Source organism: Cavia porcellus, unplaced genomic scaffold (genome assembly GCF_034190915.1).
Source record: "Cavia porcellus strain 051 isolate PalLab524CR breed Dunkin Hartley unplaced genomic scaffold, mCavPor4.1 scaffold_32, whole genome shotgun sequence".
In the NCBI taxonomy this organism is placed as follows: Eukaryota; Metazoa; Chordata; class Mammalia; order Rodentia; family Caviidae; genus Cavia; species Cavia porcellus.
In genome coordinates this window covers 36,569,659-36,694,153 of record NW_026947515.1, presented here as the reverse complement: position 1 = coordinate 36,694,153, position 124,495 = coordinate 36,569,659, and the positions used below count along the sequence as shown (strand labels likewise).

At 52.1% G+C, this 124,495-nt stretch overlaps 12 protein-coding genes and 1 long non-coding RNA gene across 32 annotated transcripts; 9 read left to right on the top strand and 4 right to left on the bottom strand.

Moving 5' to 3' along the window:
* Positions 1-7,377: 7,377 nt before the first annotated feature.
* Positions 7,378-15,862, bottom strand: LOC134474325 (uncharacterized). Its single transcript, XR_010045115.1, has 2 exons — positions 15,199-15,862; positions 7,378-7,483 (listed from the first exon to the last, which is right to left on the bottom strand). It is a non-coding gene; the product is annotated as an uncharacterized LOC134474325 (long non-coding RNA).
* A 1,293-nt stretch (positions 15,863-17,155) lies between these two features.
* Positions 17,156-23,112, top strand: Ybx2 (Y-box binding protein 2). Of its 2 annotated transcripts, XM_063242690.1 has the most exons (9): positions 17,156-17,681; positions 18,262-18,325; positions 19,716-19,749; positions 20,693-20,782; positions 21,295-21,579; positions 21,735-21,838; positions 22,007-22,184; positions 22,560-22,644; positions 22,748-23,112. In XM_063242690.1, exons 1-8 carry the CDS (start codon positions 17,405-17,407, stop codon positions 22,608-22,610), a joined length of 1,083 nt encoding a protein of 360 aa, XP_063098760.1. In that variant the 5' UTR covers positions 17,156-17,404; the 3' UTR covers positions 22,611-22,644; positions 22,748-23,112. The 2 variants fall into 2 exon arrangements, with proteins under 2 accessions (XP_063098760.1, XP_023419324.1); XM_023563556.2 differs by lacking the exon at positions 22,560-22,644 and having other exon boundaries at positions 17,157-17,681.
* A 361-nt stretch (positions 23,113-23,473) lies between these two features.
* Slc2a4 (solute carrier family 2 member 4) lies at positions 23,474-33,062 on the bottom strand. Of its 2 annotated transcripts, none has more exons than XM_063242689.1 (11): positions 33,044-33,062; positions 27,460-27,576; positions 27,180-27,352; positions 26,973-27,097; positions 26,749-26,864; positions 26,488-26,650; positions 26,195-26,382; positions 25,923-26,027; positions 25,699-25,800; positions 24,964-25,167; positions 23,474-24,508 (listed from the first exon to the last, which is right to left on the bottom strand). In XM_063242689.1, the coding sequence occupies exons 2-11, from the start codon at positions 27,550-27,552 to the stop codon at positions 24,305-24,307; spliced, it is 1,473 nt and encodes a 490-aa protein (XP_063098759.1). In that variant the 5' UTR covers positions 27,553-27,576; positions 33,044-33,062; the 3' UTR covers positions 23,474-24,304. The 2 variants fall into 2 exon arrangements, with proteins under 2 accessions (XP_063098759.1, XP_003466313.1); XM_003466265.5 differs by lacking the exon at positions 33,044-33,062 and adding an exon at positions 28,817-29,008.
* Positions 33,063-44,782: 11,720 nt separating this feature from the next.
* Positions 44,783-45,689, top strand: LOC134474331 (collagen alpha-1(III) chain-like). The gene is made up of 2 exons (XM_063241894.1): positions 44,783-45,074; positions 45,250-45,689. Exons 1-2 carry the CDS (start codon positions 44,798-44,800, stop codon positions 45,636-45,638), a joined length of 666 nt encoding a protein of 221 aa, XP_063097964.1. The 5' UTR covers positions 44,783-44,797; the 3' UTR covers positions 45,639-45,689.
* On the top strand, positions 45,400-51,190 carry Cldn7 (claudin 7). The gene is made up of 4 exons (XM_063241895.1): positions 45,400-46,015; positions 46,665-46,829; positions 46,921-47,005; positions 47,109-51,190. Exons 1-4 carry the CDS (start codon positions 45,793-45,795, stop codon positions 47,269-47,271), a joined length of 636 nt encoding a protein of 211 aa, XP_063097965.1. The 5' UTR covers positions 45,400-45,792; the 3' UTR covers positions 47,272-51,190.
* Elp5 (elongator acetyltransferase complex subunit 5) lies at positions 47,730-54,757 on the bottom strand. Of its 6 annotated transcripts, none has more exons than XM_063241890.1 (8): positions 54,472-54,757; positions 52,995-53,055; positions 52,832-52,912; positions 51,275-51,495; positions 49,796-49,977; positions 48,858-48,953; positions 48,623-48,723; positions 47,730-48,037 (listed from the first exon to the last, which is right to left on the bottom strand). In XM_063241890.1, the coding sequence occupies exons 1-8, from the start codon at positions 54,740-54,742 to the stop codon at positions 47,923-47,925; spliced, it is 1,128 nt and encodes a 375-aa protein (XP_063097960.1). In that variant the 5' UTR covers positions 54,743-54,757; the 3' UTR covers positions 47,730-47,922. The 6 variants fall into 6 exon arrangements, with proteins under 6 accessions (XP_063097960.1, XP_013004214.1, XP_003466315.1 ...); XM_013148760.2 differs by lacking the exon at positions 54,472-54,757 and adding an exon at positions 53,357-53,456; XM_003466267.4 differs by lacking the exon at positions 54,472-54,757 and adding an exon at positions 53,147-53,309.
* Ctdnep1 (CTD nuclear envelope phosphatase 1) lies at positions 53,696-60,327 on the top strand. The gene is made up of 8 exons (XM_063241893.1): positions 53,696-54,495; positions 57,177-57,243; positions 57,339-57,457; positions 57,666-57,737; positions 58,145-58,261; positions 58,379-58,490; positions 59,304-59,388; positions 59,692-60,327. The coding sequence occupies exons 1-8, from the start codon at positions 54,394-54,396 to the stop codon at positions 59,750-59,752; spliced, it is 735 nt and encodes a 244-aa protein (XP_063097963.1). The 5' UTR covers positions 53,696-54,393; the 3' UTR covers positions 59,753-60,327.
* Positions 60,328-61,371: 1,044 nt separating this feature from the next.
* On the top strand, positions 61,372-63,352 carry Gabarap (GABA type A receptor-associated protein). Its single transcript, XM_063241896.1, has 4 exons — positions 61,372-61,581; positions 62,138-62,216; positions 62,353-62,471; positions 62,873-63,352. Exons 1-4 carry the CDS (start codon positions 61,492-61,494, stop codon positions 62,936-62,938), a joined length of 354 nt encoding a protein of 117 aa, XP_063097966.1. The 5' UTR covers positions 61,372-61,491; the 3' UTR covers positions 62,939-63,352.
* Positions 63,353-64,194: 842 nt separating this feature from the next.
* On the top strand, positions 64,195-68,436 carry Phf23 (PHD finger protein 23). Its single transcript, XM_063241889.1, has 5 exons — positions 64,195-64,418; positions 65,910-65,941; positions 66,054-66,146; positions 66,712-67,549; positions 67,649-68,436. Exons 1-5 carry the CDS (start codon positions 64,385-64,387, stop codon positions 67,861-67,863), a joined length of 1,212 nt encoding a protein of 403 aa, XP_063097959.1. The 5' UTR covers positions 64,195-64,384; the 3' UTR covers positions 67,864-68,436.
* A 525-nt stretch (positions 68,437-68,961) lies between these two features.
* On the top strand, positions 68,962-76,922 carry Dvl2 (dishevelled segment polarity protein 2). 4 transcript variants are annotated; one of them, XM_063241885.1, is made up of 16 exons: positions 68,962-69,387; positions 71,935-72,004; positions 72,290-72,435; positions 72,529-72,638; positions 72,757-72,892; positions 72,993-73,083; positions 73,177-73,246; positions 73,347-73,486; positions 73,571-73,647; positions 74,315-74,382; positions 74,540-74,668; positions 74,741-74,872; positions 75,001-75,180; positions 75,562-75,780; positions 75,911-76,006; positions 76,238-76,922. In XM_063241885.1, the coding sequence occupies exons 1-16, from the start codon at positions 69,194-69,196 to the stop codon at positions 76,360-76,362; spliced, it is 1,983 nt and encodes a 660-aa protein (XP_063097955.1). In that variant the 5' UTR covers positions 68,962-69,193; the 3' UTR covers positions 76,363-76,922. The 4 variants fall into 4 exon arrangements, with proteins under 4 accessions (XP_063097955.1, XP_063097954.1, XP_005002176.1 ...); XM_063241884.1 differs by having other exon boundaries at positions 76,235-76,922; XM_005002119.3 differs by having other exon boundaries at positions 72,529-72,626; positions 75,911-76,922.
* A 68-nt stretch (positions 76,923-76,990) lies between these two features.
* Positions 76,991-82,149, bottom strand: Acadvl (acyl-CoA dehydrogenase very long chain). 2 transcript variants are annotated; one of them, XM_003466183.5, is made up of 19 exons: positions 81,986-82,149; positions 81,837-81,912; positions 81,369-81,441; positions 81,218-81,282; positions 80,993-81,127; positions 80,452-80,596; positions 80,083-80,212; positions 79,863-79,988; positions 79,321-79,519; positions 78,994-79,098; positions 78,495-78,581; positions 78,346-78,408; positions 78,158-78,259; positions 77,990-78,087; positions 77,836-77,908; positions 77,688-77,760; positions 77,537-77,609; positions 77,371-77,446; positions 76,991-77,296 (listed from the first exon to the last, which is right to left on the bottom strand). In XM_003466183.5, exons 1-19 carry the CDS (start codon positions 82,042-82,044, stop codon positions 77,156-77,158), a joined length of 1,899 nt encoding a protein of 632 aa, XP_003466231.1. In that variant the 5' UTR covers positions 82,045-82,149; the 3' UTR covers positions 76,991-77,155. The 2 variants fall into 2 exon arrangements, with proteins under 2 accessions (XP_003466231.1, XP_063097958.1); XM_063241888.1 differs by having other exon boundaries at positions 81,369-81,526; positions 81,986-82,135.
* Positions 82,150-84,393: 2,244 nt separating this feature from the next.
* Positions 84,394-107,558, top strand: Dlg4 (discs large MAGUK scaffold protein 4). Of its 7 annotated transcripts, none has more exons than XM_063241880.1 (20): positions 84,397-84,782; positions 92,497-92,595; positions 95,717-95,770; positions 95,917-95,967; positions 96,143-96,267; positions 96,364-96,533; positions 96,629-96,765; positions 96,907-97,051; positions 101,283-101,578; positions 101,757-101,859; positions 102,125-102,239; positions 103,698-103,874; positions 104,136-104,172; positions 104,263-104,290; positions 104,421-104,468; positions 104,548-104,649; positions 104,999-105,171; positions 106,046-106,155; positions 106,606-106,697; positions 106,834-107,558. In XM_063241880.1, exons 1-20 carry the CDS (start codon positions 84,753-84,755, stop codon positions 106,938-106,940), a joined length of 2,199 nt encoding a protein of 732 aa, XP_063097950.1. In that variant the 5' UTR covers positions 84,397-84,752; the 3' UTR covers positions 106,941-107,558. The 7 variants fall into 7 exon arrangements, with proteins under 7 accessions (XP_063097953.1, XP_063097950.1, XP_013004217.3 ...); XM_013148763.3 differs by having other exon boundaries at positions 92,431-92,595; XM_063241879.1 differs by having other exon boundaries at positions 84,398-84,782; positions 95,717-95,771; positions 95,909-95,967.
* Positions 107,559-113,241: 5,683 nt separating this feature from the next.
* Positions 113,242-116,684, top strand: LOC100714188 (asialoglycoprotein receptor 1). Of its 3 annotated transcripts, XM_063242068.1 has the most exons (10): positions 113,242-113,310; positions 113,538-113,632; positions 113,862-113,944; positions 114,956-115,072; positions 115,177-115,272; positions 115,347-115,418; positions 115,677-115,763; positions 115,844-115,995; positions 116,071-116,177; positions 116,277-116,684. In XM_063242068.1, the coding sequence occupies exons 3-10, from the start codon at positions 113,875-113,877 to the stop codon at positions 116,449-116,451; spliced, it is 876 nt and encodes a 291-aa protein (XP_063098138.1). In that variant the 5' UTR covers positions 113,242-113,310; positions 113,538-113,632; positions 113,862-113,874; the 3' UTR covers positions 116,452-116,684. The 3 variants fall into 3 exon arrangements, with proteins under 3 accessions (XP_063098138.1, XP_003466232.1, XP_063098139.1); XM_003466184.5 differs by lacking the exon at positions 113,242-113,310 and having other exon boundaries at positions 113,434-113,632; XM_063242069.1 differs by lacking the exons at positions 113,242-113,310; positions 114,956-115,072 and having other exon boundaries at positions 113,434-113,632.
* The last annotated feature ends 7,811 nt before the right edge of the window (positions 116,685-124,495 follow it).

Below are 124,495 nucleotides of genomic sequence, written 5' to 3'. Positions count from 1 at the left end.
CCGAAAGACAGCGATGCCGTGCCAGCCACCATCTTGTTTAAGCCTCGTTCGTGTTGGTCCGTGTGACTTTCACAGAGGCTTTCAGACACTCTTAAATCCAAAATAAACTTAGTGTTCTTCCCACCTGTGGCGTTGGACAGTCCAAAAAAGAGAACTGTCTAGAACTCCCTTAGAAAACGTTCTCCATAAGAAGGATAGTATGTTAAATTGCATTGACATTCTCGAAATCAGAAGATGACCAAGAAACTGGAAACAAGTGAACTCCTGAGTTTATTTCCATGGCTTTCATCTTAGGGAACAAAACTATTTCTTTTCTGAAAGTGGGTTCCCAGCACTACCTTGATGTGCCAGTTAGCTAAGTGATAACAGGACTGTAAATTGACTAAAGAGCTCATCTTGGAATCCAGAACCCTGAATTCTGACTCCTGTTTTGTGGCATTGAGAACTTACTCTAAATAGCTCTGCCTTAATCCTCTTCCCATAAGGATAGTAACGACATGTAAACTTTACAATTCGCCAGGCTCGGAGATCACGTAACAATAGTGTGTTAAGTGCAGGCAGACGCTGTAGTTAGCTTTGTAGGCCTTGTGCCTGCTCACGGAGACACATACTTCCACTCAATTTTTCTGAAATTCTTACCCTTTCTTGTTTAAAAACAAACTTCCTATGTAGGCTTTTTTTTTTTTTTTTTGGTCTGTTTTTTGAGACAGAGTCCCCTTAATTGAGGATGGCTTTGAGCTTACTTTGTAGCCTTGGCTGGTAAACTGGCCTTAAACTCCGCAGCCTCCAGAGTGCTGGGACTACAGGTGCTTGCCACCACACCCCGCTCAGAGTGCATTTTTAAAGTTTTAATTCCTTTTTTTTTTTTTTTAATCGGTACCGGGGATTGAACTCACGACCGCTTGCTTGCAAGGCAGGTGCTTGTGCCGCTGAGCTAAATCCCTAGCCCCTTAATTCCTATTTTCAAAGACATACTGTTCCTATGGCCCAGCCATTCCAGGCCTATGTATATACCGACACCCCCAATCTGCTGCCAATTTAAAAATATACAGAGGCCAGAGTGCTTGTGTAGATTGTGGGAGATTCTGGGTTCCACCCTCGGCACTACTAAATAAATAAAATTAAAAGATTTGAAATCTTTTTTTTTTTCTTTGCCTTTTTCATTTTTATCAGTACTGGGGATCGAACTCATGACCACCTGCTTTCAAGGCAGGTGCTTATGCCACTGAGCTAAATCCCCAGCCCCTAAGATTTGAAATCTTACACATAATTGTTCACAGTAGAGTTTATTAACAGTAGCCAAAAGATAGAAACAATCCAACTGGGAGTGGTGGTGCATGCCGGTAATCCCAGCACTGACAGGGAGGCAGGAGAATCATTGCAAGTTCAAAACCAGGCTGAGAAAAAAAAAAATAAAAATAAAAATAAAAAATAAAAACCAGGCTGAGCTACAACATGAGCTCAAGGCCAGCCTAAAGTGCATAGGGGGACCCTGTCTTAAAAGATTAAAAACAAAAACAAAAACACAACCACCCAAACATCTATCAATGAATGGATGAGCAAAATGTATTATAGTCATACAATAGAGTATTATTATTCAGTCATAAAAAAGTACTGAACTATACTACAACTGGATGAAACTTGGCAACATTATGTTAAAAAAAAAGCCGGTCACAAATTATCTTCTACTGATACAAGATATCCACAGTAAGTATGTGGAGCCATAAAAACAGAAAGCCAGGGCCTGGGAGAAGGCGGGCAGAACTGTTTAATGGATATGTTTTGTTTTTTGGTTTAGGTTTTGGTTTTGGTTTTGGTTTTGGTTTTGGTTTTGGTTTTGGTTTTGGTTTTTGTGACAAGGTCTTACTATGGAATTTGTGGTGATCCTCAGCCTGGGGTTGTAGGCATGTGCCGCCATGCCTGGGAAGGTTTTAGGGTTAGGAAAACGTTTTAAAGCTGGATAGAGGGCCTTGCACAACATTATCTGTACATGAAAAGTCACCGAGTTCACTGTAAAGTGTTAATCCTGGAGAGGGGAAGGGAAGGAAGAGGATGAAAAAAAGATATGTTATGTACATCTATCAGCTCCTCACAACAAATGTAATCATTATATACTGCAAACATGTACTAATAAAACTTTTTAAATGGTTAATTTTATGTGAATTCCACATTGGTGTTTTTTGTGCACAAATGTTTAAAGTAGCATTTATGATAACAAAAAAATAGTAACAAGCCATATGGCCTTTAACTGATGGAGGAATAAATAACACAGCATACACATACAATAAAAAATTATTCAGTAATAAAAATGAAGTACTGGGTACCTATTACCAGGTGGATGCACTTTGAAAACATTTTTCTGAAGTCAGAAAAGACCACTTAGTTTGGGATGAGGGGCGTACCTCAGGGTAGTGCCCACGTCTCCAGCCCTTATTATTGTATTTATTTGTTTGTTTGTTTTGAGACGTAGTTTCACTATATAGCCCAGCCTGGTCTTGAACTCACTATGGAGACCAGGGTGGCCTCAAACTCACAGCAATCCTCCTGCCTCCTGCCTCAGCCTCTCGGGTGCTGGGATTACAGACATGCACTGCCGCGCCTGGTTTTATTTTTTATTTTGAGGCAGAGTCTTGCTAAATTGCTAAGTTGCCCAGGCTGGGGTCAGACTTGCAGTCCCCCACCTCAGCACCCTCGAGTGCTGGGATTACAGGTATGTGCCACCAAGACCAGCTCTTATGATTCCGTTTATATGAAATACCTAGAATAGGGAAATGCATAGAGATGGTAACTGACTGTTTAATATTGAAGGGTTTGGGGAGATGGGGGAACTGGAGCTTGTTACGGTGATGAAAATGTTCTAAAATTGAAGTGATAGTTGTATAACTCTTCAGATGTTGCAAACCATTGAACTGTATGATTGCTGAACTGTCTGTGAATTATATCTTGACAAAACTGTTACTTAATATGTTATCTTTGCGTGACAGTATGTACTGTGTACAATGTGACGGTCTTAATGGGTTCATTTCTCTGAGACACTGGCCATGTGTCCTGTGGGAGCTAGTGTACACTCTCCAGGTCAGTCTGAGCTATGCAGTAAGATCCTTTCTCACAAAAAAAGCCTTTCTTAACCTAACAGACTAAAAAAATTCTCAGGATATATCCTTTCATAACAAACATACCATCTGTCACAGATTGCTGCTTCTCATTTCTTGGTGTGCAATTATTAATGTCTGTTCTTCTTTAGAATGAGCCTGTCAACGCGATGGAACTTGTTGCTCTATCGTACAGTGCTTCATGCTTTTATTTTGAACTTATTACTATTCTTAGTGGAAGTGTTTGGCATTGTTCCTCATCACTAGAGGAAGAAAAGAATGGAACTTGTTTGCTTTTCCAGTTCCTAAGATGGTTTACGGAAAACACTTGGAAGACCATGGGTGTCAGCTTACTTTTGAGTGAAGGCACAGCTGACTTAAGGTAGTGTGCTTCAAGGGCTGGGGACTTAGCTCAGCTGCATAAGCACCTATCTTGCAAGTGCGTGGTTGTGAGTTTGATCCCCGGTACCGTTGGGGGGGGGGAAGGTAATGCGCTTCACCACACATTTACAAAGAAATAGCAATATCACCTTATTTATAAGTGAATCAAAATGGCAAAGCGACACTGAAGCTCTGTGCTGGCTGGTTCATCTGTTCATTCTTTGTATAAAAAATATAAGTGAAAAGACAAAGTCTGGTCCAGCAACATTGAAATCACGGAACAGAAATTAGTAATGCCTACATCATGACTGATGCCATACAGCTTTGAGAGAGCATGGTGATCTGCCTTCAATTTAAAACAAAAGCCTGTCTGTGTTCCCTGCTGGAAGCCTCTGGACTATTAATAATCATGGATCAGGAATCTCTTGAAAACTACTCTTTTCTAACTCAGGTGTTGAGCACCCCTGCTCAGTTAGAAGTTTCATTTGTGTGTGTGTGTGTGTGTGTGTGTGTGTGTGTGTGCGCGTGTGTGTGCGCGTGTATCTGAGACAGGCTTTCCTTAAGCATTTCAGGCTGGCCTTGAGTGATCCGCCTGCCTCAGCCTCCCGAGTGCTGGGATTACAGGTGTGTGGTCTCATGCACGCACTGCCTTCTAAGAGCTGCAGCCATTCATCAAGATTAGAATTCAGTTTTTTAAGATGGGTCTTCCCACACAGCCAGGTGCCCTCAGACCTTCCGTTCTGAATTGTCCTTCCTGGGGTTACAGTGTGCACCACCACAGACATCTGAAATTCAGACGTTCTGAAAAGTTCCCATCTAATTTTAAAAGATTTGCAATGGCTTTGGATGCCATCCCTGTCCTGGCAATTAGTCACATTCATCTTCCACATTTCTTTCTGAGAAGGTGACAAGGTGACATTTTTCAGCACCCATATTCTGCTCAGGAAGATGTTAGCAACTAACTGTACTCTTCTGGTAGGTATTTTTGGTAGATATTTTAGAAACCTTTTACTTTTTTATTAAAAATAAAAGACAAGGAAATAGAAAACAAATAGAAAAAATAGTAAAAATCAGAAATCATAACCCCTTATCAAACTGTCAACGTCATTTTTCATATACATTAACTTTTTTTTTTTTTTTTTTGTCTTTTTCATTTTTATTGGTACCGGGGATCGAACTCACGACCTCCTGCTTGCAAGGCAGGTGCTTATGCCGCTGAGCTAAATCCCCAGCCCATACATTAACATTTTGATTCTCACATTTCTGTAAAAATAAAAAGACTCAGAATAGTCTAAACAACTTTGATAAAGGAACAAAATTAGAGCTCCAGCCCTCCCCACGACTTATCACAAAGTTACACCAATCATGACAAACCACCCGGGTACCAATATAAATAACCACGTAACAGACAATTGACTTCTGGCAAAGATGCAAAAGCAATTAAGTGGATAAAGGATTCTACCTTCAATGAATACACTGGAACAACTGGATATCCACATGCAAAAAGCCCAAACCTTATAGCACATCTAAAATTTCTTAAGACATCCAAAAGTCAACTCAAAATGGCCCACGGTGGGTGAAAGTGAAGGCAGGTGTGGGCTGAATCACCGCTTTGGCTGAAATCACTCTGTTTGGGACAAAATACATGTTTTCCCCTCATCATACTAATGAAACTATGTGATGATTATGCATGAGTGACATTTATTTCACCAATAAGCATATTTTCAAGGCACACCCATTTACCTATAAAAATGTCCAGTTTATCATTCTTTATGGATGAATACTATTCCGTTATATAGAAATACCACATCTTTTTTATCCATTCCTCAGTCGATGGGACTGAGGTTAGGTTGTTTCCAAGGTCTGGCTATTATAAATTGTGCTGCTGTAAACATGGGTACACATATATCGCTGTGGTATGATGTTTTTATTATTTTGGGAAGACACCCAGAAGGGCAACAGCGGGGTCGAATGGGACCTCCAATCCTAGTTTTTGGAGGAATCTCCACGGTGATTTGCACAGTGGTTGCACCAGTCTGCATTCCCACCAACAGTGAAGAAGGGCTCCTCTCCACTATTTGTTATTGGTCGATTTCTTGATAATAGCCATTCTTTCTGGGGTGAGGTGATGCATCTCTTGAATGGCCAGTGCTGCTGAACATTTTTTCACGTATTTATTTGCTGTTTGTATTTCTTTATCTGACAAGTGTGTGTTCATCTCAGATGCCCATTTTTGGATTGGGTCTTTAAATCTGGGAGGACTGATTTTTTTGAGTTCTTCATACATTCTTACTAATAATCCTTTATCCGAGGAGCAGCTGCCCAACATTTTCCCCCACATAGTGGTTTCCCTTGCTTTTCAATAGTATGAGATCCCGTTTGTTGATTCTTTGCAATAGTTCCTGCGCACTCTGGGTTTTATTCATAAAGTCTTCGCCTACACCAATGTCTTCAAGAGTTGTACCTGCTCTATGTTTCAGCATATTTAATGTTTCTGTTTTAATATTAAGATCTTTAATCCATTCAGATTTTAGCTTAGTACAAGGTGAAAGATATGGGTCCAGTTTTAATCTTCAGCATGTGGAAAGCCAGTTTTCCCAACACCATTTATTAAAGAGGCTGTCTCTCTTCCAAGGAATGTGTTTGGCACCTTTGTCATAGATAAGGTAGCTTACTGTGTCTGTAGTTACTTCTGCATCTTCTAATCTATTCCACTGACCTTTAGGTCTGTATTTTTGCCATTACCACACTGTTTTTATCACAGTAGTTTTACAGTGTAATTTCAAGTCACAGATTGTGATGCCCCTGTGTTATCTTTGTTGCTCAGGATTGCCTTTGCTATTCTCTTCTGATTCCAGATGACTTTTAGGATTGTTTTCTCTAATTCTGTAAGACATGCTATTGGACTTTTGATTGGAATTGCACTGAATCTGTATAACAATTTTGGAAGTATGGCCATTTTCACTATACTGGTTCTTCTTACCGAAGAGCACGGGGTATCTCTCTATTGTCTAATATCCTCATCAGTCTCCCTTTTAAGAGTACTATAGTTTTCAGTGTAGAGAACTTTTACATCTTTGTCAGATTGATTCCTAGGTATTTCATTTTTTTGAGATGCTATTGTAAAAGGTATAGTTTCCCTGATTTCTCTCAGTGAGTTTGTTATTTGTATTCAAGAAGGCTATTTGAGTGTTGACTTTGTAACCAGCTACATTACTAAATTTGCTTATTAAGTCTAGAAGTCTTTTGGTGGAGTCCTTGGGGGGCTTTTAAGTAGAGTGTCACGTCATCTGCAAATAGTGATAATTTAACTTCTTCCTATCTTTATTTCTTTTTCTTGTCTAACTGCTCTGGCTAAAGTTTCCAGGACTATGTTGAATAGGAGTAGAGACAGTGGACATCCATGTCTTGCTCCTGATTTTAGACAGAAGGCTTTTTTTTTTTTTTGTCTTTTTCCTTTTTATTGGTACTGGGGATCGAACTCACGACCGCCTGCTTGCAAGGCAGGCGCTTATGCCGCTGAACTAAATCCCCAGCCCCAACAGAAGGCTTTCAATTTTTGTCCATTTAGTGTGATGTTGGCTGTTGGTTTGTTTGTCACATTAACAGAGCCAAGGACAAAAATCATCTCAGTGGATGCAGAAAAAGCTTTTGACAAAGTGCAGCACCCATGCATGACAAAAAAAGCCCTACAGAACATTGGAATAGATGGTCTCTATCTAAATCTGATGAAAGCCATCTCGAGAAACCTTTTGTTTTGAAGTTTTATTATGGTTGCTCTTGGTGGAAGTGTTCAGGGTTGAACCGGGGCTCCGACACGCTGGGTGAAGCTCTGCCCCGGGCCAAATGTTTGTGCTACTGCTATCATCATTGTTTCAGAACTGGAGATTGAACTTTGCCTTCATCCCAGACCTTTTTTATTTAATTAATTCATTAATTAATTTGGGGGATTTAGCTCAGTGGCATAAACAGGCTGACAAGCATGAGGTCATGAGTTAGATCCCTGGTACCTAAAACAAAAACAAAAACAAAAAACAAGAAAAAACCCAAATAATTAATTTTTTGAGACAAGGTCTCATATGTAGTTTAGGTTGTTTTTTTGCTTTGTTTTGTTTTGTTTTGAGACAGGGTCTTGCTACGCAGTTTGGGCTGGTCTCCAGCTTGCAGTGATCCTCTTGCCTCAGCCTCCTGAGTGCTGGGATTACAGGCATGAGCCATCACCCCCTGTTTTTGTTTTTTGGTTTTTTTTTTTTTTTTTTTTAGCTTATTTTGAGACAAGCTCTTGCTAAATCATTAAATTGCCCAAACTGGGCCCACATTTATGTCTCTCCTGCCTGTCTCCCAGAATACTGGGATTATAGTTGTGTGTCACCATGCCCAGCCCAATTTTGTAATCATTTTATGGGACAGGGTCTCTCTACATGTACCAGGCTGGCCTGAAACTTGAAGTAATGCTCCTTCCTCAACCTCCCACTTGCTGAAATTACATGGATGTGCCGTCACGCGCACTTTAAAATAATTTTAGATTCATAAAAGAATTAAAACAGGGGCTGGGAATTTAGCTCAGTGGCAAGTGCCTGCCTCGCAAGCAGGCAGTTGTGAGTTCGATCCCTGGTACCGATAAAAAGGAAAAAGACCAAAAAAAGTAATAAATAAATAAAAAAAAAATAAATTCTTCTTCTCCTCCCTCCCCTCCCCCTTCCCTCCCCTCCCCCCTCCTCTCTCCTCCTTCCCTCCCCTCCCCTCCTCCTCCTCCTTCTTCTGAGTAAAAGGCCTTCCAGACAATGGGAACCATGAGAGCAAAGGTATGAAGAAAGTTTTTGTCCCTGACTGAGCAGCCCTGTCAGAGTTGGGGGAGGGCAGTGATGGGTACAGGGGAACAGGGACCTGGACCCGATAATGAAGTCCTGAATGTGTGTAGACCTGGGCCTTCTTTTCTGTGGGTGACAGAGAGGTAATGCCATCACTGATGTGGCTGTGCTCTAGGAAGCTCCTACCAGCCACGGCTGATGCAGAAATCAGAACGGGGCAGGCTGGAAAGCAGAGCCCAGCACACAGCCACTGATGTGGCCGAGCAGTCAGGAAGGCAGGCTTGGGTGAGGGCAGCGGCGTGGGGAGGCAGGGAGCAAAGGCTGGCATCAGCTGCTTTGGGGGCTTAATATACAGAATGGGGCAGTGAGGACGGTGAGTCCCCGGGGTGAGTCCGTTCTGCAAGGAAAAGCCAGCAAAGGGCTTCAGACAAGCCTTCAGCAACTCAGAGTAGCTTCCAGCTCAGTCAAGTCCCGCCCAACTTGGTTCCAATTTGCCTTTCCCAGCTGTTTCCAGAGGCATCTGCGTGGGCCCGCCACGCTCGCACCTTTCCTGCCCTCTGCACACCCTGCTTGGTGCGGGTGCATGTTTGGGCCTGCGTGTGTGAGTGTGAGTGTGCACATGCGTGTTACCAGCGACTGAAGCCCAGGCTTCTCCCTGAGCTACGTGCACAGCACTTGTTTTTTTATTTTTTAAATTTAGAGGTAAAATCTAGCTAAATTGTTAAGTGGCCTCACTTGAACTCACAGCCCGCCGCCTTGGCCTCCACAGTAGAGGAATTTCAGGTGTGCACACTGCACCTGGCTCCTGGCCGCTTTCTACTCCCTTCAGCTGGCGGCCGGGTCACTCTACCTCGCTGGGATTCAGTTTTCTGAGAACAGAGAGACCAGCGGTTGCTTTATAAGGACTCACTCAACCCTGACTCTCTACCTGACTCCAGCCTGGCTTTTCTCCTAAGCTGCAGACCCTCGACTCCTCTGTGTGTCTGAGTTCTCAGTATGTCCACTCGTGGGACAAGGAAACATGGTTCACTGTAATTCCAGAATGCTCTTCCCTGCCCTGTACTGAGGCACACTCGCACGACTTCTGCTTCCCTTCGGTGTATCTTCCACAGAGTAACCCCGGGATTTTAAATCCACTTTTATTTTTGCGGGGCTGGGAGTTGAACCCAGGGAGTGCTCATCTATATCCCTGGCTCTTTTTGCTTTATTTTTAAACTTTTTTTTGGTACCAGGAGTCAAACCCAGGGCCTCATGTGTGCCAGGCAGGCACCGTGCTACTGAGCTACATCCCCAGCCTTTCATTTTTAATGTTGAGCCAGAGTCTTGTTAAGTCGCCTAGGCTGGCCTCAAACTTGCAATCCTCCTGCCTCAGCCTTCTGACTAGTTGAAATTACAGGCCTGTACCACCACAGGGGCCAAATGATATATATATATATATTTTTTTTTTTTTGACCAGGAATCTAACTCATGACCTTGTGCTTGCCAGACGGGTGTTGTGCCACTGAGCCATGTCCCTGGCCCCACAGCGATTTTTAAAAACATAATATGGGGAGCTGGACCTGAGCTGCATAGTGAGTTGAAGAGCACCTGAACCATTTAGCAATACCGTCTCCAAAAATCTCTACACTAGGGAGGCTTGGGTTTGTGCGGGCAGAAGTACTGAAAATCCCTAACCCCTCTGCTCTGTCTGCTTCCTACCGTCTTCTTTGTTGCTGCTGTTTGTTTTTGAGACGGGGTCTTGCTCCATAGTTCAGGCTGGCCTCTAACTCACATGAATCCTCCTGCCTCAGCCTCCTGAGAACTGGGATTACAGGAATGTGCTGCCACGCTGGCTTATTTACATGAATTTAAAATGCTCTTAAAAAATAACAGTTGGGAATGATTCTTAGCCTTTGGCTAAGATCAAGTGAAAAAATAAGGTTGGTAAAGAGAGAGGGAGGGAATAGGAAAAAAAGAGCAAGCAAGATATATCATGCACAAATACAAATTCCCGATCGTTGTGCATATCTAAACGGTACCAATAAACTTGATTTTTAAAAACTAGAAGGTAAGAAGTGATACAGAAAGAGAAAAAAAAATAAGATAAAATAGGGCCGAGCACGGTGGGACACACCTGTGACCCCAGTACTTGGGAGGCAAAGGAAAGAGGATTGTCACGAGTTCAAGGCCAGCCTGGGCTACAAAGTGAGTTCAAGAACAGCAAGAATGACACAGAGAGACCCTGCCTCAAAGACAGAATGAGCAAACGAATGAAAGAACAAAAGAAAGGAGGAGAACCCAGGGAGTGGTGCCCCACACCTGTAAGCCCAGCACTTAGGAAGCTGAAGCAGGAAGATCTCTGCAAGTCGAAACCAGCCTAGGCTACAAAGTCAGTTCAAGGCCAACCTGGACTGCGCAGCAAACTCATCTTAAAAACCAAAGCCAGAACAAAACAAAAATAAAAAACAAACTTGCAGTCAGGGATGCAGCTTGATGTAAAGCGTGCGTTTCTGCACATCAGCCCCGGGTTCAATAGCCAGAAATATCAAAAATAAAAAATTAATAAAGTCTACTTAAAAAAGTAAAAAACTGGGGCCAGGGATTTAGCTCAGTGGCACAATGCTGCCTGGAAAGTGTGAGGTCATGAGCTCGATCCCCGTAACCAAAAAACAAACAAAAATTCAAAACCGAAATCAGGCCCTGTCACACTCCCCTTTTCTTTTTTTTTTTTTTCCTCTTTGCTATTTTTCTTTGTTTTTCTCACAGTGTCCTTTTCAAAAGCTTCCAAAGACTTCCCACCATTCTATGAATAAAATCTAGGGCTGGGGGCTGGGGATTTAGCTCAGCGGCATAAGCACCTGCCTTGCAAGCAGGCAGTCGTGAGTTCGGTTCCCGGTACCGATAAAAATGAAAAAGACAAAAAAAAAAAAAAAAAAAAAAAATCTAGGGCTGGTAGAATATTTACCAAGCATGTGTGAGACACTAGGTCTGATTCCAAACCTTTGGTTTCTCATCGACTGGACTGCCATCCACTCTAATCTCTCTCTGCAAAAAGCCCCACGGCCTTCGCTCCGGGAGTTCACAGGTCTGGAGTTCCCCTCCTCAAGCCCAGTTGGGCAGTGCTCTGGTCATCCCTCCAATCACAGTGTAAGGCGGTCACCTCCAGGACAGGATTCTGACAACCCCACATTCTCCTGCCATAGCTCTGCACTGCTCCTGATTGCCTCCATGGTTTTGATTACATTGATACTAGAATGTGTATCTGTGTACTTATGTCATTCTGTTCTCTATTAGACTATGTGTCCTAGAGAGGGCTCTTGTGTCATGTACTCTATGATACACCAGCACATTTATAGCACAAAGCACACAGTAGGTGCTCAATAAATGCTTGTTGAATAAATGAATGTGCACATTTTATGTAAATTACATGGAAACTTTTTTTTTTCTTTTTCTATTTTATCGGTACCGGGGATCGAACTCATGACCACCTGCTTGCAAGACAGGTGCTTATGCCGCTGGGCTAAATCCCCAGCCCCACATGAAACATTTTTAAAGACAACTCGCAGAGTTGCCAACCATCACTATGTTTATCATGACACTTGCTAGTACACTTGTCTCCCCGGATAGATGGTCAGAGAAGATGCTCCAGAAATGTTAGTGAGCCTGGTAAGCAGCACTTTACCTACTCAGAGGGCAGGGTTAAGCTCAGGTGCCTGAGCAACACAACACCAGGCTGTCTCAACAAACAGAAATCCGTTTGGGACACAGGCCCAGAAGATGACTTTCTGGATGCGGGGAATGAAGATGTGCATGCATAAGAGTGTGTGTGTGCATGTTCCTGTCAAAAACACATGTGTGCAGTTCCAGCTACTTGGAAGGCTGAGGCAGGATGATCACTTGAGTCCAGAAGTTCAAGGCTAGATTGGGAAGTACAGTGATGAACTGACCCAAACCAATAATAAAAATGCTAAGGGCCTAGGGATCCAGCACAATGCTACAAAGTGTGCTAAGTATGTATAAGGCCCTGGTTTTGATTCCTGACCCTGAAGTCTTGCTACCTGGTACCTGTGACTGTGACCCTATTTGGAAATACGGTATTTGCGTGCATACTTGAGTTAGCACTACGTCACTGACATGGGCCCTAGTCCAGTATGACTGGTTTCCTTATAAGAAGAAACTGTGGGTATGGTAGCAGATACCTGTAAGCCCAGCTACTCAGGAAGCTGAGTCAAGAAGATCGAAAGTTCAAGGCCAGCCTGGGCCACCTGATGCAACTTTGTCTCCAAATAGCATTTTTTAAAAATGGGGAAGAAGTTGAGGGTGGAGCTCAGGGGCGGAGCTCTTGCACACGCAGAAGGACTCGGGTTCAATCCTCAGCTCCATAAAAAATGAAAACAACAGCAAAAACTGCATATGAAGTCTTTCACACACACACAGAAACTCATGAGACAGTGAAGTCTTCATACAAACATGTGGCTGTGCATCCGCCACAGACACAGAGGTAGAGGAACAAAGGCAAACCTCGTCCATTGTACAGGTAACAGGGCAGAGGCCGCATCTTTCCTGAATGCTGGAACCAAGCATTTAGTTTGGAAGCAGTTTGACAAATGGAAAGACCTAGAGGAGACATGAGGCCAGGGGAAGCTGGGGGCAGTGACAGGGAGGGGAGGTGCTGACTTAGACCCTGGAGTCACCCTGATACACATTTGCATCCCAGGGGGCTTGTTCCCAACCTGGTACCTTCTGCCACATGACTTAGCTCCGCTCTACCTCAGTTTCCTTCTCTGTGAAATGGGATGACATTAATAGTATGCGCTTATTGGGGCTGCAACAGGGACTAACAATCATGTCTATTCAGCACGTGGTGTACTCTGTGGCACAGTGAGTGCTTATGAGTGTCCTCTCTCACCACCACTACTAGATAAAAAGGAAAAGGAAAGAAACTCCAAGAAGGGATGGTAAGGAGCGATATCTGATACAGCAAATGGGACCCAGAGGTGCAGGGCGGAGAAAAGGTCAAGTACTTGGCGGAGGCTAGCACAGCCCGTGGAGGGGAAGGCGGCGGAGACGGTGGCTAAGCCTGAGAACAAGGAGGCCCAAGGTGCGGAGCCCGCTGGGGGCCCGGGGGACTGATCTGGGCCACCACGAGGTCGGGGTGAAAGCTGCTGGGATAGTCTTTTAAAAATCTTTCCAGTCTTACCTAAATGCACTACACACAGGTTCGTCTTTGTTGTGCTCAGCCAAGGCATCTGGAGAGGCTGTCACTAGTGGGGAGTGACCACAAAAGATGTCGCCTGGCGGGCAAGAAGCGAGCCCTGACTTCCTGAGAAGGGAGAGGAGGAGCAGCTCAGACACAGCCTAAGACGCAGACACAGAAGCCCAAGGAGCAAATGGCTAGAAAGTACTAGGCTCGGCGACTGGGAGGAGGCACGTGGGACTCGGGCCCTGAGAACCATCAGAAAGTGGCCACCAGCTGCACATGTGACACCAGCCCGCAGTCCCAGCACTCAGAGTCTGAGACAGGAGGACCACACAAGTTCAAGGTCAGCCTGAAGAACAGAGCCAGATTGTCTAAACAACCACTACAGCAAGTTCAAATTACTTTAATTTTAAAAAAGAACCTGGTTGGGCTGGGGATTTAGCTCAGCAGCATAAGCACCTGCCTTGCAAGCAGATGGTTGTGAGTTCGATCCTCGGTACCGATAAAAATGAAAAAGACAAAAAAAAAAAAAAAAAAAAAAAAAAGAACGTGGTCACCAAAGCCAGGGAAATGGGTAAAGTGATGAGAGAACAGAGTCCCAGAAATATAGGGGTTGGTAGAGAATAAGCCACTCAAGGAGGGGAAGGCTGGGCTATAGAAACGGTGCCAGGCAGGTTCTACTGGATGCAGACTAAGGGAACAAAAGTCACGGGCCGGAAGTCCCTATGAAGGGGCAGGGCCGCTGCTGAACAGCCTCAGTGGAGGAGCGGGCAGCAGCCAGACTGGGCTTGGCAGGATGTGAAACGGTGGGGGAGGCAGAGATGGCAGGAAAGACTGCTTTTCAGGAAATCTGATGTTAAGTGAGAATGCACAGGCAAAATCCTGAGGCAGCGTTTTTGTTTCAGCTCAGTAATGAAAAACTACAGACAGGTGAGACAGCTTCGGACGGCCAGGAGCAGAGGGACAGTGAAGGGCAAGGGCAGGGCCCCTGAGACCTCCGCGGGGTCAGACACTGAAACAGTTTGGAGTTGGAGCTCCGTGAGCAGAGAATGTGCTCAGCCTGCATAAAGCTAGGTCTGTTCCCCATCCCAAAAATCAAACAAACAAACAAACCAAAACCCAATTTTGGCCTGGGGATAGAGCTCAGTGGCACAAGCACCTGCCTGGCAAACACAAGGTCCTGAGTTTAACTCCTGGTACAAAAACCCAAAAACTATATCCAACAGTGCAAAAACAAATAACGTAAAACGAGAGAGAGAGAGAGAGAGAGAGAGAGAGAGAGAGAGAGAGAGAGAGAGAACATGGTGGCACGCACTTGTAATCCCAGCACCTTTGGAGGCTGAGGCAGGAGGGTCTCTGTAGATCTGAGGCCAGCCTGAACTACATAGTGAAACTGTCTCAAAAAAAAAAAAAAAATGGGGCTGGGAATTTAGCTCAGCAGCATAAGCACCTGCCTTGCAAGCAGGCAGTCGTGAGTTCGATCCCCGGTACCGATAAAAAGGAAAAAGACAAAAAAAAAAAAAAAAAAAAAAAAAAAAAAAAAAAAAAAGAAAAGAAAAGAAGAAAGAAAGAAACATGAAAGATAAAAATTATGAAACTAAATAAGAAACGACAAAACAGAAATATATTAGGAACCAGAAAGTTACGCGCACAAACCCTTCAGCTGAACAGCCCAGCTGATTATCTTTCTCAGCGGCCCTGGCTCATTCTTCTACATGGAGAGAGAGTAACTCACTCATGAGTGGCCATGGTTGTGTCCTTCCTGGCGCCCGATTGCAGCTTAGCGGCTGCTGTCCTTTCTCTTCCTCAGTTCACCGTGTACAAACCGCCCCGCTCAGCTCGCAGCGGGCCAGGGCGGGCGGGGAGCAGTCGGCGGGTACGCTCGGCGCGGCGGGCTCCGGGCGGCCGGCAGAGGGCGCGCCGGGACCGAGGAGGAGCGGCGGCGGCGGCCGGGCTGGGCAGCGCGTGCTGCTCCCGGCCGCTGTCCCAGCTAAAAATACACTGTCCAGCGCCTCTTGTCATCCCAGGGGAGGAGGCGGCCATCCGGGGGGAGCGACTCCTGCGGCCGCATTATTTTCGGAGGCAGACATGCGGCTTCCAGGACGGACTTCTCCGGGCGCCCAAGCCCGAGACAAGCATGGCAGGAGGCCTCCAGCACTCTCCTCTGTGCACCGAGAGCCGTTCTTGGATCCCAAACCTGTTGAGCTATGGGAGGTGGTGCACACCTGTGATCCCGGCTGTTTCAGAGGCTAGGGCAGGAGGGCTGCAAGCTCGAGGCCAGCTTAGGCAATTTAATGAGATTCCCTCTCAAAAACAAAGTATTAACGAGGAGGAGCTGGAGGTGGAGCCGGGGAGGTAGCTCATGGCAGAGCACTTGCCTAGCATGTATGAAGCGCTGGATTCCATCCCCGCTACCACCATCTATAAATAAATATCGAGCATCATGTACTGTTCCAGGTGTCAGGTGAAACTACAAGGTTCTTACGCTGTGGGGTTTACAGCCCAGTGTGAGGTGCAGGTATATAATAAGTGAGCAAATGGTTATGACTGTTTCCTCTCAAAATGCAATAAGAAAAGTATGATGTTACACGTACAAGCCCATACTTACAGTGAGGAGAGACTGTAAACCTATACTTGAGGAAGATCACCCTAAGACACACGGAGGGTGCACTCTAGGCAGAGGAAATTTCAAGTGCCAAGGTAGGGGCCCCGCAGCCAGCATGCAGAGCTGAGGGACCATGAAACTAGGGAAGGAGACATAGCACTGAGGAGGTCTATATGGAGGTTGCGATTGCCTGGCAGAAGTTAAGAGAGAACTCTGCGGTAAGGGGAACATATATTCTTGCTACATGGAGCAAAGAGCTACGCGCGGTGGCGCATCAGTAGCCCCAAAAGAAGTTGCGCCAGCAGGATCTCAAATTTAAACTTATCCCGCGCAATTTACCTAGTGAGACTTTGTCCCCTCAAAAGTTTTTTTAAAGGGCCAGGGGAGGGAGGTAGCTCAGTATGAAAGCCTTTTTAGGCGCAGAGAAATGCTGTGTACAGTATTTAACTTTGTCTTAAAAAGAAACAAAGCAGGCTGGGCAGAGAGCTCAGAAGTAGAGCACTTGGCTCGAATGCACAAGGTTCCATCCTATGCACCCAAAATAAAAAAGTTGCATGCGATTTCAGCGTGATTAATTCGGTCTAACTAGCCTCGCCATAAGTTCATTTAAAAACAAAACAAAAAGAAGAGCCCCTGCTTGAGAGAACAGCTGTGAGCTGGAAAAATCGTTCTGTGGCGCTTTCCAGCCTACTCCGGGCCGATGCTGCAGCTCCAGCGGTGGGGGACGTTCTCCAGGGAGAAGGTCCCCAAGGTGGCGGTGGCTGGGAGGTGGCGTCTCCATGGGCAGGGGACGCGCAGATCCGCGTGAAGGGTAGAACGAGCAGGGCGAGCCCTGAGGCTGCTGACTGCGCCCTCCCAGGTCGTCAGGGGCAACGTCGGAAGCGCGCCCACGGCCCCCCACTTTCGCTCAGAGGCCAGGTGGCGGTTGAGGCGCAACCAGCCCGTTTGATTTCCCGCGGCCGGTGGAAAAGGGGGAAGGGGGAGGGGAAAGAAGCCGTCGGCCAATTGGTTGCGCCTGGTGCAGCCACGTGACACGAGAGGGCGGGGCTCAGGTGTACTTACGGGGCGGCGGGCGGGCGCCTGCACCGCGGTGCGAAGTCCGGGAGGCGCGGGCTGCGTGGCGAGGATTGGCTTGTGGCGGGGAGGCGGGGCCTTCGCGCGACGCAGCGGCGGGCTGCGATTGGTCCAGGCCCAGGACCTGCTGCCGGCGTGCCAGCGAGGCTCGGGGCGCGAGGACCGAGCGGGGCGGCGGGCCCGCGAGCCAGGGGAAGGGGCCGGGGCGGTGGCGGCGGCGGAGGAGGAGGTGGCGGCGGGGGCCGGTACTGGACCCGGCGGGATGAGCGAGGCGGAGGCGGCGGTGGTGGCGACAGCGGCCCCCGCGGCGACGGTGCCCGCGACGGCGACAGGGGTGGTAGCGGTGGTGGTACCGGTGCCCGCGGGAGAACCGCAGAAATCAGGCGGCGGAGCAGGCGGCGGCGGGGGCGTAGCCGCCTCAGGCCCCGCTGCTGGGACCCCCTCGGCGCCGGGCTCCCGCACCCCTGGCAACCCGGCGACGGCAGCCTCAGGGACCCCCGCGCCCCCAGCCCGGAGTCAGGCGGACAAGCCGGTGCTGGGTGAGGGCGGGGCGCGCGCCCTGCGGGTGGGGGGTCCGGCGAGGCGAGCGGCAGGATGGGAGCTGCAGGGCCAAGCAGAGTCCCCTGCTGGGTGCCTCCAGGCAGGAGGGCGGGGCCGGCAGGTCCACTGAGGCCTTGGGGTACAGCACGCACCCTCGGCGTCTGGCCACGCCCCCGGGCGGTAGGCTTGGCCTCCCTGACTCTGAGTAATAGGTAAACCTCTGGGCCCGGGGAGCAGGTGCACTGGGACGCTTCATAGGGAGGGCTAGAAAAGTTCTGAGTTACGGCCTGAGGGTGGCGCTCCGTGGACCAGCTGAGTCCTCAGTTTCCGTGAAGGGCCTGGATTCCTAGGACATGAAGAACATGCCATAGTTTGAAAAGCCTGGGTCCCCTTCCCCCGGGTGGGTAATTCTGTTCGATAAAAGTGGGACAAGAATACTGGGAAGCTATTAGTAAAACCTTGTTGGCTTGAAAGTAAGCTTAATGGGGAGGCAGGGTAGATGTTGGGAGTGTATCAAAACTCAGTCCAGTTGCATCTATTCCCTTATCTCACTGTCCCCACTGCATCTCTGCCTGGCAGCAATTCAAGTCCTGGGCACTGTCAAATGGTTCAACGTCCGGAATGGTTACGGCTTCATCAACAGGTATCCAAAGGCCTGGGGGAGGGGCGTGGTGAAGGATGGATGGGTGTCCTCCCACCTGACCCGTGGGACTGGACAGCTTCCCACTCTCATCGCTACCCTGCCAAGGCACGTGGTTGCACTGTCCAGCTGACGCTGGTTGAGAGTCTTTAATCACTGCACAAATGTGTGCTTAGAAGTGGCCTCCACATCTTCAAGGGCAGCACAGGATTAATGACCTAGGAACCTGACAAGCCTGGCTCTGACCTGCCTGCCTTCAGCTTGTCTGTCTTGCCTTGTGGAACAGCTTCATCATTTTTAGTTTTGCTGTGACTTTGGAGCAGACTGTGGAGTTCTCCGTGCCTCAGGAACTGGGCTAGAAGCCTCGCTGATTTCCTGTTAAGGGCAGCACTCGCGGCACCCTTGACTCATCTCCCTTAAAGGGCTGTGGCCTGTTTGGATCCCCACCTGATGAGGCTGAGGCTGAGCTAGCCCAGCCGGAGACTGCGTTCCCCTCCCAGCCTGGGAGAGGCTGTAGTGATGAGTTTTGAGCAGAGCCAGGTCTTTCCCAGTGGGGCCTTCCCCAGACTGGGCACCCTGCCCAGCCAAGCCCTCCCGGGGGGCCCGGCTGCCTCTTAGCAGGCTGACCTTTGTGCAGATCCAAGTGCATTAAAGTCAGAACATTTGTCCTAGGGAAAGTGGCTTCCTGCAAGGAGTGTCTCTCTTCCCTGTCCTATTGGGGTTCTGGGATGGACCAGAGTAACAGGCAAGGTGGCAGCAGATAGTGTCTTCTCTCATCCTTAGTCCCTCTGTGTCAAGAGGGAGACTGAGGGGCCAGGGATTTAGCTCAGCGGCATAAGCGCCTGCCTTGCAAGCAGGCAGTCATGAGTTCGATCCCTGATACCGATAAAAAGGAAAAAGACCAAAAAAAAAAAAGAGAGACTGACCCTGGGTTCATCTCTAAGCCGAGAACGAATGGAAGGTTTTGTGCTGTTTTCAACTGTCTCAAAGTTGTTGGGTCCCTGACTGTTTACTTCTTAAGCAAGAGAAGGAAGGAGACGGTGGAATTTGCCAATCCCACAGGGTTAGGAGAGGAGGAGGTGTTGGCCAGGGTAGCTGTGCCCAGCACCAGCAGGTTCCAAGGTGCCCTCGGGTAGCAGGTGGGACACTTGGCAGGTGAAGAACCACCTCCTTCAAGGTGCCTTTGCCGTATGCCTCTGGCCTTTCCTCATGAAGTCCAGGATGTTACTGAGGGCCTTAGAGTACTTTATAGCAGCTGCCGGGGGCCCTGTCTACCCCCAGGGAATGAATGCTGGAGAGGACGGGCCCACCAGTCTTAGGCAGCCAGGGTGGCCTCAGTGGAGCTGAGTGCCTTACCAAAGACACCCTCTTAATGACCCATCCTGTTCTGCAGGAACGACACCAAGGAAGATGTCTTTGTACACCAGGTAAGAGCCAGGATGGCTTCCTCAGGGAGGAGCTGGCCCTCTTAGGAGGCCTCTGCCATTGCCCACACACCGTTTCGCTGGCTTTTGCACTGTAACAACCTGCCCGTGTAGAAACAGCTGCCTCAGGAGCAGGCATCACCCACCATTAGCCCCACTTGTGTTAAATTATCAGCTCTGTCAGAATCGTGTGTTGGCCTCCGGGTATGGCATGCTCCCCACTTACTGGGACCTGTTAGCACCACAGGAAGGGATGAGACAGGTTTCTGAGGGGAAGAACACAGGCCAGAGAAAGTTGGATACGGTGGTTCGTCAGGTGTGGTCCCTGCACCATCAGCAGCATCACCTGACGTCCAAATGCTCAGGCCCTGGCCCAAACTATGGAATCAGTCAGACTTTGGGCGGGGCACTGATTGAGCAAGCTCCCAGGTGACTCTGATGTGCTGGTTGAGAGCCGGCGCTCTGGTGGAGAGCTCTCAGGAGCACTGAGGGGTGAGAAGCAGTATGTTTACCCACTTTTCAACTTAGCACCATCTCTGCTTGGTTTTTTGGTTTGGGTTTGTTTTTTGTTTTTAGTTCCTCTGCCTTGGCTCCCTTTTTGAAGTTCCTCAGGGGTAAGGCGGGGATGGGAGCACATCCTGGGGACAGCGGTCACTTCACAGTGGATTTCCGATCCCCTGGTTTCTGACATTCCTGCAACTCTTTCTTTATGGCGGTGCTGGAGTTGAGGCCTGGGGCCTTGTGCATATCATCAGGCAAGTGCCGTCTGACTGAGCTGTAACACTGGCTCCTTCCCTACTGAGCTTGGGCCATTTTGGTGCTGTACCCTCGGGTCTCAGGCCCCGCCCGAGTGACACGGTGAAGAGCACAGAAATGGGCAGTGGACAGAGCAGGAGGACTCCAGCCCTGCTGCCCTCCCCTTTCTCACGGCCTTTTCCCCACCCAGACAGCTATAAAAAGAAACAACCCCAGGAAATTTCTGCGCAGCGTTGGCGACGGGGAGACTGTGGAGTTTGATGTCGTGGAAGGAGAGAAGGTTTGGGGCCTGCTGTGGAGGCCAGAGCTGGCCAGGCTCGGGGGAGGTGGCCCGGAGTCGGCCCAGGCTTGGCCCCTGCCTGGGGTCAGATCTCCCTGTGGCCGTGGGCAGAGGGTTGTGTTTCCGTCCGGACGTCCTCCAGGTTATGTCCCAGTCAGCATCGGCTGGCTTTCTTCTCTGGAGAGTTCACCAAGCACATGAAGCCCTGCCCCAAGTTAGCGGGCTGCAGTGAAGGCTGGACAGGGGCTGCCAGCCCTTTCTTCCCCGCCCCAGTCTTAAACTCTGGAGCGGGGACTGTAGCACATACTTCAGAAGGACACACTGTCCACCCAGATGGTCACAGCTCACTCCGCTGCCCACTTGGGAAGTGGAGAAAGAAGTCATGATTGAAGGAATCAAGAAATGTAGGGAAGGGATGTGGGCTGGAAGAAGGGGACACTAGTGATTCCAGCCAGGTTGGGGACATACATTTGCTGGGGAGAGTTCTCACGAGTCCTCATCCCCCTCTCCAGGGTGCAGAAGCTGCCAACGTAACTGGGCCCGGAGGGGTGCCAGTGAAGGGTAGCCGCTATGCCCCCAATCGACGTAGGTTCCGCAGATTCATCCCGCGGCCTCGCCCAGCCGCCCCACCACCCATGGTGGCAGAGGCTCCCTCCGGGGGGACAGAACCAGGCAGTGAAGGAGAGCGAGCCGAGGACTCCGGGCAGCGGCCCCGACGACGGCGCCCACCACCTTTCTTCTATCGACGCCGTTTCGTGCGAGGCCCTCGGCCCCCCAACCAGCAGCAGCCCATAGAGGTGAGGGAAGCTGCTTGGAAGCCAGCTCCCCAAGTTCTGGAAAGTGGGAGTCGGCGAGGGCAGAGCTCAAAGGGAGGAGAAATGAGGCCAGGAAGAACCAGGGCTCCTGCTAGGCTGGGGTCCCACAGCCCACCCCGCCCTTTGTACGTTTCCAGGGCACTGATGGGGTCGACCCCAAAGAGACAGCCCCACTGGAGGGGGACCAACAGCAGGGAGATGACCGGGTGCCCCCACCCAGATTCCGGCCAAGGTACCGAAGGTAAGGCTCCCTTTCCTGGCTGTGCCTTTCTGGTCACTGAGCCCGAGTGCCGAGAACCTGGGGCTCCTGGTGAGAGGCGCCCCGAGGGAGGCAGGCCTGGGCACACTGGGGAAGCCTGCAGGAGGGAGGCAGTCTGTCCGGGTCTCTCAGGGTCCCTGTGTCCCGCAGGCCTTTCCGCCCCAGGCCACCCCAACAGCCTACCACAGAAGGTGGGGATGGTGAGACCAAGGCCAGCCAAGGCCCCACGGACGGCTCCCGGCCAGAGCCCCAGCGCCCACGAAACCGTCCCTACTTCCAGCGTAGACGGCAGCAGCCCCCTGGCCCCCGGCAGCCCACAGCCCCGGAGGTGAGCATCTTGGGGCGTCTGTAAAAGTCTTCGTGGCTGGGATGAAAGGGAAGGCTGGGTCCGCTTCCTCCTTTCTTATCCTTTCTCGGCCCCCCTCCTCACCCTGCTGCTGTTCCCTGGCCACCGCCACCGGCCCTGCCCCTCTGTGCAGTCTGCGGGCCTCCTTCCCCCAGCAGCACCACACCCACCATGACACCCCAAGCAGTGAAGCCGAGGCAGCCCCCGCAGAGCCAGCTCCACATAGAGCCACAGTGCCAAGCTAATTGTGGGCATGAGCCGTAGAAATTGGTCCGGCAGGCAGGGAAAGGGAGAGACAGGTTGCATTGGAAGCTCCAGAGTACGGAAGTCTCAATTGGCCACCGCTCTTCTCTTTAGACCTCAGCCCCCATCAGCAGTGGGGACCCGACCTCCACCATACTGGAGTGATTCCAACTCAAAGGACACCCAGAGCTACCATCTGGTGTGTGGCCGCTGCTGTCAGGGCGGGAGGCCAAGGTGGGGCCTGGGCCGTGGCGATAGGCTATCACTCAGGCTTGGCTTGTCTGTCTCTTTTGCTCTCCTAGGTCTCCGCCAGTTTTTCCAACTGACCTACCCAGGACCCTCCTGCCCCTTTCCGTAACTGATGACATCAGAATACTGGCTTTTCCCCTTTTCTTTGAGACTCAGGAGGGCTAAAGCAAAAGCCTTTTCCTTTTGCTTTTTTTTCCCCCCCTCTCCCCTACAAAGGGCTAAAGGAAAGGATCCGTCCTTACTGTTCAGAGGCACGAACTCCCGCCCTAAGTCAGGCTGAGAAGGAACCAGCCAGCTCTTACCTCCTGGTTGTTTTTCCCACTCCAGTTTATATTTTGTTTCCTCTTGACCCTACCTCTGAAACCATTTAGTGAACTGTCAAGTGCCACCTGAGCCTCCAGTAAAAACAAAAACGGGCTTTCTTGTCTCAGTCTCTGCCTCTTTCACGTTTTAGAGAACTGGGGAATACTGGCTGGCAACTGGGTTCAGAACCATGGATTGCACGGGGGTGTGAGCTGTGGGCCGGGCCAGGTCTAGACTGCTCACCCCGTTTTCCCTTGCTGCACGGCTTTGACATGAGCCTTCCCCACGGAGGTCGCTGTCCCTGCCTGTTAAATGGAGCTGCACTCCGAGGCAGCGCCCAACTTGCAGCTGATTTATTGAGCATTTACTACTGTCCGTGCATATCAACAAACTGGGGTGTTCAGACTCTACAGGATTCCGAGGCCTCAAGCAGAGGCTGTGGTCCCTGACTCAGCCCATCCTCCACGACAGGACACTTGTCGTCTTACAGTGACTTTATAGATGAATCTCTATATACACATTTAAAACAGCAGCGTTTGGTTTCTGCTCCCTACCTCCTCTTCAAACATATACAAAAATGTCCCCAGGCTCCTCCCAGCCAGTGCCTGCAGGCGGCCTTTCAGTCCCCGCCTGCCCTTGGTTGGTCAGAAGCCTGTGGTGCCCTTCGGAGCGGCAGTGAAGAGCTAGGGTGCCCGCGTGGCAGGTGCACCTTAGATAAGGCCCCAAGTCTAGGCAGGCGCCTGCTGTCCCTTCTCGCCACTCGTAAGTACCCACTGCTGTGTTCCCTCTCATCCCAGAAGGCTGAGTTGGCAGGAAGGCAGGGAAGGGGAGGCCAGACTCCGGGAGGGTGCGCCCTTTGCCCTGGAGGGGTCGAGACAACCCCCTTCACCCAGAGGCCATGTGGCAAGAATCTGGTGAAATGCTAACGGTGGGAAGAGCCGGGGCGGGGCTGGACTTCTCCGTCCTGCTCTGCGTCCCTTCGTCCCTCTAAAGAAGCAGCGTCTACGCCTGCGGCCCCCTCTCTACAGGGGAAAGGCTATTCTGGCGCGGAGTCTAGGTGGGGGTAGGAGAGAAGGGAGAGGGGAGGCCCACCCCCGTGGCCACAGCTAACCATGACACTTAAATAATCCAAGAGAATCACACAGGGCAGTGAGGGGGTGCTCGGACCACCCTTCCCTTCAGCTTCCCAGTCCTCCCAGGCCGTAGGGGTCCCCTGCACCCTGGAAGTAGTGGGGAAGGAGGGGCTAAAGTGCTGCAGAGAGGAGGGGTCTGGGCTGGAGGCAGCTGGCTCCCCCTGGCCGCGCCCCTCAGTCATTCTCGTCTGGCCCTAAGTACTCAAGTTCCGTGCTGGGCTTCACCTCCTGCTCTAGCAGAGAGGGTGTCCTGCGGAAGGCGGCTGAGATCTGGTCAAACGTCCGGCCTCGAGTTTCAGGCACTTTTAAGAAGGTGAAGATGAAGAAGCCAAGCAGGAGGACCGCGAAGAGCAGGAAGACGTAAGGACCCATAGCATCCTGGGACAGGTGGAGAGAGAGGTGTTGACAGCAGGGTGGAGAGGGAAGGGCTGCCTGCAGGGGCTGAAGACCCTCAGAGGGAGCTGGGAGTACTGTGGACAGCAGGCGGCTCCTTGAAATGCCCGGAAAAAGGATTTACACCGAGAAAAGGGGTTTTTTAACCACAGCTCTTAGCTCCTTCGGTCTCCGCCCCTTCACATCTGAGTTACTGCACTCTTTGGATTCCCAGCTACTTGCAGTATTCAAATGGAATGCACAATTTTATTCCTGGTCTAAGTTACACCACCGGTTTCTCTCAAAGACACCTCTGTTGCCATCCAATCTATTTCAACTTCCCCCTTTCTTTTGATTCCAAACTGATCCAAAGACCAGCTGTCTGGGGCCAGGGGCTCCTGACTGGAAAACTGGGGGGCCCTGCTTTGGCCTCTGCTGTGGGACTGGGGTGGGGAACCTACCGCCACATACTGGAACCCCATGCCAATGATGAAGTTGCAGGTCCAGTTGGAGAAACCAGCCACAGCCATGGCTGCTGGCCGAGGTCCCTGGCTGAAGAGCTCAGCCACGATGAACCAGGGGATGGGGCCAGGGCCGATTTCAAAGAAAGCCACAAAGCCGAAGATGGCCACAATGGACACATAGCTCATGGCAGGAACTCGCTCCTAGGTACCAAGCAGCGGGGGTAGAGGGGGGCCCCGTTAGGCCTTTCCAGATCTTTCAGACACCCCGAGAACTAAAAATCTGCCCAGCAGCTTGTGGGAGACCTGCTACCTCGGGCTAGAACAGGTCCTGGAGTGTTTCTGAACACTGACCTTCTGCTGGCTCCCAAGGCAGACCCAAGGCAGAGGGGACATTCTGACCTCTCAGCTCCATGATGGCCGATTCCCTATCAGCTCTAAGACTAGGTCCTTAGGAATTACTACTCTTGATGGGGCCTTTCCCTCCTGGACACCAGACTTGTGCTGCCGCAGTCTCTGACAGCCAGCCTCAGGGCAGCCTGGGTCCCTCAGGTCATGGATCACAGTTCCTTCTGACTCTGGAGTCAAGCACCCATGTTCCCAACACCCAGACCTGCCCCAGGACCCAAGACATGTATGCGAGATGTGGCTGAGGTATGGCCCTGCCTGATGACGGGGCCTCTGGGGACCATTTCCATGGGTGGGACTACTGGGCTCCCAAGCCCCAGGCCTCACCAGCAGAAGCAGAGCCACAGTCATCAAGATGGCACAGGCACACATGCCTGCCAGGCCCAGGAGATGGAGTGTCCGGCGCCCAGCCCTTTCCACCAGGAACACCTGTGGGGAGAGTCAGGGCTTGGCAGGGGGACTTCAGGATGGACGAAGTGGAAGGAGACTATCAAGAACAGGATTTCTGGGACACCCAGGGCTGTGAGGCTATTCCAGAGGCAAGCGGTTACCGAGACCAAGGTGAAGACGGTGTTGACCACTCCAGCGCCTATGGTGGCGTAGGCTGGCTGCTCCACCCCTGCCGACTCAAAGATGCTGGTTGAATAATAGAAGACCTACAGGTGAGGGAGAAGGGAAGGTGATGGCAAAGACGCCCTAACCTCCACGCCCACCGCTGTACGCTGGACTGATCCTCAGTGTTAACGAAGGGGCCTGCTCCTTTCTCCCCTGCCCTGAGCTGCTACCTGCCCCGTGTCCAGCCTAAGGTCTGCGCCATACGTACGGCGTTGATGCCTGACAGCTGCTGGCTCAACTGCAGCACGACTGCAATGACCAGGGGCTGCCGGTGGGTGTGGCTGCCCAGGAGCTGGAGCAGGGACAGTGGCCGCTCATGCTCCAGCTTGCGCTTCTCATCCTTCAGCTCAGCCAACACATCGGACACATCGGCCCAGCCCGTCAGGCGCTTCAGACCTGGGGGTGGGGAGGATCAGGCCTGAGGGGCCCTGAGAGGAAGCCATTGGCTAGCAAGATGGGGTGGAGGCGTGGGCCTGGGCTGGAGGCAGGATGAAAGCTCACTCTTTCGGGCAGGCCCCTCCAAGTTCCGGATGATGTAGAGGTAGCGGGGGCTCTCGGGGCAGAAGGGTAGCAGGACCAGCTGCAGGAGGGCAGGCAGCACTGTGATTCCCAAGAGCAGTGGCCACAGGGTGGCAGTGCCCAGCATGGTCTCCAAGCCCAGCACCTGTGAAAGGTAGAGAAAGAGGACAGTTGACTCAGGCCTCGTCACCCTGAAAGTCCACCTCAACCCATCTAGCCCCCGACAAGGCCAGCACTAGTCACCTGGGCTATCAGAATGCCAATCACGATGGCCAGTTGGTTGAGTGTCCCCAAGGCTCCCCGAAGGTGAGTGGGAGCAATCTCTCCCACATACATGGGCACCAGCCCAGATGTCAGGCCTGGGTAAGAGTGAAAATAAGGGTTGAGATCAGCTGATCAGTCCCATCCAGAAGCTCAGGCATGGTGGACAGCCAGGCGCACCGAAGAGCTGGGGTATCCATGCGTACCTGAGTAGGCGCCAATGAGGAACCGTCCCAGAATGAGGATCTCATAGGAGGAGGCGGCTTTGGCCAGGCCCATGAGGGAGCCACCCAGCAGTGCTAGGACGTTGTTGGCCAGCATAGCCCTCTTCCTGGTGGTTAGACAGAGTCAGGCTGTGTAACAGCACCTGTGCTTCGGCTCCTGCTCCCTCACCCATGCCCTCCAGCCCGTACCTTCCCAGCCACTGAGACAGGATGCCAATAAGGAAGGAGGAAATCATGCCGCCTACAGAGAAGATGGCCACGGAGAGAGCCCAGAGGGTGGTGAGGGTGGCTGGTGGGATGGAGCCGGGTCCGTCCGGCCCCTGCCTCCCCAACCAGGTCTCATTGTAACTCTGTTCAATCACCTGGGGGGACAGCAAGAGAAATGATTTCCTGCAGACACTTCCTTTCCCACCTCCCAGGGGTCCCCTGTCCTCCTTGCTGGGGCACCCTGCCCTGCCAGACCCCTCACCTTCTGCGGGGCATTGATGACCCCAATGTTATAGCCAAACTGCAGGGAGCCAAGCACAGCGGAGAATACTGCGAGGACCAGGGTCCCTGTCATCTGCTGCCGAGGGAGTTCCCCATCCTGCACGGCAGAAACAGTTGCATGTCACATGAATCACACTTTCTTCCCTTCTTGCAGGAGCTCCTGCCAGGGGGAGCCTGAGGATGCTGGGTTCCGTCCAACATGCCGGGTTAGAGAAACTGGGCCATATTAGGAATTGCACAGAGATCTCAATGTAAACAGAACCGTGCCAAATCCAGTGGGAACCGGGGCACAGAGGAGAAACTGGAGGTTTGATCCCAAAGGCAGAGTAATGTTTGAGGACCTACATCTCAAAATTCCCGTGACTTTGGGACAGCCTTAGATTTGTGTGACCTTGGGCAAGTCACTTCCTGATTCTAAGCCTAAATCTGTTCTGTGAGAGGAGCGGGTGAGCTCTGCCTCCTCTGCTTGTCAGTGAAAGTGTTGTGAAAATCAAAGCAAATATTAACTGTATCCCAGACAGTGCTGCCTTCATAAACTGACAAGTATGTTATTATCATCGGCCACGGTTTTCTTTCCTCTCTGCGGGTTCTCTCAGCCCACTCCAGGAGGCTCCCGACAGGCCCAAGAAGGGCAGTCCTAAAAAGGACACCCAGGTCACTTCTCTGGAAGCGGCCTTCTACGTCTCCCTGCAGGCCTATCCTCCCCTTCCAAGCTCTGACACAGCGTGAGGGTCTGTGCATCAGGTCTTGCCAGGCAGAGTCATGCCGAGGGGCACGGGGAGGGATGGTAATGTGAGGGGTGGTGACAGTGGTGGCAGGTCCCTGGCGGCACAGACTGTCTCCCATCGGTAACCTGAGCTGGTGGGGGTGTGTGAGACACTCCCCTCGGCCCCTCCACCCACCGCGCAGCCAAGAAAGTTCAGCATCCTGGAAGGCCTCCAGGAGTGGGGGTGGGGCCCATGGAGAGCCTCGGTCCTCGAAACACTGGGGCGAGCTGGGTCAGACAACCGCTTCTGGAGAGCCAGGCCCGCTCGGATTGCTCCCAGTGGGATCGAGATAGGGCGTTCCCGAATCCAGCGCATAGGAAAGGACGAACTTTGGATTCTATAGACTCCAGCTGAGCCCTGGGCCCCAGAAAGATCCCCAGACCCACTCTGCCCCTTGACTGCTCTGGAATCACGGTCACGGGTTATCCCGAGCAGGTATAAATAGCTGCACCCCTACTTGCACACCCTGCGCCTGCGCAGGGCCCGCCCCCTGGTTGACCTCGAGCGCGACCCCAGCCCAGGAAAAAGGGGGACCCGTGCCTCCGCCCGCGCCCGCACGCTGAATCCTACTTCGGAGCCGATCTGTTGGAAGCCCGTCGGCATCCTGTTTTAGAAGAGCCGGAGCCGCAATGATGACAGGCGACGGGTGGGGGTCCTGGTCCGGGCCTGGCTGAGGGTCCCGGAGCGACTCGCGGAGGGCGGGCGTGGTGCGACCCTCCCAGCCACAGCCGCGGAGCCGCAGAGCAGCGGGCTCTCGGGGATCTGCCAGAACCCGGCCGGGGGAAAAGCGCGAGGAGCCCCTCTCTCCCGCCCCGTCCCGGGCCACGCCCTTCACAGCACCCATTGGCCAGGAGCCCGCACACCCCAGGAGGCCACGCCCACCCGGTAGCCTGAGGCGCGGCGTGGCTCGGGTTTGCGGGCTGGCAGGTGAAGCCACGCCCCCCACGGGCTCGGGCCGCGACTCTCGCCCCTCGGATTCCCGCCCGCTTCGAGCAGGGGCTGGAGAGGAGGGTCTCCGGACAGAGGCCCCGCCCACCACGTGCTGAGGCCCCGCCCCCAGCCGGGGTTCCGAGGCGCGGAAGCTTCCGAGTCCGACGCCGGCTCCGCGGTGGGGACGGGGAGGGGCGGGCCAGGTGTAGCTGCCGGGAAAAGGGGCGCCGCCAAAGGCGTGACACGGAGCGCGCCGAGGGTGAGTGGGGAACAATGCCCCGAAGTAACCCGGGCCACCTATTTTTAGCACCCTCGTTAGGCGCAGCCAAATGTCAGGTCCCGGGTGTCCCGTCCTGTCCCGGGCGGGGAAGGGCAGGGAGATGGAGCCTTAAAGGGTCCGCAACAGCCGGGCATGGGCCGGTAATCCCAACACTCTGGGAGGCGGAGGCAGGAGGATTCCACGTTCGAGCCCAGCCTGGGCAGTTTAGCGACATCTGCAAGGCCTTGCCTCAAAGGAAAAAATATAAAAGAACTGGAGATACATCTCACTGCGAAGGCTTGAGTTCCACACCCAATACCGGAAAAAATAAAAGACCTGCGACATGCTTTCCACCCAAGGGTGGCCCTGGGAGCCAGGAAAGTACCTTCCTGGGGGTTCGGTTATCATGTTCTGGTTCTGTCTTTTCCGTACATCTGCCCTGGACACTGCCTTGTGGTCCTTCCTGGTTCCTGGAGGTAGCCCAGAGGGGACAGGGTGCTCGCGCCAGTGGCACTCAGCCTTGAGCTGCCATGCATGTGCCGCGTGGACAACACGCTCTCCACAACCTGCCTGCGAGGATTTGGATGCCCAACTAAATCCCAGCGGGAGGACGCGGTCTAGCGCCAGCGCGTCTAGGGAGAGCAGCGGCAAGTCCAGCGCAAAGAGCGCACAATGCGGAAAGCGGCCCCAGAAGTGCGGGGCTGCAGTGCCACCTGGCGGGAGAGCGCGGAGTCGCGGGTTGGACCTCCCTCAGGCTTGGTCGCGTCCAGCCCAGGCCTCTCTGGAGCTGTAGCCCAAGTTTCCAGCCTCGGCCTAGATGGCCGTTCACGTGACTCACGTGTCCAAACTGCCTTCGGGCCTCCTTATCTCGGTGAAGTCACCCCTCTGCTGGAAGTCCGCTGACTCCTGTCTTGCACCCCTTTCCCCAACACTGGTATTTGACCTCCTTTCTCTTACCTGGTTTTCTCCAGCTGTAGCATTGCCACCATGACTAGGCTGGTCTTACTGTTCATCCTCTTCCTTTAAAAGGAGGGTAGAGTGGTATTTTCAAAAGATTGATCTCTAGCAGAGCAAAGTGGCACACACCTGTAACCCCAACACTCTGGAAGGCTGAGGCAGGAATTAGGCAACCTGTCTTCAAAACAAATAAATAGCTGGGCATGTCAGTGCATGCCTGTAATCCCAGCAGTAGGGAGGCTGAGGCAGGAGGATCACTGTGAGTTCAAGGCCAGCCTGCATTACAAAGTAGGACCCTGTCTCAAATACACACCAAATGAATGAATGGCTGGAGATGTGGCTCAACGGTAAAATACTTGCCTAGAATGTGTGGAGCCCTGAATTCAATCCCCTGTGCAAAAATAAATAAATAAATAAATAAATAAAAATAAAATCCAATCTCATAATTTCTCTCCACAAAGTCACTGTCTTTTTGTTTTTTGAAACAAGTTCTTGCTATCCAGCCCTGGCTAGCCTCAAACTCGCTTGGATCCTCCTTTCTCGGCCTCTCTCTAGCCCTGGGATTACAGGCGTGTGCCACCTCATCTGGCTCCATTTTATTTATTATTTGTTTGTCTTTTTTGTAACCTTTCTGTCGAGCTCAAACCCTTCTGGGTCCCCTCCCATCTCTCTCATCTGTGCTCCTCACCTCTTTCCTCTGATGGCCAGTGTCTCCCTACACTGTGCTCTTTTGTTGCCGTTGCTACACCAGTCCCTGCATCTAGATTGGGCTGGGGATTTAGCTCAGCGGCATAAGCGCCTGCCTTGCAAGCAGGCAATATGACTTTGATCCCCGGTACCAATAGAAAAAAAAAAAAAAAAACCCACCCTGCATCTAGACTGCCAGAGAGCTCCTGTTCATCCCTCAGAAGAGAGCTCCCTGACTGTGTGGAGTTCCTGCCAGGAGCCCTGTGTCCTCACGTGCAGTCCCTTTGGTTTCTTCTCTGGAACTCAAAGGGTCACCTTGTGTATCTCTGGATCCCCAGCACCCAGCTCAGGGTGAGGTGCTCAGTTAAGTGCGAAGCCTGGCTGGAATGAGGGGCCGGGGGCTTCTGGCTGAGAAGCCCCTTGGGGAGAGCAGTCATTTGTGAGCAGCAGGAGAAGAGGGACTGAGTAAAGTGAAGGAGAGGCCAGGGTGCTGGACAGCACGAAAAGACAGGCCAGTGGACAGGGCAAGAAGTGAGAGGTGCCAGGAGAAAGGAGAGCAGGGAGGGAGGAGTGCCAGGGGCCAGTGACAGTGGAGAAGAGGGTGGGGTATAAGACGGGGTCCCCCGACCTGAGCTCTGGCCTGCCCCTTGGGGCAGGCATCGTTCCTGCTCTCATTCAGGTGTCTTCTGCTTTTCAGGGGTCCAAAGAAGTTAAAATCAAGGAGAGCAAGAAAGACAGGGCTAGATATGGGAGACAGGGTAGTTTAAAGGATGTAGATTGAGAGATGGAGGCAGGAAGATCTCCTTGAGTTCACAGCTACCCTAGACTGCAGTGAGCTCAAGGTCCAGCCTGCACTACAGGGCAAGAGTCTGTCTCAAACAAACAAAAACAATCAAAAATGGATTTTTTTTTTGTACCAGGGATCGAACTCATGACCTTGTGCTTACCAAGCAAGTGCTTGAACCACTGAGCTAAATCTCAACCCAAAATGGGTTATTTAGTATGCAAATTTTTAAATTCTTTTTTCTGTTTGAGACAAGCTGTCACTGTGCAGTTCATGCTGGCCTTAAGCTCCCTTTGCAGCCCAGGCTGGTATTGAACTCAGAATGATCCTCCTGCCTCAGCCTCCCATCAGGCACCATCATGCCTGGCTAGCATTCAAATTTTGTTGTTGTTGTTGTTGTTGTTGTTATTATTGAGTTTGGGTCTGATATGTAGTTCAGGTTGGTCTTGAACCCACTGTGTAACTTGGGCTGGCCTTGAGTTTGTGATGATCCTCCTGCCTCAGCCTCTTTGAACAGTTTTTTTTTAGAGAGAGGGAATCATGATGTGTAGTCCAGGTCGTGATCTTACTGTGTAGCCAATGCTGTCCGTCTTCAGCCTCATGAGTAGCTAACACCACAGATGCCCCTGTTTTTTTTTTTCTTTTTTTTGGTGGTACTGGGATTTGAACCCAGAGCCTTGTTCATGCTGGACATGTCCTCTATCACTGTTACGTTCCTAACCCTTAAAAATTCTTAAAATTTTAAATTATTTTGTGGTGCTAGGGATGGAACCCAGGGCCTCACACATACTAGGCAAGTGCTCTATCACTGAGACGCATGCCCGACCTGAAACTTCATTTTTGAGACGAGGCCTCAGGAGTTACCCAGCCTGACCTCAAACTTCTGTTCCCTTCCCTCTGCCTCCCAAGCCCTGGAACCCAGCTTTGCGAGGATTTTTAATTAGTGTAAGTCAAATACACATCTTGTTACATATTTCACTCTTTTTCCTTTTCCTTTTTAAACCTAGGGAGCAGACCCAGCTCTGCGCGAGCCAGGCGCGAGCTCTGCCACTGAGCAGTTCCCCAGCCGCGCTCTGGCTTCATCTCGGTGGACACGGAGCTGTGGCGGGTGCCCCTGCGCTGTGCCCATCCAAGCTGTCACGATGTGATAGTCCCTGGCATCGGTCACAGCCCCTGTTACCTGCCAACGGTTCTGTTAGTGAGAAGCCGTGTCACCTCCAGTTCCCATCCACAGCAAACAAATGGCAGGGGACATTCACGCCAGGCTTCTTACGGGAGGGTGGAGAGCAGCTCAGGGGACAGTGCTTGCCTGGCAAACACAGGTCCCAAGTTCAATCCCCAACCACCACCAAAAAAAAGGTTCCTGCAGACTCCTTGGGGGACTTCTCTGGAGGACGCGTCCAAGTCCGTGTCTATGACAGTGACTCCATCTATATTTATAACTGTCTGCAGAAGCCGAGTTGCTGAGTCACAGAGTGTTTTCATACCTAGTTTGACTGAGAGCAGCTGCCAGCCTGCTCTTCACAATGGCTGTGCCATCTCTGCTTCCGCCCACAGGGGAGGGGGTGCTGGCATCTCCGTGTCCTCTGTTGGTGTCCCTGAGGCAGCCGGGTAAGCACATGATTCTGGGCCCACAGTGCTTGAACTGAGCCCCAGCTCTGTGGCTTGCAACCTGTGGAAAGTTACCGAGGCTCTCTGTGCCTCGTGCATCTCATCTGCAAAGTGGAAAGGGGTTCTCAGGGCGTCTACACCTGAGGAGTGCAAGGGAGGTGACTAACCTTATAGTCATAGTGTGCGGAGGGCAGATTGAGGTGCCCAGGCCTGGTGGCACCCACCTGCAATACCAGAGCTCAGGAAGCCGAGGCAGGACTTCAAGACCAGCCTGAGCTATGGAGGGAGCCCCTATCTCAAAAAAAAAAAAAGATTGAATTGTGTGAGCTTATGTTTTCAACAGCTTCATTAAGGTGTGTTGACATACAGTAACCTGCACATATTAAAAAGCGTACAGCTTGGTAAGACTGGTGGAGATGCGCCCCTGGGGATCCATTCGTACCATCACTGTGATGAGCAGATCCATCGTCCCCAAGGCCGCCGCCTCCTTCTCCCGGGGCCCCCAAACAAGCACCGAGTATTAGATGTCATTAGAGATTAGTTTGTATTAAAATACTTTTTGGTCCTAAAATTGAGCTCGAGGAACACTGAGATATATTCCCAGCCCTTTTATTTTGTTTCTATTTTTAGTTTTATTTTTTTGGTACCAGGGATCAGACCCACGACCTCACGCTTGCCGGCCAATCCCTTCTACCACTGAGCTAAATCTCTGCCCCCCCCCCTTTTTTTTTAAATTTTGAGGCGAGGTTTTGCTAAATTGCCCAGTCCAGCTTTAAATCTGCAATCCTCCTGCCTCAGCCTCCTCAGTAGCTGGGATTACAACGGGGAGCCACCGTTCTTCATGCACTGTCTAAATTTAGGTAAATGGAGTCAGACAGAATGTCATCTTTTTGTCAGATTTCTTTTACTTACTATTACAACTTTGAAACTTATCTGTGTTGTTGGATGTATCACGAGTTTCTTTTGTTTTGTTTTTTGAGACAGGGTCTTGCTATGTGTTTCAGGCTGGCCTTAAACTCTGTGTAGCCTGGAGTAGCCTCACACTTAAGGAGACCCACCTGCCTCTGCCTCCCAAGTGCTGGGACTACAGGCATGTGCCACCAAAAATTCTTGGCTAAGAGGTTATTCTTTTTATTGCTGAATAATATTCCATCCTATGAACATGCTGTACTTGATATATCTGTTAACTGTTGGTGGACATATGACATGTTTCCAGTTTGGGGTTATTACAAATAAAACTTCTAGGGGATGGGGATTTAGCTCAGCAGCATAAGCGCCTGCCTTGCAAGCAGGCAGTTGTGAATTCGATCCCTGGTACCGGTAAAAACGAAAAAGACAAAAAAATAAAAAATAAAAACAAATAAAACTTCTAGGAATATTTCCATACAAGTCTTTGTCAGACATACAGTTTCAATTCCTTGGAAAATATCTATGAGAGCTGATTATACAATAGACACATGTGTAACTTTTTATGAATTTGACAACCTTTTCCAATGGTTCTCCCCCTGCCCCTCAGTACTTGGAATTGAACCTAGGGCCTCTGCACTGAACCACATCCTCAGCCCTTTTAGGTTTTTTGTTTTGCTTTAAATTTGAGACAAGGTCTTGCTAAATTGCTGGGTTTCCCCAGGTAGGCTCACACTGGTGCTTCTCCTGCCTCAGCCTCCTAGCGTACTGGGATCGAAGGTGTGTGCCACCAGCCCAGCTGGCGTACCATTTCCACTCCTACAGGCAGTGCGGAGGCTTACAATTTCTTTACCCCTTTACCAGCCCACACGTTGTCAATCTTTTACTTAACGATCTACATGAAATTTTAATCAAATTAGAAATTGTTCAGATGGGGGCTGGGGGTTTAGCTCAGCGGCATGAGCACCTGCCTTGCAAGTATGTGGTTGTGAGTTCGATCCCCGGGACCGATGAAAAAGACAAAAGAAAAGAAAAGAAATTGTTCAGATAACTAGCATTCATCAGTGCAATGAGTCAAAAGGGGTATCTTTCTGCAGTTTTACCTGATTTTTTTTCTTTTTTAATGGTGTTGGGGATAAAACCCAGGGCCCGGGCATCCCGTTGGACACTCGTCATGCCTTCTTTCCTCTTCCTCTTTCTTCTTTTTCAGTGCCGAGGATTAAACTCAAGCCCTTCCCACTGCTGCACTAAGTCATGACCCCAGCTCTGTCTTTTTTTGTCTTTTTCCTTTTTATTGGTACCAGGGATTGAACTCACGACTGCCTGCTTGCAAGGCAGGCGCTTATGCCTCGGAGCTAAACCTCTAGCCCCCCCCAGCTCTGTCTTTACTTTTTATATTGAGCCTGGGTCTAAGTTTCTGTGTTGCCCAGACTGAGCTCAAACTTGAGATCTTCCTGTCTCTGCCTCCTGAGTGCTGAAATTACAGGCATGTGCCACGATGCACAACTCATTAAAAGTTCTTAATTTAGGGTTGGGGATTTAGTTCAGCAGCATAAGCACCTGCCTTGCAAGCAGGCAGTCGTGAGTTCGATCCCTGGTACCGATAAAAAAAAGAAAAAAAAGTTCTTAATTTGAGTATAATCAAAATGACTCTGTTTTTCTCTACAGTTGATGATTTTGGAAGTTTGTATATGTGTTTTCCTATCTCTGTATCACAAAGATAATTTTTTAGCTTTTTGATGTGTGTGGTACTGGCCATTGAACTCAGGTCTTCACACATTCTAGGCAAGTGCTCTGCTACTGAGATACATCCTCAGCCCTTAATTTAAAAGTTTATTTTTAGACAGAGTCTTACTAAGTTGTCTAGGCTGGGTTCAAACTTGCAATCCTCCTGCCTCAAACTCATGTGTAGCTGGGATTATAGATGTGCACCACCTGGCCTGGCCTTTTTACATTTTATTCAAAGGCTTTACAGTTTTATTCTTCTCCTGGAAATTATTTTGATCTTACAGAGAGTTCATCCTTGTTTGGGGTGTTAAAGATCCAATTTGTTTATAATATCAAATTCTGATGTATACAAGTATCTGACTGCAAACATATTCTGTTTCATTGGTGTGTTTGTTCTTCTACAAACTCTGCTGAGTTGTTGGTTTTCACGATCCCTTTTTGAGATCGTGCTGTATGTTCTAGGCTGGCCTTGAACTCACTGTGTAGCTTAGACGGGTCTTGAACTTGTAGCGACCCACCTGCCACAGCCTTCCTGGTGCTGGGTTACAGGTGTGTGCTACCTCAGCTGGCAGTAATTTTAAACTTCTAGAATGGCAAGGCCTTTCTTGTTACTCTTCCTTTTCAATGTCTGCTTAACATTTGTGGTCTTTCATTGATCCATAATTTAGGGGTGAATTTATCCAGGTCTATAAAGCTGGGTAGAGTGGTGCATACCTGTAATCCCAGTACTCCAGGAGGTTGGGGCAGAGGGACTGCACATTGGAGCTCAGCGGGGCTAATTTAGCAATTTAGTTAGAGCTTGTCTCAAAATTTAAAAAACAAACCAACATTAAGAAGGGCTAAGGATGTAGCTCAGAACAAAGGCCCTGGGTTCAATCCCCAGTACTACACACACACACACACACGCACACACACACACACACGCACACTATGTAAAATACAAAACAGTCACGGATTTTTATTGGTAGCATATTGAATATAAGTTATTCTAGGAACAGTTCATGCCTTTATAATATTAAGTCATCTATTCAAGAATATGGCCGATGTCTGTGTTTGTTCAGGTTATATTCTGTGTTCTTTGTGAGCATTAAAAGTTGTTTGTTTGTTTGTGTTTCTAATCAGATGCGTGGCACATCCCTGTAACCCCGCTCTCCGGAGGTGGGGCGGGACGGTTACGAATTTGGAGCCAGCCAGAGACCTTGTCTCAGAGTACAGCAGAGCCGGGGATTTAGCTCGGTGGCTCAAGCGCCTGCCTGCTAAGTGTGAGGTTGTGTGAGTTCGATCCTCAGTTCCAAAAGAAAAAAAGTAAGACAACAGCCTACAATCCCAACGCTTGGGAAGCTGAGGGAGGAGGGTCACTGGGAGTGCAAGTCCAGCCCGGGCTGGGCTGCAAAGTGAGTTGCACAGTGAAGACCTGTCTCCAAAAGACAAAAACACACACAGCAAAGCTTAGTGGTAAAGCACCTGCCTAAATTTAATCCCCAGTACTACCAAAAAGGAAAAGAAGAAGATTTTTCATTGGGAAGTTTTCTCCCAGTCCTGGGACTGAATGTAGGTCCTTCAAACTGAACTACATCCCCCCCTTTTCATTTTGAGACAGTGTCTTGATATATTGATAAGTTGCCCAGCCTGGGCTAAAACTTGGTATTGTCCTGCCTCAGCTTCCCAGAGTGCTGGGATTACAGGCATATGCCCTGCCCCACTGAGATTCTTTTCTTTTGGTACCAGGAATCAAACTCACAGTTGCCTGGTAGGCACTGTGCCCCTGGGCTGTATCCCTGGCTCTTCATTGAGATTTTATGGCAGTTTGATTAATTCTTAGATCCTTTGTGATTTTTGTCACTGATGCAAATTGAGTATTATTTTTGTTACATTTTCTAGCTGATGTTTGCTGGCATAGTAAAAATGTACTCGCGATGTGGTTTTGGTGGTTGGTTTGGTGCAGCAGCTTTGCTGTTCTGCTGGTCTTTGTGTTGATCCTGTTGGGTTTTCTGAGTAGACAGTTGCACCGTCTGCAAACCCAGGCTCCCTTTTCCCCTTACAATCTTTGCACTACTTATTTCTGTTACTCCCTTGCAGTATTGGTCAAGACCTTTAGGACTCTGCCAAATGAAAGTGGACACAGCGGGGCTGGAGACGAGCTCAGTGACAGGGAGCTACAGTGTGCGGCCCTGGGTTCCATCCCTGGCACCAGCAAAAGAGTGGGTACCTTTGCTGTTCTCTCAATCTTAAAGCAGGGAAGCCTAACATTTCTTTACTAAGTGTAAGAATTTCCCCTCAGATCTTTGTTTTTATAAGTTCTCATCATAAGCCGACATTGCTCCTTATCAAATATTTTTATGAAAATTATCCAAGATGCGAGATAATTTAATGCAAATTAAATTGTAATGAAATTACAATTGAAATTGATATTGTAATGAAATTTAATGAACATTAAAGCAGACATGGTAGTACCTGAAATCTCAGCACTCGGGAGGCTGAGGCAGGAGGATTGCCACAAGTTTGAGGCCAACCTGGGTTACCTAGTGAGTTTAAGGCCAGCCTGAACTGCATGGTGAGACCCTAGCTCATGAAAACAAAAAAACAGGGGCAGGGATATGAGTGGCATAGCAGCTGCTTGGCAAGGTAGGTCCTGAGTTCAATTTCTGCTACCAGAAAGACAGAGAGAGAGAGACAGACAGACAGACAGAGAGATAGAGACAGAGAAGAAACAAAGAAGTCAACCTCTTCCCAAAATACCTGAAGTTATTAATTGAAATAGTCATATGACTTTATTCATGTGATAAATTATGTTGCTGGAATGTTTGGTCGTTGGATAGAATTTCACTGTGTCTAGGCTGGGATGCATCTTGCAATCCTCCCGTCTCAGTTCCTTAAGCCTGGTTTATGCTGATAGATTTTGCAATATTGAAACACTTGCCTTCCCTGAGTAAACTATGTGTTTGCACTGCATTAAAATACACTTTTACACTAAGTGTATCATACTGAGGATTTTTGTTTCTATATTCATAGATGAAATAGGCCTACAAGACTTTTCTTGTATAATCCTTAACTGATTTCAGAGGCAAGGTTACTTTAGCTGATAAAATGAGCTGGCTAAAGTTGAGCATGGTGGAACATACCTATTACCCCAGAACTCTGGGAAACTGAGGCAGGGGATGCCAAGTTTAAGCCTAGATTGAACAAGCTATCAATTTAGAAACACTTTGTATCAAAACACAAAAAAAGGCTGGGGATATATTCAGTATGAATATCACACACACAAAGATCTGGCAACTTTGCATTCCTTTTCCAAATTTGCATCTTAGATATTCATCCCGGTACAAACCACAGCAGGCCGTGTGCCCTAAACAGACACAAACATTATTGCTGCTGCTACATTATAGATGAAGTAACTGAGGCCCAAGATTAAATCCTGAATTAGGTGAAATTAGAACCTGGAAAATCCTGTCTGGCTTGGTTCTGCCTTCCCAGCACAGATCCGTAAAGAAGACTGACGTGAGTCCTACTCGTGGGCTCTAGACCTCCAGCTGGACTCGTGGGAGGCACTGTCATGGGCCCTAGGTCTTCATCTGGACTCATGCGGGACACTGCTGTGGGATCCAGGCCCTTGGTTGAATATTTTGGGTCTTTAGTGTTGTGGGCATATTTCTTGCATTTTCTGTGTTTAACTCTGGGTGAGCATCATAAAATAATATTACAAATTCAGTGTCCTGATTCTAATTGTTCTCCTTACAACCCTGACTACAACAAAATGATACTACCAAAAACCAACAAATGGTTGGGGCTGGGGATTTAGCTCAGCGGCATAAGCGCCTGCCTTGCCAGCAGGCAGTCGTGAGTTCGATCCCTGGTACCGATAAAAAGGAAAAAGACAAAAAAAAAAAAAAAAAAAAAAAGCCAACAAATGGGATTGTATCAAATTAAAAATCTTCTGCATGGCCAAGAAAACAACCAACAGAGTAAAGAGACAACCCACAAAATGGGAAAAATGTATTGCCAGCTTTTTCTTGGACATTGGACTAACATCTAGAATATATAGAGCACTCAAACAAAAAAGGCCAGGTGTGGTGGCTCAGGCCTGTAATCCCAGCACTCAGGAGGCTGAGGTGGGAGGATGGCTGTGAGTTCAAGGCCAGCCTGAGCTACACAGCAAAACCCTGTCTCAAAATGACCACTACAACAACAACAAACCACAGCAACAACAAACCCTCCCAAAACAGAAGACCCAATCAAGCAACTAAAGTGAACAGAAACTTCTCAGAAGTACAGACGGCCTATAAATCTATGAAAAGATGTTCACCATCTCTGATCATTAGAGAGATGCAAATTAAAACAACACTGAGATTCCATCTTACTCTAGAAAGAATGGCATCATCAAGACGCAAAAAGACCAAAAACAAGAACACGAACAAATAATAATCAGTGCTGGTGAGCCTAGGGGGAGAAAGGGACACTTCTGTGTTGTTAGAGAGAATGTAACCTAGAAAAACTGGTATGCTAAGATAGAAATCCCGTTGACACAGCTCTTCCCCTTAGGTGTCTTGTTGTTACCCTTAGGTATCATAGGTGTCTTAGTTGTTGTATTCAAGTGATATGTGCTGCCATGTTTATAGCTACAGAAGTCTTCTAAGTCTTGGAAACAGCCCACATGCTCATCATCATAGGACCGATAAAGAAAATGTGGTATTTATGTACAATGAAATATTACTATGCTATAAAGAAAGATAAGCTTGAGAGGTTTATAGGAAAATGAATACACCTCAAAACTATAATTTTAAGTGAAATAAATCAGACACACAAGTTTAAATATTGAATAGTTTCTCACATGTGGGAAACCCAAAGCATAAACAAGAGCAAAGTAAAAAAGAGATAATAGGAAGTGGGGAGATCTTTTTCAAATGCAAAGTGGAATAAGAAATGGAAGGGAAAGGGATTTAAAAAAAAATAGAACCAGGCCCGGGATGTAACTTGGTGGCATAAGCACCTGCCTGGCAAGGGCAGAGTCCTGAGTTTGATCCCTGGTGCCACACAAAAAACTCAGAAACAGAGCTTTGTAAATGGGGGGGGGGGCAGGAAGAGTGAGAGGAGACGAGGCCAGGGAAGGACTGAAGATGTGTTGTGTGTGTGTGCAGACGCCCCATGGCCAACGGAATCATTCTGTACTGAAAACATGTGTGAATAAAAACCGAAAAGAACACACAAAATTTATAGCCACGTGCAGAAAGCGTGGCAGTGTGAGACTCCACCAATTAATACTTATTTTTGTTGTCATTGTTTTGTTTTTTGGGATTGAACCCAGGGCTTTGGGTGTAGAAAGCCCATGTGATACACTAAGGCATAACCTTAGCTCCTGTAGCTTTACAATAATACTGCCCATAATAAAACATTAATACTACAGCTTCCCAAAGTAGATTCATGAGGCAGCTTTTCAGAACTCAGAACATTTTTATTTTTATTTTTTGTGACAGTGTTTCACTGTGCAGTTCAGACTGGCCTCGAACTCACAGTGACCCTCCTGCCTCAGCCTGCCAGTTTCTGGGATTACAGGAGTGCACCACCATGCCTGGCTAGAACATTTTTAATAGAAACAAGTGGGGTGTTTGGTTTCTCACATCAGGTTAACTAAAAAATACTCATCGTCCACATACTAGGTACATGTTCCCTAATCCGACAGCCTTCAGCCAGACTTTGGCACGGTGGCCTCTAGGTCCCAGCAGCCAGCGCTGACAGCTGTGTGTCTGGAGGACACGCACGCTGCCCCGAGAGCCTGCTCTGCAAAGCCCTCTCTGGGGGGCTGGTGCTCCGCACTGCAGGGCCTGGGAGTCGGCGGAGCTGCCCCCCACTCTGCGTCTCCCCCATTATTTGTCCTTCATGTGTCAAACTCCCTGCTCCTTTGCAGCTCACATCTTGTGTAATTACCCGCCATCTTTCCTTCTTACTAGGATCTTCAAGTCTGCTCATTTACTCAAAGACACTGATAACTTTAGGATCCAGGTCACCGTTTCCTTTTTATACCTACTTTTCTATCATTTGTTACTTCAAAATTCCTCTGAGCAGCTAAGCAGGGTGGCACATGCCTGTAGTCCCAGCTACTTGGAACGCTGAAATAGAACAGTGTTAGGCCAGGAGTTCCAGTCCAGGCTGGCCAGTATAGCAAGACTCCATCTCAAAGAACAAAACAGAACAAAATAAAATCCCTCAGGCAATCCATGTAATTGTACCTCTCAGCTACCCAGCCTCACTCCGAGACCCTCAGCCCATCCTCGTGCCCCTCTCTGGCCTTTGTCAGTTCCCAAAGTGACCTCTCGCGATCACCTCTTGGATGTCCACTTCATGCACGCGTGGATTCCCACTCCTTCCAGCCCGAGAGGCCCTCTGAGCCATGCCCTATTGTTTTCACTGTTCATCTTTCCCTTTTTGGGTCTCCTATCCTTCTGAGCCAGTTTATACCCAGGATGAAATACAATCGCTCTCCCTCTGTTTTAACAAAACCCCAACATTGGAACATTCCAGCCGCCCAGCCACTTGGGTGCTTGCGCCCAATGGTGCAACGCTGCTGGGAGAAGCATCTGCAGTGATGGCCATGGCATCACTAAATCAGTAGTTCCTCCTGGGGAGAGTTTTACTCCTCTTTCCAAAACACTGAGCAGTGTCGGGCTGAGGCTATGGCTTAGTGGTAGAGGGCTCGCCTAGCGTATTCAAAGCCTAGGTTCAATCCCCAGTCCCACAAAGAAGAAAAGGAAAAAGGAGAAATTCAAATTAAGCAGTGAGGGTTGGGGCTGGGGCTGGGGCTGGGGCTGGGGCTGGGGCTGGGGGCTGGGGTTCAGCAGCACAGAACCCACCTGGCAGGCGATCCTGAGTTTGAGTCCCGGTTCCGCTGGAGACTTGTCTGGATGTTACACGGTGTGGGGTGGTGGGGCATGTTCTACTCACATCTAATTGATAGATGTCAGGCAGCTGCTAAATATCCCACAGTGCACAACACAGCTAAGAATGACCTGGCCCTAAATGTCACTAGCATCAGCGTTAGAAGTTTTGCTTTGAATCAATCACTACATTCTCAGAGGGACAGTTCGTATGAAGCCTTAGCATTTGCTGTTATTGCTGCCTGTAACACTATTTCCTGCAGAGGGCTCATCATGTAGCAGTCACTTCCCCAAAGTGGCCCATACTTCATTTGAGATTAGAGTCAGGCTCATCACAATACTATTTTATATATGTCTTTACTGCTTTTCTCTTCCTTGTAGAAAGTAAGTTATCCAAGCATGGCATCGTGTATGTTTTGTTCACTACTGCATGGTTACAGGCGTATAACAGGCATTCGGAAATATTTGTGGAACAGTGGATGAAAATATTATTTATTTACAATTCATTCAAAAAACAACAAATCTGGAAAAAAAAAAAAAAGAAAGAAAAAGAAAAACAAGCACAGAGCTATGAGAACACTGAGTGATGGGCTGACTCATTCCGGGGTGAGGCAGTCCGGCCAGGCTTCCTGGCAGTGAAACTTGAGCTGATCACTGAAGGAAGAGGCAGCTAGCTGGAGAGGAGGGTGGTTGGGTTGGCTGGGGAAGAGCATTCAGGTTTCGGGTGTTTCAAGGTCCGCATGAAGTGTGTGTCAGGAACACTGAGAAGGCCAGGGCGCCTGGGGCAGATTGGTAAGCCATGGCATAGCACTGACTCAAAGCTGCACAGAGCGCTGTAACGGCTCTCAGGACGATCTTCGTGAGTTCAAGACCAGCCTGGGCTACCTAAGCGAGCTCAAGGTCAGCCTGAATTACATAGTCTCAGAAAACCAAAAGCTAAACAAACAAGAAGAAAAGTGGACTTTGGAGCTTCAAATCACTTGTAAAAAAAAAAAAAAGGCAACTCATCATTAATCAATAAACAAGAATAGCAAAGTATTTGTGGAGGTCTGCACTTTCTACAAAAGTAGACCACCTGGCTTAACATGAAGGGCCCCCCTTATGTTTACTGACTAGATGGAGGAAAGATTTTTATTTATTTATTTGGTACCGGAAATTGAACTCAGGACCTCATGCTAGCCAGGCAGGTGCTGTGCCCCCGAGCTACAACCCCGATGGAGGAGATTAGAAGTGTTTGAGAGGGAAGAACACAGATGGGAATGTGAGGGAACGGAGGTGGAAGGGGGGAAAGCCAATGAGCACCCAGGTAACAAAGGCGCTTTGAGAGATGTGGAGGTTGGAGGAGGCGGCTGGGGGGAAACGGTAAGAAAGGGTGGGGAGCAGGCCGTGCAGACAGGAAGGCGAAAAGTGTGACAGTGTTGCTGGGCTCCGAGGGGCTGGACACGGGTCAACAGGAGACTAAAAGGGAGCAGAGCAGGAAGTGGGAGACCGGGAAGGAGGAAAGCCCAGATCCTTGGAGGCGCCGTTGCACAGAATGATGAGGCTAAAGCTTGGGAGAAGCCAGAGTGAATGGAAGTCCCCGATGGAACTGAGGGCCACCCGGAGGGCCAGCAATGGAAGAGTGCAGGCGCCGAGCCTGTCCCATGCTCGCCGGGAGGAGGAAGAGGCCGGGGAGGGGTACCCCACTGCGTGCTGGCGCTCCTCAGAGGCTTCTCCCTTTCCTAGGAGGCTTGATATAGAAGGGCCACTGAGGGGCCCGGTCAGCAAGCCGCACGGGGCTGGAGTGGGCTAGCAGGGAGGGAGGTGGTGGCTGCGGAACAATGCCCAGGGGCCCGTGGAGGCCTCCCCGCAGGGCAGAGGCACTGAGAGCCAGGCGCAGGGAGTGGAAACCCCGCAGGCCTGCCGAGGAGGGCCCCCGGGACTGGGCCGAGCCCTTGAAGGTGGGGTCGGCTGGGCAGGAGAAGAAAAAGAAGAGCCGAGGGTGGAGGCGAAAGCAGGGCTGGACAAAGAGCACTCGGGGCGGAGGCCGCGCGGGGTGGGGTGGCGGGGCCGCTGTCTGTCCCGGGGAGTCCCGCAGCTCGGTCCGCGGCGGCCCAGGTGCACACAGCGGGACACGGGGGAGGCAGCCCGGTGCGGGAGGGCGGTCAGGTCACCGCGGCGGCAGGAGCTCGGCTCCCTCCGGGCCACCGCTCCCGCTCCGGCCGCCAGGACAGCGCGGCCAGCGGAGGGGCGTGACCCTGTTGCTCAGGTTTCTTCCTCTTCACCTGGGCAGGAGGAGTGGGGGCCAGGACTTCCGGTGCAGGTGGGTGTCCCTTCGATGACGTCAGGTCACCCTCGGCGGCCTGGCCGGTCCCACCCCGCCCCTCGCGTCCCGCGCCTGCATATATAGCCGGGGCGCCGCACCTGTCCGCCCGCACCTGTCCGCCCGCACCTGTCCGCGCGCACCTGGCCGCGCGCACCTGCGGCCCAGCTCGGGGCGCCTCCTGCCGCGCAGCAGCCTCTGGCCCGCAGGCCCGGACCCCTCGGAGACCAGGGTCGCTGGGAGCGCCGGGTCGAACCGCCTGGCCTTCGGGGCTGCTTCGTGCGGCACCAGCGCTTCGGCGCCGCCGTGTCCGTCTGCTGCGGAGCCGTCGTCTCACCGAAGCCGTGGACCTGTGCTGACTCAGGGGCAAGACTTGCAGTCACCCAGCCCGAAACTTGGTTGTGCCTTTGGGGGACGTGAAGGCGCATCTCACGCTGTCTTTTGTGGGGCTGCCTCCACGCTTTGTTTACTGTTGGGTCGCCTGCTTGGCGTCCCGTCTTTTCTGCGGGCAGGATGGCCAATTCGGGCCTGCAGCTACTGGGCTTCTCCCTGGCAATGCTGGGCTGGGTGGCCCTGGTGGTGAGCACTGCCATCCCGCAGTGGCAAATGAGCTCGTATGCGGGTGACAACATCATTACGGCTCAGGCCATGTACAAGGGGCTGTGGATGGAGTGCGTCACGCAGAGCACCGGGTTGATGAGCTGCAAAATGTACGACTCGGTGCTTGCCCTGCCCGGTAAGGCGCTCGGATGGACGGAGCGGGCGCGGAGCGGCGGACTAGGGTGTGGCAGAGGCCGAGGCCCGTGCCCTGGGTTGCCAGGAAGCAGGAGGAGGTCGAAGCGGTCTGGGGAGCAGAGGGGCTGGGCCGGAGCTCTGCGGTTCAGGCTGTAGCATGTCGGTCGGGACCCAGACCCCCTGGGCTCCCCATCCCTCTGGGCCAAAAGGGGCACCGGGTGCCAGCCAGGCCAGGGCAAAGGTGCCATGATGGTTGTCAAAACTGGGCTGCCACCTGTGACCTCTAATCTTATCTGTCGATAAATCGAAGCCACAAACCCTGGGGCCAGGCCAGCCACTCGCCGCGATGTGTGCCCAGCAGTCCAGGCTATAGTGACCACCTGTACCTTTTTGTCCCCCCTTTCACCCTTCCCCCTACCGGGTGCAGTTTCATCGAAACCCTGGCGCCCCGGGCGGGTTCTTGAAGAGGGCGGGGCTGGAGCGGGAAGGTCGCCTCGGTGCCGCCAGGGGTGGGAACCTGCAGCTCGGCAGACCAGGGACACTGAAGAGGCCCCAGGCCCTGACCTCCCAGGTGGCTGAAGCCACCTGGAGTCACCTGAGGGCCACATGCACTTCCGTCAGTGACGCCCATCTGTCTTTCTCCATGGCAGGGACAATACAAGGCACTCGAGCCTTAATGGTGTTGTCCCTGGTCCTGGCCTTCCTGGCCATGATAGCATCCACCGTGGGCATGAAGTGCACTCGCTGTGGGGGAGACGACAAAGTCAAGAAGGCCCGGATAGCCATGACCGGAGGCATCATCTTCATCGTGGGAGGTGAGTGACAGCGGCCTTCAGCTTCTCACTCGGGAGGGCGGGCAGAGGGTTAGTGCTCAGTGCAGGAACCTTCCCTCTCCCGTCTCCCCAGGTCTCGCGGCCTTTTCAGCGTGCGCATGGTGTACGCATCAGATCATCACAGACTTCTACAATCCTTTAACTCCCGTGAACGCCAAGTAAGTCTGGGAGACAGAAGTGAGCTGTCTGGAGGCCTGGGACAGGGTAGCTAGATGGGAAAGGCAGGCCAGGGCTCTGAACCCCAATCCGTTCTCTCCGCAGGTATGAGTTTGGTTCTGCCGTCTTTATTGGCTGGGCAGGGTGTGCTCTGACCATCCTGGGAGGCGCACTGCTCTCTTGCTCCTGTCCTGTGCGTGAGAGCAAATCTTCCTACCGCGCCTCCCAGTCCTACCCCAAGTCTGCCTCTGCCAAGGAGTACGTGTGAGCTGGGGTTGCCAGGCTCCAGGCAGACAGGCTGTGGGTGTGCCCAGGCGCCTTCTAGAATCTGGGGTAGAGGGCTCAGCCTGTGGGCAGGGAGCGGGACAAAGGCTTCCAGCTCAGGCTCAGTCCATCCCTGCAGACCACGTACAGCCCTGGGGGGGTGGGGTGGGGGAGACACAAAAAGGAGGGTGTGCTTTTTGTACAGTAATAAAAAAAATAAGTTTTGGAAAATAGGCTTTTTTCCCCTGGACCTCTACTTTCTTCCTGCCCAGATCCTAACAGGACATGGAAACCAACATTTACTTAAGAAAAAAATCAAACCAAACCTTACCTTTAGAGCACTAGTGATATGCCTGGCTGTCCTGGCCCATTTCACTGTTCCTCAGACCTAACACCTCCACCCCGGACTCAAAGACTCAGGTGCTTGTACCCACTTCCTGTTCTTGTTAAGCAGTTACCGGGTAATTTAAAAAAATACTTTATTAAGTAAGGAGGGACCCTGTTCTCTTGGCTTATCCTATGCCCCCATTCCGCTTCCTTTCCTGCCCCATCGGCTCCCTGACTCACAGAGAGGGGGTGGGACAGGGTAAGGGAGGACAGTTCTGGGCCCAGGCTTCCCCTTTCCCCTTCACTGCAGTCCAGTGAAATTTGACTGTCAAATATCCAGGTCGTCATCTGGATCTTCTAGGTCCAGGTCATCGTACGCATCTGGCTCATACAAGATGTGGCCGGAGGCCTGGCTCGGCCCAGAGCGCAGCAGGGCTTGTTGTCTGAGGTGGGAATAATTGGTGCCGGTGAGGGCGGGCAACAGGTCAGGTCCAGATGCCTTCTTCCCGTGGCTGTGACCGCCACTCAGCCACACTCCAAACCTGTCCACTTCCTGGTCACAGTCCCCATCTCCTCACTCCCATGATTTGCCAGGACTGAATCACTACCCACGCAGGGCAGGTGCTCATCTAATGCTCCAACAACACCTTAACCTCTTAGCAGCTCGAGGGCAAGGATTCTGCCGCTGTCTTGCTTCACATACCCACACACTGGGCACAGAGCAGAGCCTCCGCCACACCCATATAGCTTTCAGGCCCAGCACTGCATCTACCTCCCATGTTCCAGTCTGGCTCAGCGCAGCCTCACATTACTCTGGGAACAATCAGGAGCCAGAACCCGCCGGTCAGAAAGACCCTCTGCCATTGTGGAGGTATGGGCAGGAAGGGAACCACTCCCTGCGTTTGTCCCTGGGGTGGACTTCAGCCCCTATAAAGTCTAAGAGGTTAATCAATAACCTGTCATCACCTCCCCTCTGGCCCAGATGCTGGGCTCTGCTCCTGAATTCAGGCTCTAAGCCCCAGTCTTACTTTTCCGAGCTGAACTGGAAGGGCAGAGCCAGGCTATCTCTAGTTTCTCTCTCCTTCTTGGACAAGTGAAGATTAAAGGTCACGTGACTGGTGGGGTCCACCTGTAGACACAAAGGGTGCTGCCATTTGGACTCATTCGAGGACTCTCTGACCCCGCCCCCAGCCCCTGCAGCTTTTAGTTTCCTTTTCTCAAATCCCAAGTTCTCTTGCTCTGGCCCAGGCACTCTTAAGATACCAGGACTGTGTGAGAATCTGGGTGGGGCTGGGACTGTAGGGGAGGCCCTTCTTGGAGATCCAGGCTGAAGTCAGGAAGGATGGAAAACCATTGAGTCTGGGGAGAAAAAAGGAGAGTTAAAAGTATCTTTTCAGGGCTGGGGATTTAGCTCAGCGGCATAAGCGCTTGCCTTGCAAGCAGGCAGCCGTGAGTTCGATCCCCAGTACCGATAAGAAGGAAAAAGACAAAAAAAAAAAAAGTATTTTTTTCCTCTCTCTCTCTCTCTCTCTCTTCTTTTTGAGATGGGATCTTGCTATGTGGTTCAGGCTGGCCATGAACTCACCATGTAGCTCAGGCTGGCCTGGATCTTAGGGCAATCCTCCTGCCTCAGCCTCCCAAGTGCTGGCATTACAAGTGTGTGCCACCACACTTGATTGTACTTTCCCATTTTACTGGATAAACCAGAGAATTCAGGCTCTCATGTCTTTAGTTATTAATCATCTAAACTGGTTGCTTACAGCCTATGCCCTCAACTTCTAAAGCCTGTTTTAAATCTTTTTCAACTTTCTGAAAGACACACTATTTTCATTGGTTCACAACTTTTAGTCAATCAATCCTGAGTTCAGATGCTAGCTATGCCACTTTATAACTTTGGGTAAGTGACTTAAATTTCCCTGGAATTGTTTACTGGTCTTCGAAAGGAGGATGATAAAGTGATTACCTCACAGGGCAGCTGTGATGATCAAAAGAGGTAACAGAAGACACAAGGAAAGGGGAGAGAGCCAGTTTAGTGAGTGGCAAGGGTACATGGACAAGGCCCTGTGTTCAATATCTGTACCATAAAAGCAAATCGGCCACAAGGAAGTACGCAGTTAAATAGCCTGCTCTTTAATTGTTCTTCCCATCATGCCACTGGTTTCTCTTACCCTAACCTCTAGCCTCCTAGGGCTTTTCCTCACCTGATAAGTTGGGCGATGTCCGGGCTTCCGGTAGAGGATGTGGGCTGAGGCCTGGCCCATGGTACCACGCAGGCTCACCTCGATCTGGGCAAGGCTGCCCAGTGCTCCAAGGGGGCCCGGGGCATGAAGCTCTTCATGCAGCAGACCCAGCACATTGACCCGTTCTCCTGGAGAACGGTCACCTGCAGAGCGACAAGAAAATGAAGGGCACAAGACAGTAGGAGGGGCCAGGGATACAGCTCGGTGGCCTCAGTGCCTGCCTGGCAAACGCACGTTTGTGAGTTCAAAACCCGGTACCAAAAAGAGAAAAGAAAAGATAAAAAGACAGAAAGACAGCAGGAAACCTTTACAGTGGAGGCCTGGGAGGAGACAGTGCAGAAAAGGATGGGGTGGCCCGCATTGCATCCTAGCTGCCACAGTCCTAACTCAGGCCAGTTTCATGGCCCTGCTTGAGCCTCTTTCCACCTGTACCCTAATACACTCCCTTCCTCTAAGGCAGATCTGATCACGGCCCCACTCCGAGTTCAGCACCCCTCTGAGCCTTCAGGATGGAGCAAACACTTTCAGCACTTAACTCCACTAACTTTCCAGTCTCATCTCTTCCACACCGAACTACCTGCAGTTTTTGAAACTTGCCAAGATCTCAGTGTCTTTCTTCCCCTCACTTTTGGGAGCATTAACGGACTGTCAGCACCGCACTAAACACTTTAACACAGCATTTTAATCCTTACAAAGGTCAGGTTTTATTTTTATGTTTTGCTGGTACTAAGGATTGAACCCAGGGCCTTAGCACTGATCTACCCTCCCAGTCCCTTTTTCGTATTTTATTTTGAAACAGGATCTGGTTATGTGGATAGTTTGTGCAGGCGAGGCTTGATACTGTGATCTTTTTGCCTCAGCTTCCCAGAGTGCTGGGATTACAGGCCTCTGCCACCACACCTGGGCAAAGATCAGTTTTTAGACCAAACCACATGGCAACTTCAATGGCTCATTCTAATGCTGTATTTCCACCCTCACCACTTTTCTGCAGGGGAAACAAGCACCCCAGACTAAGCGCTTCTGTACAAAGCTTGGTATCTCTAACCCTAAAACCCACAGTGTACTTCAGGGCTAATGTCATTGCCCCTCTTCGGATAAGCCTAGCTTACCTGTTGCTCTTTGAGATAGTTCCTTCCTTAAGGTGTCCTGTCTATATGATCACAGCTCCTATCAGACTATCTTGTCACTACCTGTTTACCTGTCTGTCTTTTATGAGACTTCCAACTCCTGGAAGGCAATGATACCACAAAGTTCAGTCTTTATTTTTCTACTATCTATGTATTTAATACTTGTTAAAGGGGTGAAGGAGATGAATAAAGAAGGCTGAAGAGTTGGAATAAAGTCTGATGAAAAACCCTTGATGCATCTTCTTACATTAGAAAGGAAAAAGGGGCCATTCTTGGGCAGGAAGAGATGTGTAAGATAAGACAAAGGTCTCACCACCACAGGAATCTTGATGGCACAGAGCACGGAGGGTCTGGCACACTGTGCTACAGGGAAAATGAAGCAGCAGCCAGCTGAGTGAGTCAAGAGCAACGGTGACAGGTCTGGGATCTGTCAGCCTGCACATGGTCCTCAAGGCTCCCAGAGGTCCGCCAGGAAAAGCCTCCCCAGTTTTTGACCAATTGAGAGGATCTCTGAAGAGGTCATGGTAAACCACTCTGTAAAAGGAAAGTAAGATACATAATATTATACTTTCTCCCTACCTCAGATCTGACCCTCTAGTCTTTGTGGCTGTTTTTTCAATTTTCCCTAGTACCCTAAAAATTCACAAAACCTAATTACTGAGGTAAGTTTGAAAGCACAGACTCTGGGCTGGGGATTTAGCTCAGTGGCATAAGCGCCTGCCTTGCAAGCAGGCAGCTGTGAGTTCGATACCCAGTACTGATAAAAAGGAAAAAGACAAAAAAAAAAAAAAAAAAAAAAAAAAGCACAGACTCTAATGTCCAACAGCCTAAGCTGTAAGTTAGATATTACTACTTGTTCAAGGTCACCTAATTTAACATTTGTTCTAAATGCTTCACTCTTAAGTCATGCCATGTTCCTCTTAACTGTTATTTTCTAAGATTCCTTAAGAGAGGGAATAGGTCTGTCTCATTACTGCTGTCTCCAGGACCCTGATTTATAATTGGTGCCCAATATGTATACATCTCCTGCATGAACACGCATTACTGCAATAGCCTGATCTTCCTGGCTCCATGCCACCACCCTCCAATACATCCTCCACACTGTGTTAACAGACTGGATTAGTCTTTCTAAGACATATGGTGATAACACTAGAATTGATAACAATTCTCCCAAATTTTCAAGTGACTCCTGTCTTTGGGATAACATCTCCACTCCTTTTCACACGCTGTAAGACTTTTTTTCGTCTTTTTTGTTTTTATCGGTACCAGGGATCGAACTCACGACTGCCTGCTTGCAAGGCAGGCGCTTATGCCGCTGAGCTAAATCCCCAGCCCCACGCTGTAAGACTTTTTACAGCCAAGCACCTTTTTCTTTTTTTTTGGCACTGGGAACCGAACTCAGTACCTTGCCAGGCAGGTGCTGTGCCACTGTGCTAAATCCCTGGCCCCTAAGTACCTCTTTAGCTGAATGATCCTGATACCTTTTATTACTATGATTCCTAAATTCCAGGATTGCTGCTTTGTATCGTTCAAACTGTCACCATTCTCCATCATGCCTCTTATTAATTTTCACCACCTTTAAAAGGCCTACATTCATAGGCCAAGCAGGGTGGTGCAGGCCTGTAATCCCAACACTCTGGAGGCTGAAGTAGGAGGATCGCCGCGAGTTTGAGGCCAGTCTGGGCTACACAGTGAGTCCAAGGCCAGGCTGAACTACATATTGAGACCCTATCTTTTAAAAAAAATCCAGATCTATTCCTTCAGCGAATGGCTGTTACTACATCCTAGATTCAGTGCTTGTTACTGTAAATGCAGTCCATTAGCAGCAGAGAGCTTGCATCTGTCGCTCTGTCTCCCCGTTTGCACTCACCGGCTGTTAATACCGGAGTCAAGACCTTCTCGAAACTCTTCCTCGCTGACTTCACAGCCCAGGACGTGAATTTGTTTTCCACTTAGAGATAAGGGGGAAAGTCGAAGAGTGGGGTACAGGCTCCCTTCCCAGGGGAAGGCGGGAGGCTCAGCCAGATACTCACCACAGTGCAGATTTCTTGATCAGCGCCTTCAAGAAATCGCGCCCCTCCCACTCTATGGAATCTGGGGAAAGTAAGAGCCCTCAGGTTTCCGCCCCTACGAACCCGTCATGGCATCTACCCCCGGTCTCTGCCTCTGTGCTTAAGATCTTTACCCCGAAGCAGTACCAATCCTCCGAACGCTACCAGCGACTCCAGCATCTCTGCTGCTGTCCCGCCCACTCAGACGCCGTCTGATGGCGTCACGGCCACGCCCACCCCAGCGAACGGGGCGGGACGTTAAGGATCCCGCCCACCCCTGGGAGGGGGCTGTCTGCACCCAAAGGTGATTTTATGTTCACTATTTGCAGAGGGGAGGGTCATACGAAAGAACGCCTCCAGATTCTTGGAATGGAGACGTAGGGACGACAACAGGTCTCGTTTCACCGTGACAAAGCCCCAAGAGCCGTTAGGGGCGTCGCACGAGCCCTTCCCCTACGGCGGTCAAAAGCCTGGGTCAACTGACTTCACCCCGCTCCGCCCACGCTGTTCGTGGCTTGGCTCCAGGTCCCGCCCCGCGGCTGCCTTCTGCGCGTGCGCGATGCTGCAGCCGCGTTGGGGTGCTCTTGGCTTTCCTTATCCCTACCCCCATAAGACCCAGCAGAGGGAACATTAGTCCCGGTGAAGCGAATACACGTCACCAGCGGAAGTAGTGTCAGAGGGGAAGAGGAGGGGGAAGAGGAGGAGGGAGGCCACTGGGTGGCAAAATGGCGCCTGTCAGAGTAGGAAATCCAGTGGTAGAGGCTGCAGCCCCAGGCTTCAGCGGCTAAGGGACCTCTGACCTCGGGGAGGGGGAGGCCACTCCGGCCCAGGGCTCCGCGTCCCTCGGCTCCCCCTCCCCCTCCTTCCTTCTCCTTTACTCAAGCCAGCCTGTCTGCCGCCGCCGCCGCGGCCCATCTCGCGCCGCTACCCCCGCCCGCCCCCCCTTTCCCGCGGGCAGCCCCCTAGCGCGCCTGCGCAGCGGGCCACCCTCCGCTTCCCTTTCCCCTCCCCCTCCCGTCTCCCTCCCCCTCCCCCACTACCCCCTCCCCCAATTCTCCATCCCCTTCCCTCCCGGTCTCGGAGGACCCCGTCCTATCCCGACCTGTCTCGGCCTGCAACCTTCGCGAAGCCGTCGGTGCCAGTCCCCCCGTCCATGTCGGCCCCCGCGGGCTGCCCACGCCTGTCCCCCAGCTCCCCGTTCCGCTGGGCTTTCCCCTCTCCAGAGGTGGCTTTCTAAGCCGCCCGCTCGGTGCCCTTCTCTGCAGCCACTCCTGCCACTCGGGGCCCCTGTTCCCCCTCCCAGAGGCGGGGGGCTGCCCCCGGGGGGCTGGCGGAGCTGGGCCGCGGGGGCCCCGGGGCCGGCGGTGCCGGGGTCATCGGGATGATGCGGACACAGTGTCTGCTGGGGCTTCGTACGTTCGTGGCCTTCGCCGCCAAGCTGTGGAGCTTCTTCATTTACCTTTTGCGGAGGCAGATCCGCACGGTGAGCCGAGGGGGTGCTGGCGGTAGTGGGGCCCTCTGTCCGCGGTGCTCCCGGGTTTCGCAAAGTACTCGGCCTTCAGGCCTAGGAAAGGAGTCCTGGCAGGGCCCTTTTCTGCTACAGCATTTGGATGCCCTGAGCGGGGCGTGAGATAGGGAGGAGGAAAACCCTTATAATACAAATAAAATCGGGGGAGGGGGAGTAAGTGGGCGTAAGTGGGCAGAATTTGGCAACTCTTGGGGGCTAACATAGTGGGTGGAGCATTATTAAGAAAGCTGGAGTTGTTGTTAAAGAAACCGAGTGGCGGAGAACACCTGTTTGCTGGCATCCAGAACTGTTGGTGTGGGTTCCTGAAAGACCCTACTATTGGAACCTCTGGGTGTGCTTAGTCTGGAGACACAGGCTTCTGTGTCAAGGGTGGGGGTGGGTAGGAGGGCATATGTGATAAAACATGGATGGGAACTTGGGAAAGCCTTCTTAATGGAACGCCTCAAAAAAGGTCCTAGAAACTTAATTCACAGTGTAAGTGCGGATGTATGGATATTTTGAGACCCTAAGACTAAAATGCGTTCATGGTGGATCTTTAGTTGTGAGAGGGAGCGTATGAAAGTATCCCCGTTAGTTAGAAAGGTAGGGCCAGTGGGTTGCAGCTTTGCCTCTGAAGGGGTGCTGGTTTCTCCAGGGAGAATGTAGCGTTGTGAAAGGGTACCATGGGTTCCGGTATACACAAGCATCTCTGGGCTCCCTACCTGGAGGTTTTATTCAAAATTCTTCAAGCATATAATAACTTAATGAATGTACTCATTTTCTGACAACACTGGGGTGGATCCTCTGAAAGGATGTGAGAAAAACTGAGTGAGCTGGGATATAGAAGTCTGTAATCTTTGGAATGTTTCAGTATAATCTGAAAGAATATAAACCAAGTATGCGCAGTATAGGTCAAGAGAATTCCAGGAAAGCCCTAGGTGGTGGTAGTGGTGGACTTAATTGGTTTTGGGGAATGGCCTGACTTTGGGGTTATTCTCTACCAGTCTGTTCTTTCTACTTCCTGGATTAGGGTAAGGATCATTTGGGGTGATGGTGGTTGCAGGCAGGAGTATTTCCCTGAGATAAGAAAGCTAGGAGCCAAGAATTTGGGATCAGAGAGGCTAAGGTGAGTGCAGGGTGAGCTTTTGGGCTTTGTGTTGGCTGCTGTCTTCTCGGCTCGACCTTGTTCTGAGATCCCTCCTTCTCCCTTAGTACATCAGTTTTCTGGATGTAGAGAATGGTGCTCCAGTCCAGCTATCGGAAGATTGGTTACTCGCAGCTTGCTGTCTCTTGGCAGCACTGACCCCTCAGCCCTTTGTCCTCCCTTCCCTTCCAGTGTGGTTTCCTCCCCCACTCCCTTTCTGGCAGATGCTTGGAGCATTCCCTACATGCCCAGCATATGCAACCCGAGATAGCAGGGCAGGACACCCGAGCTGTTCCAGTTCTCACTGCAACCCCCATCGTGGCCCAGGGAGAACAGAAGGGCAAGATGCCTTGGTATACGGAGGAGAAAGTCCATTGCTTTCCAAAGGGACAGCCAGCATCTGATGTGGTTTGGGGTCTATGCATTGAGCAAAGCGTGTTTGTACCTTAGAATAAAAGAGAAGAGAAGCCCGGCTTTGTGGGGGGAAACCCGAGTGTTAGGAAATAGCCTTTAGAGAATACTGGGAGAAGCAGAGCGAGAAGGCGAGGTGATGCCGTTCTTGTCCCTCCAGTACCTCTCACGGCCCTTACTTTGACTTTATATCCTATCTGTCGCCCTAGCAGGTGGGGCTTTCCGGTGTTCTCTGCCTTGCCCTGGGTTCCAGGATAAGGAGGCTGTTCAGAGGGCTGAGGTTCTTTGCAACTTGTGACTTGGCTAGCAGAGACACAAGTGGACAGGTGGCTGGTTAAAATAGTCCTGGTGACCCTCAGCCAGAAGAACTTATATGACCTGACCACCTCTGGATTTCCTCATTCTGTATTCTCCCTTAGTGATCCAAGGATCTCCTCTTATGATTCCTAGTCCCTGTCTACTAAGAGTGAGGCTTTTGGTTCCCGAAAGAGGCATTATGGGAATTGCCACAAAGAATTTTAGAGGTGAAGGTGGGGACCCATGTATTTCTTTATTAAGCATAGCAAGATAATGTCATGTTAAGAGGGCAGGTTCTCAACATCAGTCTTCAAGGAATAATCCTGGCCATACCGCCATACTGCGTCATTGATGCTACCAATGTAAACTGACCACCCTTGCTATAATGTCATACGCACTGAGAAAACCACTACTAAGACACAATTCATGCTGCCATGAAGTTTTCATTCTAATTGGGGAGCTGAATAAATAAGTCTAGCTGTATGGACCAAGGACAAAGCAATACCACCAGCCTTTGGTTTCTTATGTGTAAAACAGGGATGACCACAGTATTATTATTGTTACTATTATTAGGATTGTTTTTTGTTTTGTTTTGGTGGTGTTAGGGATTGAACCCAAGGCTAGGCAAGTGCTTTATCACCGATTATTCCACCAGCCCTATTAGGCTTGTGTTAGGGATTAAATGAAAAATCTTAAATCATATAGTGCCCAGCATATGGTAAATGGTCAATATTTGCCACCTGCTACTGTTACTAGGGCAGATTTCCTTGTCAAGGGTCCTAATCCTCTTTCTTGCTGTCTTTAGGTAATTCAGTACCAAACTGTTCGATATGATATTCTCCCCTTATCTCCTGTGTCCCGGAATCGGTTAGGTGAGTATGCTGCCTGGGAAAATGCCTTGAAGTTGAGGTAGGAGTCCAACTTTGTGTGAGGTCAGTTCATGTTATCCCTTCGCATTGTGGTTCAGCCCAGGTGAAAAGGAAGATCCTGGTGCTGGATCTGGATGAGACACTTATTCACTCCCACCATGATGGGGTCCTGAGGCCCACTGTGCGGCCTGGAACGCCTCCTGACTTCATCCTTAAGGTGTGTGGGGGTGGGAGTGAGGCGATGGTTATACCTGTTATTGTGTCCAGTTTTGGGCTCCCCTCCCCAATCATAGAGCATCTGTTTCTCAAGATCTGGCACCAGTGTGAGCCTGAAGGATAGCAGTAGCCCCCCGGGATTAGCATATTGGCTGGGCCCCTGTCCTGGTGCCCAGGCCTTCCCCCAGTCTTTCTCTGTTCCTCTACAGGTGGTGATAGACAAACATCCTGTCCGATTTTTTGTACATAAGAGGCCACATGTGGATTTCTTCTTAGAAGTGGTAAGTGTGTGAACGCTAAAGGAAGCTCTGTGATGTAGGACTGGGTATAGGGCTCTGGGAATTTAAGGGATTTGGAAGAAGGGGTGAGGAGAAGTGGGTGGGGGTAGTTTTGGAGAGGAGGCTGCTGTGGGAATACAGGGAAAGAGTTTGAGTAGACAGGGTTCATTTGTGGTACTGACAGAATTCTGTTTTTTTCACATGCATTTGCTCTTTTGTGTTTCTATTTCTATACTTTAAAGGATAGGATTCCTCAGGCACTGAGTTTGAAGGTTTGGGATGGGGTGCAGAATTTTGTGTGCCCAGAGACGTTTGCTGTCATTAGCAGGCCTGCAAAACTAGGCTGAAAGAGAACTCTGTGCTGAAGGATCTGTTCATCGGATACCTCTCAAATCCCCTTTCTGTTTCAGGTGAGCCAGTGGTATGAGCTGGTGGTGTTCACAGCAAGCATGGAGATTTATGGCTGTGCAGTAGCAGATAAATTGGATAACAGCCGAAGCATTCTCAAAAGAAGATACTACAGACAGGTAAAGGCCTAGAACACAGGTTGGGAGGAGGCCACCAGGGAGGGCTCTGGGTTTGAGGTACTTGGCCTGGGGCATGAGGAGGTGTGAATGTGTACTGCATAATCCTCTGCCTTCCAGCACTGCACTTTGGAGTTGGGCAGCTACATCAAGGACCTCTCTGTGGTCCATAGCGACCTCTCCAGCATTGTGATTCTGGATAACTCCCCAGGGGCATACAGGAGCCACCCAGGTATGGGGAAAGGTGGTGAGTCTGGCAGGGTGAGGATATGTCTGTGAAGGGTTTCTTTGGGAGTGATTGGCATGGAACCCAAAACCTCATATGCTAGGCAAGTTCTACCTTGAGCCCCATTGTCAGATCCTTGAGGACATATTTTGAATGTAGAGAAGTAGGAGGCAGGAGACACAGGCCTTATTTCTGGTTTTTGTTTTTGAGACAAAGTTTTACTTTGCAATTTAGGCTGGCCTTGAACTCATTTTGTAGCTCAGTGTGGCCTTAAACTCCCAGTGATCCTCGTGCCTCTGCCTCCCAAGTGCTAGTGCCTTGTTCTTGAGAGAGCTGATATACTATAGGCCCAAGTGCAAGTTGTTTCTCTGTTTCAAATGAGACACACCCCTATCTGTCCATTTCCTAAATCAGACATCCTGTGTTGAATATGTTTTAAGTGAGGCACAATAACAAGTTTGATTAGAAGCTTCAACCGAGTATGAGATCTGGTGATTAATATTTGATTATACTCTTGTGAAGATAAATCAGGAAGTTACTTAGGTTGTTGGAGAGAGAATAAAAACATGTTTTGTTTTTGGTGTCTTGAAACAGGGTATCATCATGTAATTTAGGCTAGTCTTGAACTCACTATGTAGCCCAGGCTGGCTGAGCACAAATTTGGAGCAATCCTCAGCTTCCTAAATGCTGGCATTATTGGTATGCACCACCATGCTTAGCCTGGAAGGAAAAGACTTCTAAGTAAAGAAACATCATGTAAAAACCCCAGGTGCTCTTGAATCCTTTGTTTCTTCTTATATGTATTTTCATCCACCTTAGACAATGCCATCCCCATCAAATCCTGGTTCAGTGACCCCAGTGACACAGCCCTTCTCAACCTGCTCCCCATGCTGGATGCCCTCAGGTAAGGGAATCGGGATTTCTGAGGAAAGGCTGTCATGGGGGGATTCCCAAGAGAATAAAATTATTTGCCTGTTTTACTTACTGACCGCTCTTCCCTTGAGAATTTGAGAGTTTGGACCAGGTTGTACTCCAAAGCTCATCTCTTTTACCCATTGGGTTTTGGTCACACTGAACTTACCTCCATCTTGTGAAAGTGGTGATAAATGCTGCCCCACATCTCCACGGAGGCCTGCTGTGTGCTAGTGCTGTCTGTGGACATGTCAACTCTAAGGTACTCCACCAATGCACGTTATTGTCATCCCAGGTTCACCGCTGACGTTCGCTCCGTGCTGAGCCGAAACCTTCACCAACATAGGCTCTGGTGACAACTGCTCCCCCTCCACCTGAGTTGGGGTGGGGGGGAAAGGGAGGGTGAGCCCTTGGGATGCTGGCTGATGCCCTGTCCAGTGTGAGGACTGCTTGGGCAGGGTCTGCCCCTCCCAGCCCTCTCTGCCCTGGGAGCCCTACACTCCACTTGGAGTCTGGATGGACACATGGGCTAGACTGTGAAGCAGCCTCACTAACTTCGTGTTCACACTCCATGGAAACCCCAGACTGGGACAGGCGGAGGCCATGGACAGCCGAAAGAGTCTGGTGGAGGCAGGACTGGCTGGAGTGAGAGACACATACAGTGATCCAGAAGGCTCAAAGAGAAGCCAAGTCAGCTTTGTTGTGATTTGATTTTTTAAAAACTCTCGTATAAAACTGATCTGAATTCTTCACTCCTGCTCCAAGGGCTGGGCTGTGGGTGGGAGATTGGGATTTTAGGCCACTGGATCTTCCCCAAACTTTTCCTCCCTTACTGTCCCTGTTTTTCTCTCCTTAGACTCCCTCAGGCTGTAATGAGCTCTCCCCCACTCCTTTTCTCTCTTAAACCATGCATTATAACTTTGAAACCAAAGCTGCCCTAGCTCGTTCTCTGGGGTATTGGGACATGAGGGGAGGGGACTTTGTTCACAATCCATAGTGTTCCTGAGACAGGGACTATTGCTGTTGGGGGGAGGAGGAAAGGTGGTGTGGCCTAGGGACAGGAAGTGAACAGCTGACACTAGGTATTTTAATGGGATGGGTCCAGGTGACAGGATGAATGCCCTAGCGAGAACTCTGCTGGCAAAGGACAGCAGTAGCATGCAGAACGAGAAATCTGGACGCCACAAAGGGCCTATAGCTGGAGAAAGGCTGGGTTTCATCTAGGAACTGACGTGGACAGTCGAACCGCTCTGCCCCCAGGCGGCTGACATCCCGGCCTCCGGGGGCGAGGCGGGGCCGAGGGGCGGGGCGGGGCGACGGCTCCCCGCCTCCCAGGACGGGCTCTACTTCCTCACGCTCGCCACGTGACGCCCCGCCCTTCCCAGGGATCACATGATTTCTCTGAGGCTGCAAAGCAGAATGTGTTCTTCCGCGGTAGTCTAGTCCCTTCCGAGCTAACCTTATCTGCAGTCCCTATTGGTCCGCTCATTCTTGGGTTCTAGGCGTTCTGTGTCTAAGCATGTATTTTCTTTCTTCTTATTTTGAGTTCGTCTCCACCACTTGGGTACTACTTTGTTTTGGTTTTAACGGCCGCCTTCACCGTAGCAACACGTTTCGTGAATGGCCTGTAATTGTTTCAGCTCTTCTACGTTAATGCTGAAAAGAACTTCTGGAGAACCAGGTCTCAGGATTATCATCTACCTCTTTTCACCGCCACCTTCCTGGGGGGAGGGGGGGGGAAGGTTTTCAGTTATTTTCAGTTATTTTCACCGATAACAAAAGCCAACTACGTCTGCTACGTCGCCTGCGCAGCCCTCAAGTTGATTCCAAAGCGGTTACGCTAATGGCGTGAGGCGGGCCGGCAGCGGGTGGCGCTACGATGGTGGCGTTAGCTGCTGGGCTAGTGGCGTATCTTAGCGGGCGGGGCAGCCGGGGATGGTCGGGGGCGGGGTTGGTGAATAGGGAAGTGGCGCAAACTCGCGGATCGCTCCGCTGAGTCCGCCCGCGCGACTCTGCCATCGCCGCCGCCCCCTGTCCCGGCCCCCCCTCCCCGGATTCCCTCAGCCTAGGTCGGTCCAGCCCGGTTCCCGGGAGAATGAAGTTCGTGTACAAAGAGGAGCATCCGTTCGAGAAGCGCCGCTCTGAGGGCGAGAAGATCCGAAAAAAATACCCCGACCGGGTTCCGGTGAGGATAGTGGCTCGGGCCGCGGCTAGGGACGCTGACGCCGCAGTCTGGGCTTCGATCTAGGACCTACGCGCGGGAGTCTGGCTCCCATCTGTGGTGGGGCTGCGAGTGCGCCTGAAACTGTTAGCCCGAGAACTCAGGATTGAAAGGAGCACCGAGGAACAGAGTTGGGGGAGAGCTGATGTGGATGGGAGAAGCTTTTGGCATTCGTGAGTGAAGACCTTAGGTTTTGACAGCCTGGGCGTCATATACATGGTCATTTTCCTAGTTAACTAGCTTTGCCAGACTGGTTCCGTGGTTGGTCCAGACGAGTCATCAGGCTTCTCTGGTTAAGATAGTTGGTTGTTATGACACACCATTCAGGGACTGATCCTGGATATGTAGGTGAGCCAAGTGAGGTCGGGATGTCTAGACTTAGTGCAGCACCGTGTGTGGAGAGACAAAGAAGTGAGTCTCGGATAGTTTAAGTTCTGGGGATATAGTAGCTTGAGTTCTTGACAAGTGGAGCTGTGGGCTGTATTCTGTGTTAACTGATTTTAATTTTCTGTTTTGTCAGGTGATAGTAGAAAAAGCTCCCAAAGCTCGGATAGGGGACCTGGACAAAAAGAAATACTTGGTGCCTTCTGATCTCACAGGTAGGAACCTGACCCAAGACCAGAATTTGCTTCCTGTGGGAGTGCCGTTGGGGAGGGGGCAGGCTCCATCTACCAGCAGGTCTTCTGAAGGCGTATATGATTTCTGTGAGTTTCTTGCACCTTATATTTTTGGCAGTTGGTCAGTTCTACTTCTTGATCCGGAAGCGAATTCATCTCCGAGCTGAGGACGCCTTGTTTTTCTTTGTCAACAATGTTATTCCACCCACCAGTGCCACAATGGGTCAGCTATACCAGGTATAGTCTGGGAAGTGGCGGAGAGGAGTCTTGGGAGAGCTTGATTGGAAGAAAGTAATAGGTCAGCGATTCTTGGAACAACTGGCCTGCTTGCCTTAAAATTTCATGATTGTCCTGAATTGTGATTTGGACAGAGCAGTGAGGGAGAAGATCAGTGAGCTGGAGGAACTGTCCAGATGGGGACTTTATCCAGTTCCTCTACCTACTCTAAGGAACAGTTGGCGATCTTTCTGCTTAGGGCTGCTGCAGGGATAATACAGTTTGCTTGCTAGGGTCTGGTTAGTGTGGCACTTTGTGGGGGGCGTCTTCTTTAAAAGGAATGGTGCTTGAAGAGTGTGTCACAGTGAGTGGTTCAAGTTCCTGAGAGCTGTTCATGAACACCATTTTTGCTCTCATCTTAGGAACACCATGAAGAAGACTTCTTTCTATACATTGCCTACAGTGATGAAAGTGTCTACGGTCTGTGAAGCTGCTACCCCTGAGGTGGGAGGTTCTATTCTACAAAGCAAGAGGTGGCACCCCTTCCCCGATCTTCACCTCCTTCTGGCTCATACACAACCTCCTTTCTTCAGGACCTGCACTTCTTAAAGATTAAGGCTTTCTGTCCAGCCCGTTAGCAGGAGGAGTAATGGTGAACATGGCCTTTTGTATCTCTTTTCTCCTTTTGTTCCCCTTTCTTTACCATCCTTTCCCACAGTGGTTTAGACTTCTTGATTGTCAGTCTGTCACACCCAGAGATTGTTTTGGTTTCTGTTCCCTTTCTATCTGTCTAGGGGGTCAGAATCCCAACTTTGACAACCTTCTTTCTTGGGGGGTAATGGAAAGGATTGAAATTGTGGAAGGAAGGTAGACATCACATCAATAAAGAGGAAACCACCAAATGAACTGAGTTTTGACTTGTATTGTTCCCCCCCACCCCCCTTTTTTTTAAGTTTCAGAGGTATCATGGGTTTCAGTGGTATGGAAAGAAAAATAACTGGTCTAGGATAGAGGCATAGAAATATATTTGGTATATTTTGTTGATGGGCAAGTTCCTTCTTTGCATAAAAATGGTGCATTTATTATGAATGGAATACTATTGGGTTTCAATGCAAAAAAAAGTTTTTTTACTGTGAGTTCCTATGGAGAAAGTTTTAACATCTTTTAGATGAACATAATCAAGTTTGTCATTCTGGATGAAGTAAGAGATGTTGAAGTGTAGGAAACCATAAAAGAACTATTTTCAGTTGCATGTCACTTGCAGACTTTGTCCCCACATGTGGAAGCCTGTGGAATGGAAATCCAGGGAGGAAAACTGGGAGGAGGGAGCCATTATCAGCAGGAGAACTTCATCTCCCAGTAGTCATCTCTCTGCTCGGTCGGAAGTGGGGCGTTCCCCTGGGGAAGAAAGGCTCAGAATGAGACTGTATGGTGGCCGACAGTTCTAATCCCGTCTTCCTCGGTCCCGCCCAGCCTACGTTTCCCACTATCCTGTGCGCGTTCTTCCGCCTACCCCCTCTTTCTCCCCATATCCCCGCCACTCCCCGGAGGCGGGGAGAGGTTATTGCGCCTGCGCCTTGCATAGCTTGCTGGGAATTGAGGTTCCGGAGGCTAATGCGTTCCTCTTTCTGCTGCCCAAGGAGGAACTACAAACCCCTTGGTGCACTGCGTGTAGGCGCCGGGGAGGGGGAGGAGGACTGAGGGAGGAGGAGGGAGCAGGCGGCCGGCGGCGCGGGGGGAGGGGGCCCGGTCCGGGAGTGCGGGAGGCGGTGGTAGAGGGAGGTGGCGGCAGCGGCTAGCGGACTGAAGTCTTAACTGGGTCGAAGCGGACACTTCTGTGGACCGAGGCAGTGGGACTACCGAACACCAGAGGCAGCACGGGAATCTTCGGCTTAGGGGAGGGGGACGCCGGACCGGGAGGACGGGAGGGGGCGATGCTGGAAGCCATGGCGGAGCCCAGTCCCGAAGGTGAGCTCTCAACCGGCTCAGAGTAGACGGGAGGCGGGCGAGGAATCTATTGGCAAACTTGGAGGTCGAGCCCTGAGCCCTGCGAGGGAGTGCGAGGAAGAGGTCGGGGGCCGGGTCCTGGAGGTGGGAGACCGACTAGTTTAGAGTCGTTGTAGAAGGGAGCGAGAGACTGGTTGAGATAGTTGGAGATCAGGCTGTGCGTGTGGGGGCTAAGGGCTAGGAGCTGGAAACTCTGGGGTTAAAAGGGCCTTACACTGGTTGGGGCCCTGAAGCTGGGCTGTTGGGGGAATCTGGGTGCAGGAGAGTTGTTGAGAGGACGTAGCAGAGGACTGAGTGAGGGGCCCGGTAGTTGCCCGAGGTGGGGGAGTTTGTGACGGTGGTGCTGGAGCTCCTAGTAGTTGCCGCCAGAGATAGCTCGGTGATTGTTAGGAAGAGTGGGCAGGTAGTTGTAGGCAGAAGGGGTCTGGTATTGTCTATGGGGAAGAGACCTGTACCCGGGTGTAGTTGTGGGGCGAGAAAGCTGGGAAGCCAGGCGAGCTGGGTAGTTGCAGGGGGCTGTGGGGCGGGGTGGGGGGGTTAGGACCGGCGACTTGCGGGCGCGGTGGGGGGGTTGGTCGGCAAGGGTTGGAGCCTGGGAGTTGTGGAGGGTGAGTGGGCAGCGGAGGCTGCGGTGGACTAGCCGGTTGAGGGGAGGGGGCTAGAGTTGAGGGGTCCGTAGCCTAGGGACTCGGTGAATACGGCGCGGGGGGTGGCGGCCGGAGGCCGACGGAGCTCGGAACTGGGCCCGGGGGCCCGGCGGGGAGCCTGAGCGCTCTAGACGGGGAGGGGCCAAAGCCCCGGATGGGGGCGGAGGGACGGCGAAATTGTGGGCAGCGTGGGGGGGGGGGCAGGTGGGGCCGCGTCCGGCTTCGATCGCTCAGGTCTGTGCTGGACGCTAAGTAGCGTTGGGTGTGTGTGTGCCCGTGAGTGTTTGGGATGGGAGTAAGGGGCGCGTCTGGCCTCGTGCTCCAGTGGAAGGGGCCGGAGGGCGGGGAGCGGCTCAGCATGGTCATCCTGGACCCTGGGGGCCGGCAGGCTGCGAGTGCTATCTCTGAGGGCCTGGGGCGGTGGAGCGAGGCCGGGTAGGAACTCCGGGCTCTGGACGCGTGTGAAGGACGGGGGCGGGCGGTGGCTCGGGCTCGGCCTGGGAGCGGTATGGCGGGTGGAGCGCTGGGAGATCCGAGTAGACTGGAGAAGCCGTGGGGGGGCGGGGCGCCCAGCCTCCGGTTGGGGGAAGGGGAGCGTAATAGCGAGGCCCGAGAGGGCGCCGCGCCCAGGCTCCGCCCCTCTTGGGGCGGAAGGGGGAGCTGGGGCGGGGCCAGCCTAGCTGGGGGCCTACTGGCCGAGCTGAGACCTGAGAGGGAGGGCTTCGCTTGGGACCTACCCGACGTAAGGTGGGGTTTTCCACACCTTGTTCCTAGTCTCTTGACTGAGCTTTTATTGCTTCCACAGATCCACCTCCGACACTTAAGCCAGAGTCTCAGGTACGACGTTCCTTACCTTTCCAGGCTACTATCACTGACAATACTCCCTTCCTCCAAATCCCTGTTAAATTGGTGTCTGGCTTCAGTGTAATCCATGCTTCCTTCCTTTCAGCCACCAGAGAAACGTCGGAGAACAATTGAGGATTTCAACAAATTCTGCAGTTTTGTCTTGGCTTATGCTGGTTATATTCCTCCTAGCAAAGAGGTAGGGACAAGGGAACAACTGCTTTGAGTCAGGATTGTGTTACTTTGGAGGAGCAGTACTGACAATGGTACAGATTCGGGAACCTGGAAGCTCTGAAGGGCTGCGGTGGGAAAGCTGGAGGAAGATGAGAAGGGAACGTGCAGGGCGGTAGCTGCTGACTTGGGAAGTGATAAAGGAGGTCTGCAGGCCTTGGTCAAGGCTTTGGAATGAATTGGTTGTTGTTAATAAAAGATGTTTCTGGATAAGTTTTAGGGAATTGAAAATGGTAACATAAGTGAGGCTGTAAAGGAACAGGGCTAAAGAAATGCAGCTTTGGACTGGCCGGAGTACATTGTTCTGTAGCCAGGGCCGGGAGCACTGGAGGGATGCCTCGTTTTCAACAGCAGTGACAGGTAGCCATGAGGAGAACCGGTGGCAGCTGGAGAGAAGATCAATCTTGAGTACAGTGAGATTTTGTGGTTGAGGCGGGTTATTTGGGCTAGCTCTAATCCTCGTTTGGGCTGGGTTTGTGGAGGGCTGAGGTGACAACAGGCTTCTGCTCACTTGGACTTTTCCTCTTTTTAAGGAAAGTGACTGGCCAGCCTCTGGCTCTAGCTCTCCATTGCGAGGTGAGAGTGCAGCAGACAGTGATGGCTGGGACTCGGCCCCTTCAGATCTTCGTACCATCCAGACTTTTGTTAAGAAAGCTAAGTCATCCAAAAGAAGGGCAGCTCAAACAGGTCCCACCCATCCAGGACCCCCAAGGTCCACTTTCTCTCGTCTGCAGGCCCCTGATAGTGCCACCTTGCTTGAGAAGATGAAGCTCAAGGACTCACTCTTTGATTTGGATGGGCCCAAAGTGGCATCTCCGCTGTCCCCTACATCCCTGACACATACCTCTCGACCCCCTGCTGCTCTCACCCCAGTGCCCCTTTCCCAAGGGGACCTTTCCCAGCCTCGAAAGAAGGACCGAAAGAACCGAAAATTGGGGCCAGGAGGTGGGGCTGGCTTTGGGGTGCTACGAAGGCCTCGGCCAGCTCCTGGGGATGGGGAAAAGAGATCTCGAATCAAGAAGAGCAAGAAGCGGAAGTTGAAAAAGGCAGAGCGGGGGGACAGACTCCCACCTCCTGGTCCTCCTCGGGCACCCCCCAGTGATACAGACTCTGAAGAGGAGGAGGAGGAGGAGGAAGAAGAGGAGGAGGAGGAAGAGATGTCATCAGTAGTTGGGGGTGAAGCCCCAGCTCCTGTGCTCCCAACACCCCCCGAAGCCCCTAGGCCCCCTGCTGTAGTCCACCCCGAAGGAGCCCCGACCACAGACAATGAAGTCAAAGAGGTGGGTAGCACTGAAACAAGCCAAGACGGAGATGCCAGCTCCAGCGAAGGCGAGATGCGGGTGATGGATGAGGACATCATGGTAGAATCAGGTGAGAGGTTTGGGGTACTAGGAACTGTTGGGGGAGGGTGGGGTGTGTTGAAGATCCAAAAGTTCAGGCAGAACATCAAACAAATCTTCTTTTCCCCAGGTGATGACTCATGGGATCTGATCACATGTTACTGCCGAAAGCCCTTTGCAGGGCGCCCCATGATTGAGTGCAGCCTGTGTGGGACATGGATCCATCTCTCCTGTGCTAAGATTAAGAAGACCAATGTCCCTGACTTCTTTTATTGCCAGAAATGCAAGGAACTGCGGCCGGAGTCCCGGCGGTTAGGGGGGCTTCCTAAGTCTGGAGAGCCCTGACATCATCATCTCTAGGCTGGAACTTCCACAATGACAGCATAACTTGGGAAATGAATCTCAAGGTCCTCAGTCTGTGATCTAGGTGTGGAAATTGTCCCCACTTCGAGGCAGAAGTTCCCAAGGGAGACTTGTTTGGAAATGAGTGTTGGTTCCTTACCTTTCCTTCCTCTTCACCTGGTGGACTTGAAATTGGACCTATTGCTGTTTGGGGTGGGAGACTCTCTGGGTCCAGATCTTGCTCCCCTTGGACCTGCCTCGCTTTGTGGGCCAGGGTTCGAATTGGGATAGGACAGTTGTCTATAAAACTCTAGTGTAAATATAGCACTCCTTTCCCTCATCTATTTCACTCCCCATTTATTTTCTTAAACACCAGTTGTATTTTTAGTTTTGGACTTCCCCTTTTGAGCATGGTAGCTCAAAACGGGGGTGACCAGAGCCAGGCCAAGTGAGGAAGGAGAGCAGAAAGGTGATGATTTTCACTCACCTCTACTGTTTTTGGTAATATTGGCCACCTGTTTGTACAGACAGCCTATGTGTTGTAAATAAAGCAGAGTGGGCTCTTTTGTGTTTATAGCCCTTCCTAACTCCTGCTTGGAAGGGCGGCTTCTGAAAAGCTGGCAGAAGACTGGCTGCAGCTGGTGCTGAAATCACCTTTCCAGGGCCACTCGGAAGACACCTGGATGCGGGCTCCATCCCCCTCAGCATCAGCACACTGGGAGTAGCCAACCCCGGGACCCTAATTAGCTTTGTGCGTCTTACCTCCAGTCCCCCACACACCTCAGCCCCTGTAAGCCTCACTTTAACTGCACAGAAGGGTGCTCCTACTGCTCGGAGCTGCCTCTGCTCCTACGCCCCGAAAGAAACTGGCAGATGGGGAATCAGTTCCCACCTGAGACCACTTTAGTCAGGGTGCTCTGAAGACCTTCAGTGGGGGCTACACTTGAGGGCGGGGCTGTTTGGGGCCAGGGGACCGTTGCTTAAAGTAGCGATCACGTGGCGATCGGTGCTGGAAAGGAGGGTCACGTGACCGGTGAGGTGTCACGTGATGAGTGCAAGGCGGAGTGAGGTGGGTGGGTATGAGTCACGTGGTATGGGGAGAGGTGGGCGGGGACCCGGAGAGCGGTGGCGGGGGCTCGGGGTAGCATCGTCCGTGGCTTTGGATCGAGCCCCACGGCCTGCGGATCGTCGCCGCCACGCCGTAGTCTCTGCCCCTTGCCAGACAGAGCCGGTCTTGTCCGCGCTCGCGCGTCGGTTCGTGGGTTTGCGCAGGCGCGGCGGGGGAGTTTAGCTCTTGGGTGGGCGGCAGAGCCCGGAGCGCGCTGGCGGAACCATGGCGGGCAGCAGTGCGGGGGGCTGTAATGTCGGGGAGACGAAGGTGATTTACCACTTGGACGAGGAAGAGACCCCTTACCTGGTGAAGATCCCCGTCCCAGCCGAGCGCATCACCCTGGGCGATTTCAAGAGCGTGCTGCAGAGGCCCGCGGGCGCTAAGTACTTTTTCAAGTCTATGGATCAGGATTTCGGGTGAGCTCGAGGCCTATACCATGCGAAAGACGGGGGCTGTGCTGGATTGGATTGGGCAGTACTGAGAGGCATACATCTAGTTAGGGGTGTTGCTGGCTCATGGAAGAAGAGATTGTTTTATGTCGGGGTAGAGTAGTCATTCCAAAATAGAGAAGATTATGCTTGAGGGCAGACTGGGCTAAAAATCAGACTAGAAATGTTAGGTTATGCTGTAATAAATGGGAGGACGCTAGTTGATTTCGGGATAATCCAGACTCTGCTGAGGTAGTTGGATATGTTTTGAGCAGTCCTATACTAGACAGACCAGAGGAATTCTAAAATGTGTTATAATGTGAACTATGCTAGAGTAACTTGGTATATTTTGGCCTATGTTAGGGTGGACAGGGTTGTATTGGACCATTCTAATTTATATTCATGCAAAGAGTGCTCTAGTGGGATGTTCTGGGCTTCTTTGGAATACATTATCCTGGAGAAACTTGGGCCTCTTCTAATGGGGTTGGATGTCGTTTCTCTTGGGTCCTGTCATAGTTTTATTGGGTCACAATACAAGGGCATTTAAGGCCCTTGGAGTTTATGCTTACTATCCCAGACAACTGTATTGGGATGGTGCAGACAACCGCTTGAAGGGGCACTGTAGGCTATACTAGAATAGATTGGACTTTTTTGGGGTAACCTGGAACATCATGAGCTAGACTGGGGCTGTAAATGATGCAGAGCAAGCCGTTCTGTGTAGCCTTTGGGATTGGGCCCTCTGGGTACTCAGCCTGAGTTTTCAAAGGTAAAATGGATTAGGTTGGGAAAGACTGGGTTGGCAGGTGGGGTGGGTGTGGTTCTGTTGGGAGACTACGGTGGTTTACCACCTGGATGAGCAAGAGACTCCTTACCTGAGGTAGCTTCTTGACCCCCACCGCCATTCACCCTCCACTAGCAGAAAGAACAGACTGGACTCAGCTAAAAAGACTGTTCAGCATTGGGAGAGCCAGACTGTCTGGGCATTTAAATCAAGTTCTTCTGTCAGCAGTGTAGTCTTGAGCAGTTTATTTAACTTTTGTTGCTCGATTTTCTTATGTGCGAAATGGAGATAATCATAGCGTGAAATAATCCAGGTGCATAACATATGGTAAATTCTTGGTGAGTAGTAATTTTCATTGTTAGTATTGAGACTGGGTGGTCCATAGACTGTGTTATAGTGATACAGAATTACTTGGCTGAGATTGAGTTATGGTAGGAAGAATACTGAGCAGATTGGTAGTGACTAGATTGTGTTGTTTCTTTTTTTTTTTTTTTTTAAAGGTAGAAAAATTTTTTTTGTCTTTTTCTTTTCTTTCTTTCTTTTTTTTTTTTTTTTTTCGGTACTGGGGATCGAACTCACGACTGCCTGCTTGCAAGACAGGCACTTATTGCCGCTGAGCTAAATCCCCAGCCCCTAGGTTGTGTTGTTTCATTGATAGCAAATAAATCAGGCCCCCAGACCATATTAAGGTAAAGAGTTAATCTGACAAGATGTCTTCATTTTTCTAGGTATTCTGATACATGCCTATAATCCTGTCACTAGGAGGGTGAGACAGGAGGATTGCTTTGAGTTTGAGGCTGGCTTGGGCTGTATAGTGAGTTCAAGGCCAACCTCAGACAGAGACTGGCTGGGGTTATACCTGCCTGGCAAGCTCGAGGTCGAGTTTGATTCCTGGTACAAAAAAAAAAAAAAAAAACAAAAAACCAAAAAACCTGTTTCCAAAAACAAAAAGTCCTGGTTTAAAGAAGAGTGTGTGTCTGTGTTTGAGAATGAGGTTCATGGCTCATATGTCTATTTAGTCAACAAATACTGCCTACTGACTGGCAGAGATGACTCAGGATGTAGTGTGCAGTGGAATAGATGTAAGTAATTTGAAGTAGTGGTTGAGAAGACCAGTTCACTACACGGAACTTGGAGAGATGACTTCAATACTGAGCTTTGGGATCCACAGGCTGAGCAGATTGCGTAGTGCAATTTAGGCCAGCTTCCCCTCCTTTTGGGAGCTCTCCATCTAATGAGGAGCTACTGTATTGGTTCACCCAGTGGGTGCTTTTACCCAGGCAGTGACCACAATTTGGACAGCTTTCCAGATGTGAATGAGAGAAAACTAAAGAGAATGAAAGAGTAAAAAGTTTCACAATGCCGGAGCCTTTTGGGGGAGGGGGGAGGTGTGTAAAGCGCATGGACAGAGTTGGAGGAGGCTGCCGGCCGGGTTCCTAAGTTAGATTTTTGATAGGTGGGTAATCGCAGGAGATTGCCTTTGAGATTGGACTGACAGATTGGAGTCAAAGTCAAGGAAGTCTTCGGAGCAGCATTGTGCCTCAGGATGGCCTGGCGAGAGAACGTAAAATGAGGAAAGAGGAATTAAGTCCAGAAATTTCTGTTAGGAAAAGGAGTGGTTGCATTGTAAGAGCACAGGCCTCGGACAGGGCAGGAAAGAGTCAATGTTGGTGGGCTGGATTTGGAGAAGCTTTGAACAGAGGTGTGGTGGGGGTGGCTAGTGTGGTCCCCTGACCTCTTCCATCTCTTTGCAGAGTGGTGAAGGAAGAAATTTCAGATGACAATGCCCGCCTTCCCTGCTTCAATGGAAGGGTGGTATCCTGGGTAAGGGGCCCTACGCTCGCTGTCATGTTGTTCCAAGAGCCAGTCTGTTTTGTCGCTCTCCCCTCGCTCCATCATTGGCAGCCCTGGTGCTCTGCTTCCGTCCTTCCTTGGAGAGCCAGTCATGGAGAGCTTCCAGAGCCTTCCGGAGCCTCCATACTCGCTGTTCCTTTTTTTGTCTTTTCTCTGGATTGAGACCCTGTCCCTTTCCTGATGCTTTCTCTTGGTCCCTTCGCTCACGCCCAGCCTCCCAGTGGAGCCACATCTTTTCATTTTGTACTCTTCCAGCTGGTTTCATCCGATAACTCCCAAGCTGAGATGGCTCCTCTCGCCCATGAGCCTCGTCCAGAATTGGTGCCTCCACCCCCACCGTTGCCTACTTTACCACCGGAGAGGACCAGTGGCATTGGGGACTCAAGGCCTCCGTCCTTCCAGTGAGTCTTCTGTATAACCCTTTGGGATGAGAGGCCAAGGATTTGGAGGCCTCTGCTACCGACAGGGGTTGGGAACAATCTCTGTCCCTCTAGCCCAAATGTGGCCAGCAGCCATGAAAATCTGGAGCCCGAGACAGAAACTGAGTCGGTTGTATCTCTGAGGCAGGAGCGGCCTCGAAGGAGAGACAGCAGTGAGCACGGCGGTGAGGGGGTGCAGGCCCCAGAGCCTGGGGAGACGGAGCTGGGAGGGGGTGCCGGCTCCAGCCTTGCTGAAGAAGAAGGGCAGGAGGCCTGGTTCCTGAGGTTCTCGTTCCTCTGTAGCTGGGGGCCACAGGCCCAGCGGCCCCTCGAGGCTGGAGCGCCACCTGGCTGGCTATGAGAGCTCCTCTACCCTCATGACCAGTGAGCTGGAGAGCACCAGCCTGGGAGACTCGGATGAGGACGACACCATGAGCAGGTATGCGCCATGTGTGTCTGCCAGGGCTTTGGGCCCCCTTTTTCTCTTACTTCCCTTGGCCTGTGACCGTTTCGGCCTGAAAGTGCTCTGCCTACGTCAGGTTCAGCAGCTCCACCGAACAGAGCAGTGCCTCCCGTCTCCTCAAGCGCCACCGGCGACGGAGGAAGCAGCGGCCACCTCGCATGGAAAGGGTAAGGGGACACGGGCTCCTCGGACACGGAGCCCGGGGCTTGTCTGTGGATGGTGGAAGGACAGCTCAGCTGCGTTTCCTTTTCCCACCGCAGACCTCGTCCTTCAGCAGCGTCACAGATTCCACAATGTCTCTCAACATCATCACTGTCACTCTCAACATGGGTATGAAGGGCCCCAGCTGCAGGGGAGGACCTGGTCTCCAGAATTCCTGGGCGATTGTGTCGCCAGGACTGTCCCTCCTCACATCGACTCTTTTCTCCAGAGAAATACAACTTCTTGGGCATCTCCATCGTGGGCCAAAGCAATGAACGTGGTGACGGAGGCATCTACATTGGCTCCATCATGAAGGGGGGCGCGGTCGCAGCCGACGGGCGGATTGAGCCCGGGGACATGCTCTTGCAGGTGTGCTGGGTGGGGTGCGGGGCTCTCTCGGGTAGGTGCCCCGCTGCTCCCACTCTGCCTCTGAATCCCTTTCTCACACTGCAGGTGAACGACATGAACTTCGAGAACATGAGCAACGACGACGCCGTGCGGGTGCTGAGGGATATCGTCCACAAGCCAGGGTGAGCCTCCAGCCGCTCTCAGATCCCTGGGTCTCGTTTAGAGATCTTACAGTGGTGAGATACAGCTCTCAGAGAACAGGAAGTGAAAAGGCATAACACAGAGGGTAACTACAGAGGGACTGCCATGTCACTGCTGCCTGGGGCGTGCACCACAGACTTGTGTGTAGCCTGGACAGCTTGCCCCAGAATGTCCCTTCGTGCTTCCAACCTCATTCCTCAGCAGTCGTGAGCCGCTCGATTTCCTTGGTTAAGGCAGTCTTTACACTGACTGTGATAATTGTAACTATCCCAGGACTCAGCAGGCTGGGCAAAAGGGCAAATAAAGGATGGCAAATTCCAGGCCATCCTGGACTACAGAGTAGATTGTGTCAAAGTGAAGCAAACAAAACACTTGTTTCATTTGGTGCTTTTCCCACGCATAAGGCCTGGACCGACAGAGTTCCGTGTTAGCTGCTGTGCATCCTCCCTTGTCCCAGCCAGCAGTGTGTTTGAAGTTCCCTGTGTTAGTTGTCCACATTGTGGAGCTCTTCCCCCTCGGTTTCTTACCCCTAGTTGTATGTGCTCCTTCTCCCTCTTTTTTCTTTCCTTTTAATCCATCCTTTTCGGGGCATTGGCCTTTCTGAGGTCTCGGCCCCTTCCTCCTTGACGGTCTTCTCTTGGCCCACAGTCCCATTGTGCTGACCGTAGCCAAGTGCTGGGATCCCTCGCCCCAGGCCTACTTCACGCTCCCTCGAAGTGAGTGTTTGCTCGGGTGAGGCTGAAGCCAAGAGAAGGAGGGAACGGGGCTGGGCCTCCTGGCTGCGGGGCGCCGGGTGGAGAGGGTTAAGCGAGAGGCGGGGCAGGAGTGTCGGTCTTATGGAAGTGATCATTTTGGTGGTGTCTTCTGTCCCAGATGAGCCCATCCAGCCCATTGACCCTGCTGCCTGGGTGTCACACTCCGCTGCACTGACTGGAACGTTCCCAGCCTACCCAGGTTCCTCGTCCATGAGCACCATTACGTCTGGATCCTCTCTGCCTGATGGTGAGCCCCCGCCCCAAAGCTGGTCAGCAGTGGTGTGATCTCCTGCCCAGTTCTCCATTGTCTCTCTGTCAGGCTGTGAGAGCCGGGGCCTCTCCATCCATATGGACATGGCGTCTGTGACTAAGGCCATGGCAGCTCCAGAGTCTGGGCTGGAAGTCCGGGACCGCATGTGGCTGAAGATCACCATTCCAAATGCCTTTTTGGGTACTCGTGGGCCATGGGCAGGTGGTGTGGGAAGGAAGGGAGGACCCCAAAAGTAGGAATGGCACAAGCGAGGGTGAGGGTGGGCGCTGGGAGGAGAATTCGAGGGCTTCTCCTGTGGATAATCTCAGGCTCGGATGTGGTGGACTGGCTGTACCATCACGTGGAAGGATTTCCTGAGCGAAGGGAGGCCCGGAAGTACGCCAGTGGGCTGCTGAAAGCAGGCCTCATCCGACACACCGTGAACAAAATCACCTTCTCTGAACAGTGCTACTACGTCTTCGGGGACCTCAGTGGCGGCTGTGAGAACTGTAAGTGCTCAGGCCTGGGAAAGCGGCTCAGCCTCTCCAGCCCCATGCCCGGCCTGCAGCCTGCGGCCATGGCCGTCGTGGCTGGTTGAGTGTTCTGTGTCCTGTGTATGAGGCAGTGCAGGCTGTTCTAACCGGCGGTGAGCTGAAGTCTTCTGGCCAGCTTCTGCCACAGAAGCTTGCGCTGGGGCAAAGCTGTGCCGGTGGGGAAAGGCCCACAGAGGTCTGTGGGTGGGTGGTAGCCCCAGCTGTGTCTCTGCCCTGTCAGAAGCCTTGGTAACCCGCTGATGCCCGTCACGGGTGGCTGCGGGAAGGTGGTTGCTGGTTCCTTTCCCATACTGCCTCTGAAAGCAGTGGCTTCTTCCTGTCTTCCCTGTTTTCCAGACCTTGTGAACCTGTCTCTGAATGACAATGATGGCTCCAGTGGGGCTTCAGACCAAGACACTCTGGCTCCTCTGCCTGGAGCCACCCCGTGGCCCCTGCTGCCCACTTTCTCCTACCAGTACCCCGCCCCACACCCGTACAGCCCCCAGCCCCCACCCTACCATGAGCTTTCGTCCTACACCTATGGTGGGGGCAGTGCCAGCAGTCAGCACAGTGAGGGTAAGTTGCCCCCAGATACCAGTATAGCCAGGGTTTGGGGTGCAGTAGAGGCAACCCAGGGAGGAGAGACTGGGGAAGCCAGAGTGTCCTGTGCTGAGGGTTGATCGACCCGCCCCATCTACACTCACAGGGAGCCGGAGCAGTGGGTCGACAAGAAGTGATGGGGGTGCCGGGCGCACGGGGAGGCCTGAGGAACGGGCCCCCGAGTCGAAGTCTGGCAGCGGCAGTGAGTCTGAGCCATCCAGCCGGGGAGGCAGCCTCCGGCGTGGGGGGGATCCTGGTGGGAGTGGTGGCGATGGGGGCCCTCCCCCCTCCAGGGGCTCAACAGGGGCTGCTCCTAATCTCCGAGCTCACCCAGGGCTCCATCCCTATGGCCCTCCCCCTGGTATGGCTCTCCCCTATAACCCCATGATGGTGGTCATGATGCCCTCGCCCCCGCCCCCTGTTCCTCCAGCAGTGCAGCCCCCAGGAGCCCCACCAGTGAGAGACCTAGGCTCCGTGCCCCCAGAACTGACAGCCAGTCGCCAGAGCTTCCACATGGCCATGGGCAACCCCAGCGAATTCTTTGTGGATGTTATGTAGAGCCTGGCGTGGGGTCACGTGAGGCCTTGGCCTGCCCTGTATCAGCTTGGTGCCCCTACAGCTGGCCATCCTGCCAGCCATCTGTACTGTCCCTTGCAGTGCCGTGGCTCTGCCTGGCGGTTGCTGCCTACCGTGAGATATTGCCACTGTGACTCACCAGCAGTGCCTGGTCCTCTTCCTCCCTCAGGGTGGATAAGGAACCTTTGGTTACTTTTAGCTTTATTGTTTCCGTATAAGCCTTTTTGGGGGGTTAAATAGACTTTCTTACATTTTGGGGGCTATTTTTTAATAGATGTTTCCTCTTTTATACAAAGAACCCGTTTCCTGGGCCCCTTCTAACCCCAGAATGTGATCACCTCCGTTGTCCTGTAAGGTCTGCCCTTCACAGCCTGGGGATGGTCAGTGGTACCTCTGGAGGAGGAAGAGGGCTGGGCACCCTCACAGCAGTCCAAGGAAGTTGGGTACCTGTTGTTTGAGGGCTATCTAGCTGCCTTTGTTATCCTATTTATTTTAGTCATTTGTATAAAACACCAAATAAAGCAATAGAGGCAAACTTCCCACACCGCTGGCTCCTTTCTTTGGGAGGGAAGCAGGCAGCAGATGGAGAGAACCAAATTACAGAGCCAGGTTTCTGACTTCTGAGAAACTTTATTATTTGTGAGGCAGTAAGTGTTCCTGAGACTCTTGGGATCACAGAGCCCCCCCTAAAGGGGACCCAGTGTCCCCAGGAAGCAGGCCTGGGCTTTGGCTTGAGACAAGGCACATAACCTGGCTAGGTGCTGGTCGGAAGTTATTAGAAGCCAAGGGGGTTAGTGGTGACTATGCCACCTCGTTCCACCAAGGCCTTGGAGATGCTTTTGAAGTTACGGAAGAGCTCTTGTTGGTGGGGGTCAGACTGTAGAGCAGCCATGGTCTCCCGGATCCGGGCTGCAGCCTGGAGAGAAGGAAGAAGGGGATCAGGCTTGTGTCTTGAGCCCCCCACCTACACCGAGTATCCCCAAGGCTCACCTCAATGCACCAACTGTCACAGAGCATTTTCTCATGCTGGGCTGCAGGGTGGCCCTCACTCAAGGATCTTGAAGCCCTGGTAGAAGGAAGCAGGAGAAGCTAACACTGGCTGTGGGCCAGGCCCAGCTCCCCTGTGGCCAGCCTCCAACCGGCCATGCCTCTTCACCTGGAAAGAACCACCACCATGGTGTAGAGGTCAATGGCTCCGTCCGCCAGGCGCTGCAGCAGGAACTGCTCATCTGTCAGGTAGATGGGATGGGGTAAGTCTGAGGGCGAGGTGTCACCAGAGAGTGGGACACGGGGTAGAGGGCACTTACTGACAATCCCTTTCTTATGCTTTATCAGCTTGGCCTCCACCACACTGGCAAACTGCTCCAGAGCCGTCACTGCCTGCAGAGAGAGGGTCACGGGACTCCGGGCTGTCCCCGTCGGCTCTTCCCGCGCCGGCTCTGCCCTACTACTCACCAGTTTGCCGCTCCGGCTCAACTCGGGGTGGACAACTTCACCGAGACTCAGGCCACTGCTCAGCCCGACCTGCCTGCAAGGAGAGGGACAATGACTGGTCAGTTGCCGTGTGCTGTCCTGCGCTGTCCTAGCCTCCTGCCCCACTGCAGCTTACCGCCTCAGCTGCTTGCCTGCCTGTGTGAGCAGCAGGCCAGCATTCCCAAGAGGATTCTTTAAGGCAGTCCCAAGCTCAGACAGTTCCTTTCCTTTGTTCTGTGGGCAAGGAGGGTCCAGTTAGCAGGACTCCCTGTCCCCCCGCCCTCTTCCCAGTTCCCCCTCTTACCGTACACCCCTGCAGAGCCACAAACAGCCGCAGAATGTCATTCGTGCCCTCAAAGATCCGGAAAATGCGAATGTCTCGGAGCACACGCTCTACCCCGGGCTCCTAGCGTGAAGAAGGCACATCACATGCCTCAGACCAGAGCTGGCTACTCACTCCGCCTGGTCGCCTTGCAGAGGGCCGCCCTGTACCTTCATGAAGCCCATGCCACCCATGATTTGGATGCATTCATCTGTCACCTTCCAGGCTGCCTCCTAGAGAAAGAGAGAACCAGATGAGACTGGTTTTGGAGGTGAGTTCCCAAACTGGATTCTCCCTCCCATCATGCCTGGGTCCTCACCGAGCCAAAGATTTTGCTGATGGCGGCCTCTACCTGGAAGTCTGTGTATCCCCGGTCCATGTTGGCACTCAGCATGTAAGCCATTGACTGAGGTGGCACAGTTGGGACAAAGGAAGGAAAACTGAACGGGTGCGTCAGATGCGGCCTCAACACCCAGATCTCCCCGATGAGGCTGGACTCGGCCCACCCACCTTCCCAGGGCCTCGGCATTCACCATCGCACTCTAGTCAGATCGAGGCACGACCAAGTACCTGGTCTTCTGAGTCATAGGAGCTGCCAAGCACTGGAGTTCTTGAAAGGGGTAGGGAAGGGGTAGGGGTTGGGGAGGAATTAACTGGTTTCTCTGAGAAGCACTTCAGCGGAACAGCATGGCTTTTCCCCTTCAGAAGCTGAGCTGACTGTGCCTCCCCGCATCCCCTAGGGCATTGGTGTAAAGCTGGAGACCCACTGCCCCAGGTGCTGCTGGGGGTTGCAGTCTGACTCTACAGGAGACCCTCACCTCAGTCACGTACTGCAGCATAGCCATCCGGGCCAGCTTCTCCTGGATCAACCCGAAGTTGTGAATTTTGTCCCCAAACTGGGTGCGATTAGTAGCATAATCCACCTGGAAGAGGGCACATGTATTTCACTGTGGTTCTGCAGTCTGCCTAAGAGAGGGGCTGGGTTTGCGCTGAAGGGTTTGGGCTTTGGCCACAACCAGGAGTGCAGTTCACACTGATGGAAGCTTGGAGCTGTTGGCAGGAGAAAGATCCCTGGTGTAGGGAGTTCATGCAAGAGAACGGGGATACAGGGAAAGGAGTGGGGGCCGTGTGACTGGGGCACTCACTGCTTTAGCAATGATGGCTTTCATGGTGCCTGCGAGGGTGGCAGCCATGCCAAACCTTCCATTGTTGAGGATGTGCACAGCAACCTTGAAGCCGGCCCCCACCTCACCCAGCACATTCTCTGCTGGCACCCGCACTCCATCGAAGTGCACCTCAGCTGTGTTGGAGGCCTTGATGCCCATCTTCTTCTCGGGGGGCCCACTGTGACAGGGCAGGACAAGAAAGCCAAGGAGTCCCAGGTCACTGCTGACAGAAGTGGCCCCTCCGTGTCTTTAGTGGGGAGGAACTGCAACTTGCAGACTGTAAGTGTATTCGGGGAGCAGGCTTCGCATACTTCATGGGCTGCAGAGGCCGAGCTAGGTCCTGCTGCCCTGAGTTGGGCTTCGGTGCTACAAAGCCTAAGCCCGGGCCACTTCTAAACGTGTGTCCCAAAGGGAATGCGCTGCTCCGCATATCCCCCAGGGTGACCTCTAACAGCCACCTGCTCTGGAACCCAGTGCTGGCCCCTCCTTGGTTCTGCTTCATCCGCCCTAAATGCACTCACTGGGTAACACCTCCAAAGCTCCTCTCCACCACAAAAGCTGTGATCTTCTCCTTTACAGCCCCCGTGGCTGCATCTGTAATTGGTGTCTTGGCAAAGACTGTGAAAATGTCTGCCAGGCCCCCATTACTGTGGAAGAATGAGGGGGTGTTCAGAGTTTGGAGGGCTCAGTGGGGCTTGCAGTTGGGCTGAGGGGGAGAAGAAAGAAGAAACGGAACATTGCCTGATCCAAATCTTGCTTCCATTAAGGGTGTAATATTTTCCGCAGGGGCTGGGCACAGCTGAGCTTCGGATGGAGGCTGCGTCTGAGCCACTTGAGGGTTCAGTTAGACAGAAAGCAGCCAAAGCTTCCCCTGTTGGGGAGAAGACTCCTTTACTGGGAGTCCTGATGGGCATCAAGGTCCCACCTCCCAGGCAGTCTTAATACCTCTGGCAGTGTCCAATTTCTTTGAATTTTCTCTCCAGCACACTGTAATGGCTCCCCAAAACGTACCCCAAGTGGTGTGCCCAGCTACATGGTGATCTAAACTCCAACTGTCCTAATCTGCCAACACCAGGACAACCCCCAGTCAGCCTCTTAGGATGGTCTTACCAGATGCCACTTTGGGGAGATATTTTTCTTTCTGGGCCTTCGTGCCAAAGAGCAGGATGCCTTTGAAACCGATGCTTTGGTGAGCCCCCAGGGTCACGCTCACGCCAAGGTCATGCATGCCCACGATCTCTGCCAAGCGAGCATACTGGAGGGGAAGCAGGCAACTGGCTGCATGGGGACCTATGCTAAGGCACGTCTGGGCAAGAGGGCAGGGTCTGACCTGGGCCATCACCACCCAGTGTGAAGAGAGGAAGTGGGACCATGGAAAGGGCACAGCAGAAGATGCTGCTGTCTGGCTTAGGCCATGATGGGAGGCCCCATTACACTTGTCAGGCAGTTCCAGGGACTTTGGAAACGGGTCCCAGGAGGCTACGTGTAGACTGTGTGGAGAGGGAAGCATTGTGTACATAGCTGGGGAAGCTTGACATTCCTAAGGCCTCCAAGACATTGGCTTGAAAGAGGCCATGATGCTAAGGGTGAGGAAGGTGCTGGAAGAGCCAAGCTAGAAGTGGGGTACTGTCAGTGATAGGGACCCCCTCACCTGGGTGTTGCCAAGGCCCACACCGCCTAGCTCGCTGGGCACTTGTAGACCAAAAGCCCCAAGGTCTTTAAGACCCTGCAAAGTGGTCTCTTCCAGCCGCTCCAGAGTGTCATTTTTAGCAGGATCATTCACCTCCTGGGAAGGCAGAAGATCCCCACATCCAGGTTTCTTTCAAGCTCCTAAATGCAACCCGCCCCATCAGGGATAATGCCAGTCAATCCTCACCTCAAAGAAACGGGCTACAGGCCCCACCAACTCTCGGAGAAACTGTGTCTGCTCCTCGTTGAGCACTGATGGGGTGAGAGGAGGCCAGGGTGGTTAGGCCAGGCTGTTGAGAGCCCTGTTCCCACGCAGTGCTGACTGTCCCTTTCCTTACCGCTTGGGTATGGGAACACCTGATCAGTGATGAGCTGGCCTTTGAACATCCCCACAGCAAAGGACTTAGATTCCTGGGCAGGGAGGAGAGTTTCAGAGAGCTGGCCTGGCATACATCCACCCAGTTGCAGGGACACTAAGGCCTTGGTTGGTTTTGCCCTGGTTGAAGCATCAGGAGAGAATCCGATTTGTCCAGAACCCCCTGGGTAAAGGGATGGTTTGCCAGGAGGGGAAAGGAGCCCCCAGTTTGCCAAGGAGCGCTCAGGGGAAGAGCTGGCAGTAGGGTTGTGGATGAACCCAGTGCCTTTCCCCTAGTTTCATTCTAGGGCACCCTGGCTTGCCCTTTCACCTACTTTCGGTGCCAGAGCTGTCAGGTGACTGGGACGAAGAGGGAGACCCCTGCCGGCAGCAGGGTGGTGGGACCTAGGCTGGGACTCTATACCCCTCTCCCAAGGTTCCGGTTACTTACCTGTGTGCTGCTACTAGCATAGGGTCGTAGGGCCGGGCCGGGCCGAGCCTGCCTGAAGGCAGGACTGGGCTGAGACCTGTGGGGAGCAGGGATTCAGTTCTGACTGCGTCTCCAGGCCTGCTGTCCTGTCCTCCCTATTATGTACAGACCTTCGGCCCCCTAATCTCAGCAGCTGCCGCCCCACGCTTGGGGTCCAAGCTGTCTGCATCTCCAAGCCGCTCCAGCCACCGTCGCCTTGCGCTGTCCTAGGTCTCCCCTCCTGCCCAAGGCTTAGCGTCCCTGCCCTGACTCATCCTCCATAATGCACTGCGCGGTGGTGGGCGGGGCTTCCGGGCCGCACGACACACTGGGAGTTGTAGTTTGGGGCTGCTTCCCGCCCCTGCAGTGTGGGTGACCTAGTGTGATGTCCATACATCCCTCGTCTGCCCCAAACTGCTTCGTTCGGCCTGTCTGAAGTAGAGTCTAGTCTCCTGAAGGGGTGATGAAATAAGATGAAAGGAGAGAGAGGAGCCTGGGCGACTTCAGCGAGAATTGTGATGGGCTGGAGGGAGAACTTCCTAAGTGGAGTTGGGAGGGAACGGTGGGAAGACAGAGTGTATAGTAGATGCCAGATCAGAGGCGTGGAACGGTAACTGAGGTTCTTCATGAAATCTGTCTCAGCCAACACAGAGGGAGGAAAATGGGCAGACTAGCTGAACTGTGTCCCGAGCGCATGCTCCTGAGACCTAGTAGTTGCTAACTTTCAAAACTGAACAGTAAGAGCGATCGTGCAGCTTCCTTACGGCTCCCTCTGCCCCTGAGAGCTTCCTGAATATCTCTTCCTGGCTTCGCGGTTCTTTCAGAGGCCCCATGCCTGGCTAGTCCCTGGGCCTGAGAACTGTAGGAATTCCTATGTTCATCCTCCCTGATGCCCCACCACTGAGTTAAGAAGTCCCTGGAAACACGTCCCCTTCCTTCTGCAGTTCTCGCTGGGGTGAGAGCTCGTAGGAAAGAGCTGGGCCCAGCTTTCCTTTCTCTTGAGCAGCTGGGCCCTTTGTGGGGGAGACCCTCCTTCCAGCTCCTCAGGAGGGTGTGACTGTGTTAGGCCTGCCAACAGAGTGCGTGGAGCAAGATGGTGGCCGTGGTGCCTGGAGACCTAGGGAGGAGTGCTACGGCCTGTCCGCTGGGAGAGTGCGTGCTTTACCTAACCGCTAGAACCGAGTGGGGAGCAGGCCGCTCAGCTCCAATCCTGGCGGATTAGGGAGATTAAAGCGGGACAAGAGAAAGATGTCTCAGAGACCAAGAGGTGAAAAACGGGTCTTTGTGGAGGGGAGGCTGGGAGTATAGGGGGGCAAGGACTTGGGGATCTTTCTCCCCGAATCTTTTCATAAAGTTTGGGGTGAAAGGACAAAGCGGGGAAGCTGAGGTGATTGAGTGTGGTCGTCCCTTGTTGGCCTCAATCCTCCCTCACCTGCGTTTTGCCAGCTCCCAGATCAGCCCTCTGGCTCCTGGCTCCCCCGCTATTGTGGTGGGCACCCCCTCTTCTCACAGTGCTGCACAGTGACCTATTCCAGGCCTTACTTGGTAAGTCACCCTAGTTTTCTGAGAGGCCACAGAGAAAAGGGCTGACCTGGGCCAGCCTGTAAGGGCAAGTACCGAGCTTCATGCAGGCTGTTTGGGAGTCTGCAGAGTATCGGTCCAAGTGGAGCATCGTGCAGGATCTTACTAAGCTGTATTTCAGCCTCCTCCACCAGCTTGGCTGAGGGACCTCCTCCCATACTAGACAAATAGCAAAGAAGGTTGGAATGTGACCTGAGTGAACTGGGCAGGGGGAGGTGACTCAGTTCTGCTCTTGTGACAGACATCCTGGACTACTATGAAGTTTCCATCTCCGAGGGTCAGGTAAGCAGGTAGGGATGGGTGCCCGGGGACTGGTAAGGGGAAGTGAGCAAAGTCTTGCAAATATTGAGCTGAGACTTGGGGTCCCTGGTGACAAAATCCTGAGTCAGTGGCCTAGTGGCTGGGGGTACTGGGAATGCATCTTTTGCAGTCTTTTTCCTTTTCTTTGCCTGCCTCAGTTTCAGACACCAGGGTCCTGGACAGAATTACTTTTCAAGCTTCCTCCTGTGAAACCTGGGGGAGAGCAGGGCCCCAGGGATTTCCTCCTGCCAGTCCCTCCCTCACACTCTCTCTCACCAAGTCCCACAGAGGTATTTAAACAGCTGTGCCTACTGTGGATGCTTCAGCCTCTAAGAAATGAAACCCCCCAGCCTTAAGGCTTTCGCTGCCATTACTGGGGGCTGGCCAGGCCTCCATGTTTGCCTCAGGGCCTCTCTGCTTCTCCTCCTATCTCTTTTCCCATTATCCGGGTTCCTGCCAGCACCGAAGGAGTTAACTCCACCAAGGCACCCCCCCATTCTGGTTCCTAGCTCCCTTCCTCCCTCCCCCTGCTTCCTCTCTCCTCCTCTCTCCCCTTCCCTCGGCTCCTCGGCTCCCTCGGCCGCTGCCGTCTCCAACCCCCCCACCCCACTCCCCCGCCACGGCCCCTAGCCCCTGGCCGTTTGGCAAGACCCCCCCCCACCCCGGGGCTCCCCACAATCCAGTTCCCCTCCCCCACCCCAGCTCATGCCCCAGCCCCCGAACTCCGGGGCTGTCAGCCCCCGGTGCCCCCGCCCCTCCTGAGAATCGGGGTGTGCTCCCCAAGCCCCCTCCCCTTTACTGGGGAGCCCCTTTTAGGGCCCCCTTCCCCTCCCTCCCACGCTCCCTTACCCTTCCCTTCTCCAACCCCCTCCTTCCCCTCTCACCCCTCCCCCCATCCTGGCCCCCCCTGCAAAAGTGGGGTGCGGAGGGGGGAGGGGTGAGAACCCACCGAGGGGAGGAACGAAACTCCAATGAAGTCAGAGCCCCTTACCCGCCGCCGCGGCCAGGCCCCCCAACATGGACTGTCTCTGTATAGTGACAACCAAGGTAAGCATGATAGGGGGACTATAAACTGAAGGGAGGGTATGAATTTGTGGGGAGGGGTCAGGCAGGCCTTATCTGGGGCTAGAGTATCAGAAGTAAAATGTGTTTGGGGGCCTTAATTTAGTTCTGGGGTTCACGTTTCAGAAATTGCTGGATTTAGTCACAGGTGCCCCCTGGAGCCATCCCTTTGCACCTGTAGAGAAATGGAAAATTTGGGGTATTCTATGGTTTGGGGCCTGGTGGGCTTTGGGGTTCACTGGCGATGTCTGAGGGCATCTTATTTAAGGAGCAGCCTGGCTCACATGGGAGTCTTGTGTATGTGGGAAGGTGGGCTATGTGTGTGTGGGTTCTAAAAAGCAACCTGGGGAAAAAGCAGGCTTCCAGGTGCTTTGTTCAGTTTTGGGGGGCTTTTGGCATGAGGGCAAAGTTATTGGTTGCCAGCACCTAACAGGTTTGGGGATGTTGGCTGGCAGGGAAGAGGTGGGCCTTAGGGGTATAGAACAAGCATCGTGTGGTAGATCCATTTGGAGGTGTCCTCAAATTGAGGGAACTGTTAATTTGGGGTTCAGTCACATAGGTCAGAGATAGCTGGGAGTTGTCAGAGGGCTGGGGCCTGGTACATAATCACCTGAGGCAAGGGACCAGGTATGGTTAGAATTTGGGGTACTCCTATGGGAGTTGGAGGATTGCAGCAGCTGCAGTTATCAGTTCATGAGGAAGCTGAGAAAGGAAATTTGAGGAGGGGGATGTGGTGGGTGGTGCCAAATTTGAGAGTTACTGAGGCACCCCGTTTCCCACATTGCATCCAGCTCTGCTCAAGAAGGAGGGAGAAGAGCAGATGTAGGTGACTTGCCTCTGGTGTTTGGGATTGAGGTGGAGAAGGACACCTGAATACAAGGGTCCCTCAACTTATGACCCAGGTTACAGGGTCCAGAGGCTACTGGGGTGCAGAGGAGGTGGAGGGCAGGGCTGGGATCCTCATCAAGGTGTTGTGTGGTTGTCTCCTGGAAAGGAGATTTTAGATGGGGAGTCCAAGCAAGCTTTTGGTGGGGTGCAGATACCTAGGTTTTTGCTTCCAGACTCTGGGACTGGAAAGCTGGATGCCTGGTGTGTGGAGGGAGGCTTGGGCGGGTGGCAGGCAGCTGGGGGGTAGGGAGGGTGGGACAGGAAGTGGGGGCCGGGGGAGGCGGGGTCCGGGTGAGTCACAGGCTGGGGAGGGGGTTATATTTAGTGGGAACTGCAGCTTCTCATTGCAGGGGGCTGAGGACACACATGTTCCCTGCCACAAACTCACACATGTGTGTACACATGTGTTGTGCACGTGTGAGCATGACTGGAAGCATCCGAGGGGTGAAGACTCTTAGGTCCTGATCCCTCAGCCCCTCCACCAGGGCTACTTGCTTGTGCCCCACTCTGGGATTTGGGTTTTCTCCCAGGTTGCTTCTTCCTCTTGTCCCATGTAATTTCAGTAGATTTTTGTGCCTTGGTTTCTCTGGCCTGATTTCCTTTCAATGTTTGTGAGATCCTGTGTGCTTCTCCTGTTTACTGCTTTTAGGCCTGCTCCTTGGCCGTGTCTCCTTAGCTGTGATCCCCTATGTGCAGAGGTAGAAAACTCATTGGAATGTGTAGGTTCTACTTCAACACGTGAACACATTAATGTGAGCAAGGGTGCGGGGCATGCTTATACTGGCAGCTCTTCTGGATGGGGCGGGGGGGGGGGGAGCTTATTCGTACCCTTCCCCAATTCCTCCTCCTTCCATGGCTGAGCATCCCTGAAGGAAGGAGACTTGCACCGAGGATCATGCATTTGGGGTTTTATTAAGGCGTGGAGATCTAGGCTTGCCACATTCCTTGGCTGGAAAACTTGTTTGCCTCGGGATGGGGAGAACTTCAACTCCCATAAGGCCCTGAGGCACGAAAACTGTCAGCGGTAAGAGTGTTGCTACCCTCAGGTCTTTTGGGAGTTGTGGTTCACTGCTATCCAGGGCAGCAAAGGGTAGCCCAGGAGGAGCCAGCAGGGGGCACATAGGTTCTGTTCCCCTCCCAGCCCAAATGCTGGCTGGGTGAGGTAGGGGAATGCTGAGGCTTCTTGGTCGTTGAGTTCCCCGCGTCGGTTTGACGACCTTTCATCTTTTCATAGCTTATACTTCCTGCCGCAATAATTTAAGGAACATTTATGGAATGCTTATTATGTGGCAGCCCCTTGTGCAAGCTGTGCTGTACATCTAGCTATCACTCGGTCTTACGGGGCCTATGTCTCTGCCAGCATCTCTCTGTCTCTGAGCATCTCTTTCTCCCACTCCGCCCCCGTCCCTCCCCCTTCTCCCCGCGCTGCTGTTGCCGTTGCCATGGTAACCGGCGACGACTGAAGTTGCGTGGCGGACTTGAGGGCCGGGCGAGGGTGGTGGAGGGCGGAGCAGAACAAGTAGGGGTGGGGGTGAAGAGGGAAAAAGACCAGGGGTAATAGGCTGGGCCTCGGAGGCGAAGCGGTTAAACCCTCCGGGTGGTCCTCATTGGGCAAAGCTAAGACGCTGGGGGCGGAGCAGTGTAGCCAACGGCCACATTCATTGGCTGGCAGGGGCGTGGCGGCAGGACAAGGTGGGCGAGGCCGGGGGAGCGAATGGGCGGGAAATGGACGGAGGCGTGGTCTCCTGGTAGCAGGTGGGCAGGGTCTGGCTTACTCTATCGGAGGAGGCGGGGAACAACCCTCGGAAAGGGGTGGGGCTGGGTTACCCGGACTGAAACGGGGGTGGGACTGACCCGGGAGGGGCGTGGCGCCGTTCCCAGTGCAGAAAAGTCAGGGTTTCTGGGGCGGTTGTTCACGTAACTGCGGGGCGCAGGGGTCTTTGGAAAGGAGAATCCGGGGATTGGGAGCTCTGACGTGTCAATTTTTCTGTTCAGATTTCATCAGAGCACCCCTCCTACTTCTGCTCTATGTTCCAGGGAGACGGTTGCTAGGCGACAGCAAAGTCCTTGATTGCTGCGTTGCCAGGCAACAGGAAAACGGAAAATGGAGGGAAAAAGGAAATGGGGGATGGGGCAGGGTCTTAATGGGCCGTAGCGCCCACTGGTGGAGAAGCAAGGCCTGTGCATTTTCTATTTCAGAAAGGAATTTTGAGTCCAGCCCCTTGCGCGCCGGCTCCCTCTGGGGAACCAACCATCCTATCCAGATATGAAACTAGGACATTGGGGGTCATCTTGGGGGCGTATCTAACAGATGTTGCTCAACGTATTGGCGTGATGCTAGGGAAATTGTCCTTTCTGACATGGCTGCTGATTTGAGGAGACCCTCTCTGGGTTTTAAGAGCAGGAAAGTTGGGCTTTCTACGGACTATTTAGAAGTGAGGCTTTCAGGTTCAGTTGTTTTGGGAGGAAATAGAAGTGTGCGAAGAGACTTGGGCTGTTCATTCGTTCTTGAAAATTTGTGGGTCACTGAAAATTTCAACCCAGATCTTACTTTGGTGAATAATTTTTGAGCCTTGGGTATAGGAAGATATATTTGAAAGCAGTCTTCCAACAAAATTGATATTCAGAATCATGGAGGAGATGTTGGGATGTAGTAAGAGCAACCAGAAAAAGGAATAATTTATTAATTTGAGGAATAAAGAAATAAAGAAAAGGATTTCTCTTTCTTTTTTCCTTTTGTACTGGGGATTGAACTCACAACCTCGCACTTGCCAGGCAGGTGCTAGTTTGGCTGAGCTAAATCTTTGGCCAGGAAAGTATTTCCTAGCATAAGGTGTAAGAATATATCAAAAAGATTGCAATTAAATTTGGAGGGTCTGCTAAAAGGATAAATTGGATTTGTTTTGGTGTTACTTTTCTAGCATAAGGTGTAAGAATATATCAAAAAGATTGCAATTAAATTTGGAGGGTCTGCTAAAAGGATAAATTGGATTTGTTTTGGTGTAGTTTTAGGGACTAGAATATTAGAAAGTTCAGAGTATTATTAGATTCAGGAATTTGGACAGAGGCCTCCAAACGTTTGAAGACTTATTTGGATTTTTATATTAGTGCAAGAGTAATATTTGCACTGATTTCAAGGTCTCTTCTCTACTAATGGATTGAGGGATAGATACTATTTAGAAAGAGATGATTTAAGGGACATATTAGTTTGAGGGTACAACTAGGATGTGTGGTCCTTTAAAGTCTAAAAAAAATATTGTCTGGTTATCATGTGGGCACGGACTGCAGGGGAGAACTGTGCCAGAGTAGATGTCTTGGTATCCAAGTCCACAGTCTTGGGCAGGGGGCTGGTGGGAGAAATATCTTAGATCCCTTAGGGGATTTTGAAAGCGAAGATGAAACGCTGCTTCCTTTCCTGAGTGATTCATAGACACCCAGTGAGGTTTTGGGATGGTTAGGGCCCTGATGATTTGGGAGACTTGGGATAAAAGATGCTTCATAACTAGAGAGATACATTAGTAAATTTTAGGAGTGTTTCTATTTGTAGAGAGGTCAGAGTAGGTATCCTGTAGAAGGTGAAGTCCACAGAGAAGCAGCTGTTGGTGGCCCAGAGGGTCTCCCCTCACCCCTCGCTCCCTTCGTGACGCTCTCCCATACTGCGCAGGCGCCTCCCCCCCCTGGCCGCAGCCTCTGGTCGCCGCGGCCGCCGCAGCCCCCGCCCCTCTGCCCCTCCCCCCTGCCCGGCACCCTTGGTATCCCACCCATCCCCTCCCCTCAGTCCCCCTCCCCTTCTCCATGTCGGCTCGGAACAGATTCGCCTCTATGTGTCTCTGCGTGGTACGTGCCGCGGTACGGGATCCGGGGTACAGGATCCGGGATCCGGTCCCGCTCCCCTCTTCCTGGACCCTTCAGATCTCAGGGTGCGAGCTTCAAGTGCTGTCGCTCTTCCCTCTGCTTGGTATGGGGTCTCTGGGTTGCAACTTTTCGCAAACATGCCTAGTGGGTCACCCCTCTTACCATGTACTTTAACACACACCCCTCTGTTTGGGGGTGCAAACCTCGGTTCTGTGTTATTCTTGCAGCCGGGAAGGGGGGCTCTGGCGGGGCGGGGGAGGGGGAAAGGAACAACTTTGCAGTCCCAGGCCCTTTGCTTGTCTCCGGTCCTAATATGCCGGGGTTGCAGGTTTGTCCCAGGAGCCTGCTAGCTGGCACTGCCTGAGCCCAGAGGCCCAGTGGGTTAAAGGAGGGGGAGATCTTTTTCCTATTCTGCTTTAGTTACTCTGTATGCCCGGCCTGAGTGACGCTACACCCCAGCCCCCAGTCTGCAGGTTCAGAATTGCTGTCCACCACCCGGGTGCTCCAGGACCCTGCCCCCCACGTACATCAAAAATTTCCAAGACCAGACATAGGCCTGACTTCCTCCAGCCACATCTTGGGAACTTCGGTTCTTCGTCTCGCGTTTCCCATTTCTCTCACATTGTCTCCTGATCGCAGAAAGTCTTTTCTCCAGGCCAGTTCACCTTGCATGAGATGGGGCAGGGGAAGATCCGTCGGTCTCACTGTGATAAAAATTTACTTCCGTTTCCTCTCTAGAATAAAGGATGTTCACACTCCTGTTCACACTCCCATTCTTTTGGTGCACCCTGACATTTCTTCATCAGAGTCAGGAGTTGTCTTTGTCCTCGGAGTGAAGAGGGAGCAATGCTGGACTCAAAGTCTTTCCCCAGATTGCAAAACTTAACTCAAGTTTTGGCCCTAATTCATCCTGTAGGGAACAGGGAGCTTCGAGGAGTGAGAGGAGAGAGCTGTCTTCTCCCCTTTCTCCTGGTCCCTGCATTCTGGAGGATTGTTCCTTAGCTCCTGCCTTGTCCAGACTGAAGGCTACCCTCTCAGGACGTGATTTATGTAATTGCTATCCAAAGCAGTTCAGCCGTGGACTGTACGAATTTTACTGTCCTACCTCTCCACTTTTTGTGGCTGTGGTATTGACACCTGGAGTTCACGATTCTCGATTCTCTCAGTCTGTGACCCAGACTTTCTTTTTTTTTTTTTTTTGCAGAACCAGGAATTGAACTCATAACCTTGCACTTGCCAAGCAGGCACTTATGCCTGCTGAGCTAAATCCCCAGCCCATAGACTTTTTTTTTTGAGACAGGGTCTGGCTGTGTAGTCCAGGTTGGCTTTGAATTTGCCTCTGACACTGAGGCTGGCTTCGAACTCATGGTGATCCCCTTGCCTCAGCCTCCCAAGTGCTGGGATTCCATGCATCCTCTATGTCTGACTGTGACGCAGACTTGGTAGACTCATATTTTCTTTTTTAAAGGCTCTTTAAATATCACAACATGCTTAATTCTCTGTGGTTCAGTGTCTTTACACTGATGGGAAGGGATGGAAAAGAGTGAGGACATAGTTGCAAACAAAAGGAAGAGAGATGCTGGTGGACATTCTCCTCCATTCTCTTTGGTGCCTGCAGTTAACAGCTAAGCGGCTACATTCTCAGCCTGGACTCATCATCGTTGGAATTTTCAGAATTGTGCTGTCGAATCAGGCATTTTCCTTGATCGCCTTCCTCCTGTCTAACCAATGTTGGGGTGTGCTCAGCTTCTCAGAAACTTTTGGGAGAGAAATTCTGCCTCTTTACCAAGGCACTAGTGGGTGTACCCTGACTTCCCCAGGCCCTGAGCCTAGAGCCTGGCTCTTCTGCTTCTGTGGGAACAGCTCCCAAGGCGAGGGGCACAGGAGGGCAGAGACTAGTGGGAACCATGCGGAGTTTCTGTCATTCGCTCACGTTAATCTCATTTACTGGTGTCCCTGTAAACTAGCCTAGGAGGTCCTTGAGATGGAACTGGTTAATCACGCACAGGATCTGGATACGTTGGAACTTTGTCCCAAAAGATGAGAGGGAGACCAGAAATTCTCTCTGAGGCTGTGATGCCATCCTCTTCCCCGGGGGGGGGGGCATGGTGCCCACTGCCGCCCCCTCTGAGCCTCTCTGTCTTGTTCCTCCCCTGCCCCCCTCATCTCCTGCATCTCTCTCTGGTCTATCCGGATTAGCTAACTGAACTGCTGGCCAGCACAGGGTTGGGGCTAATCTGGGGCCCTTTTGGGAACCAGTGAGGCCAGGAAAGAGTGGTGGGACAGGCTTAGTTAGCTTCATCTTGCCTGGGGGTGCTGATGCCAGTACCTTGTGGCTGAAGGGTCTGACTTTAATCCCTCCCTCAGGCTTGCAAGGTGCTGGAGAGCCAGTAGCTCATGGGGTAGAGGCCGCAGTGGGGAGACTGAAGGCATGAAGGTGGGGTGCAGAGTAGTGGCAAGTGGAGTACAGGAAGGGGAGCCTTAGAGCAGTTGGGGTTGGGATGTGGCGAATGGGTTGTGGAGAAGGGTCAGGGCCGGGGCCCTTGAAGGATAAACGGGTTGGATGCTGAAGGGATGGAAAAGGGATGAAGACATAGTTGCTAAAGAGAGAGAGGCGCTGGTAGCAGGCCAGGGTCCAGGGCTGAGAAGTAGAGTTGGAGGAAGAGGATGGGGATGGGGAGAGGAGAGGTGCTGAGGCCCTGGCTGGAGAAGGGGCTGTCGGGAGGGTGGAGAGAGGGGAGCCAATGGGCTGGAGGAGAGGCTTGGGGAGGAGCTGGTCAGCCCCAGGGCCTTCCGCACTGCACTGGCTGGGGCCGAGGAGGCTGCGGGGCGGCCGACTGGAGCCCGAGGCCCTGGACCAGCCCAGTGACGCCCTGGTCCTCACACCCAGAAATACCGCTACCAAGATGAAGACACGCCCCCTCTGGAGCACAGCCCGGCCCATCTCCCCAACCAGGTAAACGCCCCCGAGCTGATGCACGTGGCGGAGAGGAACTTGTCCCACCTCGAGGCCTTCCACGGGGTCGTGGGCCACGCCCACTTCTCCCCCCTCAAGGTAGGAGACCCTGGCGGCCCCCTCCCCAGTGCGGCCCTGGAGCCTCGGAGCTGCAGCAACTCCCAAGGGCCGGTAGGGCAAGAGCTGTGGGGAAGGCTGGGAGGGTGTCTGGGGCTGGGGCTCCCGGGCCGGGGCCAGGCGGTGTTGGGGGATGCTGGAAACACTGGTCCACAAAGGAAAAAACAGGTCAGGCAAGTGGAAGTGAATGTGGAGCCTGCAGCCCGAGGTGTGCGTGCGTGTGCGTGCGTGCGTGTGCGTGTGTGTGTGTGTGTGTGTGTGTGATGTGCTGTGAGCTTGTGTTGATAGTGTGTCCCCCTGGAGGCCCCTGATGCCACCGCCTTTTTCATGCCTTTACAGCCCAACCGCCCCTTCGTTTTCTGTGTCCACAGCTCTGCTAAGCGCTGTCCTCTTTGCTCCTGGCCCTTGCCTGCCTCCTCCCCCACCTCTGCCTCTGGGCTCGGCCCTCCCTGTCCCCTGTCCCTGGCCCTTTCCATCTGCTTGGCCTGAGACTTCACGTCGTGGGCCGTCCTGGCTTCCCCGGCCCAGCCTTTGCTCTGTGCTGCCTCCCCCTCCAGCGTCCCTCCCCGCTGGCTGGCTGGCTGGCTGGCTGGCTCTTGATGCTGTGTGTCTCTTCCGCCCACGCATCTCCTTCCCCCTCTTGCTGATCCCCAGCTCAGGCCTCTGCAGCCTGCTCAGTCCTCTCTGTAGGTCAGCCAGCTCCCCCTTGCCCGGCTCCCTTTTTCTCTCTTCCGCTTGTGCTCCCCTCCATCTTCTTCCTATTATTATTCACCGCCACCTGTTTCCCCAGCTCTTTATCTCCAGCCCAGAGGCCTGGTTTCTGAGACCTTTGGTTTTCTGGTCCACTTTACGTCTTCTGTCTCAGCCTCCTTTTCCAGGAACATAGGAAGCGTAGGAGAGATTGAGGGCACTGAGTTCCGAGGTCCAAAGCCCCAAAGAGGGACACTGCTGGCATTTCAGCAGGAACTGTGGAGGGGATCACATTAGGTCCTGGGACTAGGCCTAGTGGCCAGGGAAGAGTTGGAGGGGGATAGGAAAGGTAGGGGTCCTGGCACAGGCACAGACAGGAGTGAGGCTGTGAGACCTGGACAGGACTGAGGGGGTTAGAGGGGAGGGAGAGGCCCTGGGAAGGGCGATGGTTTAGAGTGGTGTTCATTTGCAACCCTGGCTGCAATGAGTGAAGGAAGATTCCAGATGCCTTTGCAAGATGGGGCTACTAAGCCCGCTGGGGAGGAGAAGGACAGAGAAGAGAGGCTTGAGGGGTGGTAGGTGGTATGCGCCAGAGGAGGTGTGGAGCAGAGCTCAGGAAGCGGATGGGAGCAGCAGGATGCCGGAGGACATCAGTGATTGTGGGACCTCTCAGGACAAGGCCTCAGCTGGAAACAGAAACCCCAGTTTCCAGAGGAGACCGGAGTGGGTTGAGAAATGCAAGACTGACTGAGGGTAGAATCTTGAGGGTCTGAAGGTAGTTACAGGAGGAAGACGAGGGTCTCCCTGGGGAACCAATTGGGATGGACGGCCAGACCAAGAGATTGATAAGGGATGGGTTCAGGGTAGGCAGGGGACAGGAAACTGATGAAGTCCGCGGGCTGAGGTTGGGATAGGGATCTAGGTGGAGGGGATGGGGGGGGGGTGGAAGGAAGGAGGGATGCGGTGATGAGGGACGGGGAGTGGGGGACGCCCCAGGGTCAGCAGGGTGACAGGATGGAGTACGCGATGTAGGCTGAGTTTGTGGATGAAATTTTGGCAGTTAGTGGCTGTTTGCTATGATGGGGGTTGGGGTAACATTATTAGAATTGCGGGTATGAAATCTATTATAGAGTCTCAAAGTGGCTGATAGTGTGTAGGACTGAGGAACAGGAGGAGTGAGGAGAGACCCTCTGGGAGAAGAGAGCCTATGGAGACTGGGGAATCCTCTCTCTTGGTCTGCTTCAAATAAATATCCGAGAAGGAAACAGGTTAGGGACCCCAGGAGGAGGGTGTTGGCCGCCACCCCAATTGCCATGGAGACGTGGCTTCAGTTGCCTTGGCGATTGGGGAAGCCCCTTGGACCGGCCTAAAACTGGCCCCGCCCGGGAGTCAGGCTGCGTCAAAGCGACTGACGTCACAGGCCTGGGCACGCCTCCTTTTAACCCTTTCCTAGATGAGCTGGGGGTGGGAGAGGAGTAGATGAGGCTGAGACCCGGATGTCTGTCACTACTCAGAGCTCTTGTAGGGTGAGGGCGCTGGGGAGAGTGGAAGACAGGTTATTCAGGGTGCGGTGCGCCCGCCGACCTCTCCGGCCCGGCCTCCCGTGGGCAGGGCTAGCGGGGGGTGGGGCCCAGGGCGGAGGGGCGGGGCTAGCGGAGCCCTGAGGTGCGCCCGGCAGTCCGGTGGATGCCAGGCCACGCCCCCGCCTGTTGTCTTGACGACAGGGCCTGCAAGGGGTGGGTCTCCCAGGTTTTGGCTGGTCGTAGATACTGTTGCTAGGTAACAGAGTCCCTGGAGGAAGGGGTAGATTGGTGGGTGAGAGAGGAGGGAGGGGCCTTCAACTGGGGAAATCCCGGTTTGCTAGGCTGAGGTTTCAGGGAAAATGTGTGCGAAGGTGAGGGATAAATCTGGAGTAGGATTATCAAGCTATCTGGGTAAATACCAGGGGATTGGGACAGAGAGGGAGGACAGGAAGTGGGAGAGGAGAGGAAAACCTGGTGGACATGAGCCCTAGGGTATACGTGCGTAGCACAGAAGGCATGTAACACCCTGTAGTGTTATATCCGGTGAGAAGCTCCCTCTCCACCCAGCCTCCCCCCACCCCTTTACCATCTGCTGCTCCCCTCTCCGTCTGGCTGTCTCCCTTCTCGCTTCTCAGACACCTCCTTCCACACGAGGGGGCCTGGGCTGGGCGGAGTTGGACCCGCGCACGTGTGCTTCTGTGTGTGTGTGTGTGTGTGTGTGTGTGTGTGTTATGTGGACAAGAGACTGGGTCCTCGCGGGGTCCTAAAGATGCAGAGTGGGTCTGGCTAATTAGCTGGAAGGGAAGCTAGGCTGGTGGCACCCACCCTTGGTTATGGGCTCCATTTGGAGCCAGGGCTCAGGCAGCTCTTCCTCTCGTCTTCCCTTGCAGGCCAATTCTCCTCCTGTGATTGTCAACACAGACACCCTAGAAGCCCCGGGATATGTGAGTTGTTTAGAGTTTTGAGGCTGGAGCATTGCAGAAGGGAGGAAGGGAGGACCTGGGTCCTTGCGTGGAGGGGAGGGACAGACTCGCAGGTTGGAGTCCCTGTCTCACTGTCCCTGTTTTTCTGTCCCGTGCTGGAGTTACAGGTGAATGGGACTGAGGGGGAGATGGAATACGAGGAAATTACATTGGAAAGGGTGAGCCATTCCTCCATTCGAGGCCCCCTTGGTTTCCCATCTGTGTCTCTCTGTGCCTGTTTTGGTGGCAAGCCCCTTTACCATGTACCCCTGTGTTCTGATTGCCACCCTCCAAGCCAGGGTCCTCTTGACTGGGCAGCAAGGGGAGGTGACACTTGTGCCTTCTTCTCCTCAGGGTAACTCAGGTCTGGGCTTCAGCATCGCAGGTGGCACTGACAACCCGCACATTGGTGACGACCCATCCATTTTCATCACCAAGATCATCCCTGGTGGGGCTGCAGCCCAGGATGGCCGCCTCAGGTGGGAAAAGCAGACCGGGCTGGGAAGCTGGCTCCCTCACAGGGAGGGCCAGGGCAGCAGGAAGCTCTTGGCTTAGACCTAGCTTGCCACTCCCAGGGTCAACGACAGCATCCTTTTTGTAAATGAGGTGGATGTGCGGGAGGTGACCCATTCAGCTGCGGTGGAAGCCCTCAAAGAGGCAGGCTCCATCGTGCGGCTCTATGTCATGCGCCGGAAGCCCCCAGCTGAGAAGGTCATGGAGATCAAGCTCATCAAAGGGCCTAAAGGTAGAAGTAACCCACTTTGTGCTGATTCCGTGCCCACTGTCTCGCTCCCTCCCAGGCGTGCACCTGGGCACACCTCTGTACTTTCCCGCATTCAGGTCTTGGCTTCAGCATCGCGGGGGGTGTAGGAAACCAGCATATCCCTGGAGATAACAGCATCTATGTAACAAAGATCATTGAAGGGGGTGCCGCCCACAAGGATGGGAGGTTGCAGATTGGAGACAAGATCCTGGCGGTAAGGACCTCAATGCCTTCGTATGCCAAGCCTGGGTCTCACCCACAGCCCGGGAGCATCAGGACTCTCACCGCCTTACTCCAGTGCGTCTGCCTTTTGGCTGTTTCTTGCTTTGCCTGAGCTGTGCTTCCCTCGACCCAGGTCAACAGTGTGGGGCTGGAGGACGTCATGCATGAGGACGCTGTGGCGGCCCTGAAGAACACGTACGATGTTGTCTACCTAAAAGTGGCCAAGCCCAGCAATGCCTACCTGAGTGACAGCTATGCTCCCCCCGACATCACAACCTGTGAGAGCCCCCCAAACCCAGTGCTCCTATGATCCCATCCCCTTCACTCCTGTGGTGTGCGGTCCCCCAGGCAGCTCCTGCGGCTGTTCCTCTGTGCCTTCTTCCCAGGCCACCGTCACACCTCTGATCCTTACTGTGACTGGAAAATCAGTCACTGTAGAAATCCTAGAAAAGATCCTGGTCGTCGTCCTCTTCCCCTCAGGCCCTCAGTGCGCGAGGCATACTAGGTTTTAAGCTAATTTGATAAAATCTTCAAGGAATAGATGGTTTTTAGGTGCTTTCAGAGTGTTGGAAATAAGGCTTTTGTCTCATTTTATGAAGTCAATTAAAATGTTCAAGTGATCACAAAGATACTGTAAAAGAAGGAAACTAGAGCCCATGATTAATTCTGAATAGATATATAAATGTGTTTAGTACTATAGTAGGAACCCAAACAGAGCAGGTGTTAAAAGAATAATGTTGACATAAAGTTAATTTGTTTCAGAAAACTAAAGATGGTTTAATATTAGGGAATTTGTCTCTTTTTTTTCTTTTTTAGAACTAGGGTTTGAACCCAGACATACCATTGAGTTACATTCTCAGTCTGTTTACTTACTTAAATATTTAGTGGTTCAGGGGGTTGATCCCAGGACCTTTGCACTGAGCTGCATCCCAGCCCTTTTTTAATTTTCGAGAAGGATCTTGGTAATTCTCAATGTTGTTCACTCTGGGTTTGAACTTGTGATCCTCCTGAATCAGCTTCCCAGAGTGTTGGAATTATAAGCATACTTTACTGTGTATGCTTTTTTTTTTTTTTTTTTTTGTCTTTTTCCTTTTTATCAGTACCGGGGATCGAACTCACGACTGCCTGCTTGCAAGGCAGGCGCTTATGCCGCTGAGCTAAATCCCCAACCTCTGTGTATGCTTTTAATATGGTTCACTGAATAAAAAGTTATGCGAGGAAGAAGTATAAGATCATGTCAAGTACAGGTGGGGAAAGTCGGTAGATTAAATTCAACATCTGTTTTTAGATGAAATTTTTATAAACTAGAAGCAGAATTTTCCTTAACATGATAAAGAATATTTATCAGCACTTAACAACGAGCCTTTCCTAATGTTAAAGTCCTAGCAGTATGTCCACGAGGTCAGTAAGTAGGCAGGGGTGCTTCTTACACTGCTCCTGTAGTTCACTGCTTTAGAGCAAAGTTTCTCTGCTGCTATTACGGATAGTTTTGGATGTGATAAATCTCTGTTCCTGAGATTTCCAAGATTTTGTTTTGTTTTGCTTTTTTAGACAGTCTTCTTCTGTGTAGTTAGGGCTGTCCTTGAACTCACTAGGTAGTCTAGGCTGGCCTCATACTTGCAGTGATCCTTCTGCCTCAGCCTCCCGAATGCTAGGATGACAGATGTGTGCCATGACACCGGTCCCAAGAAGTTTATAAAAAATATTTTCAGTCCTCGGGATAAAACCCAGGGAGGGCCTCACGCATGTTATTTGCTCTGCTTTCAGCACCTTGTAGAGTATTTTTAAATAGATATCTTTTTACCCATTTATCATTTCTATTTTTATTTTTCCTTCTTCATTTATCTTTACTTTATTTATTTATTTTTTAGTACCGGGGATCGAACTCATGACCACGTGCTTGCCAGGCAGGTGCTTATGCCACTGAGCCAAATTCCCAGTCCTGTCTTTTCTTTAAAATATTGCATTGTTGGGGGCTGGGGATTTAGCTCAGCGGCATAAGCACCTGCCTTGCAAGCAGGCAGCCGTGAGTTTGATCCCCGGTACCGATAAAAAGGAAAAGGACAAAAAAAAAAAAAAAAAAAAAAAAAAAAAATATATATATATATATATATATATATATATATATTGCATTGTTTCTTTTTTTGAGGAAGCTGAAAGGTAAATAAGAAGCAAAATTGAGATATTGGCATGTTGGAAAAACATGTTCAAATAGGAAGGAACAAGGGACGAGGGAAGGGAAGGAAAGGGAAGGGAAGGGATTCTAAAGGAGAGAATGAAAGGGCAAAAATGAAAACGAAGCTCTGTAAATAGAGAAGGGAAGAAGGCTTGAAGGGAGGGGAGGGGCCTGGGAGTGAAGACATGCTGTGTACAGTACAGGCTCCCTGGGCCTTGCGCGTCTTAGTCTGTAAATTATCAGTATTCATGTTACACAGCAATTTTTTTTTTTTTAATTTTTATCGGTACCAGGGATCAAACTCATGACTGCCTGCTTGCAAGGCAGGCGCTTATGCCGCTGAGCTAAATCTCTAGCCCCATTGCTACATTCTTAATCTCTCATTTCATTTCTGAGGTTTTGCATTAACTCACTGTTTCTGAGACGGGACCTTGCTAATTCACTAAATTACGTAGGCTGGGCTTGAATTTGCAGTCCTTCTGCCTCAGCCTCCCAGAGTCTGCCTGGCTGGCTAGTTCACTTAGATTTTAATCTAGATGGGCTATATTATAATTTACAAATAAAGATAACTTATTTTCTTTCTTTTCAAATGTGGCATTTATTTATGCTTGCTTTGACTTGCTCTAAGACAGAATTTCTCAAATAGGGTAATTTGGCTGGGGCAGAATTTGATCATAACGTTTTTAATTGTTAGGACTTGAATGGGGAAGGTAGGACGGGGAGGAATACTGTTGCCACCTGATAGAAATATAAATTTGACAAGAGGCTGAGGCCAGGGGATTGCTGATTTGAGGCAGCCTGGGCTACATAGTGTGACTTTGTCTGAAAAAGTAAAACAAAGGTCCAGTGAATTTTGGGCTAGGGGTGTGTCTCAGTGGTGGAGCAGGTCCCCAGTACTGCCCCAAAAAGTGAAAAAGTGAGTCAAAAAATTGGGGACCTTTGGGGGATACTAGGGAACCCATTTGTTATGGAAACTGGTAAATAAAGAGAGTCAAAACTCTGCCTCCCTTTCATGTACAGACTACACATGGGGATGCGAAAAGGTTGAGTCGGGCCAGTTCTGTGTAGAGGAGCTCCCGTAGTAAATTCTCATTCTGCCCCAAAAGGCAACACACAAACGAGCTGTAAACCCGCGAGACTGTCCTTGATGAGGCAGCGACCATCAGTGCAGCAGAAATTTAGGTGTAAGGCTGAGTGAACTCTTTATCATATTATTTTATTCTTTGTGGTCCTAGGCGTTGAACACGGGGCCTCACACTGAGCCGTATCCCCAGCCCTGTGTAATTTAATTTTAGGTTTTAGTTTTTTGTTTTGAGGCAGAGTATTGCTAAGTCACTCTGTTTCTCAGATCGGGCCCAAATCTATGCTCCTCCTTCCTCAGCTTCCCAGAATACTGGGATTTCAGACACTGCCACCACGCCTAACTAAAAAGAGATTTTTTAAAGCAGTGATTTATTTTCTTTTTTAGTCTTCCTGAATGCACCAAAACCAATGCATAGTTTTCACTTGATTTGAAATTATCTTAGTGGTTAAACATCTAGGATAATACTGATTTACTAGCTGGTGTTCCATTACCAGTCTGTTACTGATATTTCCTTCCCCTCTCCGTACTGGAGGCTGAATGTAGGGCCTTCACACAGAGCTACTTTCCCAGCCGGTTTTATTTTTTATTTTGAAACGGCATCTCAAGGTTTGCAGGCTTGCTGCACCACACCTGGCTGTGACCTAGCACTTTATAATGTTTGGACCAGGCTGATGACAGTACTTAACTCAGTATGTAGTGATGCAGGAGGAAGGACACATCTTCAGTCCACGTGCGCACTGAATTTGAATCTGATTGAGTCTCTAGAACAGATTGCTAGTTTATAGGAGAAACCTGGGCAGAGGTATAGATTAAACAGGACCACAAAGAGATAAGCAGGAATTTGCATTTGGAATTTTTGACATAGAGTGTGGGTAAATCTTTTAGATAAATGATCTAGTTTTTCAACAAATGAATGGCCAAGAGAGGAAAGCTTTATGGGTTAAGAGATTTGAGAGATCCGACAGTCAGAAGGAAAATCTCCGAAACATGTTCTCGTCCCCTGGTCCCTGTCATGCCCAGGTCATTGGGCCTTCAGATCCTTTATCCCACGGGAGAACCATTCTCTGGTGTCACTTACACATTCTTGACCTTCATGTGGCTGGATCTGAGGTCCCATTTGTCACCCTCCAAGATGGATGACTTCGTTTTCTCCCACATCCGCCTCTCTTGGCTTCTTCGGAGAGGGCGGGCTGGCGGGTGCTGCTGCCCTGGGCTCTCCACTTCATCCTCCTCCTGTTTCATCCCTCAGCATATTCCCAGCACCTGGACAACGAGATCAGTCACAGCAGCTACCTAGGCACTGATTACCCCACAGCCATGACCCCCACTTCCCCTCGGCGCTACTCCCCAGTGGCCAAGGACCTGCTGGGAGAGGAAGACATTCCCCGAGAACCGAGGCGAATTGTGATCCACAGGGGCTCCACGGGCCTGGGCTTCAACATCGTGGGTGGTGAGGATGGTGAAGGCATCTTCATCTCCTTCATTCTGGCCGGGGGCCCTGCGGACCTCAGCGGGGAGCTGCGGAAGGGGGACCAGATCTTGTCGGTGAGGATGGGTGCACCCCCGGTTGCACCACCCCTGTCACCCGGGGCAGAGCCTGGAGCTCTTGGGGAGGGGCGGGGTGGCCAGAGCCTGGTCCTCCTGGACTGTTCCCCTTTCTGCTTGGACCCGAGCACCACCGCTTCCCTATCCCTGGCCGCTCAGCTGCTGCCTCCCTTTCTAGGTCAATGGTGTCGACCTCCGCAGTGCCAGCCACGAGCAGGCTGCCATTGCCCTGAAGAATGCGGGCCAGACCGTCACCATCATTGCTCAGTACAAACCGGAAGGTACGGGCCTTGGACTCCCTGTCTTGTGGCTAAGATGACCCTTGGAGGCTGGGTCCAGGGGTGGGTCTATGCTCCAGCAATCCAACACCCTGTCTCAAAACAAAAGAAAAAAAGCAGCTGTAGATCATCCCCTGGCTCAGTCCCTAGTACTGAAAAAAAACCAGAAGTGACCCTCAGAATGCTGCCTTCCCGGTGGCGGCTGTGGTGGTGTGGAGGGCTGTGGCAGTGCCATGAGGCAGCATGCGGAAGCCTTGTCCTTCCTTAGAGTACAGCCGATTCGAGGCCAAGATCCACGACCTGCGGGAGCAGCTCATGAACAGCAGCCTGGGCTCGGGGACCGCCTCCCTGCGGAGTAACCCCAAAAGGGGCTTCTACATCAGGTCGGTGGCTTCCGGGCCGGCCCCCTGGACTTCCTGGATTCCTTTCCCGCGCCTGACTCCTGCTCCTCAGCCAGCTCTTTCCCCAAGCCCTGCATGGTTCCTGCTCCTCTCCCCACCCGGATGTGACGTGTCCCTGCCCAGGTGGGCATCTGGAATTCCCCACTGGGACTAGGAAGCAGCTCTGCCCCAGCGCCCTTCAGGGACTCCCAGATTACTTCACAGTTGGGCACCTAAAAGGTCCACATGGGCCTATAGGATTTCTTTTCTTCTCTTTTTTTTGCTGCATTGCCCAGGCTAGCTTCAAACTCCTGGACTCAGGGGCCCTCCTGCCTCCACCTTCTGAGTGGCGAGGGCATCGCCGCCTGGGATATCCCAGCCTTGGATATTTTTTTTTTTTTTATGTTTTCATTGGTACCAGGGATCGAACTCACAACCGCCTGCTTGCAAGGCAGGTGCTTGTGCTGCTGAGCTAAATCGCCAGCCCCCAGCCTTGGATATTTTGAGCATTGTCTCAGCCTTGGCATCCCTGTAGGCAGGCAGGAGGACGCGGACCACAGCGCTCTCCAGCCTGCCTGTGTCGCCTGTCTCTCGGCAGCACTGGCTTCCTTTTTAGACGCCTCTTCCCATTGATTCTTCTTCTCTGGCCCCACCACCTCAGCATGGCCAGGTTTCTGCTGAGTTTCCTCCTCAGGCTCCCTGCTCCCATCCACCTCCGTCCACCTCCGGCCTTGCTTGCCGCTCTGTTCTGCAGGTGTCTGTGGTGCTGTCAGCCCTGGCCTGACCTCTCGGAGGCCCAGACCTGCAGCTCTGGCGGTGTGGGTTCCCATCCTCTCTCCTGGGTTGTCTCTCAGGCATGGCCTGCTCAGCACATCTCCGACAGAGCTTGCTGTCCTTTTCCTGGGTCCGCCCAGGGGCTGCCTCATGTCAGGGGCTTTGCTGTGTTCTCCCTCCCTGGGGTCCAGAAAGGCCGTTCACTTCTGACTGCAAGGCGACACCGTGTGATGCTTCCCTGGACCTTCTCCCCAGCCCCATTGCTTTGCCGTGCTTCTTTCCTCTGTCAGAGCATTGATCCTTCCCCCATCTGTCCTGGGGCTGGTGACTGGCAGGAGTTTGATACTGATAAGGGTTACCAAAGTTTGCCAACAAGAGACCCTTTAAAAATTTCCCTTACGGTTTTGAGCAGATTCATGGCAACCCATGTGCATGCCTCTTGCAAACTGCTCTCTGGAGTGCTTGGTCTCCAGGGATCCCACACATAGTCCATATCACTAAGGCAGTGATGGGCAATAGTGGAGATGTTGGCCCTGCAGTTTTTGGGTTCCCTGGGGTGCACCATCAGTATTCTGTGGTCTGTGGCAGACCTCCTGGGCCAGACCTCAAGGCTGGCTCTCAGGACAGCTGGTGGATCCTTCCTGGAGTCCCCAGCCAGGCCCTGACCCACAGACCCTTGCCCTCTAGGGCCCTGTTTGATTACGACAAGACCAAGGACTGCGGCTTTCTGAGCCAGGCGCTGAGCTTCCGCTTCGGGGACGTGCTGCATGTGATCGACGCTAGCGATGAGGAGTGGTGGCAGGCGCGGCGGGTCCACTCTGACAGTGAGACCGATGACATTGGCTTCATCCCCAGCAAACGGCGGTGAGGCCTGCATCCTTCCTGAAGAAGGCAGTGAAGTTCCCAAGGTGTCCCCGGGTGGGCAGCCATCAGGGGACTCTTGGGGGCCTATCTGCTAGCCCCTCTGTAGATTGTGGCTCCCATGAGCCCTTGGGGCAGACAGCTCCTCGTGGCGGAACACGGGCCCAGTTCCTCCAGGGAGGTTCTCAGCTGGTCTGGAGGATGGGACTTGCTCAACCTCTCATTAGGCATTTCCCTCCCCTCCACCCCTCCATTATCCCGCAGGGTTGAGCGGCGGGAGTGGTCAAGGTTAAAGGCCAAGGTAGGTGGAGGAAAGGGGAGCTGGGTGGCCGAGTGTGTGTGGGGGTCTCGCTGAGCTAAACCCTTAACCATGGCTGCTTTTTCTTTCTAGGATTGGGGCTCCAGCTCTGGATCACAGGGTAGGTAGGGTCAGTTCAGAAGCCCTGGGGTGAGAAGAGCACTGAGTTGTCCTTGACATCCTCAGGAAGGCAAGACGGACTCCAGGTGCCCTGTCTTGGAGTCCCTTACAGATGCCCTGTTTCACTCCAGGTCGAGAAGACTCGGTTCTGAGCTATGAGACAGTGACACAGATGGAAGGTGAGCCCTGGTACCTGCGTGGCCCTGGCCTCCCCTCTCCGTGGTCCGTTCATGCCTCAGCCCAGCTCTCTCTCCTCAGTGCACTATGCCCGCCCCATCATCATCCTTGGGCCCACCAAGGACCGCGCCAATGACGATCTTCTCTCTGAGTTCCCTGACAAGTTTGGATCCTGTGTTCCCCGTGAGTGCTGGGGCCTTGGATGGAGGTGGAGGTTGGAGCTGGGTGGGGCCCCACGGAGTCCCACGGAGAGGGCCACAGGTAGAAGTGCCTGTAGGCGTTGGAATGCAGGGGTACAGGGTTCCTCAGAGGAGGGCGTTCTCAGCCTCCCTCCGTAGCTGTGCCCAGTCCAGAGCTTGGGAGGGCCCCAGAGTGCGGAGGGAGGTGGGTCTGTCCCTCTCCGGTCTTGGGCTCCCTAGTGACCTCTGTGTCTGAGGACCAGCTGGGTCCTCCGGGGTTTGGTTGATGTGTTCCGGTTTTGAGGTAGAGGGATGGTGGTTAGATCTTTGGGGGGTGGGTGACTTCCTGGCAGATACGACACGGCCCAAGCGGGAATATGAGATAGATGGTCGGGATTACCACTTTGTGTCCTCCCGGGAGAAAATGGAGAAGGACATTCAGGCGCACAAGTTCATCGAGGCTGGCCAGTACAACAGCCATCTCTACGGGACGAGTGTCCAGTCCGTGCGAGAGGTGGCAGAGCAGGTAGGCCCTGGCGGGCGCCCTGTCCTCTTCCTCCCGCCCTCTCCCCACCCCACTGCCTCCTCAGCTCTCTCTAACTTTCTTTCTCTCTGTCTCTTTCCCTGCTGGGTCTCCACTTCACTCCACCGCCTTTTCCTCTGGGCAACTCTGTCTGGCTGCCTTCTCTCTGTGCCCTGCTCCCCGCTTGCCGCCCTCATGCTCCCCGGCCATCTGTCCCTCTGTCCGCTTCCCGCTCCGCGCCCCATTTCTCTTCCCCGTGGCCGCCCCTCTGACTCCATGGCCCCTTGGAACGTGTCCCTCCTTTCTTCCTGTCCCCTCGGCCTCTGCCCTTTTCCTGGGGTCCTGACTCGCCTTGCCCCTCCTCTGGTTCTTACCCTGCTGCTCTCCCCCCGTCACCCTCCCTCCCCTCCTTTCTCCATCTGCCTCCTCTCCCTCCCATCTGTCTCTCCTCCATCCTTCCATCTGTCTGTCCTCTGTCCGTCCTCCCGGCGCCCTCCCTCTATCCTACTTCCTGTCTTCCCTTACCTGTCCGTCCGTCCACACTCTGCACCCCCACCCGCTCGCTGCTGCCCTGCTCTGCCTTGGGCTTCTGGGTCATCTCCCTGCTGTTGCTCATCGTGTCCTCCATTCCGTCCCTTCCCTGCCCTCCCATGCGTGGCCTTTCCTTTTCCCTCTCCTTTTTCTCTCTGTCTTTCACTCCGTCTGTTCACACCCCTTTCCTCCATGACTCTTCCCACTTGTCTTTTGGTACCCATGTCATTTCCCCTTCGGCCAATCTCTGTCCCCACCTTGCCATGTCCTTCGCCCCTCCCTGGCGCCTCTGTCTGTCCTTCCCCACCACCTGCTGGTCCCCTCCACCGACCCTGCCTGCCCCCAGGGGAAGCACTGCATCCTCGATGTCTCAGCCAATGCCGTGCGGCGGCTGCAGGCGGCCCACCTGCACCCTATCGCCATCTTCATCCGCCCCCGATCCCTGGAGAATGTGCTGTGAGTATGGTTCCGGGGCCTCCCCTCTGCTCCCCACATCTGCAGTCCTGGACCTTCCGCGTCCTGTCCGTGGAACTCTCCCCCCAGAACCCTGGCCAGCAGCTCCAGCGGCCCTCAGGGGGACCTGCATGGGAGGCTGCAGGAGACCCGAGGACCTTCCCGGTCTCCTGCTAGAGTGGGCGGGGCTGTACTGGCAGTCCTGAGGCACGTGTGGGCCTTCTGTGAAGCTGAAGGCTGCAAGGACAGCTCTGTAGAGGTCCTGGGAGCACCCACGCCTGGCTGGGGTGGGTTGTGGGCAGGGACTCACGATGGCCCAGAGGACATCAGGAATTGTATTGCTTGCAGTGAGCTCCAGATAAGAAAGTACCCGTTGGAACCTGATATCCTGGCTGGAGGAGGTAGGAGGCGGGTGGCCCACCCTCAGGTCTGCGGCTTCCTTTCTTTTCACAGAGAGATTAATAAGCGGATCACAGAGGAGCAAGCCCGCAAAGCCTTCGACAGAGCCACTAAGCTGGAGCAGGAGTTCACGGAGTGCTTCTCAGGTGAGTGGGCCTGAGGAGACTGCGCCCGCCCGTTGAGGCTGAGCTGCCCTGTCTGTGGGTAGGCACAGCTCGGATCCTGGGTGGGTGGCTTAGAGTCCCCCTGTCCCTGAGCTCACTCCTGTTCCACCTCCTCCAGCCATTGTGGAGGGCGACAGCTTTGAAGAGATCTACCACAAGGTGAAGCGTGTCATCGAGGACCTCTCAGGCCCCTACATCTGGGTCCCAGCTCGAGAGAGACTCTGACTCCCAGCCTGGCGCGGCCTGGACCCGCCCGCCTCTGTCGCCCGCCGGGCCTCTGTCTGGACTGAACTGCCCGATCCTCCGCGCCCCAGCCTCCCTCCCACCCCTTCTTATTTATTTCCTTTCTAACTGGATTGAGCCCATTGGAGTGGGGACACTCCCCTGCATGTACCCCCTACCCCAGAACTGGGCTCTGAGCCCCGGAACCTGGGGTCTGGGGAGGGGGGAGCCAGGCTCCTGTCCTGAGCCCTTGCTCCTTAGGACCCTGCCCCCCGCTGCCCCCAATGCACACACAGACCCACTGGGGGCCGCCCACCCTCCCCCATCTGGTCCCACACACATTCCGGAAGTCAGGGCCCCTCTCAAGGAGCATCCGCTGTTGGGGTGCAGGGCCACAGGCCTCCACGCTCTCCAGAGGCAGGGTCTGGGGTCGCCCCTGCCCCCACCATAACTCCCCATGTCCCTTTATTTCTCATTATTTTTTTCATTTTTTTTCCTTCTTAAAGGTGGTTTTTGGGGGGAGAAGTAGGGGACTCCGCTGTGGGCCCCCTGCCTTCCAAACACCCCCACCTTTTTTCTTTGCTGGTTTGCATGAATGGAAGGTCTAACTGTGGCTTTTAATTTTTCCTGGGAATTTTTTTTTGGGGGGGAAAGGGGAGGGATGGGTCTGGGGAGTGGGGAATACGGGGGGAGGGAGGGAGGGCAGGGGTCGGGGTGTCTGGGAGCCGGGGGAAGACTGGAAATGCTGCGCCTTCTGCAATTTATTTATTTATTTATTTTTTTTGAGAGAGTGAAAGGCAGACAGATACTTGAAACAGTGTGTGACCTGGTTATTTGGGACCTGGGTGCAGCGGGGACAGGTGGGGGCCTGGGGATGAGCCTGGTGAGTGCAGATTGCTCTTCACCCTGCCGCAGAGAGAGGAGTGGTGTGAAAAGGGACCCATTCGGGGGACCGGCAACGCGAGGAAGTGGTGGGGAGTGGGCCTGGGAAAGGCCAGTGCTCGGTCCAGTCAGCTGGAGACCCAAGAAGTGGAGGCGTGGCCCTGAGAGCCCAGTGGAGCCCAGTGGCTCTCTCGGGATGCCTCTGTCCTGGTGGCAGCACACTGGTCCATTAAGGAAAATACTGAAGTTCCTTGGGGGCACAGTGGGCTCAGATCCTGACGGAGACATCGTAAGTTGGAAACACCCTGTCAGCAACACGTGGCATGCTGCTGCCCTGTCGCACGTCATAGCGTAGCCTGGCTGCCTTCCAGGCCCTCAGAAGCGTCCATTAGCCGAGGGTGGGAAGGTCACCTGACAGGGGCGATAGCCGTCTTCTGTGCCTGACCTGGAGCCTGACCTGGCTCCCTGCTGCTGCCCAGCACCGAGGGCATCGCACTGCACTTTGCCAGCCTGGGGAAGAAGCAGGTGGCATCGTTTGAGCTGCAGTTTCTACTGGATGAGTTTTCTCTGCATAAATCATGAAGTTGAAAAGTTGCAGGTCAAAGCATTATGAGTTGGGAGCCATCTGTAGAGAAGAATTTTATGTGCGTGGAGTTGTGTGTAGGGCTGGACTGGAGACGAGGGGTGCCGTGTTACTCATGGGATTGCATTATGCCCTGACTGTAGGAAAGGTTAGAGGCAACTTTGCAAGTAATGAGGGCAGGAACATAGAAACTTGATTCTGAAGATAAAAAACAGAAGTGGATATACTTGTGAGGCAACATACAATCTCAGAACTTCCTGAGGTCAAAAAGGGAAATGGTTCACTACCTAGTATATTGTTATTATTCTTAATTTATTTATTTTTGGAACAAGGTCTTGCCATGTGGCTCAGGTTCACCTTGAATTCAGTGTAGGCCAGGCTGGACTTGAATTCACAGTGATCCCCCCGCCTCAGCCTCCTGAGTGCTGGGATTATAGTGCTGGATTATATGTACCACACCTGGCTCCTGGTACATTATTTAAAAAGGAAAAATTATTTTAGTTCTTCTAGGCAGTCAGGTTTTCCTGGTCTGAGTCCTCACTGAAACATGTCAGCTTGCTGTTCCATAGAAAAGCGGTTTTTAGTTTTCCTTCTACCGCTGTCCTGTGTGTAGTGAGCTCCACGGTGAAGGTCGCAGCGGTGACACAGATCAGCCATTGCTGGCAGCAGCTGTGCCGAGGCCCTCCAGTTGCATCGTTCATCGGGGCCTGTGGGCAGTGCCCTGAGGAATGTCCCTGGTAGCACCCTGTCCTGGAGTCCGAGCAGGTGGCGAGAGACGGCTGATGGGCTGCAGGGCGACAGCTGAGCTGAGAAAGGTAGTGCGTAGGTGAGGTGGAGGACTGAGGAGGTGAGCACAGCTTGCAGAAGGGCGGAAACACCCAATTCTGCATTATAGTATTTTGCAGTACCAAGGATCAATCCAGGAATGTTACACCACAGCTATATCCCTAGTCCGTTTTATCTTCTGTCTTGAGATTTTTGCTAAGTTTTCTGCCTCAAACTTGAGATCCTCGTGTCTCAGCCTCTTGAGTAGCTTGGATTTGTGTATATTATTTTTGTTATAAAAGTAACATGTACCTGAAAGTATTCAACTATATACATGCACAGTTATAAAAAGACACGCCCTATTTCCTTACACATCCTGAAGAGGACAGCACTCTTCCAGTGTGCACAAAGTCTCGGCCCTCGAGGGTACTGCAGGGACAAGCGTCCTGTGCTGCCAGACTGACTTGAGTTTGACTCCTGGCGCCTTCCCGCCCCACTCCTTTGTGTCTTCAGTGAACACTTCTTTGGCTGTTTCTCGGTGCCCTCCAGTGCTCTAGGTGGTGCAGAGGTAACGTCAGTCCTCAGGGAGTTTCCAGTCCACCGAGTGGGGACGATGGGTAGGGCCGAACCCCGAGTGATGACAAAGACTGGGGTGCAGGGAAGGGTGCTGAGATCTTAGGTGGGAGCCCCCCAGGGCCCAGGTTGGATTCCTGGGAGGAGGAAGGCGAACAGTATCTGCTCAGCAGCGCTTGACAATGGCGGTGGTGATGGTTATTGGCCTTTGGTCAAACTTCAGTTACTGGGTAAACCTGAAGAATAAACTTGGGGACATTTGCACATTTTAACAGTTGAATAGAGAAATAGAATCTGGGCGGGAAAGTTAGGATGTGTGTGGGGTGCAGAGTGAGGCTGCAGAACCCGGATGCAGGGAGCCTGCAGGGAGGGCAGAGCCCCAGGCCTGGAGAGGAAGGCTGCTGCAGAGGTGAGCTGGCAATGCCTTCGGGGGCCGAGGGCCCACTCCTCCTGCCACTCGGGGCCCCTCCTCCCCTGCCTCTGCCCCTTTGCTGAACCCTCCCAGCCCGGGTACTGTGAACCTCTCCTTCACTTTAGCCCTAGCCCTGCCCAGCCCGTCCTAGCACAGACTGTTCTTTGGAAATTCAGTGTTGAGACACCGCTTCTTGCAACTGGCACCAGTCTCTGTGCAGTCAGGGCTGGAACAAGGCGCTGGGCAGAGTCCCCACCCTGGGCCCAGGGCAAGATCAAGGTTGGTCCATCCCCAGGGTCAGGGAGCTGGACTTCAGATCTGTGTCTCTGTGGAAGGGAGGAGCTGTCTGAGCTCAGGGGTTCTCTGGGGCCTCAGCTTCGTCCCACCAAAATAGCCAAGCCCCTTTCAGAGTGTGTCCAGAGACCCCTCTGCCACTGTGCTCCCGAATTCCCTGGCTTTCACACTCCAAGAGGCCCCGAAGTCCGGCTCTGCGCTTGGCTGTTCTGTTATCGGGAATAATAAAAATAAAAGCCAGCACATACTGAGCGTGTGGTCAGCGCAGGTGCTGTGCTGGGGACTTTCTCCTCAGCGCCTGTATCCTTGACGGTAACTCTCTGGGATGCAGGGGAGGGCGGCGTGAACCGGGAGCTGCTGGCAGGGCGGTGGGTTTTCTCCCTCACTTTCCTCTGGGGTCTCCAGCCCGGCCGCCCCGTCCTGCTCAGCACGGCCTACTCTTCCACCAGTGCCTTTGCTCACCAGCTGCTCAGCCTCCCTAACGTGAAAATATTTCCCTCTTACTCCCCCAGCAGGAAGCTCATGATTATTTCACCTGCCTTTGGGGTCCTGGAGGAGCCCTAAAGGTCACCCCTGCTCCCCAGTGGCCAGAGACCGCTGGCAGGATTCTGTCCTGGGCTGTTTCTTTCCGCCCATCCCTGTACCTGAGTGGGGCTCATCCCAGGACACACTGTCATATGAGGCCATGCCCGGGACTCTGCCTTCTGGGTCTGCACTCAGAAATCCCTCTGGACTGCCACCCATCCTGCTGGGCTCCGGTCAGAGGCAGCGCTGCCCTACCCCTACCGCATCGCAGTTAGCAGCCGCCGGGTCCCTGAGTCCCTTTGCTAAAGTCCCATCCAAGTGGCTCCCTCGCCTGTTTGAACCTCATGTCTCACCAGCACCAAACAACAGCCTCCTTCCTCGCCGTGCTCCCTGCCTCGGGGCCACGCACCTCAGAGGCACCTCGCTCACCAAAGCGAGGCTCAGGCACCCCAGGTCTGACCTCACCTCTTACCCAGGGCTCTGCAGAGCCCCGTAGTCTGTAGTCACAGGGCTTCAGTATCTCCATCATGGGCCCCATCAGTAAAGTGCTTTTGAGTGTGCTCCCCAGTGCATATTCACCAGCCTCTCACCTCCTGGGACTCACACCCTGGAGGCTGTGGAGTTCTGACCTTCGAGGCCCAGAGGATGGTATGGATTCCTTAAACTGTTGCTTCTGAGCTAGAGCATGAGAGGAATTGCGCTCTCGGGTCACTTGCTCTGGGAGGAGCCAGCAGCCTGCGGAGAGGCCCACACAAGGAGGATTGAGGCACTTGCCTGGCATGTGACCTATCACCTCGGGAGCTGACCTCCTAGCCCAGTGAAGTCTTCAGATGGATGCAGCACTGATTGCCATCTTGGCAAAAGACTTGAAGCCAGAAGCAATTAGCTAAACCCTCCCCTGAGAAACTCAGATGGGCCGAGTGACTGCAAGATCCTGGGTTCCGTCTCCAGCACCAAAACAAACAACCAAACAAAAACCCAGTGAGACTGATAAAAGTTCATTAAGTTGTTAAGATTTGGGGTAATTATTTTGTAACAATGCACTAAAACACATAACTGTACAAATTTATTAATTACACTAGAATACATATCTTATAAGATAGAACTCAAAGGAAGAGTGATTTAAACACACACACACACACACACACACACACACACACACACACACTTAGCATTCCGTCATCAACGAGTTTGAGGAATGTGGTTATTTGACTGCAAAATGTTCCAGTGCAACAAGCGAACAGAAAAATGCAGATACAAATAGCTTTCTGCATTTTCAAAAGCTAAGTACCCCGTGTAACGGGCGTCCAGACCAGGAAGCTGGGTGTCCCCTGCCCCCAGGCCTCCCTCGGGTTTTCTGGGAGTCACTGCCGCTGTGGGGGTCAGCACTATTCTGACCAAACCAGTGTAGGGTCATTTGCCTGGATAAACAAGATTGTAAGTGTTAAATTAACAGCCCAACTGTCACCAAAATCACTGGCCATAAGCCCAGTGCATGCAAAGGACACGAGGGTTTTCAGGACACAGATACACAAGGGCACACACAAAGCTGTCACATTTTATGCAAGCGGCGTGTCCCTGAATATCTCATAGAATCTGGAACCCTCACAATTCATCTGGTTTTCTCCTTGAAATATCTGTAAAGTAGGATTTGGATGACTTCATATGTCGAGCCTAAAACAAGACTTGTTAGCATCTTTAATACTGTCCAATTTCCAAGTTGATTTGAACTCAGACGACCCTCTCTGCCCCCAGGGGCTGTGCGGGATGATTTTAGCACTGGTTTGTGGCTGGGATGGGACTTCAGTTCTCAGTGTGGCTCTGGAGGCAGCCCACATGTCAGCCCTCCCCCTGCTCCTTCCTTGCAGTGTGACCCTGGCAAGCTCTTGATTTTTCAGGGCCTCACCTTTCTCATCTGCAAAGTGGGTTGTGCTCTGGGGTTGATAAGAGAATTGAATGACTGAAAACAGGAAGCTGCAGAGGTGTGTGGGGTCACTGCCCCCCCGAGGCTCCCCATCAGCTCCCACATCACCCCTGTGTGGCCCGGAGATCTTTGGACTTCCTAGGAGAATAAGTTAGGGCAGTGCCGGGGAGCCCGCGGCTGAGTCCACAGGAAGTGTGGTCTGTCCTTTGGAAGCCAGGGTCACAGCCCCAGATTGGGTAAGAGCAGGGAACCTGTCCATCTCTCTGATCCTAGTCAGGAATATCTGGAGACACCAGGGAAATTGCCCTGGCAGGAAGTGGAGGGGCAGGGGCAGAGGGACACAACAAACTGCCTCACCCCCTGCCCAGCCTGGCTTCCCCTCCCAAATCATGCAATGAGGAGCTGAGAGGCCGTGGTGCGTGTGGGTACAGACCTGGAGGGTCTCCTCCCCGGGGAGAAGAGCAGAGGCAACCCATCCCCCATTCCCACCCCCACACCCCCCTAGTTCCAAATCCATGTCCTCCTCTGTTTACTGTCCAAAGTCCCAGGCACTGGAGATGCCAGGTTTGGTGTGCTCAGACACCCGGACACACAGATCCCAGGGCCCTCGTATGGACCCTGCCCCTCCCTTCCATTGTCCAGGGCTGTCCACTCCACTTCTCCAGGCTTCAGGCCCTTCCTTAGCCTGGGATCTGCACGGCACTGAGGAACCTGGGAGTCAGATTTTGAGACCTTCAGTAAGTAAATCAGGAAAGAAGGTGTGGGGGAAACCGAGGGAGGGGTGGCGGGAGCCGTGTGTGCATGTGTGTGTGTGTGCGCGCGTGTGCGTGTGTATGCGCGCGTGTGAGATGGGAAATGGCGGAGGACAGATTTTGGAGGGATGGAGGAAAGCAGAAAGGAATCACCTCTGGATGTAGAAGGGGTCGGACCCCATCCCCACCCTGATTCCCCTCGTCCCTTTTCCAGCACCAGCCCGATAATGACGAAGGAATACCAAGATCTCCAGCACCTGGACAATGAGGAGAAGGACCACCACCAGCTCCGAAGAGGTGAGGGGCTCCGTCTGGTGACCTTGGTCCCCCGTGTCTGCTCCTGAGCATAGCCGGGGCCTCCAGAGCCTCACGGAAGCTAGAGAAGTGCTGTGCCCGCAGCGGCACTGCCAGCCCTGGCTCCTACTGTTCCACGATGCCTGCCTCATCCATACCGCCAACAGTGTGGTTGAGTTCCCCTGTTAGGGTGGGCTCAAGGTTTGGGGTTGGAGTCCCTTTGGTGGTGACAGATGCTTCTCAGGACCCCAGGGAAGGGGACTGGACTCAACTGGAGGCTTCTGAAGTTAGGCCCCTCTGCCTGGCCCTCTCTGCGTGTGTCATGTGTGTGGGGTGGAATGGGTTGAGTTTGTGCTATGGGTGCTTTGTCCTATGTGATGCATTATGTGCGGGCTGTGTGTGTGTGTGTGGCATCATATGGTCCTGGATTCCGCATGGTTAAAGCTTGACGAAACCCTCCAGCAGGCTGAGGGTCTCTGCTCTGAGGAGGATTCAAACTCCCACATCCAAAACAGGCCCGCTGTGCTCTCAAGCAGGGACTGTTGCTTAGGCGTGGCTCTTTGGGGCTTTGGCTGGGGCAAGAGGGTCAGGAAGGAGAAAAGCCCCCCGGCCCAGCTCGCAGAGATGGGGCCGAATGTTGTCCTCTTTGCCCTGGGTGGAGGGACTTTCTCTCTCTGTGCACAGCCTGAGACAGGTGGGATTCATGTAGTCGAAGAAACCCTTTCCCCCAACGTTCATCAAGGGCAAGCCAGCTAAGCTACTCCCCGGGAGGTGGCGCTGAAGGGTGACACAGTCATGCCACTAGGTGTCAGCAAAAACTTGGTCTGGGTGTTGCTAGAGAAGGTCAAAGCTTTGTGCCCCCTGGTGCCTCTTCTTTCTCTGCTTCCAGCGGCCTCTGCCCTCTGCCGAGGTCTCCTAGGCTATGTACGCAGGGTTCCTCTTAACCTGCTCTCCTTCTTGGGCCCGGACGCTGGGCCGGGCGGGCCCGTGTCCCTGAGCCTCACTCTCTTGCAGGGCCGCCTCCTCCCAGGCCGCTGTGCCAGCGGCTCTGCTCCGGGCCCTGCCTGCTGCTGCTCTCCCTGAGCCTCAGCGCCGCGCTGCTGGTGGTCATCTGTGTGATTGGATCCCAAAGTGGGTGTCCAGAAAGGGGATCAGTCCTGGGGTGTGGGGTGTCCGCGGAGGATGGCAGTGATGACAGTCTCCCCGTTTGTCCTGCTCACGCCTCTCCTGTGCAGACTCTCAGCTGCAGAAGGAGCTGCAGGCCCTGAAAGAGACCATCCACAACTTCACGGGGAGCACGGAGGCTGAGGTCAAGGCCCTGAGCAGCCAGGGTGAGGGGCTGGCCAGGCTGGGGCTGGGCTGGGGCGGGGTGGGGGATGTCAGGGTGCTGAGCGTTCTCTCATAGGGGGCAGCGTGGGAAAAAAGATGAAGCTACTCGAGTCCCAGCTAGAAAAACAGCAGCAGGACCTGCGTGAAGGTCAGAGCGGGGCCCCGTGTCAGTGCATGCGTGTGTGCGTGCGTGTGTGTGTGTGTGTGCGTGTGTGTGCGTGTGCGTGTGTGTGTGTGTGCTGGACACACGTGTGTGCAGCCCGGAGGGGACCTCTCAGGCCAAATCGAGCCCTCTTGGTGGGGACATCCATAACTGGTTTTCTCCAAGTGACAGCACTGGCCGCCATGCCCTACTGACTTCTCTGTCCGTCCTGCTCCTGTCCCCCTCTGGCTTCTGCGTCCCCAGATCACTCCAACCTGCTGTTCCACGTGAAGCAGTTTGTGTCCAGCCTCCGAAGCTTGAGCTGTCAGATGGCCGTCCTGCAGGGCAATGGTGAGGCGGTGCCCAGTCCTGCTTTATACCCCGCACCCCCAAGACAGGGTCTCATCCCTTTCTCCTTCCCTGCCCCTCAGGCTCGGAGACCCTCTGCTGCCCCGTTAACTGGGTGGAGTTCCACGGCAGCTGCTACTGGTTCTCCAAGTCGGGGAAGCCCTGGCCGGAAGCTGAGAAGTACTGCCAGCTGGAGAACGCCCACCTGGTGGTGGTCACCTCCTGGGAGGAGCAGGTAACCCCCGGCAGGCTCTTCTGGAAGGCTGGCTGGTCCAAGGGAGAGGTCAGCAGCTCCCTCTTCTCTCCCCAGAGGTTTGTCCAGCACCACACGGGCCCTGTGCAGACCTGGATGGGCCTCACTGACCAAGATGGACCCTGGAAGTGGGTGGACGGGACTGACTATGAGACAGGCTTCAAGTGAGTGTGTGCGCCTGTGCCTGTGTCCGGCACTGTCCCCTCCCAGGGTGTGGCCAGGGCTGCAGGGGCTCCTGACGTGCGGCTGTCTCCTCTGGGCAGGAACTGGAGACCACTGCAGCCGGATGACTGGTATGGCCACGGGCTGGGAGGGGGCGAAGACTGCGCCCACTTCACCCCCGACGGCCGCTGGAATGACGACGTGTGCCAGCGGCCCTACCGCTGGGTGTGTGAGACCGAGCTGAACACGACCAGCACGCAGCCTCCTCCCGCCTGATTTATTTGCCGCCGCCCTGAGCGACTGAGGCCTGGCACTGGGCTCCTCCTCTCCGGGGGTCTCTGCATGCTGGGAGATTGTATCTACGGCTTTAAGGGGAGCGAGAAGAAGGGGGCTGAGACGTGTGCGATGCTTGAGGTTTGGAGGGGAGGGGAGGGAACCATGGACTGGACACTCTGCAGTTTATTACTGTCAGCTTTTTTTTAAAGTAAAAGAAAGAGAAATGTATTTCAGCATCCTCTGTGCTGTGTGCTTTCTGGGCTTACCCGTTAGTGTTTTTCATATTTTTGCTTCTAACCTCTGTCTCAGATGTCTCTTGGGCATATAGTAATTAGATTGTATGTGTTACTCTCTCTGGAATTTTTTTGTCTTTTAACAAGATAACTTAGTGTCTTCACTTAATATAATTAGCAATCAGGGGAGGGGTGTCATAGGGATTGAAGCTACATTCCCAGCCTCTCCTCTTTTTTTTTTTTCTTGAGACAGGGTCTCACTGTGTAGTTTAGGCTGGACTTGGAACTTGCTGTATAGCCCAGGCTGGCTCAAACTCACAGTGACCCTCCTGTCTCAGCCTCCATTATGGAGCACAGTCTGGACTTGAACTCACCAAGCCAGGAAGTCCTCTCGCTTAGCCTCCTGAGTGCAGGCAGTACAGACACGCCTGGCTTGTGACTGTAAGTCTGAATCCAGCCTGGGCACCTTATTCAGACATTGTTTAACAAAGGGAGTGGCATTGCAGCTGAGTGGAGGAGCACAGTGTGAGTGGTAGAACACTTGCTTAGCAAGCGTGAAGGCCTGGGTTTATTTCCCTCACACCCAAAAAGAAGCAAGCAAACAGAAGAAAAAAGAGAAAAGAATGAATGCACGCTATAACCCACGCGATCTTCCTTTTGGAGGAAACCTACGGCCTATGTCACATGGGAAGCGTCCCTGACGGGTTACGACCCAGGACTAACACAGCGGGCTGAGAAACAGATCCACTAGAGACAGCGTCAGAGTAAGGAGGTGCTGTTGCCTTTTGGAGATTCGGAGGAAGAAATAAGATTATAAATTTTAGAAAGAAAGAGGTCAGTTTTTAAAGATCTGTGGACACATGCACCTTGCATTGCATTGGGCTGATACATCTCTGCCTGTGCAAAGGGGACCTTGAGCTTGAGGGGGACCTTGAGGGGAACTCAGGGACCTTGAGCTTGAATCTGATTAGGTCTCCAGCAACAGCTGCCGACTTATGGGACATGCAGTGGGAGGGAAATATTCACACAGTCATGCACTCAGTCAGTTCCGGGAGGCAGAAGATTCTACACAGGCATTTTTTGATTTCTTAAAAAAATGGCAAATGAAAAAGAGCGAGGCGGAATTGTTATGGGTTAAAAGAGTCTTGGGGGACACAGCAGCGACTCGGACTTTGGATACCGACTTAAACAAACCAAGGACAAAGAATCATGGGACAGTAGGTAAATTCAAATAATAACTGGAGAAGGAGTTTCCGTGAATTATTTTTGGCACAATAATACTTAAGTGAAAAAGAGTCTGCAGCCTAGAGACACAGGCTGAAATATTTACAAGTGAATAATCTGTGTGGGTTTTGATCTGAGATAATTCAGCAGGTTTGGTGGGGGAAACAGGAGTGAGGTAAACAGGACCCGTCACGTGTCGGGAGCTGCTGCGGTGGGGGATAGTTAGAGACGTGTGTTACAGCACTCTCTTAAACTCTGGACATGTTTTATTTACTACAGCCGAATCGGGGACAGTAGATTCTAACGATGTGACAACCAGACTGCGGGAGATGATACATATTTTACAAATGTGATGTGGAAAAATAATATTTTGCCTCTACAGACAAGATAAACCTGACAACGAAAATTCGAAATAAGCAATAGGCTTGGATGAAATATTTGCAGCATTTATATAACAAGTAATTAATATCCAGAAAATGAAATAAAACTTCTACAAGACAGCAAGGAAAAAACTTGATCCAACGAAGAAATGGGCCACGGAAATAGTAGTTAACATTTGTCATGTCTATTTTGGGGACCCCTTCCTTAGCCTAGGCACCACACCTTCTTTTGCCTCCTTGATGCAGGACCTTGTGCTTAACAGGCAGGCTCTTTGCCACTGAGCTAAATCCCCGATGCCATTTTTATGATCTTTAAGAACTTAAGTAAAAGATGGAAGCCTCAAAGAAATGTGTACCGTACGAGGCCCTCTGTGTAGCCACCCCCAAATAATTCCATGATTGCTATAAATGTATGTTCCTTGATTACCATGGGATTGCTACATCCTGATAAACCCACAGTAAGTCGGAGATCCGTGGTGCTGAAGACGCACGTGTGATACGCCCCCCGAGCTGCAGAGCAGCACAGCTTGTGGCCACACTGTGCTGTCCTTCAGCTCACATGACTCTGCTGCTGGGCTGCTGTCCAGCGCTGTGGGAGAGGCCTGACCACACAGCGCATCACTAGCATGGAAAAGGCCCAAAGCAAAATTCAAGGTATGGTTTCTGTTGAATGCACATTGCTTTCACACCAGCATAAAGTATACAATCCACAGTGGAAGCACCGTGAGTCCGGGGCATCTGCATCCTGAACCCAGGCCAGTGGCTGCCGCGTCTCTCTTGGGTGCTCACAACCCTCCCCCCGGACTCTCCCTCTCTCACGGGTTTACCCTTCAGAAAACCCTTGCTTGACACCTTGGTTCTTCTGCTCTGTCTTTACTGCTTGAAATAAATTGTGCTTTGGAGAACAAGGTCCAGGGCTGCGACCTGGATTTGGGGTGAGGCCGACCAGGGAGAGCTCCAGAGCCATGGAAGAGCCGCCAGCTTCTCAGAGACATGCAAGAGAGGGATACAGTGTGCGTGGGTGAGATGTTTCTTGCCACCAAGGGAACCAACTGGTTCAAATGATTCTCCTCTAAAATTCAGTTGCCTCATAATGAGTCAGAATCTCATAATCAGCCTGTCTGAGTGTGAGCGTCTTCCAAGAGGAATGTCTGAGAGAGAAATTTTGGGAGTGGTTTTTTTGGGGAGCAGATCCCACAAAGCAGGCGTGAAGGAGGAGAGGGAGATGGGAAGGAGGGATGTCCAGTAGGGAGCTGATATCCAGGTTGCTGCCTGTGTTGCTGACTTAAGTGACGGGTGATGGGGATTTACCCCTAGCCCCGGCTCCCCGTGCATGTTAACGCCATCACAGCCCCAGCTCCTACTCATGCTGCAGAAGCCCCGGGGCAGAACATGCAGCTCCAGCTGGCAGTGGGACGTCATCAGCACAAGGAGCTGTTTGAGCTGGCGTAGGGCTGCTCACCGCTGTTGTGGCTGAAATCAGGGGTCCAGGTCATGTGATGTGGGGCACCAGAGGAGTCCACCTGGGTCCCTTTACCAAAGTTTAGTAAGTACAATGAGAATGACCACTAGCAACTCAAATTGAAATGCCAATAATGGACACAAGAGATGTGCAATTGAGTGAATAATCATAAAACTCTAATGGGGTCATAAAAATGCTGTTTACTGCTAACTGACACTTGGCTTTCGAGCCTCAGTATTTTGATGAATCAGTTTTCTCTAATCAATCTACAAATTCAAGACCATTCAAATAAAAAAATTTTTTTTAGACAGAGTCTTATTATGTAGTTCAGCCTGGCTTTGATCTCTTGGCAATCCTTCTGCCTCAGCCTCTAAAGTACTAGAATTACAAGCATGTACCACCGCGCCCGGCTCAAATCAAAATTCTTATGCAGTGTCTTTTTTTTTTTTGAATTTGACAAAATGAGTTTAAATTTATCTGGAAGAATAAACATGTGAGAAGAGCCGGCAGAAAAATTTAGAGAACAGCAGCTAGGAGACTCGTCTCACCAGACGTTAAAAATACATTATAAAGCTACTGAATCAAAGGACACTCGCCCAGTCATAGGAACGCAAAGATGAGTTAATGACACGGAGCAGACTGCAGAGGTGGATCCAGGGAAACGGCGAGGGCGGCTCTGGTTGTAACTGGAATCTAAGGGGCCGTCTTAAGCAAAGACGTTTTTCAGAAAGATAGTGAATAAGGGATTTAGAAATTTCTCTTCAGGCCAGGGATTTAGCTCAGTGGCCCAGGCCTGCTTGGCAAGCACCAGGTTGTGAGTTCAATCTCCGGTACAAAAAAGAAAAAAATTTCTTTTTGTGTCTGAGCTCTATTTCCCTCATAGTGTTGGCTTCGTTCTTTTTTCTTATCATGGATTTTCCTCTCTCATCTTCATATTTTGCACTTATAAGCTTTATATATAGCTCACAAATTCTTTCTCCTTTCTGTCTCCTTCCGTTTCTCTAAACACTGGTTCTGTCTGGGCCGACTAACGCTGTCCTGATGAGCCCGAGGGTCCACCGTGGATGTGGCCATGACTGCTGGAAAGCAGGGTGAGAGCGCACAAATCTGTCGAGTTGATGGCTGAGGGTCGGAGGTGTGGATGCCCAAACCACAAAAGGGATGTTGTTACCTCCAAGTATCTGTAGCAGTCTGGCAGATAACCGAGGAGGAGCTTCACGTTAGAGGATGAAGACTCAGTCGCTGGTGGTGGGACAGTTGCCATCTGGTCGAATCCAGTGATTTGATTTTTATTTTTTACAGTGATAATTATTTCTGACACGCTGTCTCTCTTAATTCTGAATGTCTGGAATGATATCTTCAAAAACTCTGGTGCAAAGGTTATATTTCATACTCTCTGGATAGTGAGATCCATAGTAGAATTGATACAAAGGAGGTGAAACCTTTTCTGTGAAATAAGAAAACATCCCCTAGTAATACCTGACCGCCTGTAACCGATTTGCTAAGTCTGATCATTGAATGATGTATTCGATCAGCTGCTTCCCTAAAACCTTTTCCTCCAATACAATAACACATACTGTTAGCACACTGCATCCTATATTCAGGTTTCTGAATTACAGTCCTTATGCTGCCATTCTGACAGGATAATAACAACAGGTATAAATAGCTCTGTTTCTATAATGTAACAAACTAAAAAAGAAAGCGAAAACCAAGATACCAAGATATTTTACACTTAAAGTCAAATGCACTTAGTTCTTGTCTATGTATATAATAACAAGGTATCTATGCATGTGCAATTTCTTTTCCAAAACTACATGTAGGGACAGCCTTCTCGAGCCACTCATTTTCTTTCTTTCTTTTTTTTTTTGGTCTTTTTGTTTTTCATTGGTACCAGGGATCAAACTCACAACCGCCTGCTTACAAGGCAGGGGCTTATGCCGGTGAGCTAAATCCCCAGCCCCTATCCACTCATTTTCCACTGCGAGTCATCTTGGGGTATGTGCAGAGAAGTAGCTTATGCAGAAGATAACAGACATTCTTGCTGACCTGCAGAGTGTCTAGGAGGAGTTCTGCACCACCACCGGCAGGTTCACCTTAGGGCCAGTTAGTTAACTTTGCAACAGATGCCTCTAGAATCTCTTCACATTTAGCACCTCAGGGAGGAGGAGGAGGAGGAGGACAGCCTCAACACCTGTGGTGGAGTGTAGAGTCTGCAGGTTGGAAAACAGCAACAAGAAGAGAAAGCTGAGTGTTTGTTTTCTGTGGAGGAATTCCTGGGGTAGAAGGAGCAACTTCAGCTTTTATCTGGACATTGCCGCACCCCCTCTCTTCTCGCTGTCCTCTAGGGAGAAGGCGTTATTGCTCAGGGTGACCGTTCTGTTGCTGCCTTGGTTACTATGGTGTATGTCGGTGGCCCCCAGGCCTCATGCATTTGCATTGCCCATCTGTGATTGGTTCATTGTCTAGAGCTTTGATTGATGGTGTCAGTGCTCCACCCACGTAGGGGTGGAGCCAGCATACAATGTAATGGCAGGAAGAAGGTGTGTCTCTCTCTCTTGCCATGTCTACTTTGCTGTTTGCAGCCGCCATGAACTGTGGCCCCGCCACGCCACCCTGCCTTAGTGCCAACTGCATATGGGCCGAAAGCTCCATAAACTGCAAGAAATAAATCTTTCCTTTCCCAACTTTGGGCATCAGGTATTTTGTCTCAGCAACCAGTAAAAAATAACTAAGATAGTTACTTTTACTTTTCTCTCATCTCAGGGACAAAATAGGCAACACCCAAAATGAAGGAAGGACAGGTTTAATTAGCTTACGGTTTCTGGAGGTTTCAGTCCATAATCAGCTGGCTAACCAGCAGGGAGCATGGCACTGGGGCACTGCAAGGCAGCAGCCAGAGCAAAAGGGGAACAAGCCTCTTTTCCTTCCTTCTGTTGTACCTAGTTCCCACCCATGGCGTGGTGTGGCACTAACAAAATCTCCTTGCCCTCCTTTGCACACGATGAGGATATTTACTAAGGACCCTGGCTCCCTGCTGAGTCCCTTGGTTAAACTTCTAAACTTCTCAAGTTGACACAGTGTGTCAACCATAACAATCTACGCTTTGTCAAGTTGGCAACCAGACATATTTCTTTAAATACGCCTCCAGATACAAAGGCCTGCTCATTCTTAACATTTTACAACTTGAGTATTAAAACACAGCTTAACAATCTTTAAGAAGCAGCATTAAGTCTATCAACATTATATTACCTTGGAAACGTAACAGTTTGTCCTTGGCTCCACAAAGATGCATGCTCATCCCTTTATGCAAAAGGCATGTAGTCCATCTGCAAGAGTTTCCAAAGTCCTAACAGTTTCGGCATTGCTGAAAAGTTCAAGTCAGGTTTCCTCCAGATGGAAGGCAAACTTTAGCTGCAAGCCCTTGTACAGATGAAAACAAAGTTAAACATTTAAAGCATGCAATGACATAAGATAAACATTTTCATTCCAAAAGTTACAAACAGGAGGGTACAAAGGATTGGGATCAAAGCAAGTCCAAAATCCAGCAGGGCAAATGTTATGTCCTGTAGTTGCCTGTCCAGCATCTGAAGCATCTGTGACAAACTGTGAGCTCCAAAAGGCTCGTGGGTTCCACCCGAGGCCCTTCTGGTGGTTGTAGCCCACTGCTTTTCCCTGGGGCTTGCTCTGCTCAGTCTTTGCCGCTTTCCTTAGATGATCCACGCTCCTGGCTTTTTTAAACTCCTGGCTTCTCCACTGCACCTTTGGCTTCACACTCACAGCTTCCCACACTGCCCTCCCAGGGGCTCACTGCACGGCCTCCAGGCCTCCTGAAACCAGGATGGAAGCTGTCTTAACCTTAGAACTCGTGCATTCTCCACGTGCCTAAACCCAGTGCCATGTGGATGCTGCCAAGGTCTCTGCTGGCTGGAGCAGTGGCCAGGCTTTCCTCTCTCTTGGCTGTAGGGGTGGGGTGTCTGGATCACTGAGCTCTCTGAACCTGATTCTGAGGAATGGATTCTCTATGCTGTTGCCATTTGGGAACCTGGCGTGGCTGCCACTGCCATCTGGAATGTGGTGCTCTGTGGCTGTCTCCTCTAAGCAGAGTCTTTCACTTGTGCAGGTTTGAGACTGCAAAGTGTGGGGGGACCTGCTGCTTCTTCCTGAGATGCCCACAGCCCATCTTTTTTATTTTTCTGTTCTTTCTGTGCAATCGAGATCTCAGCTCTACCTTTGCAGTCTACAGGTTTCTGGCCAAATTTACATTTTAAATCACACTGCTGGGCTCTTTGCTCTTGATTCACAACATAAATCTGGCTAAAAGCCCCCAACAATAGCCACGCCACAGCCTTAGACTGCCTTGAAATTTCATCTGTCAGATTAATCATTCTGTCACTCTTACATCTCAGGCAAAGTCTCTGGGCATGAGCAAAATGCAGACCAACTTTCTGTTTAGCTATAACACACATCAATTGGAGCCCAACAACCAATGCAGTCCTTCTTCCCAGCAGAAACCTCCTGAGCCTGGTGTTTACCATCAGGCTTTCCATCAGCCTTCTGCTCTCCTGAGCTCTGACCAGAATCTCCCGTGCAGAACAGCTAAGCTGCTCCAGCTTTATGCATTCAGGCAACACCTCTGAACCTTTCCAAACTCTTCCCAAAAGCCATTCCCAAAGGCTCTTGAACCACCTAGTCAAGTAGTCATAGCAACGACCCCACTCTGGTATGAAATTCGTCTTGGTTACTTA

Coding starts and splice junctions, on each gene's coding strand:
- Ybx2 (XM_063242690.1), top strand. CDS start 17,405: ATGAGCGAGGCGGAGGCGGCGGTGGTGGCGACAGCGGCCCCCGCGGCG. Junction 20,783..21,294: donor ATGTCGTGGAAGGAGAGAAG/GTTTGGGGCCTG, acceptor CCCCCTCTCCAG/GGTGCAGAAGCTGCCAACGT. Junction 21,580..21,734: donor ACCAGCAGCAGCCCATAGAG/GTGAGGGAAGCT, acceptor GTACGTTTCCAG/GGCACTGATGGGGTCGACCC.
- Slc2a4 (XM_003466265.5), bottom strand. CDS start 28,849: ATGCCGACGGGCTTCCAACAGATCGGCTCCGAA. Junction 27,098..27,179: donor CTGTCTCAGTGGCTGGGAAG/GTACGGGCTGGA, acceptor TCTAACCACCAG/GAAGAGGGCTATGCTGGCCA. Junction 24,509..24,963: donor TGGGGTTCCAGTATGTGGCG/GTAGGTTCCCCA, acceptor CACCTGTCCCAG/GATGCTATGGGTCCTTACGT.
- LOC134474331 (XM_063241894.1), top strand. CDS start 44,798: ATGCCCAGGGGCCCGTGGAGGCCTCCCCGCAGGGCAGAGGCACTGAGA. Junction 45,075..45,249: donor CTCGGTCCGCGGCGGCCCAG/GTGCACACAGCG, acceptor TCACCTGGGCAG/GAGGAGTGGGGGCCAGGACT.
- Cldn7 (XM_063241895.1), top strand. CDS start 45,793: ATGGCCAATTCGGGCCTGCAGCTACTGGGCTTCTCCCTGGCAATGCTG. Junction 46,830..46,920: donor CATCATCTTCATCGTGGGAG/GTGAGTGACAGC, acceptor CCGTCTCCCCAG/GTCTCGCGGCCTTTTCAGCG. Junction 47,006..47,108: donor TTAACTCCCGTGAACGCCAA/GTAAGTCTGGGA, acceptor TTCTCTCCGCAG/GTATGAGTTTGGTTCTGCCG.
- Ctdnep1 (XM_063241893.1), top strand. CDS start 54,394: ATGATGCGGACACAGTGTCTGCTGGGGCTTCGTACGTTCGTGGCCTTC. Junction 57,244..57,338: donor TGTGTCCCGGAATCGGTTAG/GTGAGTATGCTG, acceptor ATTGTGGTTCAG/CCCAGGTGAAAAGGAAGATC. Junction 59,389..59,691: donor CCCATGCTGGATGCCCTCAG/GTAAGGGAATCG, acceptor TTGTCATCCCAG/GTTCACCGCTGACGTTCGCT.
- Elp5 (XM_063241890.1), bottom strand. CDS start 54,742: ATGTTAGCCCCCAAGAGTTGCCAAATTCTGCCCACTTACGCCCACTTA. Junction 53,056..54,471: donor CGGATCTGCCTCCGCAAAAG/GTAAATGAAGAA, acceptor TACTTTCCCCAG/ATTCCATAGAGTGGGAGGGG. Junction 52,913..52,994: donor ATCAAGAAATCTGCACTGTG/GTGAGTATCTGG, acceptor CTTATCTCTAAG/TGGAAAACAAATTCACGTCC.
- Gabarap (XM_063241896.1), top strand. CDS start 61,492: ATGAAGTTCGTGTACAAAGAGGAGCATCCGTTCGAGAAGCGCCGCTCT. Junction 62,217..62,352: donor GGTGCCTTCTGATCTCACAG/GTAGGAACCTGA, acceptor TATTTTTGGCAG/TTGGTCAGTTCTACTTCTTG. Junction 62,472..62,872: donor CAATGGGTCAGCTATACCAG/GTATAGTCTGGG, acceptor CTCTCATCTTAG/GAACACCATGAAGAAGACTT.
- Phf23 (XM_063241889.1), top strand. CDS start 64,385: ATGCTGGAAGCCATGGCGGAGCCCAGTCCCGAAG. Junction 64,419..65,909: donor GGCGGAGCCCAGTCCCGAAG/GTGAGCTCTCAA, acceptor TTGCTTCCACAG/ATCCACCTCCGACACTTAAG. Junction 65,942..66,053: donor CACTTAAGCCAGAGTCTCAG/GTACGACGTTCC, acceptor CCTTCCTTTCAG/CCACCAGAGAAACGTCGGAG.
- Dvl2 (XM_003466268.4), top strand. CDS start 69,194: ATGGCGGGCAGCAGTGCGGGGGGCTGTAATGTCGGGGAGACGAAGGTG. Junction 73,487..73,570: donor CCGGGGACATGCTCTTGCAG/GTGTGCTGGGTG, acceptor CTCACACTGCAG/GTGAACGACATGAACTTCGA. Junction 74,383..74,539: donor CTACTTCACGCTCCCTCGAA/GTGAGTGTTTGC, acceptor CTTCTGTCCCAG/ATGAGCCCATCCAGCCCATT.
- Acadvl (XM_003466183.5), bottom strand. CDS start 82,044: ATGCAGACAGCTTGGACCCCAAGCGTGGGGCGGCAGCTGCTGAGATTA. Junction 78,088..78,157: donor TGGCTCTGCAGGGGTGTACG/GTAAGAGGGGGA, acceptor CCTTGCCCACAG/AACAAAGGAAAGGAACTGTC. Junction 77,297..77,370: donor GTGACAGTTGGTGCATTGAG/GTGAGCCTTGGG, acceptor CCTTCTCTCCAG/GCTGCAGCCCGGATCCGGGA.
- Dlg4 (XM_063241878.1), top strand. CDS start 84,753: ATGGACTGTCTCTGTATAGTGACAACCAAG. Junction 92,596..95,716: donor CCCACTTCTCCCCCCTCAAG/GTAGGAGACCCT, acceptor CTTCCCTTGCAG/GCCAATTCTCCTCCTGTGAT. Junction 96,268..96,363: donor GCCCAGGATGGCCGCCTCAG/GTGGGAAAAGCA, acceptor TGCCACTCCCAG/GGTCAACGACAGCATCCTTT.
- LOC100714188 (XM_063242068.1), top strand. CDS start 113,875: ATGACGAAGGAATACCAAGATCTCCAGCACCTGGACAATGAGGAGAAG. Junction 113,945..114,955: donor CCACCACCAGCTCCGAAGAG/GTGAGGGGCTCC, acceptor ACTCTCTTGCAG/GGCCGCCTCCTCCCAGGCCG. Junction 115,073..115,176: donor CTGTGTGATTGGATCCCAAA/GTGGGTGTCCAG, acceptor TCTCCTGTGCAG/ACTCTCAGCTGCAGAAGGAG.